Source organism: Hyaena hyaena, unplaced genomic scaffold, assembly GCF_003009895.1.
Source record: "Hyaena hyaena isolate Hyena2069 unplaced genomic scaffold, ASM300989v1 scaffold_958, whole genome shotgun sequence".
Classification (NCBI taxonomy): Eukaryota; Metazoa; Chordata; class Mammalia; order Carnivora; family Hyaenidae; genus Hyaena; species Hyaena hyaena.
In genome coordinates, this window is record NW_024081594.1 from 133,075 (window position 1) to 277,253 (window position 144,179).

Here is a 144,179-nt window from a genome sequence, read left to right on the forward strand (position 1 = left end):
ATTTTTTGAGAGAGAGAGCACGCGTGCACACGCATGAGTGGGGGAGGGGCAGAGAGAGAGGGAGAGAAAGAATCCCAAGTAGCCTCCTCACTGACAGAGCCAATGCAAGGCTGATCTAAGAACTGTGAAATCATGAGTGAGCCAAAATCAAAAGTCAGATGCTTAACCGACTAAGTCACCCAGGCACCCCATGATTGTGCATAACATTTTAAACTAACTTCAGAGTATCCTTTTCGTTTGGAGGTTAAGTGCTCATGGGAATTCATGGCTATACACACTTATGATCTCACTAATATTTGGATTCCTATTAATAACAGAATATAGCAATTTAGATTCAGAGCTCTAATATTGGCCCATATTAATGGGCTACCCCACCAAGCTATCCCAGAATATAAATTGATCACTGAGAAGGAAAGGTGAAGAAAGTAATATTGCATCAATGTAGAAAGCGACTCAGCCATGTCAAGTCTTCCTAACCTGATGAGGTTGTTGATCTATGCCCCAAATTAGATAGGACTTGTTTCTTCTCAAAGTTTTTTTCATATTCCTATTTAAGAGGTCTGAATAGTTTGTACCTATTACCATAAATCTCTGGTGTAATAGCTTCTATATTGGAGAACATCCTTTACCACTTGCTCTGCTGTATGCCATAAACTATGTGTGCCTCTGTATGTATTTGTCCTCTGTAACATAAAATGTATTTCTCACTAAGAGATCATGGTCCCAAAGTATTTGAAAGGCACATTGAAAGAACATTTATCCACTCTCACCTCTCACTGATTCTTCCCCAAGAAGTGACTTACCTGACTAGCAAATTTAGGAAAAGAAATTGGGCAGAGTCCTTTCTCATTCTCTTGTCCCTACAACTCCCTCTTTTGCTTTCTCTAAATAATGGCCCCCAAAGATAGCAGGTCCTAAAGCCAAGAACCTCTTATATGGCAAAGTCTCTGCCACTATGAATAAGGATTTTGAGATGGGGATCCTATCCTGGATTATAGAATTGGGCCCTAAATGCAGTTATGGTATCCTTTAAAAGAGAGGAAGAGGAGATTTTACACACAAAAAAAGTCAATGTGAAGACAGAGTAGAGAGAGATTTCAAGATACTGACCTTCCCTGAAGATTGAAGTGATGCAGTCACAAGTCAAGGAATGCTGGCAGTCATTAGAAGCTATAAGAAGCAAGGAATGATTATTCATTCTTCAGTTGCTGGAAATTTCAAAAGATTATTTTTAAAAATTCTTTCCATGCCCTTAGTGTGAAAAGATTACCAGACTTACATCCATGAGTGAGGTGAAAAATACTGAGAGTTGGGAAGGGCTCTGCACATAAATTTGTACTTCAACATGCCCCACAATAACAATAGCCAATACACTGAGTGATAATTACGTGCAGAGCATACCATGTACATAATTCATGGTATGAGGTAGTGAGGTGTGCACCATTACCTTTGTTTTACAAATGAGAAAACTCAGAGTCACAAATAATTTATCAAAAGTCATATAACTAGTGACAGAACTAGGTTGTACATCTATTTAAATCTGCCTCCAAAACCAGGGCCCTGTCCACTTCAACTTCAAGTGTCTGTGTTACTTATCCTTGGTTTCCTGAGGCTGGGCTTCTGTATGTTAACCTATTCCTCAAGCAAGCTGTATGCTGCAGTTTGTACATACAGAAACACATAATAAGAAATTTTGTTCACAATAAATTACATTACAAAAATCTCCCTTACTCTAAATTAAGGGCTAGAAGAGTTCTTAAAGATCTAAATACAGAATCTTTTTTAGATAGGGAAAACAAGGCCAAAAAATTGGCATGCTTGTCTAATATACAACCAACTAATCAAAGCAGAATTTCATTGCAATGTAATCAAATTTTTAATACTTTGTAAATTCTAAGTGGAAAGTAACTCCAAACTTACTTGATCATCCAAACATTGTAAAATTTCAGTAAATGTCTCTGGTACTTTTCTCTAGCGTATATGTAGGGATATATGAAACTGATGCCCTGTAATGGCAAAACCAACCCTACTTTTTGAGGGGCTGGGGGGATTTGGGGACATCATGATCAAAATATTAACTGTACTTAAAGTGGTAATTCTACTCTACAAAACAAAACCCCAAATATTTATACAAGGTCCTATCAAGTCACAAATTAAAATAAAATTCTTTTAAATAAGAGAATGCTACCGAGCACCCCTAAAACACAATGTGGTTTGTAGTTTCGGTTTTCTGGGACATACTCTCGTTTGCTATACGGGCTTGCTACGTATTTACTTGGCTTCACAGTGGAACTGTTACGGTATATTTAAGAATATTCATTACCCTTGACAATCATAAACGAAATAAACGGTGAATGCATGTGCCGAGTAGGGAGGAAAAACGTTCTGGGTAAGGCTACACAGTATTTGTTCACGCCCTGCGGCACCAATACCTTTCCCCACAAGAATTTTCAAATACCTTCGGCCAGGTAGCAAAGGGCAAAACACAAAAAAGCCCCAGCTTTGAGCCCAGTAAGAGGCCATCCGCCCACCCATCAGCCAATCTGAAGTCGCGTTCCGCACCTGCCCACTGCTTGAGCGACCTTTCCCCTACGGCCCACTACTCTCCCCTTTTACGACAGTTTTCCGGCCTAGTTTGCGGCCGCTCCTGCCGTATTTCCTGGGCTCCAGTGTCTGAGCGGTTTCTGCCTGCTGGTGGCCGCGTCGCTGTCTGGTAGGGGCGTGAAGATCTGTGGCTACGGCCTTTGGGCTGGGATGAACCGCGCTCTCGGTGAAGGCAGGGGAGCCGAGCCAGAGCCATGGTGAGTGCGGCCTTCTGGTCCCTGTGCGATCTCGGGCCCAGGCGCGACCTGGGAGGCGGGGAGCCGAGGTTGTCTCCCCAATGAGACTTTGGACTGAAAACGTAGGGCCCCGAAGAGTCTCACCCTCCAGGACACAGAGCTATTGGCTCAGCCCTTAAGGACCTTTGTGTTCTACTATGGCCTTTGAACAGGGGGCTGCAGACCCTGGTCCATCGTCTCCGAGGCTGAGAGATTAATGGAATCGCGTTTGATTAGATCTGCCCTTCCCGGAAGACATCCTAACTTCTTTCTCTGATTTGCTCTTTTTCCATGGCTCTTACCGATACATCTTTCTCGTTTCCTGAACGCATTTGGGCTTTGGCTCTGTGGTCGAGAGACGCCACAGTGCCAAGGCGCTCTAAAAGCTAGTCTAGTGAAGTCCACGTTTAACGTTGAAATGCGTTATCAGAATTCTACAGTGACCTTAAAACCGTTCTTTATCTAACAGAAATTTTATTTCCATTCCTCTTGATTGACCTTTAATGTGGCCTCATTTCCCTGGAGATGCAAAAGACGTTTTCAAAAGGAGGGAAATCATCCTTTTCATCACTGCTGTAAAAGTAAATAAGCAAATTGACTGCCCTTTCACAGTGAAAATCCTGTACCTTTACAATGAATTGGACATAAAAGTTGCAGTCCTTTTAAAGGATTATTGGGTAGGATATTTTCACCCTAAAAGTTGTTTGTCCCTTTGAAATAAAACTTGTGATGAGGTGGGATGGGAGAATGGGTATGGTAGGGAAGGGTTATAATTTAAAGAAGTAAATATTTACTCTGCTTCCCCTTACCAGGCCAGTACAGTGGTAGCAGTTGGACTGACCATTGCTGCTGCAGGATTTGCAGGTTTGTTTATGGTTTGGGAGTGGAACTAAAGCAGGGGAAGTTGGAGACTTTTTAATTATTTTGTTGCTTTTGTTTTTAGGCCGTTATGTTTTGCAAGCCATGAAACATGTGGAGCCTCAAGTAAAACAAGTTATTCATAGTCTACCAAAATCTGTAAGACCAAACATTTTTGCTACTTCTTTGCTGTGTATGAAACCCAGAATCACACTTGAAGAGGGTAGATTTCTGGACATCTATGAGATTACATTGGGCCCCTCCTCTTGCTTCCCAAAAGGAGGGTTCTGAGCTTTGTAATGTTGTTACCCTAAAAAAAAAAAAAAAAAATCAAATGTTTTGTATGAAAGAACTGGGGCTGAGGGATTATCATGATTCTGGTATCATGAAAGTCAATTCCACTTTGCTGTGTAGACTGTTAACTTCAGTATCATTTGTCCACCAATTCTTGCCCTCCCTCATCTTGCTCTGCATCACACACACACAGAGGGATCTAGGTATCTGAATTGATCCATTCTTAACTGTGTGGCCCTGGCATTCCCTAAGATAGTTGGATATCACTGGAGTTAAGTAGGCTATACAGTATGACTGGATATGAATACCACACCTTCCATGGTCCTAGTTCACAATGAAATTGGTTGTGGCAACCTGTTGAGTATTTATTTTATTGTTATTGAATGTGACAGAACAGAGTGACATAACAAGGTCAGAGGACCTCGTAGCCTGATTTTCTCTGTACGTATCTTAAAGTTTTGTTTTGGTAGTTTTAGTAGTTGCCTTAACCCTCAAAATATCCTTGAACCACTCATCTGAAAAGATCTCCAAATCCTTTTCTTGAGGCACTTGTTTTTCTAAAACATGTAATCATATTCTTACATCAAATTTTTATCTATTAACACAGCTAAATTGGAATAATACTCCTATTATTCCCAGAAGAACTGGCTTTGAGGCACTGCTATTTTGTCCTATATATATATTATTTTTATTTATTTCTAGGAGAGAGAGAGAGACAGCGTGAACAGGGGAGGGTCAGAGAGAGAGGGAGTCACAGACTGAAACAGGCTCCAGGCTCTGAGCTGGCAGTCAGCACAGAGCCCGACGCGGGGCTCAAACCCACAAACCGCGAGATCATGACCTAAGCGAAAGTCGGAGGCTTAACCGACTAAGCCACCCAGGCGCCCCGTCTTATATTTTTAAGACAGTTTTTCTGGGGGGAAAAAAAATCAATGTTTAACAATCTTTAAAGTATTTACTGCTACCTATAAAGCTAAAATGCCATAGGAATTGCAGTTAAAGCTCTCTGAAATGCCTGAATTTTTTCTGCTGTTTCTAGTTATCAACATTAAAAAACATTGTTTTTCAGTACTCAACATTAATAAACTTTGTTTATTCTAATAATCTATTTTTACAAATACATTTCCTTTCAGGCCTTCAGTGGTGGCTATTACAGAGGTGGGTTTGAACCCAAAATGACAAAACGAGAAGCAGCATTAATACTAGGCGTAAGGTAATTTCTAATATTTGTAATATATATCTACAATTCTAGAGCTATGCGCAAACATAAAAGATCTTTTAAGAATTATAATGGTGTTATATACATTTTTAAGATCTAAACAATCGCTACAAAAGTCCAATGAGAAGGCAGCTGGCACGTAAGCACTTAATTCATTGAAAGATAGGCTTTTAAATAATCAGTGCTCAATGCTGTTTTCTAGAACACATTTTTTTTTTGTGGTGAAATTCTGCCTTTATTTCCAGATACTTAAAATGTGCTTTACCTTTTAGTAAAAGGACTTTTATAATTATCAAGTTCAACTAAATTTTTTTAAGAATGTCTTATTTTTGTAAGGAGCTGTTTATTTTCCTGATTCAGAATATTCATCTTCCTTGTGTGATAGTAAAGTTCCGAAACTACTTTTCATACTGTTTTGACTTGCCTCCAGTATCACAGCGTCTTTAACTGGCTTTTATATACAATTTTTTTATGTAATCCACACAGTCTGAAGTAAACTGTACCTTCTCCTTTTTAAATTAGCCCTACTGCCAATAAAGGAAAAATAAGAGATGCTCATCGACGAATCATGCTTTTAAATCACCCAGACAAGGGTAAGTAGCTGTTAAATTCTTATTATACATGTTTTAAAGTGACTAATTATTACTAGGGGAATAATTTCATATTTAATTCTTGGCTGTTACAAGGGAAATACCTAAATCTGTATGTAAGTACTGTTGCCCAGGCTGGATCAGTTTTCCAGTGTCTTAAAAGAGTAAGTCCTGTGTGAAAATTTTATAGAATAATGACCATGTCATTTGAAAGTAGCTGAGGGGGGTGCCTATATTCTTAAAGAAAATTGTTAAGTTTCGGTTAAACTAAAAACTTAATTTTTTCTATCCATTTACATCTTTGAATTTTAGGTTACCTAGTTAAAACGTATAGGATCAAATAATTATTTAGGAATACCAAAACACAGACCTCAAAATCCATGTTCCAGTACACAAATCCTTTTACTTTCATAGACCAGGCCTTTCATGAAGAGTGTTTTTTGAGTTTAAACTTGGTTGTGATTGTTTGTATCTGACTGCAATAGCCTCCTTTAACAAAATGTAGCTTGCCTTAACTGTGGGACTTCTGATTCATTAAGTACAGTATAGATAGAGCCTGTGATGTTGCATTTCATCCAGGCTTCTTACTGGGATGCTGATGTTTGCTGGTCTCAGAACCACACTTTGAGAATCATTGCTCCAGCAGAGTAGTAGAAAGGCACCTGTAGGTAACACTATGAAGGCACAATAGTAACATGAAAGAAAAACTGGATAAAGAGTTCAAATCATAGTGTGGTGTTTCCAACAAAGCTCAGAAACCTCTGAGAACATCGTGTTTTCAGAATAATATGGTACAATAAATTCATGTTCATTTGCACCTTACAGTCATCATAAGTTGGTAACGTACACTAACGCAAGGTCACATGTGGAGGTTTTCTTTAATCCTGTTTCTATCAGCTTGTTTTTGAAGGTGCCATTTTTGTGGAAATGTTCCTCATATGAATTACTTCATTTACTGTTAGCCATATAGATTACTATACATTTGGTGATCTGGTTGCAGTGTCCTAATAACGTTAAAGTCAAAATACCATTTCTGCTCATTCCACCTATCAGAGAACCATAGGGATCCTTGAAGAAAACAGGTTTTCACCAGAAATTAAGAAACCATATAATAACTATTCCTTTTTCTTTTTCCCTATAGGAGGATCTCCTTATATAGCAGCCAAAATCAATGAAGCTAAAGATTTACTAGAAGGTCAAGCTAAAAAATGAAGTAAATGTGTGAATTTTAAGTTCTTGTTAGTTTATGTATATCAGTGCTAGCTTTTTATAATAAAAGGCCTCAATGCTACAAATTTTAAAAATGATTTAGCACAAGCTAAACCAAAACTTTGGTACAAGTTTCTTTGAATTTGAGGATTTTAAATCAGATAAATTATTTGGAGATTTAACACTCAGTAGTTATGGATACATATCTACCATCTAAACAGCAATATTGTTCATTATTCATTTAGGAAGTAATTTCTTACCTACTTCAAGGCAAAATGAATGTTACAGTCTCTGACTTTGAAGGGGCCCCCAATCTACTAGGATACTGATAAACTGGCAATTAAAATACAATGTGAGGGGCATCTGGGTGGTTCAGTTGGTTAAGTGTCTGACTTCGGCTCAGGTCATGATCTCACGGTTCATGGGTTCAAGCCCTGCGTGGGGCTCTGAGCTGACAGCTAGCTCAGAGACTGGAGCCTGCTTCAGATTCTGTGTCTCCCTCTCTGACCCTCACCTGCTCATGAGGTCTCTCTCTCAAAAAAAAAATTTTTAATGTTTAAAAAAAATAAAATACAGGGGCGCCTGGGTGGCTTAGTCGGTTAAGCGTCCGGCTTTCGCTTAGGTCGTGATCTCGCGGTTCGTGGGTTCGAGCCCCGCGTCGGGCTCTGTGCTGACTGCCAGCTCAGAGCCTGGAGCCTGTTTCAGTCTGTGACTCCCTCTCTCTATGACCCTCCCCTGCTCACGCTCTCTCTCTCCTAGAAATAAATAAAAAAACATTAAAAAAATAAATAAATAAATAAAATAAAATACAATGTGATAGGGGCACCTGGGTGGCTCAGTCTCAGGTCATGATCTCAGTCATGAAATCAAGCCCCATGTAAGGCTCTCCACTGGGCATGAAGCCTGCTTAAGATTCTCTCTTGCTCCCCCTTTCCCAGGCTCACACATGTGCATGCACAGTCTCAAAAAAATACAATGTGGTATTAGGATGGTATGAATTCACACAGGTTGTTATAGGAGGGATTTATCTTATTGTAAGAAAAGGCTGTTCAAAGTTCAGAAAACTGATCCACTGCTTGGAACCTTAAAATTTAAAAATGAGTTTAGCTTTATCTTTGACCTAAGAAATATATCTAACTATATATATTATTGACATAATTTCTATTTCATACACTAAAAACTATACCAGAAGATTTGAGAGTATAGCTCTTGTTTCTAATCAAGAAAATTTTTACATTGTATTCAACTAGCCACTTAAAAGAAATGGACAGTTTATAATTTTTTTTTTTGGCATAATAAACTTTTGCACGTTATGACCAAGGCTAAACAAACAGCAAACTGAAAACTGAAACGCTGTTACCAAAATACTCAGCTTGGACTCTGGAGTATTTATACTATTTAAATGATATTTGAGGGTAAATGACTTACTGTTGGCCTAACACAAAACAGGGATCTTAACCAGACCTGTTTGTGGCCACCAGCAAAAATACTATCTTTAGCTCTAAAATAATTTATACTACCTACCATCTAAACCTTAAGTCATCTTAAAAGTTCTTAATTATCAGTGAAGACCTTCAAAGTCAAAATGTTGGAGGCAATCCTATTTAACTTTGGATTGTTTATCCATGCTTCAGAGTTGGATTGCTCCTTGGATTTTCTATCCAGTTTCCTTATGATTTAGAGTATGAGAAAGTACCATACCAGAAAGTATGGCTGCTGTAGCAGCCATAGCTATTATGTGGAATAAGTCTTTTTTTAGTAAAAGGATATAAAGGTACAGTTGTGATTCAAAGTAGTTATGTTCTATGAAATTATTGAGAACACTTAATGTAGCAAACACCAAACCATTTGTTCATACCTCTGTACCTCTGGGTTACATATTTATCAACCATTCAATATATAACTTTTGCTTTATGTGTGCTTCTATTTAAGGACACCTTATTTGTTGATTCCTTAGCATCAGATTTGTCAACAATAGCTCCTGTCAGCATATCTCAGCCTTGTGTTTAGGAAGGCTAGGCAGCACTTCACTAGGCTTGAGGGCAATTAAACAAGAAAGTCACCAATAAGGACAAAATGTGAAGAACTTGGCATTAAATGGACCACAAGGGATACTTGTTTACAGTATTATAAATGAAACAAGGCACTTGGTGCATTGGGTGATTTAAATTTTTCACTATTCTTCGTGGCTGTGAATGACTAGGAAAGTACCTACCTCATGTTTTTGGGGTTACAAGTAAATTTTACCAAGCAGGTGAATTTGCAAATAAGGAATCTGCTAATAATGAAGACCAACTGTATTTTGGCTTACTAACGGTTTATTTCAGTCTTTTGGACTAATCAAGTTTCTATGAACAAGAGTTTTGAGATATGATCAATTAAAAGTAAAAACAAATTTTTGAAAGACAAAAAGGAAGTGCGTGAATATGCCCACAGGCAATCAAGCATGAACCCTAAAAGGGAAAACTTCATCTAGTAGGTATACTTTTAGGTGTTTAAAGCAAATAGCACACCTGTTTAAAGACAAGTATTAAGACAATGAAAAACGCTTTAAAATAACACTGAGCACAACAGAACACGTTTCTCTTTCATAGTAATGTTTTATTTCCTCTAGGCTTACCTTAAGTAGAAGAATCCACATTTCATTGTAGGCTATTAAACACTCCTACCATTTTTCTTGGGAAAAGATCACTTGCAAGAGGTCTCCAGATCATAGCTGGTAACTGATGCAAGTAGACTTTGTGTAAAAGAGCCTTCATCTTTTAGTGTTTAGGTTTTCTTTTAATAAGATAGTTGATGTGTAATGTTAATGTTGACTACTTACATCGTGCCAAGTAAGAATTTGTTTCACAAGGAAACAACAGTGAGATTAAGTAACTTAACCAAAACTGCATTCCAGATGAGACTGATCTTTCTCAAACCTCAAGTTCCATACTTGTTAACCTCTGTACTGTGGTACCTTTCACATATTTGAAAACCAGGGATGTTTTCCTTAGTGGTAATGAAATCTGAGTCTAGGACTTGAATATGTTCAGCTTGGGGCCTTTTTATCAGTAAGTACTCAAATGTTTTTTAAAGCAGGCAGTGGCGGGTGGGAGGAAGGTATGAACACAACACTAGGAGATTAGGAGTATCTGGCATACCAGAGATTTAATTCCCCTACTTTTGCCTTCACTGCCTGAGTTTGACATTATTAGAGGAGTCCTATGCTGCTTTATAAAAAATGCTTTGTTGGTGATGAAAGTAGGGTATAACAGTAAGTGGTCCTCAAAATTTAACCTTTTCCCCTCTCTTGCCTTCAAGCATTTTCCTAATGGTGGAAATACCTATGGAAGCATAAAAAAAAATTCCAGTTCTACAAATCAGTATCCAGAACACCCAAATCATTCAAGAAACAGTTGAGAACTTATATGAAAATAAGTGGAATATTTATACATATATATTCTAATTCTAAAAGCTGGCTTATATGGTTTTGTCTGCTATCCTTAATTTACTCTAGAGTGGAGGCAAAAGACAGAAGTAAAAATTAGATAACTAACATCTTAACACGGGTAAAACCCTAAGGATATTGAGCTATATGTTCAGCATACTCAAAGTGTATGCCTTACCTTTAAAACCCTGCATCAGATATAGTTATTTAAAAAATTCACTCAAGCAGAATGCTTCTTTTAAAGAGTTGACAAGTCACGTTTACCTTTCAACACATCAGGCTAAAATGGAAACAACTGTTTCAATGGGAGAAGAGTATGATAGAAAAAAAAATCTAAATTTGAGATAAAGTACAAAAAAACACTACGTAAAATGCTAGAGTGGGTTTTTGGTTATGAAAAAAAATCTTGGACTGTGAGTAACCTTGAGTACCAGGAAACTTAAATGACCTAAGCTCTGCTTTTTACTCTTGGCACGGGCAGAGAACTGTTTATCTCTGCTTATAGCCAAGTGTTGCCTTAGCAACAGAATATAGAAAGAGCTTCTATCCAGTGTTCCTAGTTTTTCCTGACCCAAGGACAAGGTCTACAATCCAGTGTTGAGGTATAATCTGGAATATGTTAAGAATATGTTAATACTTGCTGTTACCTTGGTATGGCTACAATTAACGGCATTTGAAAAATAATGTTTACATACTTTATAACCTGAAAACGGGCAGGTTGAAAAATGAAGCTCAAACAAGTTGGTGTAATAAGCTCAAAGGCAACAATATAAATTGGTTTATCCACAAAAACTATGGGAAATGTTTTGGTAATACTCTCGAAATTAAAAAATGAATAGCTACTTTTGACAATCCAAGTAAAAAAGGTACAAAATATTCAGAAAATATCCCTGTAATTTCACCTCAAGAAAAACCTACCAATCACTGAAACACAAAGAAACATGATAAATTATTCACTAGTATATTAGTTGAGTATTGGGGCTTTTAAGACCGAGATCAGTGAAAAATAATCTTGCCCTTGTTTTTTTTGCTATCCTTAGATTGCATACAGCATAGTTGGAAATGTCTGGTTTAAATACACAGAAACTCCCAATTCTATACACTTATACCTACAATTTTTGAATTATCGAAGTAAATAATATGAAAAACAAACGTACTGGAGATCCTTTTACAGAGAAAGCTACATTACAGTCTATACCTTACTTCATTACTTAAGTAGTAATATAGAAGGTACAGATGATTCATTATGAGGTGATCCACTGATGATTAACCCTTTTAAAACAAAATTAACGTATTTCCTTACAGAGTATATGTACATCCCTCATCAATTAATAAGGGGTTTTCTGGATGATTCAACTCTTGGCTGGATTTCTAGAGTAAATGATCATACTTTTAAAAATGGTATTATTTAGGTGGAGCCATAAGAAATTGCCATGTTTGTGGGTCAAAAATGGTCAACTACTTACTGGCAGTTTCCTGTATTTCAACATATCTGATTTACGTTCAGCGAGTTGAGTGCAACTTCAAATTACTACCACTTGCCAAAGTTTAACTAGCAGACTGATAGCTGATTTATTGGAGTTCCTGAAATAAAACCCAAATGCTATCAAAGGTTGTGACTACTATCCATTCAAGAAAGCTAATAAAAACCTTAAAGTTTAAAAAAGGAGTCCCCAAATTCACTATACCAGATGTCCTTATAAAAGATATAGGGGATTCAGGGAGGGATACCTTAGTGGCTCAGTCATTTCAGAGTCCAACTCTTGATTTCAGCTCAGGTTATGAGCCCAGGGTCATGCGATCAAGTGCAGAGCCTGCTTGGGGATTCTACCTGTCAGCCCCTCCCCTGCTTGCATGTGCTCTCAAAAAAAGAAAAGAAAAAGAAAAAAAGGCATAGGGGATCCAAACCATAATAGCAAAGATTGTAAACTAAGTGAAGGTTCACACCAAACATCCTTTTACCTTCTGGAATACTGCCACATAGATCCAGTTGAATCCAAGTTCCTTAAAAGCCTTCTAGAAAACCCAAGTGTAAGTAATTTCCCTTTACTTTCCATTCTAATAAACACCATCTAACACAGGACTTAATGCATCATCATCAGTTTTCATCTGTCCTTAGATTACGCTTTATTACAGGCACAGCCTATGAGAAAACTAGGCTGACTTCAAACTCAAACTGCAAATCTTATAGCAGATGATGTATCTGCTATTTCCCAATCTAACTTCAACATTATTAGTATGCCAATTCTGCAGAGACCTCTCTCAAGTTACATACCAGACTTTTGCAAATGGCTACAAAAATACCTGTGGCTTAGCATAAAGGTGATGGATTCCAGCTATAAAAGAATGACTAACATGGAGACCCAGAATACAGTAACATCTGGCTACTTTTGTCTCTTCCCCACTTAGTGTCTCTGTTCTTAGGTTTTTACTTCCCCATGTGAACCTGTATTTGTTTTGCAAAACCATTTAAACAACTTCTTCAGCCTTGTTCTAAGGAATGCCTGAGGTTTTCATGAACAATGTGATGTGCTGCTTAACTCCACATTAAAATACACAAAACCACTTAAAAACTAATGTAACCTTACTACAATTTTACCAAAGGTGACTGACCTAGCAACAGAGACCCATACACACCATTTAGCAAGTTTAGGCCCACCGAAGGCTTTAAACAGGTGATTCCATGGGCACCTGCCTGGCTCACTCAGCTGGTAGACTATGCAACTCTTGATCTCAGGATTTTGAGTCATACGTTTGATGCAAACATTACTTAAAAATAAAATCTTTTTAAAAATATTGAAAGAATAAGGCCAAACGCAAGACTCCTAGGCTTCCTAAAGTTTCGGGAAATGGTCATTTTTTATCCCCATAAAGCTTCTATATGTGGTTTCACAGAGGTATACTGAAACAATATAGGCGTTGCACAAAATCTTTGGGGGTTTTCTGGTGCATGTCTTTTAGCATGGCCTAACATACCAGTAAGTTTTCCCAGAGCAATATCTCACTTAACTGGTGTAGCAGCCAAAATACATACATCCCATTTTCAAAATTATTTGGTGGGCTACCTGAATCATATAGCTACCGCCTTTGGGGAATGGGTTTTTCACTTCTGAAACAGAATATACAGTATTTACCCAAGAAAAGCCTACTGTAGTTCTGCAGTACAAAAGATGCTGGATCTAGTCGCTTGTGAATAATGAAATCTTGGTATTAATTTCCTAGCATATGGTTATTCTGAACAACTGCTTGCACTATACCCACTTTCTAAGATGGTTTTAGGTTACTTTCTCTGTGAAACATTCTTTATGGCAGAAGAATCTTAGTGAATCTATTCTACGTGAAAGAAAATGAAAAATCATTTTTCTTCTTTATACCATATTTACCACTTTCGGGATTAATGAAAATCCTCAAACTAGTAATTAATATATAACCCTGTTACTGAAGAGAACTAAGAATAAAAAGGCCAACAGTTTTACATCCTCTGATGGTTAAAAAAGACATCTGTGGGTTAGTTTTTTAAAAAATCAGGATATGAAATGATTTGATATTGGTATTCAAAATCCAAGGACTGCACTATTCATATCACACCTTACTTATAAATTCTATTATTAGGGTTTTAGGAAAAAGCATTTAATACCATCACATCTTAAGTGAAAATAAATGTGAGGTCTAGGGTTATATGTATGACCTGACAATTAATACTTTTTTAGCAATACCATGAAATGTCTTTCAGTCATTATAAATTAACAAAAACCACTTAACAGTTTTATGCACATAACAAATTAACACAGATTATGCACATAAAAAACACTTTTCAAACATCAAATGACAGAAAAGGCCGTCTTTCTTGGTTCAGTGGTCTGTATATATCACTATGGAAAAAAATTCTCCAGTAAATCCACAATTATCTGATATGACCTCACAATTACCTGCATAATTATATCATTGTTACTCTTTGAAACACTGTGTGTGAAGTTTTCATCTTCCTAAAATTAAGTTGACTTATATACAAAAAATACAATCATTAGTTTGACAATCTTCAAAATTACTTCCTTAAGAACCAAAAACCAAGTTAATGGACTATTTCTTATTTAAAAACTGCCCACCATACTTATTTATAAAAATAATTATCAAAGGCCAAATTCTGGATTTTATCCCACTGCCTTCCAAAAGTTGCCTTTGAGTAGTTATGAAGACTTTCCTAATATTGAATGTATGATCAATTCCCTAAACCAATCTATTCTAACAGACTAAATTTTAAGGTTTTAGAGGTTTCATTATAAAATGATTAACTGACCAATTAATATTTTAATCCTGTTTATGAAGCAAGTAATGCTTTTTTAAAAGCAATTAGGGTAACTATTTTAGGCCTATTACTAGCTCCAACTACTTTGCTATAAAAAGTATACTGGTATAAAAAGTAGAAAGTTAAAAATCAGCAAATGGAAGATCAAAGTTTATTTACTACCTGCATACAAAAACATATTGCACATCAAACAACCAAAATCAAAAAAAAAAAAGAAAAAAAAAAAAAGAAAAAGGAAAAGATACTCTTACTGAAGACTAACATGTACTTTTATACAGAATAAACCTCCTGGAAATTGATCTTGTCAGTAGTTCAGGTTATGTCTGAAATGGACATGACTAATTCAGCTTAGTGTTTTAACTAAAGCTATGTTTGATTTTTAAATACTGTACACTTTAATAAATAAACCAAACAAAGCCTCAATGTAGAACAGTCACTGCCAATATCACCCAGTGTCCCTGCAGATGAGAGTTTAACAAATGTATTCCAGTGGTCTGCAGATTTTCCTCTACATACAGCATTTAAAAAAACACATTAAAACAGACCAGTTTCCAGACTAAACTAATGAAGAATTACAATTCAGTGCAAAATATTTTAGACTGCATTTCATTCTAGTTTTCCTCAGGTGAAGAAGTGGTTGCATATTATTAAAAATGTAACAAAAGCAGCTAATGCTTTCATAAAGAATATTACGTTAGGGATCCCACCCCACCCACCTCCCCCCCCCCATCTCTGCCATATTTTGAAAACAAAATAACATTTCCTATAGCCAGCAACTTTTTTTAATGTTACATATACTATTCTCAAGGCACATCTGATGATATATTTTATAACACAGTAGGTGTCAAAGTATGTTTAACATATGATTTCTTCAGGATCCCTCCCCTTTCTGAATTCCAAATGGAGGAACTGAAAGTGCGATGTAAAGACTGGCGATCCATATTCTATCTTTGGCAAGCTTGTACAAGCACTATTGTAAAATGTAATGTAAAAGAACTGTAAACTAGGAACTTCTTCAGTTTATGAAACACCATTCAGGACTGCTGCTTCTTGAGTGTTTTCTTCTTTTAAGGTATTAATCTTTTCTTCTCCTTGAGTACGCTGTAGCTTAGAAATTTCATCGCCAGAAGCACTAGTTGGGCCATTTATTGCCTTTTCTGAAGGACCATGCTCTTCAATCACATCTTTTGCCTGCCAAAGGGAGACAACTTTTTCAACTTCTTTATAAATGAAATCTACAGCTGAGGAGGAAAACAGCTATATAAACATAAATTAGCTAATAAATCATTTCAGTTTCATATACCACATTGGATCAAAGAATTAAAATGTTCTTAAAATTTCAAAGCATACACCAATGTATTCCACCTCTACTGGTCTTTGAACTCTATCTCTAGTACCTAACAGTGCTTAACCACAGGAAGAATCTCTACCTGTTTTTAAAACTTGAACCTAATTTACTTTTAACCACTGGAAAACTCACCATGTAAAAAGATATAAAGTTAATACTCTAAGCAAATAAATGTCTATTTACTCACCTTTTTTTTGGAAACTCACATTTACATTTCAAATCCATTAAAGCATTTAAAAGACTTGACACTTAAAAGCAGTCTATATCTATCACTGAGAAGAGGTGTATATAAATATATATATATATATAGCCTATTGCTCCCCAAATTAAGCCAATATTCTCTATGCCCAATAACTTTGGATAGACTGAATTTTACAAATGCTATTTGGAATTCTAAATGAAAAGTATTCCAGGCTCAAGCATGCATTCTTCAGTTACCTCGGGCCAAGAACAAAATCAAGAGTAGTCTTTAAAATAGTATTTGTCTAGTTGGGGAAACAAGTGATCATACAGTAAGATAAGTAAACATAAAGCTAAACCATACCAAAAAATAATAATAAAAAATAAAAACAAAAACAAAAACCAAACCAAAACCAACAAAACCTACAGGTTAAATTCTCCTTACCATTTCTTTCTTGTTTTTAGCCAAAGTTTCCCTTGGGATGTTTCTTTGTCTGCTCTGAGACTCAGCTCTAGAAATATAATCTGCAACTGTGACTGTTGAAGATGAGAAAAAAATTACAGGTGTTGAAAAATATTTCTAAAGTTTATTTATGGATAAAGAGTAATTTTACTTTTAAATAAACTGATGGTGGGTAACCCAATTTCAAAATTTTAAGCTGGGTACCACCTCCAACCAAAAACAAAGCTTGAAAAATGTGCCTGTGAGTGCTGACAATAGAAAATTCCAAGCTGGAGATCAAGGAAGCCTAGATTTAAGTCAGCTTTCCTAAGAATCCAGCCATTGCTTCTGGCTGACTCTACGGTTGGGATTAAGTTTGATACAGAAATCCACAACCAAATATAGGAAATGCAGCATTCTAAGCCCAGTGTTTGCAATTCTCAGTGGGGAAAAAAAGGGCATATTTGGCGCAAATTATGGTGTGTTGTACTTCACCAGAGATAAAAAAGATGTATTCAAATATTAGTTTTTGTTTTTTTAAGTACAAGATATCCAAGTGTGGTACTTTACAGTTCTTTTTTGTAACATTTCACACTAGAAACCATTGTGAGTGATCTAAAATAAAAAACTACAAGCAAACTAAAGATGGCAGAATACCACCCTAAAAATGTGGACAATGATCCTGGTGGGAAAAGGGCCACCATTAATTCTGTAACCATGCCCTCAAGCTCTGATAATCTTTCAAAGGACTAACTGAAGTGTATGCATGTTTACAAGAAGTGGATGGCAACAGTGACTTGACTATAAGAAAAAGACTTAACACAAGCTAACACCCTTCTGCCAACCCAAGTACAAAAAATGATCTCTATTCTACAGGTACTCTGGCCTGACTTTACACCTCAATCCTTTCTCTATTTAGGACTTACAGCTTAGAATTTACTGATGTGAAGAAATATCAAAATAATCGCTCTCTTTCAAAGAATTCTTTTCTCCCAGAAACTGGTGAAGAAAATCTCTGATTATGTGAAATAAAAAGTATTTTGAATTACGAGATGAGAGCAGGTTAATGTAAAGAATGGAAACTTCAAGTAAATTTTAAATTATTTATTTAAAGTCACTAGGGGAGAAATAGTCCATCAGGTTCAAATTATATAAAAATAAACCATTTTGATAAAATAAGAAGCTGGATGGTATTTACAATGCAATTTTTTGTGATCACGAATTAACCGAACTTTTATAAGATCCAACAACTTTCTGAAACTATTCATCTTTTTAAATCTCAAAAAAAAACACTTAATTCAGAATGCAATTCATTTATTAAAAACAGCACTAAAGATGTTTACTGTCTAAAACTGCCTCGTCTTCCAAATTGCAAAAAACTCAGTGCTCATTTTGAAATTTTTAAAATCATTTAAATCCACTGTTACTTTATAAGAAGTTTGTAATAGCTTCCACAATTAAGAAGAGGAATACTATCAAATCCATTTCATTATTATGTATACATACATGGTGGCAAAAACATTCTAGGAACGATTCTAGTTTGTATAACACCTTCATGAATTCATTCTGTTTCCATAGTTCAAACCTCAGTGACACCTGAAAGCACTCAGCTACTGGGAAACCCTGCCGCACAGACAGACATATTGCTAAATTTGAGTATGTGACAATTCTTAGAACCCTTCATCCACTATGTACACACAAAAAATAATATACTTTGACATGACTATCAACTAAAGAGGCACTGAGCTGGAAAGGTAAAAACTTACCAGTGCCCTTCCCCCATAATGGGAGGTACAACTAAAAACAACCTTAATGGACTCAAAACCTATTTATAGCCAGTCCTTACAATACTAGCCCCTTAAAAGGTCAATGAAGATTAATAAATATAGGAAAAACTACAGGTACTTTGTGCAGCATAATTTGGACTGTAGAATTTCCTAAGTGGGTCTAAGTAAACAAACTTGACACAAGGGTTAAAATCACATTCTTAGCAAGAATATTTACTGCTTAATTGATACTAAAGACAAGAAATCTTTAACAAATGAGAATTAAATTATTGTATACATAAGGGAATGTTGATATTTTAGGAGGCTACTTTCCTAGAAGTACTGACAGGGGCAGGAGAAAATGATGTGCCTGTTCCAAAGATCCTATCTTGGGGGAACACGTGGGGGGGGGGGGGGGGGGATGTTAAAAGTTTTTTGTAGAAGGAGCAGGTAAGGCAGGCTAAGTAAACAAGGATTTCTAGGAAAAGTGGCAATCCAAAGAACAGAGTAAAATAGTAATAAATGCACTATGGAACACAAATCATCAAATTCTGGACACCCCTAATTACTCAATTTTTAATTAAAACCATGCAGAAAAATCTGCCTCTTCTTTAAAGCCTAGTCACTATGTTTTTTTATGCCCAATGACTTAGTAATAAACCACCATCCATCTAGTTAAAAAATTGTGTTACATGTTAAACCCACAATGTGGCTTAAATTTTCTTATTTATAAACTGTGGCCAGAAAGCACTGTATTCACCACTGTGCCAACTTTAAAAAAACAAAATAAATAATGATCTCTTAATCTAAAGAATATTTCTAACACTACAGAGAGAAGGAAGAAAAGCAAAAACAATAAAAAACATTTTGTGGAAACTTTCTATTTTTAACTATTTAATTCCTTTTAAATTTACAACTACCTTTAAAACATGGACTTTTCTTTAAGAATAGAAACTAACACCTTTAACCAGTTTTCCCAAATGTCTCTGCAACCACTAAACCTAAAATATTAAAGATACTTGAATTTATAATCTTTATTTGGGGAAAACACATCCAAAATTTTGCTTTGTAAAGAATGCAGAAAATGATTAGTTCAAAAGGGGTTTATTTTTGGTGCACACAATTTCTTCATTGTGAATATACACGTGATTCTCTGTACACAGGAAATGGAATTATGTTCAAAATAATAGACACAGCAAAAAAATTTCTTTGAAGTTACTCAACATTATGTCTACATAAAATAAATTAACATTCTAAAACTAAGTACTATTAATTTGAATAGTTAGTAGGTGTAAGGGAAAAGGCATCACACTACAATAAACAAACAAAACATAACATGCATTCCTCTTATTAGAAAAAAGACACTTTTCAAGTATTTTTCTCATTTATACTTTTTTTTTTTTACTGTGGGTATTTACAATTCCCACAAAAATGAGGTGCTAAATCCAGATATAGTGAGCAGCAATATGCAAAAGTTGCCCAGTTTTGCCAATCAACCTCAACCACAATCTACAACATAGTCCCTGGGATGGCAGGCCCCAACTCAAGTATGAAGAATCTGCCAAGTGGACAAAATAATGGTCTTCTCAACAGTATTTCCATGTAAAAAAAATTAAGACACAACATTAGTTCAATTAGACACGTTACTAAACATTTACGGAGTGAAGGAAGAATGCATTTTCGTAGGAGCAGTAGTCTTGTTAGTTGAGTAAACAACTTATGCAATGCACATCTTGAATGTATATGCACACATGTGTACATGTAAGTATAATATATTTAGAAAGCAGACAAATGACATTTTTTTCATGCTTGTGACCTGGTGTTGTCAACAGGTCCACTCAAAAGTTACCTGGCTGTCTATCTTCTGCCTGACCCCTGAAACGACGCCTGCGGCTACGATTGCGTCGCTGGGGTTTTTTTTCACTATCATCTGTAATTGCAAAGTTTACCATGAACTATTCTGACAAAAAAACAAAAAAACAAAAAAATAAAATAAAAAAAACTTCTTTCCTTCAAAGATTTAAGAAAGGTGAAAGAGAAAGAACCTTTTAATTAAACAGGGAAGATAAAACAACATACATTATTGATAGGAAAATAATCTTGTAGTGTTAAGCATTTCAAATAGATTAAATATAGAATCACCATCTGGAAACCAAGAGGGTTTTAACTCTTAATTGAACAAACTGAAAGACTTAATTTAAATAACCATCATTTAAGAATAAAGTCTTCCTTTCTAATACAATTTAGTTTTTAGCAAAGTTAATAACATTTTAGCCCTTTGAAAGTAAATGCCTACTCAATATACATACTTTCACTAATGTCATTATAATAATTTTTAAAGAAGCTGAAAGCCTCATTTTGGTTTATGAACAATAAGAGTATTAAATGCCTTGCAGTTTGATATAGATTTAATGGCATCAAAGGGCACTTTAATAAACCCTTCCAGTTTCAAATAATTTGGCTATCCAAATCTTAAAACCAGAAATTTCAGACACAAAGCTATCTACCTTGTTTGAACTTGTTGAAGTAAACACTAAGAAAACTTCAATATGCAAACTGCATTAAGTTTGGGTTTTGTTTTGTTTTCAAAAAAGCATCATACATTAACAATACTATACAATAATAATCTTTTCCCTAAGTGCTTACATACCTAGCCCATTTTCGTTAACTGAAGCTGTATCAGATTCAGTCATCCCATCCATCAGAACAGCATCTTCATCAGTCCTTCGTCTACGAGACCGCCTACGACGGTTAGTACTGTGATGAGATTCGCTGGCATCAGTGTCTGCAGTCTGATCAGATTCTGTATTATCAAGTAAGCTGTATGGATTGCTGTCTGGATCTTTGAGCACTATATGCATGTCAGAGGCAAGAAATATTTGTTTAAGAGAGCTGCAGTCATTAGGAATGCTTTGATCTATATTGATCTACAATTCTCCCCCTATATTCCATATTCAAATAAAATGTTTCCTGTATGACTATTTTTCTTGGAAAATAATATGAAGAACTTTAAATGGCCATGAAAAATTAAAGAAGAAGAAGAGCAAACACCCTCATCTTCCTACCATTTCTCTTTGACCTGTTTTGAAAATCTATTAGAAAATAGTATATTATTACTTGCTATTTTTGACATTCACATCCTTAGCTAGTCCTGCCTAGGCTAGAGAAATGAAAAGTGAAGAGAAATAAATATGCAGTTTTGTCCCCTTTAGCTGCTTCTTTGTACTAATGTTAATGCACTATACTCAATTCACAACACCTGCACTCCATGGCATACTAGAAATGTTACTAAACCGAAGCAATCAAAACAAATCTATACAAAAAAGCAAACTAAAAAAAGGTTCAAATTTTGACTTGTTAGGAAAATATAGAAATGAATGTTGACTAGTATTCCCATCTCCAGAAACAAAGAGTGAAGGTGAGGTAAGGTGGGGTAAGGGTGAGAAAGGGAAAGTTTTAAGATACAATTCATAAGGAAAAAAATACCCATCTTACCTATGTGCATTTATTGCCTCCACCAAATTATAGAAGAAATTCACCTAATCACGATTTTTCCTAAGTTTCTGTAACAGCTAGCAAGCTAGCATCTTTGTAAAAGACACTAAGTTTATCCATTAATCAAAAGCACTAGGTAAAGTACATTTGTTGTGCAATGCCACATACTACAATTTTATAAACCTTGGTAATAGTGAGCAAAGTAGTAAAATATAAAAGTATTTCCCTAAAAGCCTATAAAATAAACTTGGGGCTCAAAGAGTATCACTGGAACTGGAGTACCTTTTAAAAAGCTCCTAAAATTGTGTGATTTGTTCCAGTTTTAGTACTTTGTAAGCAAGTCTGGTATATATTTAGTTATATATATGTATGGGTTCTATAACATTTAAAATAACATATAAACTTTCACAAGCCATATGTTATAACATTAAGAAAACAGTGGTTTTCTTACAGTGGGATACAATAAAGATATGTTAAGGCTGTATCTATGACATAATCTATTCCACATATCACTGATAATTCTGTCCCCCATCCCATTATGCTAAAAGCATAAACATTCCCGCAACTCCTACCCAAAAAAAAGATATTGGAGTAAAACGCTGCTCAGGCACCTCAGTTCTCAGTCTTCTAAACAGCCTTCTTTACAGCTCAATTCCTCAAACACAAAAAATTTTTAATTTCTCAATTCTTCCCTGTTCCCAAAATAGTACACAGTGCAACAAAATGTCTTCCCATTTAAATTTCAATAGTAAGTATATTCAGTATTGTTACTTAGATCTCTCTCTGCATTAGAATTTTCTGTCTGTCTGACAAACAGAAATTTAGAACCCAAAAATTCTAGGGGAAAAAACATTCGAATTACGTGAGGCCCAAAAAACTAGAGAAATCTTTGACCGCTGAAACAGAATCAGCCAACCAAAATTTCTGACTGAAAAATTCTAGCTAAACCTTCATTAAGAAACACTGTCCAGGGTTTCTCCTTATCATATGCTCTACTACGTTCCTCAGTGAGAAGACACTGGGAGAATGAATTAACTTGTATAAGGTTATATACTGTTCACGAAATAAGGATGCTGACATAGTACATAAAAGACTACCAGAACTGATGGAGGATTTGCCACCACGTGGTCCACCACGACCTCGACCCCCTGAAACACTTCTCCCTCTTCCTCCTGGACGCCTCCTGCTGTCACGCTGATGTCGGCTCTCTCGATCATCTTCTCCTGCCAATGACCAATCACTCAGCTCATCCTTACGCTCAGATTCTGTTTCAGAGGGGTTAGACAGCTCAGAGTTTGTACCTTGGGAAAGAGAACATAAGCCAATTAGATTCCTGTTTTCTTTAAAAAGGGAAAATAAGGAGTGAAACTTTCCAAAATTATTTCCTATAATTATTTTAATCACCCTATTAATTGGTTGATTCAAAGGAAGCTAAACAAAAATTAAAATAAATGTGAAATCTACTAAGTAATAATCAAATGTTAGTATTATACCAGTAATATAGGATCTACTAAGAGGGAGATTAAAAACTGGTTTAGATGTGCAAAAATGCAGCCAATAATAGCATTAGAGCAAACACACAAAACACTACATAGATAATGCAAATGCAGTTAATATCAGGGACTAGTAAAAAAAAAAAAAATTTGCCCATTTGTAGGTTTTAAAACCAAATTAGTATAATGAAAATAACCGCTATTATATTTTAAAGCAAACAATCATATTCAGAAAAATGAGTAGTTTGATTGTATGATGTATTCTACCATTATTTTACTGATTCTAGGAAGCACACTATTTCACACTTTAACATCTCTGAAATAACAATGTTTCTCATAATTGATAGTCTCTTATAAACTGTGAGTGTATCTTTAGTGGTTGTACATAAAACAATTACATTTTACAAACAGTGGCTTAAATTAGAATATACTATTTGAAATTACAGAACAAATTTTAAAAATGTTACTGAAAAGACAACTTTAACCTGACAGAAAAATTTACTATGATTAAAAGTTTACAGATCATTTCTAAGGTTCCAACGACCTATTTTAATAGTGACCTTTTAAAAATTTAAACATTGCAAAGATTCTATAAAAGCCTGCAATATTATTATTACATCACAATTAAAGTGTCAGATTTAGATGACTCAATCACTACAATACTCATTTCTACTTCTATTCTTTGTTAATTCTGGGAATGCCTCTTCCATCCCTCCCTTTTATATCATATATCCAAATAAGATCTCCTTGAGAGCCCAGTTCAATTTGGAGTTTCAGACCAATTTAACTGAAAACAGACTCCTCCCTTCCTACTTCCTTAAAAGTAACATGTATCTATCATGCAATGCTGTCATGTGTTGTCTTCTATTTAATTCCCTTTGGATTTACATCTCACTTGGTCTATGGTAGAGCTCTTCCTTCTACCTCTAAATGCCCCCAGACACCTAACAATTCTCTTAATAAAGCAATCTGCTGCATGACTTTGAAGTTCTTTTGCTGATCTCCCAAATAAGAATAATTCCATGATAAACTACAAGTTCCCTACAGTTAAACCCCAGTCATTTGATGGTGAAGGTGAAACATAAGAATCCTTCATATGCACAATAGTAGGGTGTCCGTAATAAAATTTAAGAAATCCAACTTCCTTTCTCCCTTAAAAGAAAATTCTTCAAAATTCATTTTTTCTCCACATGATCTTAAATATGGATGTAACCAGTCAACTATGTAAGAGTGTATTAATCAGTTGAAACTTTTAGAAAAATACAGCAAGTTTCTAGTATTTATACTCAACTGTTTACTAGGAATGAGAATCTCACAAAAAAGAATGACTCTCCCAAACACTTGTATCTCCAAATGACAAAAAAGAATTTATTAACTGATGTCATGGTTTGCTGGAATAAGGGAAACTAATCATTTCATGAGTTGTGAAAACATCTTTTCAAATGCACTTGAACTTACTGACAAAGCTATGCACTGCCTAAAAACATTATCAAAATATGAAGATAAATAATCTCAATTTTAAAATTTTTACAAAAGTCCCTATTAAATTTTCTCTACAAATAAATTATTAGTTAAACAAGTGTATTTAACTCAGTGTCACAAGCATGGAAATTCCTATTAAAGTTTAACCTAAATCTAGTATTCAAAAGGGGTGGTCAGTAGGTAAGACCAATAGTAAAGTCAAAAACAAAATGACTAATGAATTGGCTAGCTTTTGCTTTATTCTTAGTAAATAAAGCTTAAATGTTTCTGGGATGGCAAAAGGAACTTTCCAGATGTGATAACGTTAAGGATATTGAGGTGGGTAGATCACTGTGGATTGCCCTGGTGAGCCCAAACTAACCGTGTCGATCTCAGCTGCAGAGAACCAGAGAGAAAGCAGCAGAACTCTGCAGTCACTGGCTCCATGAGACAGACAATGAAGGGGCCAAAAGCTGGAAATATCAAGGGAACAGACTGCATCCTAGAGTCTCAAGAAAGGACATAGAGTTCTGCTGACAATTTTAGTCCACTGAGACTCATGTTTAACTTCTGACCTAAAAATCTCTTAAGATAATAATACTCATCAGTGTTAACCCTTTTAATTTGAAATGTGTTAAAGCATCAAGAGAAAACACTGTGTTGAAATCACTGCAACCTTTAGTTTTGTAAAATGTTAAGTTCATGAATCCAAAAAAAATTTTTCATTGAGCTTTAAAAATGATTCATCAAACTAATTCAATTTTTAATGACTCCAAATAAGACCTTATCTTCAAAAACTTTAAATCAGATTTTCCCCTCTCCAAAACTTCTAAAAAGCACTTATGAAGATGCTTCACATCTTTTCAACAATCATGAATGCTTTACTTAATAGCAAAAGTACCATATTTTATCAATTCCAATATGCCATCCATATATTTTTTTTTTTTTTATGTTTTATTTATTTCTAGGAGAGAGAGAGAGAGACAGCGTGAGCAGGGGAGGGTCAGAGAGAGAGGGAGTCACAGACCGAAACAGGCTCCAGGCTCTGAGCTGGCAGTCAGCACAGAGCCCGACGCGGGGCTCGAACCCACAACCGCGAGATCATGACCTAAGCGAAAGTCGGACGCGCAACCGACTAAGCCACCCAGGCGCCCCCATCCATACATTTTAAGACATATTTTGTATACCGTTAAAAAAGAAAATGTTGCCGATTGCAGTTTTAAAACATCCATTCTAAGGTGCATACCAACTTCAGAGGTACGAGAAAATGCTAAGTTATGTGACTTAAAAATCCTGATGTTAAGTAAACAAGAAAACATCTATAACCAAATCCAAATGGTTTTCTCTCAAGCCCACTAAAATCCAATAGCTATGTCAACAAAAGCAATGATACTACTGGCCTGCAAAGTTTCAGAGATAAGAGTGCCATCTACTGAACAACTTGCATAACTTTCTTGAATCCAGAGGATATTCCTCTACCATTCATAAAAACTGATTATCTAATCATAAAAAATTATCTACTCCCAACAAAGGTATTTTGCAAAAGGCTAGCCTCAGTAAACAGATTTCCCAAAGGCTTATAAAAGTATTCAATGAATTCATCCTCATCATCCAAAAAAACACAAATCTGATCATCTGTACTAGTAATTTGTGCCTCTAGAATTATTCAATACACTTTTCTCTTTAATTATTATTTGTTTTCTGTATTAAATGTGTTTTTAGGAATACAGCAGTACTTCACAATTCTCATCTCTTCACATGCTAAACAAGTTCCTGGAATTCTGCTTTTCAACTTTCAATACAGAATGTACTTTAAATAATTAAAAATTATCAAGAAATGAGAACATGGAAATATATGAAAGGGAAGGGATAATTAACCTTTCAACTCTACAACAAATCAAAGTACAAATTTTAATATAATGCTGGCATTATTTAATGAGACAGTCTTCAAACAGGAAATCGTACATGGAATCTGCATACTGTAAGCTTTTCTGGATTTCAACTTTCCCTAAATGCCTTCTATTTTGGAAAAAGCTTATGAAATGTTTTCCTAAAGCAGTCAGTTAGGATGAGCAGAGGAATGGAGAGAAAAGGAAAAGAGAAAGGGAAGAAAACAAGGGAAGACAAATCAGGTCACTGCTAAGATCCAAGTCCAAATGCAGAAAAATGGAACAACTCCAAAGCTGAAGAAAAATAAGTGAAAATTTAGGATTAGAAAACTGTTGACCACCACCATCCACTGGCCCCTTCACACATAGGTTAGGGCCCCATCCTCACACTGAAATACATTTTAGAAAAATGTTCGTCTATAAAGTGTTAATTTGGTTCTGGCTTCTTAAAAAGCCCTCATTTTAGTGAAATGTTCTTTCACAAAATAATTGCAGATGTGAGATTATATTCAAAACTGCCAACTGAGTCTATAAGTATATTTTTTAAAACTGGTACAGAAGTGCTATATGCAACCTTGGCACACTGAGTAGCATATTATTTAAGTTTTATTTTTCCTAGAGGGTAGGCAAAAGATGATTCCTAGCAGCATCATCATCATTAGGTTTTGATATGTACACATACTATATACAAATATGTGTATAGAAATTCCACATATATTTAAATATTTAAACATGATCATGAACTGCCAACTTAACAAAAATGTTTGATCTCATTAGCTCCTTGAACGCCATATACCTTTTATAAAGTATACCTTCACTACTATAAAGACATATAGCTTGAAATTATCTCCTGCCCTCAAAGCCAAAACAGAGTGAAGAACTAACTAAATCAAAACATTAAGCAAGAAGTTTCGGAGCACCTAATCAAGAACTACTAACAACAGCAACAAAAAAAAATTGTTTTTTTACCATAACCGGAGGTGTAATTAGGGCCCCGACGACCTCTGCCTCTTCCACTATAAGACCTAGAACCTTGTACAGAAGAGACGGTACTTTCATCAGTGGCATATCCTTTTTCTTTTTCAGGCCCTCTGGTGGAAGAAGGTCTGAAACCCATACCAATCTGTCGTAGCTGTTCATCAATCTGTAGGCGTTCCATTCTTAGTTGTTCTACTTCCTAGAAGTAAAACAAAAAAGGTAAATATTCTTCTATGTTGTACTATTTTTACCTTCTTAAAACCTACAGCTGAAGCTATACTACTCCCTACCAATCAAAGAAGTAATGATCTCAGTCAACTATTCGATAAAATACAAATGTGTACTTAGTAAATACAATTCACAAGGTCAATTGCTGACTCAATTCATTAAACACTTATTAAATACCTTACTGAGCACCAACTCTGCTAAGTGTTACAGGCATACAATATTAAAAAAGACTAGGACTCTCCATCTTCAAGGGTATGTTTGATAGGCAGGCATTAAACTATTTATTGGTACTTACAGGTAGAGTAAATGTTTCTTATGCTAGGGAAGTATTCTCACTGTGGGTTTTAGTTCCTGTATGTAATGTATGTATGTTTAAATGAATGAAATAATAAATTGTTAAATAGCTAATAATTACACAATATTACCAGATTTACTCTCAAGAAATTAAAACTCTAATTAGATACAGATGCCATGTAGAAAAGAAACTATTAACCTACTTTTCCATCAAAACCGTGAGACTGAGTTGTAACCTAGAGGTACTAGGAGACTTGATCATTCAGAAACTAAGATCATTACAAGATGTGAAAGTAAGGTAACTTGACAAAGCTCATGGCTAAAAGGTAGTAGAGTACTAGAAGATAAAGCATGAGCTTAAAATGCCAGACTGAACTGAGATTTCTAAAGAGTTTTAATTAAAAGAATGACATCAGGTGTGCTTTCAAAAAAATATTAACATAGCAGCAATGATAGGAGTGACTAAAAGAAAAACCTACTAGAGACAGAGCTGTTGAAGTTTTAACAAGAGATAAACTTAGTAACAAAAGATAAAGTAAAAACTAACAATTGAAACTTTTAATAACTTATGGGGAATCTTTCTAAAACTCTTGCTCATTATTTATTAACTCAAATAGATTATTTCAGAAACAATAGTTAAGATTCTTATCAAATGAGGTCTACGGATTAGTGCATCTGATTCAGAGAATACTAAAGTTACCATGAAAACACACCTTCACTCCTGGTTCTCTGCCCTATTTGCATCTAAAACATCAAGGTAAAATAAAATGGTTCCAGTATAGCACATGTCGATACATGAAGTGATGACAGTCACATTATAGGAAAACAAGCATGATCATTTCTTAAAGAGTAAGGAAAAAAAAGTAGCAGTTCAGAGAAAAAGAGAAACAACGTGCATAAAGCCAATCAATGATTTTATTATGGCAAAGGACCTTTTAAATTCTCATGTAGAAAAATATTTAAAGAACTGAAATTTAATATGTATATAAAACTGATGCAATTTGAAGTTTACTATGTGAAGCAAAAATGACATGAATATGAAAGGCATACAAACCTTTAGATAAGCAATATGATACTCCAAAAGAACTTGCACATTACCGATGCTTTCTTTAGTGCCAACAAATACAAATGGAACCATACCCTGTAAGAAAACACAACATCTTCAGTATCAAATATTTTAACAAAGTTCTAACATAAATGTGACATACCAATACAGAATTTGGAAAATTTTTTCTAAAACAGCAATTTTAATCTACGACAATTCTAGATTTAAAAATAAAATGCTACATCTTGCATTCCAGCGTGTATGCACCTCCTCTCAGCTCTCCACTGGAGACCCCAAGTGCCAACCCTAGTCCCCAGAAGAGTCCCATTTCCGTTCCAACAAGATGAAAGAAACTATCATGAATCAAGAGAAACTCGTCAAACTGCAAGCACAAGTGAACATTGGTGGGAAAGGAACTGCTCAGTGAAAGAAGAGGTGGTTCACAGAACAGCTACAGAAAATGATACAAAACTTCAGTTTTCCTTAAAGAAGTTAAGGGTAAACGAGATCTCTCGTATTGGAGAAGTGAACATGTTCACAAACCAAGGTACAGTGATCCACTTTAACAACCCTGAACTTCAGGCATCCCTGGCAGTGAAGACTTTCACCATTATAGGTCATGCTGATACAAAGCAGCTGACAGAAATGCTACCCAGTATCTTCAACCAACTTGGTACAGACAGTCTGACTAGCTTAAGAAGATTAGGCAAAGCTCTGCCCAAACAATCTGTGGATGAAAAGACACCACTTGCTACCGGAGAGAAGGATGATAATCAAGTTCCAAATCTTGTGGAGAACTTTGAGGAAGCTTCCAAGAATGAAGCAAATTGAAATAACTTCTGAAGAAGATAAAATTTGGAAGAAGTTACTGGGAGCTACTATTTATATTATGACTGCTTTTTAAAAATTCTGTTCCTGGATCTGATAAAATCTAGATCTCTATTTTTAAGCCCAAGCCCCTTGGACACTGCAGCTCTTTTCAGTTTTTGCTTATACACAATTTATTCTTTGCACCTAATTAAGCTGAAGAAGCCTGGGAATAAAGTTTGAAAAAAGATTTATAAACAAACTAACCAAAAATTTAATATAATTTGAAATACTAAGGTTTTCAATAACTCATTGTATTTGCCCTATAATTTAAGTATGTTAAAAATTTAAATTATTTTTAAATACCAGCTTATATCAGATTTTCTAATTTCTAATTCAATCTTCCTCCATATACACCTTTTAAAGAAATTTCCCTTCAACTGGCATGAATTTATAAACTAGATATATCAATCACCTTGGTGGTGATAGCTTTAAAATGGTAGAGCACATCATCAGCTAGGTTATCCCTAACAAGTGCACCTAACAAAACCATTAATGTCTGTGTACTGGAGGGAGTGCTTCCTGACCAACACTACCAAGAGTCACCTATGGAATACAAACATTTACACAATATAAAATAAAGCAATTACTGATAAAGGCAAATATTTAGTCACCAATATTAAAGGAAATCATAGGACTAACTCTGAATTTATGAAGTAGTAGATTTCCAGTTTCCTAATGGCTAAGGAAAATGAATAAAGCCTAAATAAACAAACTCACCCAACCAGTTTTAGTGTCTTTCCTTATTTTGATTCTACAAATTAGTTCCTAACAGTTACTTAAACAGATTGGCTTAAGATGGCATGAAAAAAGGGAATATAACTTAAGCATAGGATGTACAGAAATCTTGATCCTGTCCTCTGGAATTCACAAGCAGATATGAGAGGATGCAAAGTGAATAAAAGATATAGGAGGGGGGATAAAGATCTAAACATTTTAAGCAAATACTCTACTTCTGGGAGTATATTATTTATTCTACATCTGTATCTTATTTAATATTCACTAAAAAGTAACCTTAAATAATCCAATTTTTTAAAAAAGTCCACTTTAACAGCTGAGCAAGCAATTTGCCCAAAGTCATACAATTAGCAAATCAGCCAGCCAATTTCATTTCTAGTTACCTAACTCCAAATAGCAACTACAGGTTACTTGCCAGAATCTACACTAAGCAAAATGGATAAAACAAAGTCCCTATTCTAAAAGCAATCAAAATCTCAGAAAAGACACTAAACATGTCTGCAATAATCTTATTATAGCATTAGTAATATCAATCTAAAAAACACAAGAATATTACGTAGAATGTGGACTATGCCACCCCAGATATGGAAACTTTGGCGAATTCCTAAGATTTTTAAAGTAAATGTTAAAAACAAATAGAATTTTACCAAGTAGGTAAAGAAGAGAAAGTCATTCCAGAAAGATGATGTGGAAGAAACTAGGAGAAATACAATGCCTTGACCCTGAAGATGAGATGCTCTCACCTGTAGCTACTTCCGAAGGACAGGCAGAAACACAACCTTAAAGGCACATATAGTACAGAATATTTTAATGACTACTATAAAGCCACAATAAAAAATCTGAAGAGTAAACGATTATTAGTGAATATACAGATTTCTAAGTTATTTCAATGAAATTTCTAGATTTTTTAAAAATACTAATAACTAATCACTTATATTTAATAGATAGCACTGAGACTACCAACTAGCACTTGTGAAAAATAAACCAGGATCCCTCTTACACACACACACTGGAGTGAAAAGTTTATGTACTTTTAAAAAACCTAGAGAATGAAATACAAGTGAATTTCTGAATTACCTACATGTAGGAAAGACCTTGCCAAGTATGGCAGAGTCAAAAGTCTTAAGTCCTAAAACAAAAGTCTTAAAAAAAAAAAAAAAAAAAAAAAGAAGCCAACAGCATAAAAAAATTTGTGCGAGGGGATGTATCAAGGAGAAATTAAGAATATTTACTACACATACGAAAAGACAAAAGACTAGCTTCCTTAAAACACAAAAGCTCTAGGGGCACCTGGGTATCTCAGTCAGTTGAGGGGACTCTCAGGCTCTGCACTGAGCTTGGAGACCACATTAAAAAAAATAAAAAACAAAGATCTGTTCGCAGGTATGTGGAAAACAGACACAATTCCTACACTGGTGAAAGGAATGTGTGGAGTGTGGGAAACTATGAAGATCTAAAAATTTTAATGTCTTTTATACCCTATGATCTTAAAAGTCTAGAAATTTACTCCCCAGCTGTAAGGGATGTTCACTGTGGCACTTTTAGTAGCAAAACAAAGACAAAAAGGCAACCAAAAACCGACTAAAATCTATTATCTAATAGAGATAATGGAGAGAAGAGAGATACAGACAAAACATAGATACACATTTTTCATACTATATACACTCTTCTATACTATTGAAACTTGTACATAAATGTATTTCTTTTTCAGTGAAGAACTCAAATCCAATCCTTTTTTTAGTAGGCTCTATGCCCAACATGGGGTTTCAACTCAGGACCCTGCGATCAAGAGTCACATGCTCTACTGACCTAGCCAGCCAGGTGCTCCTCGAATTCAATCTTAAAAAATTGACTTAAAATATTGATTTAAAATACTTATCAAGCACCTAACTCTATACAATTCATTGGGCTAGAGAAGAACAAAGAATATGAGAATTCAGATTTCACTTCTTGATTCAGAGTCCATAAAGTGGCTTTGGTGAGGTTAAGATCTCATTTAAGTAATAAATGTAGGTTTGAGAGAAAACCAGTAAATACCCAATTATACAGATAATAAGTGCTATGATAAAGGTGGGCAAAGGTCCTCTCAGGCTAATGGTGGGTCACTGAAGACTTGAGAGTAAACAAGTTATAAACAGTCTGCCACGGGACTTAGCTTAAATTTTGAAATGGTGGCCCTAAATAAGTGAATGCCAACCTTCCAATTTGTCTTTTTTTTTTTTTTTCAATTTGTCTTAACATGGAATGTTTTGAAAATTTTTAAATTTTGCATATTATAGGTTTCCAGCTTCTCTTAGTATCAAAAGATATAGCAACACATAACACATTCACCTATGGCAACCAGATTAAGGCAGCATCTGTTCCTTTTATACAAATGGACCATGTACTGTCCTATCCCTGGTCTTGTATCCCAACCTGCTTAATCATTAATAATCTGCTTGGTTTCTGTAAGTATTTAAGTTTCTTAACCCTGGCAAAGAAATAAGGGTAACAATGACCAATGCTGCAAACACTAAAGTTCAGTAAAATTCTTATTATGAATAAAGACCTAAAAGAATTAGCCTGCAACAAGATTTTTATTATTTTTTTTAAGTAGGCGACACACACAACATGGGGCTTGGACTCATGAACCTGAGATCAAGAGTTGCTTATTTATCGACTGAGCCACCCAGGTGCCCCACGAGACATTAAATACTGTAAAGCAACTAGCAGTTAAGTCAAGCTAAGACAAGAGTAGAAAAGTAAGTAGATAAAGCTAAAAAATTTACAGTGGACTAATATAATGGCCCTGACCAGTGAACATCTTGATATTCAGACCAATTTTTAGGCAGTGGTTGTATGCCAAATGGATTATTTTATACATTAAATATAAAGGAGGAAAGCACAAATTTAATAGTATGACACCTTGATTTTAATCCCCCTCTCAAAGGCAATGGGAGGTAGAGTAGCTTAAAAAGTAAGTCACTTGAGATTTAAAGCAATTTTGGGAGCAGTGTAGGCATGAAACCAATCTGAGCCACCAACTACTCATTTCTGTAATACTAAATCACCTGTTTTTCTTTTTTCTTTATTCCTTTTTCCGGATTTTGTTTTTTTATTTTATTTATTTATTTATTTATTTTTGCCTCTACATTCTAACTAAAAGAAATAAAGGAAGTAGGCATCTTTACAACATCCAATACCTGATGTGAGGTCATTTATCTGGACTCATTTGACTACAGTTTTTCCTTTTTCTTTAAGAAGAGGCTGTTTTTCCCCACAGGCTAATGAACTCTGCAAACAATAATAATCTATTCTGCAAAACTAACATTGCTTTCTAGGAGATAATTTGGGAGAAAATCTTTGCCTTATATGCACAGGCATATGAAGTTTAAGACACTTGGAGCCACCAGGTAAGAGATCTTTAAAGCGATTTACGAAGAGTAAAGAACTGCACTGTAGACAAAACACTAACATGTGAGATGAGATTGAAAAAGGAATTTCAGAAAGTTGGTGTCAGAACACCAAAATAAAAGCTTAAAGATTTCAATTAAGAAATAATCAGGGCTTTCAGATCCAAAAAAGGTCAAGTACAGTTATTTATTAAGAATACCTTTATAAAAAACTTTTCTCAGAGTATCAAATTTTATAGTTCTATACTCTTGTTAAGTACAAAAAGGTACTGTTGAAATTACCAAATTGAAGGCTTTTTATCAAAAATTGGCTTTTTTACTGAAGTACTAAGAAACCCAGTAAGACCCAAAGCCCACAATTTAAAGAGGACTTGTTCTCTAAATATGTAAAGCAACATTGTAAGGAACAAAAAAAATTTTTAAACAAAGCCACCGTATGAGTATGAATAGTTCCCTACATACAACTCCCCAAAATGATTTCCAAAATATAAAATAACATTGTAAGTCAGCCAAGAACAGAAGATGGTGGAAGGCAGGACAGACAGACGGACAGAAGGAAGAAACAGGCAAACCAAATTACATTTTGAATACTTACATCTTCTCTAGGTAGTTTATTTTCATTGTCTCCTTCAATTCTCACCCGAACCACACCAGATTTGTCCACTATTTCCTGGATAACTTTGCCATTTTTTCCAATTACTTTTCCTTTAATAAGAGAAAATATATAGCAGTAAGTTAAATACCAATACTGCTATCCTTCCAAAATGAGACCAAATAATTTGAGTTGTATCAAATTTAAAAAAAAAAAAAAAACATAGCCCCATCTTCTTAATCTCAATAAATTCACTCTGATGACTACTGAGAAATTTTATCCTTGGTCTGAAACTTCCTTCTCTTCAGAATGCCTAAGGCTATATATAAATAGGATTGACAATACTGCTCAAATGTAAGACATTTTCAAAGACTAAACATGTTTTACATCATTTTTATATTTTTAAAATATCAATGCAACCCATTCCAAAAGCTTAGATACACAAATAAAGGCAAAAGAAACACTTTTATTTTGGCATTAATCATACCAATTTGTTTATTAAGTATTATTTTTAAGTTAACAAATTAAATCTTGCTTTCATATTCAAGGTGCTACTTTTCCAAAATACATCTATAATTTGAAGATACCTTTAAAATGAATATAATCTTCAATGAAACAAAGTCTGTATTTGACATTTTCTACCAAGTTTTTAAGTATTTCACAGCTATACAAATACACATAGCATGTACATGGTATGCTATCTTCCTAGGTATGAAATACTGTATACAGACACAAAATCCAAATTATTTATCTTCTCTACACTTAACATGTAGTGTGTCAAACAGCACTTATGGAGTATCCATTAATGAAAAGAGAAACTAAAAGAGGGGCAAGGAAGATCCTCTTCCCCTTGGAAACTTACTAGTTACAAAGACTACAAAGTCAAAATACCAAAGCAATATTGGACCGTGTTACCTGGTAACAAAAGTAAATATTCAGGTAACCTTCCCTGTATGAAATAGATGTGTACACTCCTTATAAAAGTTATTAAGTCCAAATTCTGCCCCCCCTCCTTTTTTTCCCCTAAATCAAGCAATCTATTTCCACAATAAATTCATTCTGGTTGAAAGGGGATAAAATAGTTCTTCCTATTGCATGCTTGAGAGAACAGTTTCTATTAAAGAATAAATAGGAACAACAGCAACAGTAACTGGGTCAATACAGCAAAGACACCATTACAGGGTTTTTCTATACCTATTCTCAAACCTCTTGCCCCATTAATAACCCTAAATTTAAAAGCAGCGACAATTCAACAGGTAAAAAGAAAAAAATAGAGTAGGACAGGGAATTCACATGACGTAGATCTTCTCTGAGCAGCCCTAGCAGCAGTATATAAAAGCAACCTTCATTGTTAACCCAGTGAAGCTCAAGCAGCAACTCCATCCTTGACCCTGCTAAAAATAAGCAAATGTCTTTTCGAAAAAACAAAAATCAGACTGATATATCATAATCCCTCCCCCAAAATCATTGCCCCTTCCTTCTATGAACTATACCACTGGTGAGTGTACATCCATCACTCTTCTGGGGTCTGTGGCAGGGACCTACCTGCAAGTTTTATTTAGTCCCACCAGAGACCGTCAGTATTTTAACTGATCATTTCCATAGTTTAAATTCCAAAGCATATTGACAAAGTGAGGCAGACCTGTAGTATAAATTGAGCACTGAGCATAAATGCTGAAGGGACAGAGTAAAGAAGTGATTAAGGAAGGCTTCCAAGAGGTGAAAGGTTTCAGTTCATTTTAAAGCAATGACCACATAATATTTTCTTTTTAACTTAGGAGGGGTGGGAATGATCAGGGACTAGAATTCTTGGACCGGAGTATAACGGAATTCTCTTGAACTTACCCACCAAGAAGTCCTCATTCCCTTTTACTCCTGAGTCCACTTTTTCTTTTTCACTTGGACTAAGAATGTACTATTTTTCAAATGACTGCTTTACCCATAAAACATTTTGGAGGGAAATGTAGCATTATTATATACAACAATCAAGAAATCTTTACACTATCTCTCAGTATTTCACTAATGTAGAACAGTTGCTCCTAATACATATTTTCTGAAGAGTCCCAAATAATCCAAATCACAGAAGCCAACCAAGACAGAGTAAAAAGGAGACAGAACACATACTCGTATCATTGCACAGATAAATGAATAGGGAAGAATCAGAGAACTACAAATATATCCAATTTCCTTATTTCAAATTATCAGGAATTTTTACTCAAAATTACCACTACCACAAATTTTAGAAGACCAAGGCTATCTTCTACATAATTCGGTTAGGAAAAACCCTGAGGGGCGCCTGGGTGGCTCAGTTGGTTAAGCGTCCAACTTCGGTTCAGGTCATGATCTCACAGTTCGTGGGCTCGAGCCCCACGCTGGGCTGTGTTGCTGACAGTTAGCTCAGAGCCTGGAGCCTGCCTCAGATTCTCTATCTCCCACTCTCTCTCTCTCTCTCTCTGACCCTCCTCTGCTCATGCTGTCACGCTCGCTCTCTTTCAGAAATTTAAAAAAAAATTTTTTTTTAAATAATAAAAGAAATAATAAAAGAAAAAACCCTGATTCCCATGCACACTCCTCTCCAAATCATTTCTACAAGTGAAGAAACTGAAGTCAAATTATGTTCTGCAAAGCAGCAATCACGGTGTTGGTACTGATGTCAATAATTGTGACCTAAACCAGGGGGTCATATTCAAAAGCAGCTTTTTGAAGGTGATTTTATTTGGCAAAGATAAACATTTTATAATATTTTGTGTCTTAATGTTTATTAAAGTCATACAAAACTATTTGAGCTTATACTGAATTTTAACATCTCAACTCAGCTCTCCAGCAGTTCAATCTTCAGTGAATAAAATGGAGTTTATTTAATCAGCAGTATGTCATACCTATCCAAATGCTTAAGCGGAGCTATAAGCAAACAAATCATTGAAAACCAAGAAAACTGCCCGTTCTTGTGCTGTAGACTACTGTCCCAGAGTATATGAAATTGTTACCAGTCTAAAACAACTTTTAAATATTTTCTACAGCTATTTTTTTAACAAGATTTGACAAATAGAACACCTATAGCAAGAAATGATTTCCTAAAGGCAACACAGGCCTAATTAAATATAAATGGAGCCCAAGGGGCTCTATTTCAGTAAGGTCAAGATACTGATGAGACACAACAGTAGACAAAAACTCAAGCCCCTCCTAAAAAACATCTCTGCTTTATATGCATGCTTATTTTTATAGTAAACACTTAGGATAATCCCAATTTACTACAAGAGCAAAATTTCCCCATTTGACATAACAGCATTTAAAAAGGATAGCACTGGGGCGCCTGGGTGGCTCAGTCGGTTAAGTGTCGGACTTCGGCTCAGGTCATGATCTCAGGGTTCCTGGGTTTAAGCCAGCGTCGGGCTCTGTGCAGACAGCTAGCTCAGAGCCTGGAGCCTGCTTCTGACTCTGTGTCTCCCTCTCTCTCTGACCCTCCCCTGCTTACGCTATCTGTCTGTGTGTCTCTCTCTCAAAAAATAAATAAATAAACATTAAAAAGGATAGCACAGATGTAGAGGATATAATACCAAAGATTAAACAAATCATCCCAAGCTACATCTAAAGCTCCTTTACATCTTCAAACTCAAAATTCTGGAGGCAAGGGGAAATCTCAAAGTTTTGTCACTAACATAATAAGCTATGGGTACGATAATTTTCATTAATGGTGTCAGAAACTTAATAACAAAAACTTCCTTATCATGATCACCATCCTTCTCTCCTGCCCATGACTTCTTATCTCATTCTAAGCCTTTGTAACAACCACTTATTCTTTACTCAGGACCTATTCTGTAGAAGTTTATTACCCTATTGTTAGTCCACTCTTACTTTTTCTTCTGCCCCAAACCAAAAAGAAAATATCACAAACACCTTCTCAAAAAATACTACAACTCTGATGGACGTATGAATGATGAAAAGACATTAAGTGAATGAGAATAGGAAAATCAGCAAGGGGTTAAACGGCTTTTTAAAAACTTAATGACAAACTGTTATAAAAATCATGGGTCTTATTAGTGAGTCACTGTGTACAGAAGAAAACACCTTTACTTTTTAAACAGGATAATGATACAAGTCACATACAATGTTACTAAAAACTGAAAAGTACTGCTATCAAATGCTCTCATTAACTATAAAATACGGTATCCGACAAGACTAAATCTCCATTAAATCACTAACATTTAACTTATTTAACATGTAATAGAAGTACCTACCAACAAGATTCCTAGGAACCTGAATAAAATCCTCCACAAATTCCAAGAAACCTCTAGCCTTTTTTACAGCATCGGCACTCTGCAGAATGAAGAGAAAATAAACATAAAATGTAATCCTGAAGAAAACTCCGATCCAAAACAAAAACAAAGAAATGAGAAGTTCTAAATTACTATGCTCTAGTACAAGATCCTGCTCAGCCCATGAATGTGACATTTTAGGTCAAGAAATTCATGAAGTACTTAAAAAAAAATCATTAAAAGGCTAGGAAAAAACATACTATTAGAACATCTCTTTAAAAAGTCTCTAAGCCCTTTTAAGCTCCTGAAAAAAAAACAGCAAGAGTTTAGCTTATGTTAGCCAAATTTTAACCCAATCCTAAATATATTTGCTCTATACTCCCCTGTTAAATTTCTTCAGAAACATGTTATAAACAAACTGTTCATGGGACACCTGGGTGGCTCAATGAGTTAAGCATCCAACTCCTGATTTTGGCTCAGATCATCATCTCACAGTTCATGAGAAGGAACCCATTATCGGGCTCTGCACTGACAGCATGGAGCCCACTAGGGATTCTCTCTCCTCTCTCACCCCCATCTCACACTCATGTGCTCTCTCAAGTTTAAAATAAAAACCCGTATTTTTCATATTGTCTATTCTGTCTGTGCTGTTTTTTCATTCTCAACATAAGAAATTATTTAAAAAGCTGTTTTTGTGGAAATGCATTTTTTAAAAAAGTACCTACTGATTAACATGAAAACTCCTAGGGTGCCCGGGTGGTTCAATCAGTTAAGCGTCTGACTTCAGCTCAGGTCATGATCTCATGGTTAGTGGGTTCGAGCCCCACATCAGGCTCAGTGCTGACAGCTCAGAGCCTAGAGCCTGCTTCAGATTGTGTATCTCCCTCTCTCTCTGCCCCTCCCCCACTCACACTCTCTCTCTCAAAAATAAGTAAACATTAAAAAAGAATTAAAAAAAAAAAGAGATCATTAACATTCCTCACTTCCAATGGGTATAATTTTAAGACTGAACACTGGGGAAGGAACCTCCCTAAAGAAAATTTGTAGTTCTCAGTAAGTTACCATCCACTCTTAATGTTTGTTCTTTAATAACCACAGATGAAATGTACTGTGTCTTCATACCATAGGACACAAAAAATTTTTAAGCATTTTTAATCCTCACAAACGGCAATATAAGCTCTACTATTATTTTCCTTTTACAATAAGGAAAATTATGCACGGAAGTTAAGTAACCTTCTCCAAGTTCATTCCAAGTAGTAGGAACAGAATTCTAATACAGGCAGTGTGACTCCAAAGCCTTTTGTCTTACTTACTGTTTTAATGCCCACTTCACAAGGTTTCAGAACTAAAAAAAAAAAAAATCAGTCCTCTAGAGTCAGAGTCACTAAATGACCCACGCTTTTCATGAGGAGCTATGTATGAAAAGTGAAGACTTGAAATTATCACCCCAAAAACCTCATCTATTTATTCTGATGTGAAAAATGGTCTTGATGAAAAGTATGAAGTATTTATTTTTCAGATTTATTATTTTCCAGGCCACCCAAATATCACAATTAACTGATGACAAAATCATTTTGTCCAATTATTCAACTTATTATTCAAATTCTTCAAAAGCTCCTCTAAGAGTGTCCGGGTGGCTCAGTCAGTTAGCGTCTGACTTTGGCTCAGGTCATGTTCTCATAGTTTGTAGGTTCGAGCCCCATGTCTGGCTCTATGCTGATGGCTCAGAGCCCAGAGCCTGATTCAGAATTTGTGTCTCCCTCTCTCTCTACCCCTCCTTCGCTCACACTCTGTCCCTCTCTCTCTCTCTCTCTCTCAAAAATAAATATTAAAAAAAAAAATTTTAAAGGCTCCTCTATTAAATGCTATTTATAATTACTAGTACCTGACACATAGGAAGCCCTCAAAAAAAGTGAATTATTTATAATGCACATAAATCTGAGTTAAAATCAGAAGCAGTTGTGTTAATCGCGTCAGGCTCTGTGCTGACTGCCAGCTCAGAGCCTGGAGCCTGTTTGAGATACTGTATCTCCCTCTCTCTCTGACCCTCCCCTGCTCACACTGTCTCTCTCTCTTAGAAATAAAAAAAAAAAAAAAGCAGTTGGGTTAAGAAACTTCCAAAAACAGCACATATTAAATACTCATTAAATCTCTCATTGCCCCATATAATACAATATCCTCTTCAACCCACCTCCATGCATGTAATGATTAACTGCACTGACTGATTTTAAGGTATTTTATCACTGGGAAATTGAAATTCCAAGGAAAATACAATCAAACAATAGTTATGTTATAAAGTTGCCCAAAGTGGGGTCAGTCAATAGCTTACCTCTCCATAGATTCTAAATGTTCCAGTATCTTCATCTAGCTCAATAGCTGTAACGCCAGGAACCTTCCTAGCTTGCTGTATGTTACTACCATGTGTTCCTATTGCCAGGCCCATTAAATCTTCTCTCACAACAAATTCCTCATGAAAAGCTGCCGCAAGTTGTTTTGTGCACTAATAAAAGAGGTATATTAGAACTTATTACAAAAGATTAAAAACAAGAAGTTTTTTATATGCCCATGTTTGTAGCATTATTCCTAACAGTCAAGAAGTAGAAGTAAATGAAATTTCAACTGAACAGATAAAATAATATATACATATAAAAAGATTCAGACTTCAAGAGGAAATTCTAGGGGCACCTGAGTGGCTCAGTCAGTTAAGCATCCACTCTTGGTTTCAGCTCAGGTCATGATCTCACGGTTTGTGAGTTTGAGCCCCGCATCGGGCTCTGTGCTGTCGGTGCGGAGCCTGCTTGGGATTCTGTGTCTCCCTCTCTCTCTGCCTCTCCCCTACTCATGCTGTCTCTGACTCTCTCTCAAAAATAAATAAACTTAAAAAAAAAAAAAAAAGAATTAAGAAAAAATATTTAAAGGATACTCATTTGGTATCATATAATAGAGGAAAAAAAGAGTTTGATCAATTTATTTAGTCATGGTCACAGAAAACAGCAATTCTAAAACAATGTTCTGGAATTACTGATACAAGGAGTTCTCCAATTCAGAGGATTCATTTTTCACAACTCATTCACATTTCCCTTATTTGGAACTTTTAAATGAGTAAGGGTATGCACAAATTTGTCCCAAAAAATAAACAAACCTCAATTTCTCAAAGATTTGAATGTGTGTTGGGAAGGGGGATCTCGTAACAGCGTGCCAGTGAAGAGTAGGAGAAAACAGAAGAGTGCCTTAAAATGGGACAGAAAAGCAACGATACGCTCTTTTTAAAAAGTGCATGCTATGTGTCCTCCTCTCTTCTTACAGAAGTTATTACAGTGAACTAGTTACTAATAGAAGTGTGTTATAAGTGACAGTTTACAGGGTAGTAAAAACCGCCAAGGACAGAATAAAGACAAACTAGCAATACAGTTCTACTGGACATCCCTAATGAGTTTCTAAGTTCTTTTGGCACCTATTATCTCAGTCCTAACAAAAAAACTCAGCAGGCATTTAACAAACAGAAGGTTATGTTTGGGGAAAGTAACAGAAATAATTGTTCTAGGACTCCTGATATTAGCCAAAGAACAGGTCCCAAGTTACCTTACCTAACAGTCAAGTAGTTTGAGCCAGGGAATGTGAATAATATACTTATCAAACTAAGTGGGACACATAAAAAAATCTTTTAAGTAAACCCACTTACTTCTAAATGCTTAGTGGCCTCTTCATTTCTGGACATAAGCATCAACTTCGTACGAATACTTCGCAAATGCATGTCACTTAAAATGTTTACTCTCTTCACAGTTGCTTCACTGGCAGACTATAAACAAACAAGTTAATCACTCAAAAAATCTTATTTTTCAAGATCATACAAAGACCTTCCACATAAAGCTTTCCTTGATTCTCATCTGTTATACTTCTCTCCTCACGCGCCACAGCCTCTCCCCACAAGTATTCTTACGCTCTTTTCTGAATTCCCCTACTATTTATTTCTGATATTCAAATTATAACTGGTGGAGACAGGAGGATCCAAGATCCCACACATTAATAATTTCATGTTGTTAAGAATGTCCTATTTTTATCTCCTTATTCCACAAAAGGTAAGAATTTAACATTTTATAGCTGTAAAAATTTTTTCTCCCATACAGATTAATAAATGCACTATATACAAAATTAGCTTTTATCTTTTGAAATATTTAATTATAAAATATGTAAAATATACACCGGCTACCTTAAGATATGGAGTTATCTTACCAGTATCATTAGCTGTGTGGTTTCTGGATGGTAAAAAATTCTGCATGCTCCTACTGCTTTCTTAAAATCTTTATGTGCATTTTCATTAGCACACCTAGGGAGGAATTAATTCATATTTAAGACTTAAATAATAGATTAAATTCAGAAAGCAATCAGAACAAACTAATTTTGACACTACCCATTAAAACTTTTCTTTACTAAAAAGATTTTCTATCAGAAGTTTTTGACTGGGTACTTGGGGGGGAAAAAAGATTTTGGTTACACTAAAAAAATTAAAAAAATCCTGTTAATTCACAAAGAAATTCAACAGTAATCAAAACTACTCACGCCTCTCTCAAATCCTCAGGAACATCCACTGTGCACTTAAAGAAGGTATTTTTTTTGACAGTTTTATTTTGATTGACAGGCCGAAGTCGTTCAAATGTGACTATTTCATTGTAAGTGGCATCACAAGCAGCATATTCAATGACATAAAACTAAAAGACATCAAAAATACTTTAAAAATCCCATCTGAACAAAAATAATGAGCTTTAAATGAAGTTCTAATTGCCTTGCTCAGCTTAACCAGCAGACCCTCCCCCTTGTGGCACAAATACTAAGCACAGCTTAGTTACATCAATCTGTTTTGCTTTAAAACTAGATTATATGTTCTTACAACCAGGAACCTTGGTGGTCCTCACATGTTTGAAGTAAACCCCTGGAGAGCAGCTTTAATGTTTGCAAATTCAGAAAACAAATGAAAATTAATGGTCTGATAAACCTTTTAAATGTATGATGAACTATTTATAAAGTAGGTGGTTAGAAACAATACTAAGAGTTAAAGTGGCATTTACAGAAACCGAGAGTTGAGGCATTACTTACCTCTCCTTTCATCATTCGAACTTTAGCCAACCACCATCCACATGGTTCTTGGTCATTTGCTCTTGAATACACCTGAGAAGAGGGGGGAGGAAAAGTCCTTATCTATTCATCCTGAAAGATTTCAACATAAACAATGACTTATTTTAAAACCAGAAACAAAAATGTCACTGTATGTGTGTTACAGATAGTTTAATAAAAGAGTCATGTACATTAAATTATACTACTGAAAAACCGAACCCTTTTTGGAAATCCCAAATGGGGATATTTCCAATTTGGCTCCTTAGAAATCTAATTCCAGGGGCGCCTGGGTGGCTTAGTCGGTTAAGCGTCCGACTTTCACTTAGGTCATGATCTCGCGGTTCGTGGGTTCGAGCCCCGCATCGGGCTCTGTGCTGACTGCAAGCTCAGAGCCTGGAGCCTGTTTCAGTCTGTGACTCCCTCTCTCTCTGACCCTACCCTGCTCACGCTGTCTCTCTCTCTCTCTCCTAGAAATAAATGAAACATTTAAAAAAAAATAAAATCTCTTTAAAAAAAAAAATCTAATTCCAAATTCTTTAGTTTCCTATACATAAGTATTTTTCTTTCAATTTTGTTTAAAATGTTTTGTTTATTTCTGAGAGAGAGAGAGCGCGAGCATGAGCAAGGGAAGGTCAGAGAAGAGAGGGAGATACAGAATCTGAACCAGGCTCCAGGCTTTAAGCTAGTTGTCAACACAGCCCGACGAGGGGCTCAAACACACGAACCATGAGATCATGACCTGAGCTGAAGTCGGACGCTTAACCGAATGAGCCACCCAGGTGCCTCTATTCGTTAGTATTTTCAAAAATTTATTCTTAGAAAACAGTTTAACACAGTGTGAAACAGTTCTTCCAGTTTCCATCAATACTGTCATCTTTAAGCACTGCATTCTGATGATTCAAGTAACAGACACAAAGATAAGCTAGAACTCATTTAAGATGTATTTGATATCTGATAACTATTTTTAAGATGTTGAATTCAAGAGTTGTTTTCAAAAAGAAACCCAATCTTAAAATTCCTTCAAGGATGTATTCAGATTCCTTGCTGAAGAACCCAAATCAAATGCACAAATGGTTCTACTGAACAATAAAAATAAATTTAGTACATAAGTATCTTAAAAACCTACATAAAAAATTTTTTCTTATACGCTCTGTATTTGTAATTACCAAGTAGCTTGTTAACACATTAGGAAAGATTCCATTAGGGATTAGAGTTATTTCTTATAATACAGCATCTTGTTTATCATTTTCAACACATGGAAATCTGGGGAGTGAAGAGGGGAGGCTGGAAGAACAGATGACCAAGAAGTACCCCACAAAAATCTTGATTATATGAACTAAGGATGTCTCTGCAAAGAAGGCCAAAAAATTCAAAGTTAACACCCATCTATCTATGGGTTAAGTGAAAACTATTAATATGCAAATAGTTTCGAATAGCCTAAAGCTTCACTAAAGTCATCTAAAAGTAACCTTAAAGTGGGGGAAATGCTGGAAATGTAAATGAGTAAGTCAAAGTCTCATGATCAACTTCACAGTGCACCATGATCAGACAAAAAGGAAGACCTATATATACCACTCAGGCTCCAGCGGACTTAACTTTAGCTTTGCCATTTCTTTATGAGCAAATCTACTTCGTAACTTTTATCCTTTCTTACAGGTCTCCAAAATACAATAAATTTTACTTTCTTTAAAATAAAACAGGGGCGCCTGGGTGGCTCAGTTGGTTAAGAGTCTGACTTCGGCTCAGGTCATGATCTCATAGTTCGTGGGTTCGAGCCCCGTGTCGGGCTCTGTGCTGACAGCTAGCTCAGAGCCTAGAGCCTGTTTCAGATTCTGTCTCCCTCTTTCTCTGACCCTCCCCTGCTCATGCGGTCTCTAACAAATAAATAAAAACATTTAAAAGTTTTTAGAATAAAACAAAATTCATTCTATCTTGCAATTATTGTATGTATCCAATGGAACCTCTCTGCGGAAATTTAGTGATCCTGTTTTTTCTCTATCTTGAAACATTTTACTACTGCATCATCATCCACCAATTATTCCTAGCTGTACTTTTAAAAAGTCTAAAGAAAAAAGAGTGATGGTATCACCTGAAAGAACACAACAGTGAAATATAGTGTTACTACTGCATCATCCTGTAGTTTCTTTACTGCATAGTCTTTCAAGAAGAAAGTATAAAAAACTGGAGACACCATTCTTGCAGTCTTTTTGATTTTCACTGAACAATTAAGAATTCAGAATTCTTAGAGGTCCTGGGTGGCTCAGTTGATTAAGCCTCCGACTCTGGCTCAGGTCATGATCTCATGGTTCACAGGTTTGAGCCTTGTGTTGAGCTCTGTGCTGACAACTCAGAGCCTGGAGCCTGCTTCAGATTCTGTGTCTCATTCTCTCTCTGCTCCTCCCCCACTTGTGCTGTCTCTCTCAAAAATAAATGTAAAAAAAATTTTTTATTAAAGAACTCAGAATTTTTCATTTTCCACCCATAACTGCAAAGACATAGTTTACAAAGGAAGGGATTTTACAATTATTAGAGGAATCAGGACTGATGCAGAGACAGCACTCTAGATTCTAAAGATGATTGTGACTCTCCCACTATGAAGCTCTTAGATGACGACAACCTACATGAATATTCCCAAACAATACACTTCTAAGGAGAAAAAGGAAATTTAGTATTCTCATCCAGTTAATAATTCAAATTGGGACTTCATCATACAAAATCCTGAGACCAGACTGTGGACCATTCTGTTTTTTCTAAAAGGACATGTGACCATATTCTTTCATCTTTTGTTTGCACAACAAAATGTACCCCATACAATTCAAAAATGGACAAATGCCAAAACATCTGTGCATGCAAAGATGACTAGAAAGAAACAGATGATAAAGACATGCAAAAAATTCAATGGATTAGTCAATGCAATCGGTTAAATATGAAAATGGTATAATTGTAGCACAAAGATGACAATGCTCTGTTCAATAAAATTAGAAGCCACTAAAAGTTCCAAAATATTCTTAAAGTACTGTAAAATGAACCAGAATGAAATGATAAACCAGAACTTACTAGATGTGTTTTAAATATGACATTAGTATTTGTAAGATGAGTTTATTCTGGATTTATATGCTTGACAGCAGATGAGCAATAAGTAATAGAGATCTGTTCTCACTTTAGGTAGATGTATTATCAAAACGAGGAAAATATGGAATAAAAAGTTGAATTTGCTGGGGCACTTGGATGGCTCAGTTGGTGGTGAGTCTGACTTCAGCTCAGGTCATGCCCTCATGGCTCAGGAGTTCAAGCCCTCCATCAGGCTCTGTGCTGACAGCTCAGAGCCTGGAAACGCCTTAGGATTCTGAGTCTCTGGCTCCCTCTGCCCCTAGCCTGTTCATGCGCTCTCTCGCTCTCACTCAAAAGTAAATAAACATTTTTTTTTAAAAAAGCTAATTTTGCTACGTTTAAATGCTCATTAAAATACTTAATGTTGACCTTCAGCATCCCTTATTATTAACTTCTGTGAAATTGTATGTAAAATGTAAAATGACTTTTTAAAGAATTGTTTTAATGGCCCACAGACCCAAATGGAAGTGATGACCATCTTCCCAAGAATACTGCAAGTTACAAGAAAACCCTGTTTTCAGGTAAACAGACTGGAGTATCTCTTGGTGATCTAGTGAATGGGTATCTCAAAAATCTGCGGACAAAAATAGGTCTTTAATCTACCTAAATCTTCTTGTTCTATTTCTATTTTCACCAGAACACAATCTTCTAGAAATCTGGCTTCCTATTTCAGTTAACTCCAAAAGAGAGAATAAACCATTCAGGACTGTCTTGAGGCTTTCTCTCTCATGGAACATTAAAATGCTGGCTTCCATTCTATACTTACATCTACCTCTATAAGCTACATTAATAAGTCTACCTCTGAAAAACAAAGCCACTCACATAAAGCCTACTAAATCCAAGTTCCTGAACTTGAATCAAACGGTATGAATTTGGCTCCACCTGAGTGCAATGGGTCAAATCATATTCTTTACAAAATGAACAGAACACTCATACAATAAAAAATCACTTCACTGACCCAGCATAATTGTGACCTAGTAGATCATGTCTCAGATGTTGATCACTGTATTTACTTATGATCATTGGAGTAGGAGCTCCTCACAGAAATTCCCTTTATTCAGACTTTAAATTTCCAAACTATTCCAAGAAAATCACACTCTAAAGCAGTGGCCCTCATTGTCTTAACATCTCTTTCTTCAAATCCAAGGAAGGTCTTTAAAAAACAGCTGACTAAAAAGTACAGAGAGAAACCTAAAAACACAACAGTACTCAGGATGAAAAAGTGGAGGATGGAATATGAAGAATCAAATTCCAAAAATGTATTTCAGGGTTCTTTCTACCAAATAACTCCAAGTCAAACCTTATTACAAAATGGTTTCCAAATTCTAGTACATAACCGAACTATTACTTAAATGGAATTCCAGTCTGGATCCTAACATAACCAACTTTTCATTCAAGATATTAATGTTCAACTATCCCTTTCAAAGTCACAACCAAATAAAGATAATATGAACACCAGAAATTTTTTTTACCAATTTCACCAAATTAACTATAAAGAAAACTTCTAAATAATGTTAACCACTAAACTGAATACTTAATCCTAATGGGTAGTTTTAAAACTATATGAGATACATTTATTGAGTAGTATTCTTCTGTGTCCAGTACTTCATCTCATTACAATCATAATCTATTATGAAGAAAACAGAAAATGTACATTAGGAAAGCAAGCTTAACATCTATATAACACTAATGTAACTTATCTACCTATACAATAGTATTTTCTCATTTGTGTATGTTGCTGATAACTTTCAACAAATGGGTTTCATAAGTCTTGAAAAATGGCCGTTTCCCATATAACAAAGAAGAATATGTTCACCTCTTCTTTAAGAAACACATTTAAGAACATTTCCCAAGCATTAAGACTAACAAGACTTGGAATACTACAAACAGGTAAAATTTTCAGACTGTTTCCAGGAATCAAACTGAGACATTTTTTAAAGGCACAATGGAGGTGCTTAGGTGGCTCAGTCAGTTAAGCGTCTGTGTCAGCACAGAGCCCGAAGCCTGCTTTAGATTCTGTGTCTCCCTCTCTCTCTGACCCTTCCCTGCTTGCACGGTCTCCCAAAAGTAAATAAAGATTTTTTTTTTTTTTTATATTTTTATTTATTTCTAGGAGAGAGAGAGAGACAGTGTGAGCAGGGGAGGGTCAGAGAGAGGGAGTCACAGATTGAAACAGGCTCCAGGCTCCGAGCTGGCAGTCAGCACAGAGCCCGACGCGGGGCTCGAACCCACGAACCGCGAGATCATGACCTAAGCGAAAGTCGGACGCTTAACCGACTAAGCCACCCAGGCGCCCCTAAAGATTTTTTTTTTTAAAAAGGTACAATGAAGGGCCGCCTGGGGTCAGTTAAGCGTATGACTTCGGCTCATGATCTGTTTGTGGGTTTAAGCCCCATGTTGGGGTCTGTGCTGACAACTCAGAACTTGGAGCCTACATCAGATTGTGTCTCCCTCTCTCTCTCTCTGCCCTTCCCCAGTTCCTGCTCTGTATCTCTCTCAAAAATAAACATTAAAAAAAAAAATTTAAATAAAGGTACAATGGAAACTACACGTATCTTGCATCTTTTGTATAAATAAAATAGTTTATCTTTTATACATTTTTTATTCATTTTTGAAAGAGGAAAAGAGAAAGCACATGCATGCAAAAAAGGGGGAGGGGCCAAAGGGGGGAGAAGAATCCAGAGCAGGCTCCACACTGTCAGAACAGAGCCAGATGTGAGGCTTAAACTCACAGGTGAGATCATGGCCTGAGCCGAAATCAAGAGTCAGATGTTTAACCAACTGAGCCACCTAAGCACCCCTAGAATACTGAATTTTAAAATTTTAACATAAAGGTATGTCTTAATTCAAAGTATTCTTATTACCTTTACCAACTTTCTCTCAAGGCTTCTATTCCAACATTTAATTAAAATAAAGACATATAAACTTAAAGTCTGACAATCTACCCTAAAATGAGAGAAAAGGCATATGCCAGAAGAAAACAAAGTGCCAATTCTTATCTCAAAAAGCATTACAACTCAAACAAATAAAAAACTTTTTATCAAATATGTTAAACCCAAGAGTAAGGCTTAAAAAAAACTTTTAAAAGTATACACTAGCTTGAGATGTCATGCTTTCTATGTAATGTGTTTGTGCAAGCTCAGGTATTAACTTGCTGAACAAAGCAGGTATCTATAATGAAAAGACAAATCTTCACATGTAAAATTACCAGGAGAAAAAACATTTTCTACTCCACTTCTAGTTATCTCAGAACATTATTTATCCAGCGTAGGAAAATCTAAAAAAATCTTTTTCCCATTACCTCCAACTTCACAAACTGAGCACTTTCTTAGGAATCTTAAGTTAGCAAAATCAAACAAGCAAACACTTAATGAAAAATTTAATTGTATTGAAAGTTATAAAGATTTTAAAACCTATGCCACCACTTCTTGAAAGTCAAAAAAGAGGGGCGCCTGGGTGACTCAGTTGATTAAGCTTCCGACTTCAGCTCAGGTCATGATCTCACAGTTTGAGGGGCGCCTGGGTGGCTTAGTCGGTTAAGCGTCTGACTTTCGCTTAGGTCATGATCTCGCAGTTCGTGGATTCGAGCCCCGCATCGGGCTCTGTGCTGACTGCCAGCTCGGAGCCTGGAGCCTATTTCAGTCTGTGACTCCCTCTCTCTCTGACCCTCCCCTGCTCGTGCTGTCTCTCTCTCTCTCTCCTAGAAATAAATAAAAACATTAAAAAAAAAAAAAAAATCTCACAGTTTGTGGGTCTGAGCCCTGCATCGGATTCTGTGCTGACAGCTCAGAGCCCGGAGCCTGCTTTGGATTCTGTGTCTCCCTTTCTCTCTGCCCCTCACAAGCTCCTGCTCTGTCTCCCTCTCGCTCTCTCATAAATTAAACATTTTTTTTAATTTTTTTTTAATTAAAAAATAAAAAAGAAACTGACAAAGAGGGCTTAAAAATAAACCTTGGAATTTCAGACCTTTCAAAATCATCTTTCTATTATAAATCATATTGTAAGCCTCATAGGTTGACTAAAAGGTGAATACTCAAGTAGCCTAACATTTTTATGAGAGCAAAATTTTAGGGTGAACCATATAAAATTATCAATATTCAACTATTCCTGACCTACAAGAATGAAAATTTCAGGTGACTCAACTTTAAACAAATGCCTGAAAAACTCAACAAAAATCTCTCTCCCGGATCACTTTTGTTCTAAATCCATTACCGGTGACCACATCAAAGCCATCTTTCCCTTCTTCAAAAAGGAAGAGTTCCTAAACGTGCAAAAGAACAGGAGGTCCAAGTCTGGCACAAAACTGACAACACGCTGTGAATACAGCATAATATATTAGAAAAATACATTCAAGGGGCGCCTGGGTGGCTTAGTCGGTTAAGCATCCGACTTTCACTTAGGTCATGATCTCGCGGTTCGTGGGTTCAGGCCCCGCGTCGGGCTCTGTGCTGACTGCCAGCTCGGAGCCTGGAGCATATTTCAGAGTCTATATCTCCCTCTCTCTCTGACCCTCCCCTGCTCACGCTGTCTCTCTCTCTCTCTCTCTCTCCTAGAAATAAATAAAACATTAAAAAAAGAAAGAAAGAAAGAAAAATACATTCAAGACAAAAACTGAAACTGGTTCTCAGCTTCCCAACCTTCAGGCTATACGACCCAGAAAAGAGTAATAAAGTATTCACAGTGTTTAGTAGAAGAGATCCTCAAAAGACTGCTATGTCAAACCGAGATAACCTGTTTAAAAAGCCACTTACATTATTATACATACTAGTGTTATAGAAGCATTACCTATTATTACTGCTTTATGATATGTGCTGGCAGAAAGAAACAAAGGCTGATGATTTAAATAAATATACTAAAACATACTGTGTAATAAGTTAGAGAAAAGTATCAAGTTAGGTTAAAAACCTAAACACTCCTTTAAAAAAAGACTATACCTGTAGAAATACTAAAAGGAGTATCCTGAAGGCCACATCAAAAAGAAATCGGCAGATTGGAATGAATTATAAATTCTTTGTGGCAAAATACACTTTTTAACTGACTGGGAGAAAGTACACTATATAACTCAAAAACTTAGATAAAATATAAAATTGTCCTATTATCAAAATCTACATGGACAAAAAACCTTACACAATTCATAGAACAAAGGGATAACAGCCAATAAACTAATTTAAAAGAAGGTCCATATCACTAGTGATCAAAGAAATGAACACTCAAGGGGTGCCTGGATGGCTCAGTCAGTTGGGTGGCCAACTTCGGCTCAGGTCATGATCTCACGGTTCGTGGGTTCGAGCCCCGCGTCGAACTCTGTGCTGACTGCCAGTTTGGAGCCTGGAGCCTGTTTTGGATTCTGTGTCTCCCTCCTCTCTGACCCTCCCCTTCTCACACTCTCTCTCTCTCTCTCTCAGAAATAAATAAAATCGTTAAAAATTAAAAATAAAAAGAACACTCAGAAGACATCCCTTTCCTGTTATCAGGTTTATAAAACTTTACAATTAATAACAACACAGCCAGCCAATCTATGAGGAAACAAACACCATTCTGTGTCAGCAAATGTGCAATGGGTAAATCAAAATGCACTTTTGGGGGGACAAAACTGGTACATTTTGGTAAAAAATTTGAAATATACACGCCTTCAATTTAGCAACTGAACTACTCAGATTCCATACTACCAGAAACTACCAGATCAACTACCAATTTACTGATCAACTACCAGAAACTGATTTACTGATCAACTCTGGGTTTTATGTTTTGGCAATAGCAAAAAACCTGCCAATAACTTCAATGTCTTCTAATTATGATACATCTATCTTAATAAATATTATGCAGGTGCTTAGAAAGAATGAGGTAAATCTGTATATGCATACATGAAAAGGTCTAATTATATCCTAACTGAATACAGAAATCACAAATATATAATGTATTCCCAATTTCTGTAACTTAAAAAAAAAAACTTATCTATAAATGCAAATAAAAAATCTGAAGAGACACACAACTCTGGTAAATAACATTTAAGCTTTGGTAGACAAGCACACCCACAAAGAGAAAAGGTTTGCTTTTCACTTTATATAATTCTGTATCATTTCATTTTTTATATTAAACTTTATCATTATTTACAACTATGGAAGCATCAAAATGTGCATCAAACCAAATGTGCATCGACTGAAGAAAGACAACGTAGTCCGTGTACACACACACACACTACATATTTGAATACTATTCAGCCATCAAAAAGAATGAAACCTTGCCATCTGCAATGACATGGACAAAGGTAGAGAGTGTAACATTAAGCAAAATAAACCAGTCAGAGAAAGGCAAATGCCATATGATTTCACTCATATGCAAAATTAAAGAAATAAAAGGGGGGAAAAAAAAGAGGGACAAACCAAAATACAAATTCTTACTGAAAACAGATGGTTACCAGAGGGGAAGTAGGTGGGTGAAACAGGTGAAGGGAATTAAGAGTACACTTATCTTGATGAACACTGAGTAATATACAGACTATTCAATCACTATACTGTATGCCTGAACTATTTTAACACTGTATTGTATATTAACTACACTAGAATTAAAAAAAATTTTTAGGGGTGCCTGGGTGGCTTAGTCGGTTGAGCGTCCGACTTTCGCTTAGGTCATAAACTCGCGGTTCGTGGGTTCGAGCCCCGCGTCGGGCTCTGTGCTGACTGCCAGCTCAGAGCCTGGAGCCTGTTTCAGTTTGTGACTCCCTCTCTCTCTGACCCTCCCCTGCTCACGCTGTCTCCTAGAAAAAAAAAATTTAAAAAAAAAAAAAAAAATTTTTTTAAAGGGTGCTGAGTTTTCAAAAACAAATTTGGTTGAAAATATAAGGCACCAATAACCATAATTCCTAAACATCCCAGGTCATATAGACAGATTCCTAACTAATGATGTCAAAAAGCGGAGGTGGGGGGGGGGGGAGAACGCCAACAAATCCATGGGTGGAAAATCGATTTTAAACTTCTTATATAAATTTTCAAAAGTGGAAAAAATGACAAGAACATCTTAATTTCAGATAACGAATCTCACAATTTAAGGAACAAATTTCACCATATGAACCATAAAACACAATGTGAAATAAAATACCCTGCAATCATCCATTTCCCAATCATTCAATCTCTTACACCAGTATTTTGTATACAGTTGGGGAGGCAAGCCAAAAAGATCCTCCAGGAAATGGATAGGAACTTTCATAGTCTGAGACAGGGAAAGCACAATGTAACAACACTGTGAGCACACCACCAAGTTTTTCCTTTATTCTAAGCCTTTACACTATCAAAGACTATCTGAACAACAATTTATAAAGTATGAAAATCACTAGTCTCAGAATCGACCACCACACATTTCTCATTCTGGAACATTTCCAAAAACTAAGTAATTCCTTGTTTTTCCTGACTCATCACCAGAATTCCCAAAGAAAAAACTTCTAAAACAAAAATAAAATTTAAAAACTGAAAACAAATCAAGCTCTTTTATCCATCCCTAGAGCAAGATGTTGATTAGGAAAGGATACAGTATTGAGAAAAACATTTTCACTGAAGTCTAACTTCCAAGTGAACATGTACAGTAGTAATTAGCATGACTGCTACAGTTCATAGTACCCACCAATATCCTATTTCACATTCCTTAATTTTCAGCACTTTGCCACTTTGTTCCCCTGTGTCTTCCATACCATCTAGGACACTTCCCTAAAGGACACAAATATACACCACACCAAGACTACAGTTACAGATCTCCTTATAAAAAGAGTTCTTAGTACCCACTTTTGGTGGAAGTGAACTATAAAAGAAAAAGGTGAGCGAAACCTCTACTTAGGGGAGCAGGCTCATGGTCCCCTGACACAATTAAGTTACAACATAGCTTGACTTACTAAAACCAAGAGTGGCCCCGTGAACTTAGATCAAGTAATTAAAATCTAGGCTGAATTTTAGAATCGAAATGCTTTCAGGCTGTCAGGAGTTAAAAAGTGCCACAATTCTTTGGTTTCCTACTATGTAACACCTATAGTTAATGGGAACTCAAAATTTGCCATTAAAAATTACAGGAGAAAAAAGCAAGTAAGTAAATGAGTTCATGTGCAAAGTGCTCAGACCACTGCCTGGCACAGAGTATGTGCTGGTAAGTACTTATAAAAACACTGAGACAGCTGTTTCATCTGTATAGGTTCTCCTATACCTCTAGCTCCCCTACCCCCACCCAACATAAACTAGGTACACAGGAGACCTGAAAATTCTCTTTCAGGATTATCAAAACAATTCCCAATGAGAAATATATCTAGCATATTAGAGCACTTAAAGGAATTACATCAATTTCTTGAAAATAACAGATTTCTATCTCCAACAAACTCCCACCCCTATTTGACAATTATTTCCAACTTTCACTTTACGTAACATCAGGCATATTAAGTAACATTAACATATTTAAGATAAGATATACAAAATCTATTATGCGTAAAAAAGCTATATACAAAGAAGCAGTACTTATATGATCCCACTTTTATTTTTAATAGGTGAGAACAAGCCTGAGAATGACAAAAATGGTTAACAGAAGTTTTGTTCTCTTGCACCAATTCCTCTTTAGTCCTTTGTGTTTTCCCGTACTTTTAAAATTTTCTGGACATTTCTGAAATGTGCTATATGCTAAATACTTCACAGTTACATATCAACGATATTAACCATCACCATATTAAAGGATACCTATTATTACAAAGATACTGGAAAAAAAAGCACAAGAAAATTTTTAATTAGCAAAAAGAAAACAGCAACCAACACCACACAACAGTGTCAGATTTTATACAAACCAATTCAAATGTATGATCACTCTTAATTCCCAAATTATTTTCATTTTCGTGGTAAAAAATTTAATCTAGGCCACAAAGCTAAAACTGGCAAAGCTGAGACATGAATCCCTCTTCTGGCTCCAAAACTTAAGCCCTACTACATTACACAGCCAATTAACAATACAAAGAATAGAGAAAAGGAATTAGATTTATTCTCTATCAGCTAAACAGACTTTTCTACAAGAATATTAAAAAAAAATGCACACAAGAAAATAAAATACGTACCTCCACTTCATCTCCTTCACTAATTTCTTTTTTTATATCAGGTGGTGGTGGTAATCTAACTTCATTAAATGGAACCTGGCGTTCGGGCTGCCAGCTGAAGGATCAGAAAAGTAATTAACAATTTTAAAATAGATTATCCTAAAAGCCCCTATATGGAAGCTATACAGTCTATATGCTTCATGGTATATATTTTTCAAATTAACCATTTAGCTTTCTCTAATGAAAAACAAGCTTCATTCATATATTTTTCCAAGTAGTTAGTTTGTTGAGGTAAAACAGATTTTACAAGACTGTTGAAGTTTATAAATTAACATTAATAATACTTATATATCACCATCCAAATTACTCATCTTAAGGGAATACACACGTTATCCTGAAAATGAAGTAGGTTAAGTTCATAGTAATAACTTAGACTAAAACAACATGACATCCACACTGCTGCCAATAAACGGCAGCGCAATCAACTTCTCTCAATTTTACAAGTATATGACCTATCAAAGGAACAGAATTTCAGAAATTATAAAATATTAAGTGTGTCATTTTTTAGTGTACATATTCACAGAAACACAGACAACTCAATTATTTTGCACAGCTGATTTATAAAAAAATTTTAATTTTCTTATACAGAATTTATGCTTTCTGCAATGAATTCATACACCTGTATTAAAACCTGGAAAAAGTTTACTTTCAATCTTTGTAGCAAATAGGATTGTATTAGAACAAATTTAGGGGCACCTGGGTGGCTCAATCCGTTGAGTATCCGACTCTTGATTTCTGCTCAGGTCATGATCTCACAGTTCATTGAGATGGAGCCCCGTGCTGAGGGAGTGGAGCCTACTTGGGATTCTGGACACACACACACACACACACACACACACACACACACACACGCACATGTGCTCTTTCTCAAAATAAACATTTAAAAAAATTTAGCTGTTGCGTAACAGACTTTTTTTTTGTGCTGAAAAAGTAAAAAATTCTTTCCAACTCTAAGTTCTAATAGGTCATTCATATGCCTGGGAGGTACATCAGCACATGAATTCCTATAGCTTCCAACTGCAGATGCTGTGCAAAACATCAGGAGATGAGGAAGATTTTTGAGTGCTTTCTTTTCACCATTACTGTCTAAATGGCAGCTGCAGGAATCATCCCAATATTTGTTTCTGTATGAAACAGCTGCTGAGCAGATACCTTTTAAGGCTTTTCCAGAAGGAGCTTAAAAGTGAAAGTTAAAGATTTCTTTTCTGACCTTCAATTACACAATACTCCTTTATAACTCTTCCTAAATCTTAGAAGTTATAAAACTGGTATTACCCCCTTATTAATATCCAGCTTAAATTAAAGGCAGCCCAGAGTAAGTAAGCCCACTTACTCTGACTACCAGTAGCCATTTGAAAGACCTTCTACAACATCATTTCAACATACTGGGATTTTAAGAATTAAGCATAGCATAATCCCATTTGTGCCACCTATTTTTACAAAAAATATTTACTGATACGTGCTCACCTATGTTTTGGCAAAGGAAAAAGTGACAAGTGCATTGTGGGCAGAAAAACGGTGAAGAGTCATCAAAAACTAGAATTACTTCAACTGGTAAGAATGATCAAACAACCAAAGATTCTCCAACCAAAAGCAAAATCACTTTCACTGGCAACAGGAATACTACCCAAAAGCAAATACCAATTTGGCACAACCAATCATTAAAATTAAGATCTGTATCGGTTAAAAACAAAATAACTTACTTGTTCTCAAAAACAACTGTGAGGGAGTCTTCATGAACATCTTTGATAAATCCCTGCAAAAAACAAAAACATTACCAAAAGCGTATCAATTTTCAATTAAACGTTATACTGAGGTGCCTCAGTGGCTTTGTCAGTAGAGCATGGAACTCCTGATTTCAGGGTCATGAGTTCAATCTCCATTTCGGGTATCAAATGCTCTTTAAAAAATTAGACTGAGGTACCTGGGTAGCTCAGTCAGTTAAATGTCTGGACTTCAGCTCAGGTCTCACAGTTCATGAGTTTGAGCCTCACACTTCAGACTCTCTCCTGTCAGCCCAGCTTTGGATCCTCTGTCTCCCTCCCTCTGCCCCTCACCCATTCAAGCTTCCTCTCTCTCTCAAAAGTAATAAAGATAAAACATTTTTTAAAGTACAGTAACTTTAAAAGCCTATATCAGACATAAATATGTGGAGTACCAAAAAGAACACAGAGCTTGGAATTAGACAGATGTGTCTGATTTCCATCTCCATCATTTATGAATTACATAATGTCAGAAGTTACTTAACCTATCAGAATCTGTTTTTATATAGTGCCACTTACCCTGGAATTAGGAAACAAATGTACATCCCTGAAACATCATAGGTATTGGTCAATACTCAAATTGAGGCAGTATTTAGTATTTGACATCTTTATTCAGTATTTATTCAGTATTTAGCATCTTTAGCAAGAGTTCAGGCTCTAGAATCAGGCTGCCAGGGTTCATATCCCAGGATCTAGCACTTACCCATTTTTTTCCCTTTTTTTTCTTTTAGAGTTTATTGTCAAGTTGGTTTCCATATAATATCCAGTGCTCATCCCAACAAGTGCCCTCCTTCATGCCCATCACCCCCTTTTCCCCTCTCCCCCACCCCCATCAACCCTCAGTTTGTTCTCAGTATTTAAGAGTCTCTTACGGTTTGCCTGCCTCCCTCTCCTGAACTAATTTTTCCCCTTCCCCTCCACCATGGTCCTCTGTTAAGTTTCTCCTGTTCCACGAGTGAAAACATATGGGATCTGTCCTTCTCTGCCTGACTTTACTAAGCATAACACCCTCGAGCTCCATCCGTGTTGCCACAAATGGCCAGATTTCACTCTTTCTCATTGTCATGTAGTATTCCATTGTGTATATAAACCACATCTTCTTGATCCATTCGTCGGTTGATGGACATTTAGGCTCTTTCCATGATTTCGCTATTGTTGAAAGTGCTGCTATGAACACTGGGGTACATGTGTCCCTATGCATCAGCACTATTGTATCCCTTAGGTAAATTCCTAGCAGTAGCACCTACCCATTCTTAAGCATAAATTTAACCTAATGGTTCATTATGCATCATTCTTCATGGAATTATAAGAATTTAAAACATTTACTATTCACCACAGTACTTGGTGAAATTATGAACATTATAAATATTAAATTATAATCCACTGTTAGGAAAAAGCATGACTTCATTCTGAAGAGCAACCTCCCATTAATTTAATCTCATTTTTCCTACCAACTTCCCATCTCCCTTAAAAAAAAAATTGGGCTACAGTAAATACACTGCCGCAAAACCATTTTGGAATGAGTATAAAGATTCTCAATAAAAATCACTAGTCATTTTCTAGTTTAATATCTTTAATCTATCTCCATCTGATTGATGCAACTGAAAGAAACTATCAGAGAACATTCAAGAGAGCAAAGGACTTAGGTGCAGGATAATGGTTCAAATACTTCCTCCCTTGGGAAAGCAGTCCTTGGCACTTGTAGGATTACAACTGACATTAAATGATACTTTATATTACTGTCACACAAAACTGCAAAGTTCTCAACCTTAGTAACATGCTTACACACATACTTTGAACCACAAGATATTAAGTAAATAATTTTCTAAAACATTTTTATCACACTAGATTCCATAACGTCCACTAAAACCTAGCTAAATAAAGAAAACACTTGCAGTACCTGGTTAAAACAAGGCAGAAATTACCACATCCAGTTGACCTCATCTTTCTCCCAAAGTCCAGTAAATAATACTAAAGGAATTTTAAAGCATAAACGGACAAGAATAAAGACAATAAAGAGAAAACTTTCCAAAAATTTTTTAGAAATTTACAAAACAGACGGAAGAGGAAACGTCAGTAATTTAAAAAACCAACAATTACTAATACCGAATGCTTACTCTATTATCACACATAATTCCAAGCAAGCTAGCAAACCAAAACAAACTGACAGTCGAAAAACTGAAAAGCAAGCAGATCAGTACTACAGAAAATTTTTGAAACTGAAGATACAAATTCTTGAAAAGGAGAGAGTAACAGTAGTGCTTCAATACAAAAACATTTTAATAATGCAGACTCACCAATCACAGAATGTAGGTAACCAATAAATCTAAGATCAGTGCACTCCTCTCACGTTTGCTACTCAATTAACTGTATGATTTTGCATTTGGTCCTGATCTCACTCCAGCTTCAAATGTCTAATACCTGCTTTACTTGTGTACTCTGAGACATTTCAATGCAAATATCGTCATCTGAGGCCTAAAACTTGGAATACATTCCTTTTAAGAGCATTACAGCAGCTCCAGCCACGCAATTTTGGAGATATTTTTTATTCTTTTCTTCCCCAAGGCTAAAAATTAAGTTTCATTCCATTTCTGATTATCTGACCATTCTATGACAGTCTAGCCAGTCTATTTCTCATAGGTTCAGCCACACATCCACTTTGAGCAATCATTTTGGTCACTATTTCACAGTTTCGTCACCAACAAATCACCTCTTTATTAATACCTGTAATATCTGTAACGACTTCGGAAACTGAAAATTTCCAAGTTCACGAATAGGACAGTAAAACATCTTGCCATCAGAAATGAGTCATATTTTCAACTTTCACTAGTTTTCTAGCCCTTCACAAACCATTTTCAAAGCCTAGAATGTTTCATTAAGTAATCTTTATGATTTCTGTATAATTTACACATTGAATTCGTTCAAATAAGAGATTCAAGCCACTGGGGAAATTCTACCCTTCATTACAATAAAACTCTTTTCTCATCCTATCTAAAAGTCAATACTGCGGCACCTAGGTGGCTCAGTCGGTTGAGCATCGACTTCGACTCAGATCATGATCTCACAGTACATGGGTTCAAGCCCCACATCAGGCTCTGTGCTGACAGCTAGCTCAGAGCCTGGAGCCTGCTTCAGATTCTGTGTCTCCCTCTCTCTCTGACCCTCCCCTGCTCACACTGCCCCTCTCTCAGAAATAAATAAAACATTTAACAAAATATTTTTAAATAAAAATAAAAGTCAATATTTATTCATCTTTTTCCAATCCCATCACCACTTTACTTCCACACCAACATCAACTTTGTTTGGATGCACATTTTCCATAAGCTTTAAGAAAAAAATACAACTCTAGACACCTATTCTAATTACTAACACGCTTCAGGCATGAGATTAAATAGATTAAGAATTGGACCACCAGGAGGCACCTGGGTGGCACAGTCAGTTACATTCTACTCCAGATTATCAGTACAGGTCACTGATAGGATCAGGTTATTTATCTCCAAGTCTGAAACTGAGCCCGGAGTCTGGAGGGGAGCCTGCTTGGGATTCTCTCTCTCCCTTTCTGCCCCTCCCCTGCTCGCTCTCTTTCTCTCAAAATAAATAAATAAACATAAAAAAAATTTTCTGAAACTCAGTTCTTAAAACGTACTTGGGCTCTGATGAACAGTTAGGAAACATGTTCTAATCCCCAAATTAGATTCTATGGATAAGGTACCCCTAATGGCCAGTTCTATATGAAACTTTGTCCATTTAATGCAGGACTCAGTCAACACTCCTCAAAATATTTCTGAACATTCAAAGTCACAAGGTGACGTTAGATCACTATACACTCAAGACCCAAAATGGCAGGGTTGTGTCTTTGCCAAAATCTTGGGAGTCAGGGGACACTATATTAAAAAGGTCACATTTGTCTGCACAAGGCAAGAGAGGGCTTTATGACTTTAAGTTTCACAACTTCTGTCCACCTTGTAATTCTAATCCAACTGCTAGGGATTTTTTCTCTCTTCCTATTCACCATTCATGTGGCCCAGAACCCATATTTCTCAGAACAAAATCTCTCAGAAGTAGATTTCTCTTCTTCCCACAGATATGCAAACACGGAAGACTCACCTTTATATGATTATATGCGAAACTATTAACTATAATTTAAAATATCAATAAGCGACAAGGCAGTATACCACATCTAAAACGTGCTGAAATATCTCTAGGGGTGCCTGGGTAGCACAGTTGGTTAAGCATCTAACTCTTGATTTCAGCTCGGGTCATGATCTCATGGCTTCGTGAGTTTGAATCCTGCGTTATAAGCATCAGGCTCTGCACTGAAAGCACAAAGCCTGTTTGTGATTCTTCTCTCTCTGCCCTTCCCTCCTCCCAAAATAAATAAACTTAAAACAATTTGGGGCCCCTTGGTGGCTCAGACAGTTAAGCATCCAACTCTTGATTTCGCTCAGGTCATGATCTCACAGTTCGTGACTTCTAGGCCTACTTCAAAGCACTGTCAGCGCGGAGAGATTCTCTCTGCCCTTCCCCTGCTCTTGCTCTCTCAAAATAAAGAAACTTAAAAAAATTTTAAATATGTATCTTTAAAATGCTATCCCCAACAAAATAACAAATAGAACATTACATAGTAAAAACCCCAGAATGCTAGGAACTATGTATAAAATTGAGATAAAGGACACGATGAACATCAAGAATCTCTGACCTATATAACTTTTTGAGGACGTGACTTTTCAAAAGCAATATAACCTAAACTAAATTTTTCTTTCAATGTCAACGATACAAGCATTAAAGAAAGCAAAAAGCAGCTGGAAAAGAGACAAAAAATGAAAAGCAGCAGCAATGAAAAATAAAATCTTAAGCATGCTCTCCACAATTAAAACAAAAATATAGAAGACTTATATATAGAAATTTGAAATTCAACTAATGACTATAACTAGAATACTCAGGAAAATGTAAATCATATCACATTCTTTGATATATTTTGATGTTGTAAAAATTTCAATGTGCCTCCGTTGTAAGACCCCACTAAAATATTAAGAGTGATAATTCCATTGGGGGAAAAGGGGTTAATCTTAATAAAATCACACCAAAGTCTGTTCAAATAAATAAATAAACAAACAAGAAAACACTCAAAAAGAAAACTTGAGGAATAGGAAGATAACACACTATCCCTATGAAATATTTTAAGTAATCACTACACCCAATATGGGGCTCGAACTCATAACACCAAGATCAAGAGTCAAATGCTCTTTGGACTGAGCCAGCCAGGCAGCCCAACATCTACCAAATATTAAAACTTATTTTAAAGCCACAATAATCAAGACAAAAAAAAAACTCATTTTAAAGGAAGATTCCAAAATCAGGTCTAAGCCACTGAGGAAACTTCAAACAAGGGGAGGAATGGATTGTTTTTAAATGGTACTGGACACCTGGATAATTATTGGAAAAAAAATGAAAATGGATGTTTATTTATTTTTGAGACAGAGAGAGAGAGAGAGAGCATGAGTGAGGGAGGGGCAGAGAAAGAGGGAGACACAGAATCTGAACAGGCTCCAGGCTCAAAGCCTGATGCAGGGCTCGAACCCACGAACTGTGAGATCTGACCTGAGCTGAAGTCGGACGCTTAACCGACTGAGCCACCCAGGCACCCTGAAAATAGATGTTTCCACCAAAAATGTAATTAATGGATGAAAGACTCAAAGTTTCTTAAATAAAGATCCAAGAGAAATTACAAGTTACTTCACAATAAGGAAGGCCTTTCTAACCAAATAAATAAAACCCAAAAGCCACTAACAGAAAGTCTGACAAGTTCACAATACCTAAAAGCTGAAACAAGTAAACAATCATCACATAAAAAGAGTGGAAGAGGATGAAACACAGCAGAGTTAAATTCCCAATTTGTGTCAAGTGAGCTAAAGGCTGAACAAGCTAATAAAGCAAGGGTTCGTGGGTATCAACTACATGAAGGAATAATCAAAGAAAAAGCTGTACTTCCAGTAATATACAAACCCTCTCTAAAATCCTATGTTTACTGAGGCACCTGGGTGGCTCAGTCGGTTGTGCGGCCAACTTCAGCTCAGATCATGATCTCACAGCTCGAAGGCTAGTGGGTTCGAATCCCGCACCCGGCTCTATGCTGACAGCTTAAGAGCCTGGAGCCTGCCTGGGATTCTGTGTATCCCTCTCTCTGCCCCTCCCCTGCTTGTGCGCGCAATCTCCCCCCGCCCTCAAAAATAAACATTAAAAAAAAAAAAACTTTTTTAAATTTTTAAATCTTATGTTTACTCTAATTCCTATAAACCTTCCTTTTCTCCTACTTTTTATCTTGCAGATACTCCCTTATAATATGAACAGCAACCTCATTTTTTTAACACCTGAATAATGTATTTATCAATTTTGAGGAGAGAGCTTTAACTGCCTATGGAAAGAACAAGGTGCAGAATTATCGACCTAAAAAGGTAGAAAACACTACAGCTGAAAAAGTTTTCAATTTGATGAAGGCAGTCATGGGGAGGGGGGGATCTTACTGATTAAACAAACAAGAAAACATGGTATGAATTACTTCAGGAAATGGAAGAACGAGATTATAGTCAAACATCAGGACAAATGAATCAGGAACCCTGTCTGTGGAAAAGTTACCTAGTAATTCTGAAGATAAAATTTCTACTGGGGCACCTAACTGGCTCAGTCATTAGAGCATGCCTGGATCTTGAGTTCAAGCCCCACATTGGGCATAAAGCTTGCTTACTTACTTTAAAAAAAAAAAAAAAAAAAAGTATTTTTCTTTTATAGTCCCAGATCCTTCATTTTTGTGAAAGGGAAGCTGAAACCACACACACACCGACACAACTGCAAAATTCACTCCATAGGCGGCTATAAATGCTGAATTTAAAAATTCATCTTCTAGGGGCTCCGGGGTGGTTCAGTTGGTTGAGCGTCGGTCATAATCTCAATTCATGGGTTCAAGCCCCCCGTCAGACTCTGTGCTGAAGGCTGAGAGCCTAGAGCCTGCTTCAGATTCTGTCCCCCTTTCTGCCCCTCCCCCACTGATGCTCAGTCTCAGTCTCTCTCTCAAAAATAAACATTAAAAAAAATCTTTTTAACTTATCTTCTATCTGGAACCCACCTCATTAATTCATTATCAATCACATGATAAAGTGCTTTTCCTAATCTGTAAACTCCAAAAGGTTGATAGCAATACCAGTTTGAAAAGGCACCTTTCCTAAAAAACTCATTTAAGGCCAAGTCCCAGGAAAAAAAACCTCAATAAGCAAGCTAAGATTTTACTCAGAACAGGCTTGCATTAAAACAAAATTCCAGGGGCGCCTGGGTGGCTCACTCGGTTGAGTGTCCGACTTTGGCTCAGGTCATGATCTCACAGTTCATGGGTTCGAGCCCCACGTCGGGCTCTGTGCTGCCAGCTCAGAGCCTGGAGCCTGCTTCCAATTCCGTGTGTCCCTCTCTCTCTGCTCCTCCTCTGCTCATGATCTGTCTCTGTCTCTCAAAAATAAATAAATGTTTAAAAAAATTTTTTTCAGGGTCTAAAACACTGATCAATTTAACAAAGGCCTCCCTTGAGCTGTGGCTTACAAATCTATAGAAATGCATATACCCCTTTGCAAACAAGCATTCTTTGACTGCAAAGTATCATTTCAAATTTACCCATTTCTTGAGATTTCTTAAAAACCCACTAATAACCACCTATAGTTGTAACTCATTATACCACAATTTATATTCCTTATCAAGGGGAAAACAAATTTAAAAACCTTAATATTTAGCAAACTACCCAGAAGCCAGACAGCTTGAATCCTCCATAAAAAGGTTTGAGGGTGGAAGCCTAGACCCAAAAACCTAAGATTTATACCCAAAAGCTGCAACTCTTTAACTTCAAAATTGTTGTTACAAGAGTTTACGGAATGCCAGTAGGCTGAGCCAAGAAAGGTCTAGAAGAAACAATACAATTCCTAAATGCAGGGCAGGTTTCTTGAGACTCGACAAGCAGATCTTGAGGATCGACAAGAGATCCATCAAATCTCTAGTGTACAATTACTCTCCTAAGCAAAATGTAAAAAGTTCTCAAGCTCCTATCAGTGCCTCCTTCAAACATAACCAAACATTTTCTTTTATTTGTATTTACTTTGACAGAAAGCACAGGCGTCTGGGAGAGGCTAAGAGGTCTTTCTCAGGATCACTTGCATGAGATTTTAAAATTTTATTTTTCTATTGGCCACAACAGTCGGAAGCCCAAAAACTGTATTTCTGGGAGCACCTGGGTGTCTCAGTTGGTTGAGTGTCTAACCTCAGCTCAGGTTATGATCTTGCAGTTCATGAGTTCTAGCTCCACATCAGGCTTGTTGCTGTCAGCGCAGAGCCCACTTCGGATCCTCTGTCGTCCCTGTCTCTGCCCCTACCCTGCTTGCACTCTCCCCAAATTACAAAATTTTAAAAACCCTACATTTCTGGATGCCTTTTCCAATGTGTTAAAACATCACAGCTGATGGCTTCATTTCAAGCAAATTTGTAACAAAATACTGTATTTCTAAAACTTAAGTGTATAAAAAAGTTATATATTAAAGGCACTGGGCTCAGTTTCTTAGACCCTGTGTTTCATCTAACTGTGCTAACTTTCCATTGTCCCCAGCTACATCAGTAAAAGTCACTGCTATAAATAAATAGGATTAGGAAAACATAACCCATGAGAATGGAAAAGCTGACAGAATAATTTATGTAAAATTCACATCAGGTCTTCCCCTGCCACCTCCCCCCCCAACTACCACCTGGATTTGATTTTCACCTGTTATCCTTTGATCAATCACTTATTTACTGATTCATTGTCTGGCCCCAGTCTACCGTCCCAGCTCATCACTTCTAACAATTTAATCTCTCTGAAATCAGAATACATTTGAGGGTGACTGGATAGGTCAGTCGATTGAGCGTCTAACTTCAACTCAGGTCATGATCTCACCATTCTCAAGTTTGAGACCCATGTCGGGCTCTGTGCTGACAGCTCAAGAGGCTGGAGTGTTCAGATTCTGTGTCTCCCTCTCTGTCTCTGCCCCTCCCCAACTAGTGCTCTCTCTCTCAAAAATAAACATATAAAAAAATGAAATCAGGATACATTTTTAAATTGATGGCATCGTAAGAGAATAGCAGACAGCCACATGGCAGGATATAAATGTCACTGAAACACTCCAACTCGGTTTGCTTGCAATTTTCTGTGGCACCTGACTGCAACCTTTTGGCATTTCATTCAGCAAACCAATGAAGGCAAGGATTAAGGTTTCTTACCAGAAGGTACTTAGTTCTGTTGACACCTTCTGATACAATCAAGAAAACACCAGCACCAAAACTTGCAGAGTGGATGAAAACTCTTGCAAGAAAATCCTTGAGAAAAGAGAGGAGAGCTCTTTTAAAGTATGCCTGCAACACCAAAGCTCTCCTTGGCACTGAGGAATGTACTGTAAGTAGAGACACAATCACCTGAATGTGAAGATACTTGCTTGTACCTTCCATTTTACGCATCCAAGTGTTTAAAGATACCTTTCAGAGGCCACTGGCCAGCTCAGTCTTGAGTATGCAACTCTTTTGGGGTTGTAAGTTCGAGCTCCACATAGAGTGTAGAAATTACTTAAACAATAAAATTTTTTAAACTTATTAAAGGGGCGCCTGGGTGGCTCAGTCAGTTAAGTGTCCAACTCTTGATTTCGGGTCAGGTCATGATCTCACACTTCATGAGTTCAAGCCATGCACAGAGCCTGCTTGGAATTCTCTCTCTGCTTCTCCCCTCTCTCTCAAAATAAACTTTAATAAATAAATAACCTTTCAATAAGCATCAACATCCACTCAGATTAACTGGCAATACTTCATAGTGTCACTTAGAACTGATGCCACTTTAGATACAATGAAATTGTACAGGTCTTCCACTAACTTCACAAATCTGTGTATAGAAAAGTAAGCTATTTTCTGGATTTCAACTGTACAGTTATCTTTGCCACTGGCTCACTCTCACACCTCAACATGTCAACAATCAAAATCATCTCTTGTCTTGCTCTGCACTTGACATGTTATGATCCATTTTGCAAGGGTAAAAATAAGGCTAAGGAATATAGCACACAGTATTTCTCAACAAGGATATTAAGAGAATACAATCCATTCAATAAGTCTTATCATGTGTGATCTTCTCTTCCATGCATCTAGAAGGGTACAATCTATGCACTACCTTGGAAGAATTAGAGAAAATAACGCTTCTGTGTTATAGAATTCAGGTAAGAAACTCTCTGAGAGTCACAAACTGACTTAGATACAGGCTCCCAGATACAGGTCATCATCACTGCCTACGTAAATTGTTTAGGAGTCAATTTGTAAGCTGAAGGAATCAAAGCTTCTTAAATCAAGGTATTTCTAGGCCCTCAAAGGTGTGCCTGGAGTACTTAAAGCTACTCCTCTCCCTTAAAAAAAAAAAAAAAAAAACTAAAAACCTTCCTCCTGGTGCTTTTATGTTAAGTAATATAGATAATTCACAATTAAACATTTTGTTTCCAGACTGTATATTCAGGTAACAGATATAAAAAGACCTCATTAAAGAAGGGGGGGTGGGAGGGCATCTGGCTAAAGAGACTAAAGTGTAGTAGTTTTACTGTTTGGGACTTGTTTTTTAAGTTTTTTTATTTCTAAGTAATCACTACACCCAACAGGGGGCTTGAACTCATGACCTTGAGACCAAGAGTCCTATGCTCTTCCAACTGAGCCAGCCAGGTACCCTCAATGCTTTCACTGTTAAGGTTGGGTCTCAGATCCACTACTTACTACATGATTGGTAAAACTTAAGATAAGGATAATAAGACTCCTAGCTGGTTGCATTTTTGCCACAAAACATGTCACAGCATCCTCCTTCAAGGACTCTTTATGGTCTTCCTAGAGCACTCCAGAGACTTTCTGTAGCAATTCTCAGGATGTTCTATCAACCCTGAACGAGACCCAGCTCTCCTGGATGCTAGACATCCTCCTCCTAATTCCCACACATGCAGAAACAAAAACAAAAAAAACCTTTGAAACAACAGATGATTCTCTAACACATGGTACTAGCACATTTGCCTATAAATAAACATGTCTTGTAATTAAGATAAAAGAATAAAAACACCACAAAAAGTGTAAGAAATTATATGTATAAACATGACACAGACTGTATTTAGCCAGGACTAGAAACTCTGGAGCCCTGTTAAGGAAAAAATAGTTCGGTATGTAAAAACTAAAACTTCTCTATAACCAGAGACACCAAAGAATCAATAAAAATTAAAGGAGAAGGGGGCACTCATTTTTAAAATAAATGAATCCTGAGAGATCTCAAAAAGTGACAAAAGACACCCAATAGGAAAATGGGTAAAGAGCAAACAATTTACAGAAAAGCAAATCCAAATGGCCAATGAAACATTAAAATTTTCACGTAGGTATCTGCAAATCAAAGTTCCAATATGATAATCCTTTAGGTCCAACAGACTGGCCAAAATTAAAGATTACAGAACCAATTTTCTGGCAAGGATGTAAAGAAAAGCATTTACATTTATTGATAAAGGAAATACAAAGGGTCAAGCCCTGTGGAAAGTAATGTTAACATTTATTAAACTTAAAAAAGAAAGCTCCCTTCCACCAAGCTACCCCATTCTTTGAAACTTTTCCAATGGAAACATATGTGGAGTAGCAAAAATGTGAGAGCAAAGTGAGTGTCTATTAACTGGGGAATGGCTAGATTTCTTAATTCTTGCCATGGAACATTATATGACCATTTAAAAATAAATTACATTCCAAGTGAAAACAGCCAAAATACAGATTATCATTCTTACATAGAGCAATGCTTAAAACAAACAAAAAAACCTGTATGTGTATGAATATTTAATGAATATTTATCTATGCACCATTATAGGAGTATAGACAAAAATCTAGTATGATATATATAGAGAGAGAGAGAATGAGAGAATAAGCAGCAAAGGAGAGCAAGGAAAAAACTTACAACAAAGCAAGTTCATTAGTACTTAATGCACAGGTGTAAAATTATACATATGCATATGTATACATAAACATTCTTTAAAGAATTGCAATATATCCTAAAACACTTTGTCAACCAGCACTTTTTTCCATACAACACATTTATATATCTTGTTAATTTTTCCAGTTCTAGGGATCTCAATTCTGCATTCTAAATTAACTAGTTTGATGCTTACAACACTTAAAGGATTTAAAATGTAATTTGATTTCAGTATCAAGCACAACCATTCAAGACTGATAATGCAATCAAATTTCTTCACTTCAAACATTATTTTGTTTTTGAAGGGGCTCCTGGGTGGCTCAGTTGGTTAAGCATCGACTTCAGCTCAGGTCATGATCTCCGAGTTTGTGGGTTCAAGACCCACATGGGGCTCCCTGCTGACAGCTCAGAGCCTGGTGCCTGATTCAGATTGTCTCCCTCTCTCTCTCTGCCCCTCCCCAACTTGCACTCTGTCTCTCTCTCAAAAATAAACATTAAAAAAAAATTAAACAGGGGGCGCCTGGGTGGCTTAGTCGGTTAAGCGTCCGACTTTCGCTTAGGTCATGATCTCGCGGTTCGTGGGTTCGAGCCCCGCGTCGGGCTCTGTGCTGACTGCCGGCTCAGAGCCTGGAGCCTGTTTCAGAGTCTGTCACTCCCTCTCTCTCTGACCCTCCCCTGCTCACGCTGTCTCTCTCTCTCCTAGAAATAAATAAAAATAAAAAAAAAAATTAAATAGAAGAATTTTTTTTGAAGATCTACATAAAACTACAAATAGAAATCATTTCAAATCAAAGGACACATGTTCTACAGATAAAGTCCAGAAACTTACTAATTACATTACACATTAGAAAAATTATTGCATTATGGAGTAAATTTCATCTAGGAAAAAAATTATTCCAGATAAACCTCCAACATTCATTAGTATTGAACACCTAAGTGTTCTGAATAAAAAAAAAAAAAAAGACAAAGATGATATGAGGATTTCCCTCAGGATGCATAAACACCTACTAATGCTTGCACACCACAATGTTCTCGGATTGTTAATTTCAGAAATTTATAATACCCAACAGTTCTCCTTGAAATGGAATTACTTAGTGGTTCCATATGGCCACCCAAAAGTATCGTGACTTTCCTCGTTACAAAGAGCTGAAGTTCCCTATAGTTCTGAGTATCCATAAAATTCTGTGACAACATCAGAACTCAACAAGGATCAATATATAATCCTTAAAAATATTTAACATTTAAATAATCTCTACAGCCAACATGGGGCTTTAACTCAAGACCCTGAGATCTAGAGTCACATGCTCTTCTATGATAACCAGGCGCCCCCACCCAAATTTTAAGTTGAATGAATTAAAATCAAAAAGGATAAAGTCAATTTTTTGTATATGTTATTATATTGCCTAAGTTTAAAAACGAATTAAAGAATGTCTCGAAGCCAAGAATGGTTCATTCACTTGTTCATTCAACAAACAGATACGGAAGGCCTCCTATGTACTAAATAACACATTATCAAATCACTGGAAAATTTAAGACTTGAAAATATCCTAACACCTGAAAAACTATAAAAGCAAAAACGTTACAAAACAAGAATGAAAGAGAAGTTTTAATATGATTAATTAGGTAGTGTTAAGAAAGATGGAAATATAGAAGCCTGTGAGAGATTCTTGACCTGAAGAGATCACAAGGAATGCATGTTCCTCTGCCAACAAGAACTACAAACTTCGTAAGTTATTTCTGAGGGGAGACCGCTACTCATTCTCCCAAAAATGCTGGGGCTTAGAGTAAAGGAGACAAGTTAAAACAACTGATAATTAACTGAGATGTAATGTTGGCCAAATTTTGCCACGACTTTCAGCATCTTTTAATATAAAGACAAGCTAAAAGAACTGTACATTTAAATATATGCATTCAGATCAACAAAGCAACCCTTTGTATTGCTTCATTTTGTTTTGCTCAAGGCATTTATTAAGACTCGGTACTAGAAAACAGGGCTTTCTATCAAAAGTCCCTTACTATTAGCTAAACATCTGCCAAATAATATTCTAAACCCTTTTAATATTCAACACTATGTGGAGAAATTAACCAGAGGTGCCACGTCATAAGAAAATTTTAAGCCACATCATATGAAAATCTGCATAATAAGTTTCATGCACAGTTGACCCCTGAACAACACAAAAGACAGGGGTACCCACCCAAACACAAATGAAAATCCATGTGTAACACCTGACCCCCAAAATTTAATACTAATAGCCTACTACTGACCAGAAGCCTTACCAATTAATCTATTAACACATTTTATATGAGCTATATTAGATACAGTAACGTTAGAGGAAAAATGTGAAGAAACTTCTAAGAAAAATTCATTTACACATGTAAGTGGATACACATAGTACAAAACCATACTCTTATATGCATATAGGAAGCATTTCAACTATTTCCCAAAAATACTTCATACAAGGAGTTCTGTAAAACCAACAGAGGACAGTATATTTAAATCATAACTGTCTAGCATAAATTATATTGAGGCAAATATCTAGTTTTAAAGTTTCTCGTAACCATACCAAAATAAGTTTTAAAAAAAACAGCTAAGATTAACTTCAATTTAACCCAACATATCCAAGCTACTATTTTAACATGTAACCAAGATTTTAAAATTATGATGTCTTACATTTTTTTTTACACTCTGAAATCCAATATAGTTTTTACAATTAAAACACATCTCAATTCACAATAACATACTTCAGCTCTGTGGCTAATGGCTATCATGTTGAGATTTTTGTAATGTGAAAGCACTGATCAAATCACTTCTCCAGGGGCGCCTAGGTGGCTCAGTCGGTTAAGCGTCCAACTTCGGCTCAGGTCACAATCTCAAGGTTCGTGGGTTCAAGCCAAGTCCTGCACTGGGCTCTGTGCTGACAGCTAGCTCAGAGCCTGAAGCCTGTCTTCAGATTCTGTATCTCACTCTCTCTCTCTGACCCTCTCCTGCTCACGCTGTCTCTCTGACTCTCAAAAATAAATTATAAACATTAAAAATTTTTTTTAATTTTTTAATAAAGTTTTTATTTTTATTTCTAGGAGAGAGAGAGAGAGAGAGAGAGAGACAGCGTGAGCAGGTGAGAGTCAGAGAGAGAGAGGGAGTCACAGACTGAAACAGGCTCCAGGCTCTGAGCTGGCTGTCAGCACAGAGCCCGACACAGGGCTCGAACCCACGAACCGCGAGATCATGACCTAAACGAAAGTCGGACGCTTAACCAACTAAGCCACCCAGGCGCCCCAATTTTTTTTTTAATTTTTTAAAAAACCATTTATCCAGGAATCCTCCCAATTAGTTTTCAACTCCCACTGTATTAACACCTTGTTAGTAACAGTATGTAACAATAGTTTCTTAAACTATGTATTTGTACTCGAAAAAAAATCACATTTTGAGGCAGAAAAGCCTGGCTCTGGCAGGCCAACAGGCTCAAAGAAAGATGGGAGGAAGGAAGACAATAAAGATGATGAGGGAAAAAAAGGAAGATGAAGAACGGCTAGCCTGTAATGATGTGTGTAGAGTGGGTATGTACTCAGCTAACAGTTCTACTAAGAATGCAAATTCAAGTGAAGCTCAATATCAGCTTCAGTATAAACACTATAGATTGTTCTTCGTAGAGAAAATAGTTTTTTAAATGCAGATTGTAGCTTTTTGAGGGGCTGTTACAGTTAAGATTTTTAAAGCTCCTGATGCTGAATGTTTATAAATATTTAATGGTTTTCCTAATTTCTTGAGTTCTGTACTGTAGCACAACAAACTCGCAGAAGTTAGCATCCACAGTATATTCTGAGGGTTTTTTTAATGTTAAAATTTTAGGGTTTTTTTCAAAGTAATAAAATTATATTTTTTTAAAAGTCACTTTTTAATGAAGTCTGAAAGACCAGTAGGAACCATGACTCAGCCTATTAGTTTTATGGACTTAGATTAACTTGGTCTAAGTTTCCTCAGTTGTTAACATTATCTCCCCTTCACTGTGACTGAGAAGACTAAATGAAGTTCATAAAAAGTTGCTTTGCAGTCTGATGGACAGCCTGAATGCTCAATAAACCGTAGCTTTGTTAGGAGCTAGATGAGACCTAAATGAACAAAACCTGAAGACACCATCTGATAAATTGTCTGTTAAAAGTAATCTAACTGCCTAATACTGCAGATAAAAGAAAAAAAATTAATTTTTTTTAGTTTTATTTATTTCTTAGAGAAGAAAGAGACAGCATGAGCAGAGCAGAGTCAGAGAGAGAGAGGGAGACACAGAATCTGAAGCAAGCCCCAGGCTCTGAGCTAGCTGTCAGCACAGAGCCAGATGAGGGGCTCAAACCCACGAACCGTGAGATCATGACCTGAGCCATCGGACGTTTAACCGACTGAGCCACCCAGGCGCCCCAAGAAAAGAAAAATATCTTACAACCACCTAGTACAAGAACTGGGGTCACTCATGGAACAAATAATGCTCTTCCCATTATTTAATTTAAAAAAAAAAAAAGGCAGCTCCTAGGTGGCACAGTCGGTTAAGCATCCAACTCTTGATTTAGGCTCAGGTCATGATCTCAAGGTTCGTGAGAGATCAAGCCCCACATTGGGCTGTGCACTAGGAGCGTGGAGCCTGCTTGGGATTCTCTCCCCCTCCCCTACTGGACCTCTTTCCCTCAAAATAAACATACATTTTTTAAAAACAGGGGGAGGGGGCACCTGGCTGGTTTCTGACTTCTGCTTAGGTCATGATCTCACAGTTTAGGAGTTCAAGCTCTGCATCAGGTTCCATCCACACTGTCAGTGTGGAACCTACTTGGGATTCTCTCTCACCCTCCCACTCCTCCCCCACCCATGTGCTTTCTCTCTCAAAATAAACTTTAAAAAAAAAAAGTTCGTTTGGGACACCTGGCTGGCTCAGTCAGAAAAGCATGGTGATCCTCGATCTCAGGGTCAGGAGTTTGAGCCTAACCACAAGTATAAAGATTACTTTAAAAAAAAATTAATAAAATTTTTTAAAAATGGGCCACCTGGGTGGCTCAGTTAGTTGAATATCTAACTCTTGGTTTGGGCTCAGATCATGATCCTGGAGTCATGGGATCAAACTCCATGTCAGGCTCCAAGTTGAGCATGGAGCCTGCTTGGGATACTCTCCCCTTCTGCCCCTCTCCCCCACCTCATTCGTGCAGCTCTCTCTAAAACAAAAAATTTTTAAAGTAAAAGAAAAAAGCTTGTTTGCTACATCCCTAACACTGTGGTTTAAAAAACTCACTTCTTGAATTATCAAGTTTTTGCCCTAATTAAAATACATTATAAGCTCACTACCTTGAGTTTCCTTTGAAGATCCTAGAATCCTATACTAAACTAGGCACTGAAAGTGAGAAGGCCTAAACTTAAATCTCTTTTCAGCTACAGTGTATTCTTGGACAAAGTTATATGTTATTGTCGGTTTCCTAATATGTAAAATGGGAATAAAAATACACACCTCATAGAGCCTTTGAGAAAAAAAATTATCAGAAAATACATGTAGCATAAGCTTCATAGACTATCCAGCAAATAACAGGCATTCATAGTATATTATCACTTAACAGAACCCAAACATCTGATGTTACAGAAAACATACAGGTGCATGAAAACATGGAAAACAGTGTTTCCTCTTAATACATAAAGCCAAGGCCATGATGATTTATCTCTAGGTAGATAAAAAAAAATTTTTTTTTTGCTTTGTTTTCATATTTTTCACATTGACAGGCTTTTTTTTTTTTTTCATGTTTATTTCTGAAACAGAGAGAACGGAACAGAGAGAGGGAAAGAATCCCAAACCGAACTCTACGCTGTCCTCAAGACAGGGAAATCATGACCTGAGTGGAAATCAAGAGTCAGCCACTCAACCAAATGAGCCCCTGGACACCCTACATACTGCTTTTATTAAAACTTTACAGAAATAGTATTTAAGCTTAATTTTTAAAAACTAAGTGGCCTTTTCAGTTAGTTCTTTTACATTTAAAAAAAATTTTTTTAACATTTATTTATTTTTGAAAAACAGAGGGACAGAGAAAGAGCAGGGGAGGGGCAGAGAGAGAGGGAGACACAGAATCTGAAGCAGGCTCCAGGCTCTGAGCTGTAAGCACAGAGCCTGACGTGGGGCTCGAACTCAGGAGCTGTGAGATTATGACCTGAGCTGAAGTCGGCCACTTAACCGACTGAGCCACCCAGGCACCCCTTTTCTTTTACATTTTAATAAAAATACATTTTAAAACATTTAAAACAACTAGGACAGTCTTTGGAATTCCCTGTCTATGTAGATACCCCATATGTACACATATTAAATTTAATTTAAAAAATGTACAACTAAAAAGTTATCTTTAAAATATCTGGAAATGTAGGTTTTTAATTTAACACAGTTTCCCTAATATTAATCAGCCACCAGGGAGCCTGAGTGGCTCAGTGGGTTAGCATGTGACTCTTGATTTCAGCTCAGGTCATGATCTCAGTTTGTGAGGTTGAGCCCCAAGTTGGGCTCTGTGCTGACAGTGCAGAGCTTGCTTAGGATGCGCTCTCCCCCTCTCACGCAAAAATAAATGAACTAAAAAAAAAAAAGGCAGCCACCACCTTTTCCCCAATTACTAATCTGCACAAAGAAATCAATATTCTAAACTAACTCTGAAAGATCGGTACACTCTCAGAAAACTCCTTTACTGAAATTCTATAAGGTTTATAGCATTTATTAATACTAATAAACCCACTGCATAGTTTACTCTCAAATTTCATTTCAATATTAAGGTAAAGTAATGGGAAATTTTGGAAACACTGTAGTGCTTTGAAATTCATAGTCAAGGAGCCCCTGGGTGGCTCAGTCCATTAAGTGACCAACTCTTGGTTTCTACTAAGGTCATACACATCTCGAGGTTCTGGAGTTTGGGCCCTGCATCAAGCTCAGTGCTGACAGTGGGGGAGCCGGCTTGGGATTCTCTCTCTCCCTCTCTTTCTGCCCCTTCCCACCTCTCTCAAAATAAACTGAAAAACTTAAAAAAACAAAATGAAATTTGGAGTCAATTAGTAAAAGCAGAAATCACAGAGCTCTGAAAGTAATTCTATCTTTTACAAAGAAGGCCTGAAATTTCATTCAGCCATCTTAGAGATTACATATTTGCTTGGAACACCATGGAAACTTTCCTTTACATCAGCCAGGAATCGAGGGGTTACTTTCAACTTCTATTTAAATGATATTCTGCCCATGGCTATGCAAGTTGCAATGCAATTACAAAGCTCATTTATATAATAAATCAGTTAAAAAGGATTTTAATGACTCCAAATGGGCACAAAGGTTTTTTTGTTTGGGGGTGGGGGGAGGTAATGCAAGTGTTCTAAAGTAAGGTTGTGGTAAGGGTTACACAACTCTATATACACTAAGAATCATAAAACATAAATTCTATCTTAAATTTTTTTTTTAGAAAAGCTTCTTAAATTGCCAGTAGTATAACCCCAAAGACATCTCACTCTAGGCAGAAAACGCTATAAACCCAAGTTTTAATATAAAATTATATCCCCTATCATGTACTTAGCATATCTCCTATTCTTCCCAATCCCCATAAATGTATAGAGCTGCAAAGAGAAACAGATCAAGATTGTATTTCTTTGAACAACCACAGATCCACTTGTTTAAAAATAAAAAAACCAAGATGCAAAATATATTTAGTGTGTTTTGTTTTCGGGGTTTTTTTTCCCAGAGAAGAAAAAAAGAGAAGGTTTTTTTCCCGATCCTAATTTTAGGTCACATCTTCAGCTTTTCACTGATTTCAATTACCTTGTAAGATGAAATTTCAGTTCCCCCAGAAAAAATTTTTTTTTTTTAATATTTTTTTTTTTATTTATTTCTAGGAGACAGAGAGAGAGACAGCGTGAGCAGGGGAGGGTCAGGGAGAGAGGGAATCACAGACTGAAACAGGCTCCAGGCTCTGAGCTGGCAGTCAGCACAGAGCCCGACGCGGGGCTCGAACCCACGAACCGCGAGATCATGACCTAAGCGAAAGTCGGACGCTTAACCGACTAAGCCACCCAGGCGCCCCTGGAAAAATCTTTAATAAAGGTCCACAGAACACTGCCTCAAGGAATGGTGGGTGACACCGGCTACTAAACCCAAGACTGCAATTCTGAGATTAGGATTTACAGCTGTGTGTGTATATGGGGAAAAGAAAAGGAAAATCAGAATCACCTGTACACTAGGGAAAAAAAACACTGAAAAAATAAACTAAAAAAATAAACTAAAAAGTTGACAGCTGTTATCCCAAGGCAACTTTTGTTTTCAAAATGGCCTCACTGACCACTATTATTGTTTAAATTAGAAAATTTACTTTAAAAAAAAAACTGCTGCTATGCTAAATGAAAGAAACCAGACTCAAAACACTAATCAGCATAGTGTATGAATCTACTTATAGGACACTCTGGAAAAGGCAAAACTATGAGAACTGGAAAACCCCCTAGGATCTGTGGGTGAGAAGAGAGGATGATTACAAAGAGGCATAAGGAAAATTTGGGGGACAGTGGAACTCTCCTATATCTCTTCAACATTTTACCAAAGCTCATGTAACGGTGTACCAGAAAAGGTGAATTTTACCAGATGCAAGTTAACCTAAAAATTCACACAGTTAAAAATATTAAATTGTGCCGTAAATCACTTTTTCCCCAAGTGGGCAGTTCTGTGGGATTAGAAAATTGGAAATCTGAACTACTTCAGACCCTTCAGTTTACACAAAAGAAAACAGACTCAAGATTTATTCTGGAGTCCACTGACAGATCACGGTAAACTGAAGCACAGACCTAGAATTCCCATTAATTTAACTTCAAATCCAGGGCTCCTTCCTTTCGCGTCACCATTCCCTCTCTCAGAGTTCTACAGATCCCAGTTTCCACCAAGTACAAGTGGATTACGGCAGGACGTAAAATTCCAAATATTCCAGTGCAAAATATTTTCGTACAATGTGGCCAGTATCCTTCCCAATCTTTGCAAAAGAACCACCTTTATTTGTTAAATAAAAATGAATGAAGGATTCAAAGTCCAAGTAGAATCAAGTAGATTTGTAGAGTATGGATAAGGATCCACAACACTTTACAGTTCCAAAATGGGAACATTGTGAATTTGACTTTTAAGTAACTATAAAAAACTGTAAAAAAAACAATCTTCACTAAAGCTTTCAAACTGACGACCTTACATAATGAATCTTACAAAAATGAGTATCTTATATAGCAATCAACACAATACTTTGGCTAAACAAGAAATGTTCTACCATCTACATGCTGCAAAACAATTTAAGGCGAAAAACCGTTTTCTATTTTTCAATTTCCCAAGAGGAAAGAAAAGCATACCTTCAGTACACAACAACTGTATCACCGAATAGTGGACATCTGAAACTTTTCCATGGGGGAGAAGAGGTGCAAAAATGATGAACCCTATCTACTGTTAACAGGAAAAGTATGGCAAGCCTATAATTTGTGCATTGTGCCACAACTATTGTATCTAGGGTCAGAGAAGGCAACCACTAGGTTTCAGTAACAGAAGTCAATGAAATATCCACTCAATTTTTCACTTAGGTCTTTTGTCTGACACCAAGTTTTAAATCTTAACTGCTAATGCATCTAGTCAAGCAAAAAGACTCCATTCCACCGGGCAGTTTTTACGTTATGTTGACCACCTAAGGCGACTTAAACTTGTAAAAAGCTTAGGGAGATCCTTTAGACGCCAACTGTGATTCCCACCATGCTATTACCACGTGACAGTTAAACCAAATCCACACAGCTTATCAGTAAACTACAAAAGGGACACAACGCTGAAACAGGAAATTACGACCATCAAATAAAACAGAATCCTGTGGGATAAAAGGTACGCTGAAATGAAACCCAGGGAGAATACATTCTGCGTACGCACAATACTCCTGTTTTAGGAGAAGGCCCTTCATAAAAATAGCCAGGACTCTCAAACATTTGAGATGCTGGCTTAGTGAGATTGACTGACAGACAACAGCTGGGGAGATTTTGTATTGATCTCGTAACATTGTGGTATACTTTTGGAAAAAGAAGAGAATCGGGACGAGGGACCGTTATAATGGCAAAACTAAATCGTAAAGATTTCATTTTCAGTTATGTGACCCCTGCCCTGGAAGCCCCACTAAATTCCTCTACTCTCGAATTCCTCTTCTGTGTTCCAGCCCGATCCCATAATAATGCACCTCCCGGTGCAAACAAACAAAAAACCTCGTGGAGAAGAAACAAAAAATCAACACCTCTTTCCAAAAACACTGGGTAAACTACTATAAAAAAAAACCAGCCACCTCGCCACCCGTCTCCCTTATCGATTTCATTTTTTAAATCTTGCTTTCAAGCCTGTAACTCTAACCTTTTCTTCCGTAATAAAGGGGCTAAGGCGCCGCCCAATTTCCCAGGCCGCAAAAATATTTCAGCCCGCCACATTAAAAGGTTTTCCAGGTTTCCCTTCGATCCTAACCCTTAATTCGGTACCCGGTTCCCAGTCAGACACTAAAGTTTATTAGCCCCAAACCCTAAAACAAAGGTGAATTCTTAGGATTCCGCGACGCACCCCCCACCAAAGGGGTGGGGAGGGGTCGGAGCCGCGGGCCGACGCGCTCCCGCTCGGCTCAGTCCGAGGGGCGGGGGAGCTGCCGTGACCACACAATCCCACCAGCTCCTTTCACGACTCCCCAACCTCCCGGCGCTCAGGCCTGCTCCCGAGGAGCTCCCCGCCGCCCAGCAGCGACTGGGCTACTCTTCACCGGCCCGCCAAGGACTGCGCTACCATCCCAGGAGAAGGTTCCCAAGTAGAAAAACGCAAGAGGTGTCCGACGTGTTGTTTCAAACCATAACGGAGCCCGGGCCCCCGAGACCGTTAAACCGCGGGTGGAGGGGGGAGAAGCGAGGAAAGCAGCAGCCTCGGGCTGCGGCCTGGACGCCCTTTTCGACCCCAAACCTCATTCTCCAGGACCACCAGCCTTCTCCCAAACCTGCCCCCACTCCCAGAACACCCGACAAAGCGGCAGAAGGGTCGGTACCTTGTAGAAAGCCCCGTTGGAGCCACGAACCTCCACCGTCAGCTCCGCCATGTTGGAACCGCAAAGGCCGCTGGGAAGAGATTCTAGAAACTTTCCAACCAGAGGGGAGGAGGGGGGAGGGGCGTTCAGGAGGCGGGGGGAGGGGCGGGGAAAACAGGGCGGGGACTGGGATCCCCCGCCCCACACCCCTGGGGTCTCACGGCGCTTCCCAGACTCGCGCCCTGGGATTCCTCGGTTCCTTACATCACTGGTCCTGGGCTCCGCCCGCCGTCGCCCACGCCCCCGTTCGCCTCCCGACACAATCGCCCGACCTTTGCTGACCCGCCCCTACGTCCCCGCCCCCTAGTGCCCGCTGCTGGCCCGCTCCGGCCAGTGGGGGCCTCCGGCCGCCGAGGCGTGAAGAAGTGCCCTGACGCCGCCTGCCCCGCGCATCTCCTTTCCTTGAGACTAGGGCTTTCTGCCCTAAACTTCTTGTAAGTGCTGGTAGCCCTGGAGTAGCTTCCTCACCTACGGAAGGGCAACTTTGGGGGCTCCGATTGTGCACTGGCACAACCTTTTAGGCGGATGAGGGAGCCTAAAAAGGTGTCTGCTATGTTCTCCAAGTTCTTTAACCTCGCTCTTTTTTATTTAAATCAGTGGCCCTCCTTCGATTCAAATTCCAGTTCCACACCTCACACACTTCGCCTGAACCCTCCCTCCACCTGTTAACATTTCAAATGCTTCAATGTCAGGCTAAAGTTGTTACTTTCGAGTCAGATGTGTGTACAACTTGCAGCAGAGTGTAGATTAATACCCATTGTTAGAAGTAGGCGGGAAACTTAGTTTTGAGCTCTGAGCTGAAGACCACGTTTTCCTCTTCCGCAATTCCTGCAAACTTCCACAAGAAGGACCAAAGCAGAATCATCTTGTATGACTTTCTACCAAGCATTACAACGGAGATACTTTGAATATCTATTTTAGCCATACTAAAACTTTTTCCCCTACCAAGGCCATTGGAAAAAATATTGGGACTCTTTTATATGTGTGTTTTATTAGCATTCTGACAGAAAAACTCTTTAAAAAGGATGCTTTACCGGCACTCTGTACTCTCCAAGAAATGCCCATGGGCCCAGGCTTTCTGAGGACAAGGGGTCTTAAATGTACATAACATTTCATTAGCACATCTACGTCCCCAAAGGTTCAGAAGGAAAACAATCTGCAACAGTGTTCAGTATTGTTTTGCACTGTACAAAATGATCTTTTTACAATGTTAATTATGGTGAGGAAAATGTAAATAGACTGAATTCTCTCAATGGGTAATGGCCACCATTTATTAGGGGCTCATCTGCCCAACACTTTTTTTGTATCATCTTAATGATCCTTCAGAATTTGCCTTTTATTCTAACAGCTTTTTGAGATATAATTCATATACATTTCAACCTTTTAAAGTATCCCACTCAATGGATTTTAGTGCATTCACAGAGTTGTGCAATTATCACCATAATCGATTTAAGAACATTTTCATCACTCCAAAAAGAATCTCTGTACCTGTGGGCAGTCACCCCCTATTTCACCCAAGCCCCAGACCTATGCAGTCACTAATCTACTTTCTGTCTATAGATTTCCTTAGTCTAGATATTTCATATAAATGGAATCATACAGTACGTGGTCTTTTATGACTGAGTTTTCAGTTACCGTATATATAGTTTTTTCATATAAATGGAATCCATGTTGTAGCATCCATGTTGTAGCATCCATATATCGCTATTTATTCCTTTTTATTGTCAAATATACCATAGTATGGATATACAACATCATTTTATTAATTCATCCATCCTTGATAGCCATCTGAGTTGTTTACACTGTTTTGGCTATTAGAAAAAATGTTGCAATCAAGACTCCTGTACAAGTTATTGTATAGACAGATGTATGTATTCATTTATATACATAGAATTGAAATTACTGATCATACTGATGCCAGCAAGCTGGGTCGAAGGACCCCAAGGGGATCCCACAGGATCAGCGGAAAGGGTCCTTGGATTGACAGAGAATGGAAAACAAATGTAAGCCAGCAGGAGGTGAGAGCGGAGTTTTATATTGAAGATATAGAAGGAACAATTAACAGACAGAGAGGGTCAGAAAGGAAAGGAGGGAGTCTCATCTTTGTTTGGGGAGGGGGGTGTGCTGGAGGGGTTATTGAGAATGGAGTTCTGATCTCCATTGTCCTCTCAGGTATCCAGGAAGTAGGTGTCATTCCTTGGAGTCAGGGAGTCTTGGTGCTGAAATGTCTATGTCTCGTGGTCTGGGATGTGCATTATGATAGCTTCCACAATTCTCACCTGGTAATGGTTTACTTATTTTTGAGAAAGAGAGAGGGTGAGCTGGGGAGGGCCATAGAGGAGGACAGAGGATCCAGGGTGGGCTCTGCACTGACAGGCTAACAAGCAGCAAGCCTGTTGCAGGGCTCAAACTCACAAACCATGAGATCACGACCTGAGCTGAAGTCGTATGCTCAAATGACTGAGCCACCCAGGCACCCCTAAATAAAGAAACATTGAAAAAAATAGAATTAAACATGCACACAATGAGACTTTGTATACACAGCTAATGAAACACTAAGAATTTAAGTTTTGATCAACTTTTGGCACTGTATTTAGCTTGAGTTGTATTAATGAAATGTGATATGGAAACATGCTATGTTCATTTTAAATCTTCTCAAAGTACTGCACTGGAAAATAATCTTAACCCAACTAACTTGAGATTATGAGTTTTCCTTTCTCAAGAAAAGAGGAATGAAACAAAGACTTAGAAACTATGAAATAGGGGTACCTGGCTGGCTCAGTCAGAAAAACATGCAACTCTTAATCTTAGGATTGTGAGTGCAAGCCCCATGTTGGATATAGAAATTACTAAATAATAATAATAAGCTTTATTATTTTTTTAATGTTTATTTACTTATTTTTGATGAAGAGACAGAGTTGTGGAGGGGCAAAGAGAGATGAAGAGTGATAATCCCAAGCAGGCTCCATGGTATCTGCTCAGAGCCTGACTAGGGCTTGACCTCACAAACCATGAGATCACAACCTGAGCCAAAATCAAGAGTTGGACGCTCAACCAACTGCGCTACCCAAGCATCCCCCAAAATAAATAAACTTCAAAATAAAAAGACTGTGTGAAATAACTTTTAATATTTCAACCAACAGTTTCCAAGGCAAATTGTGCCATACTTCATAAATAGGTAATGAAAAACTCAGGGGTCATAGTTTAAAATATTTCAGCTTTTATTCCACAGGCATTTTTTATTTTTCATCACAATAAAGTTTATAAGTCATTGAGTTTAAGAGTTAATATTAAAGAAAATTACATTAAACCCAACTATTTAGTTCAGTTGTCTTCATATTGTAAGATGTGCCTCAATTTATTTCTTACGACATTGGCAACTAGGATGAAAGAAGGAAGAAACCGTATAAGTTTTATTTTGCAAGTCAAGAATTGAACCTCATTCCTCCCCAAAGCCCTAAACTAATGTGAAGTTTAACTTACACCAAAAAGTACTAGATTACAAATAATTAATAAAATTAAGAGCACAGGCTCTGGATGTGGATTGCCCTTCTGAAGTTCAGCTCTTTTTTTTTTTTTTTTTTTTAGAAACTGGCTTTTTTTAAATGTTTATTTTTGAGAGAGAGAGAGAGCATGAGTGGAGAAAGGGTAGAGAGAAAGAGAGACAAAATCTAAAGCAGGCTCCAGGCTCTGAACTGTCAGCACAGAGCCCTCCTCAGGGCCCACACTCACAAACAGCAAGCATGAGCTGAGCTGAAGTCAGATGCTTAACCAACTAAGCCACCCAGGTGCCCCTGCTGTGTCATTTTCTAGTTTGAATTATATGTGAATGAGAAAGAAAATTTTACTAATGTTAAAACACAATGTTTTAGGCCACTAAAATTTCTACTCTACTACTTACTTCAAAATAAATTCCAGTTGAAACAAAAACTTAAGTGTAAAAATAACCAAGAAATTATGGTAATAACAGGTAAGTATGGTAAATAGCTTAAAAGCTATTGTTTAATTGATTATTCTGTCAAAACAAAATATCCAGAAGCCAATGGGGAAAGCCTTGTAAATTTGAATACATGAACATTTAAAACTTTTCAATGGAAAAAAATTATCGTAAGCAAAGTCAAAAGATAGCCTGAGGGGAAAAATAACTGAATTCCTTACTAAACAAAGATCTCTTGCAAATCATAAGGAAACAAATAATCCTAAAGGAAAACAGATAAAGGACATGAGCAATTGACATAAAACTAAATATAAATGGTCAATAAACATATTAAAACACAACTAAAGCTCAACAAAAGAAATACATCTAGATACCACTTTTCCCCTCTCTGAAAAATAATGACTTATAAGTAATATAACTATATAGAAATAATAAATATACAAAAATATATAACAATAAAGTTTGGTGAAATGTTAGAAAAATTTTGGAAAGAGTCATATTGGTACACAAATTCGTAAATTGGCTCAACTTCTTTGGAGGCATTTTTTTTTCTTTAAGATTATTTATTTATTTTTGACAGAAAGAGAGCACAAGTAAGGAAGGGGAAGAGAAAGAGGAAGACAGAATCCAAAGCAGGCTCTGAGCTGTCGGCACAGAGCCCCACACGGAGCTCAAACTCATGAACCACAAGACCATGGCCTGAGCCAAAGTTGGACACTTAATTGACTGAGCCATCCAGATGCTCCTGGAGACAGTTTTCAATGGTATCAGTGTTTACATTAATCATACTGCTTAAGCCAACAATTCAATTTGTAGGAATTTATTCTACAGATCTACTCTGTAAGGTTGCAAGATTGTTCATAAGGATTCTCCACTGGTGGAAGGAATTCATAGTCACAATTAAAGAAAAATAAATAGAAGATGGAAGAAAATAGAAACAAATGGCTAAATTAACGGTTCAAAAAGTAATAATTAGAGCAAACATCCATAAAATTGAATAATATACACCCATTGAAAGGAATGGGATAAGACCTTTAGACTCAAGATTGCAATGACTATTGCCAGAACTTCTAATCTGCTGGCCTATGCTGTAGATTTCAGACTCCCTGGCCCTTACAGTTGTGTGAGGCAATTCTTTAATTTGTCTCTGTCTCCATCTCTCTCTCATTCTTGGAATTTCCTAAGTGGTGGGAGTGTCTTTTGCTATACATATGGAGGCTATTTGGACCCTCTTTAGTTTATGCTAATGCGGTGTTTTAGGATGGGACCCCTTATCTGGCTCAGGACTGAGCTGGTCACCAGAAAGACCAAGAGATTAGAAGGGTTGGAACTTTCAGCCCGACCTCTGACCTCTGGGAAGAACAAGGGGGAGTGGCTGAAAACTAAAGCTCTGCAAAAACTCTTTTTTTCTTAATGTTTATTTTTTGAGAGGGAGAGAAAGCAGTGCACAAGCAGGGGAGGGGCAGAGAAAGAGGGAGACACAGAATCCAAAGCAGGTTCCAGGCTCTGAGCTGTCAGCACAGAGCCCCACGTGGAGTTCCAACTTACGAACTGTGAAATCATGATCTGAGCCAAAGTCAGATGCTTTACGGACTAAGCTACTCAGGCGCTCCAGTAAAAACTCTTGAATAAGGAGATTTGTTGACACATCCACATGCTGGGAGGGTGGCGTATCCTCCTTCCTCAGGGACAGAAGCTCCCATGCTCATGATCGTTCCTGATGTACCTCTTCATCTGTATCCTCTATCCTTTCCTTTATTATAAACTGGTAACCATAAGTAAAGATTTCTGTGAGCTGCCCTAGCAAATTAATTGAATCCAAGGAAGAGGTCATGTAAAACTTCAATTTGTAGGTTGGTCAGAAGTACAGGACAGCCTGGATTTATTTGTATTTGGACTCTGCAGTGGGTGAAGTCTTAGGAAACTGGTGCCTTAATCTGTGGAATCTGATGCTATCTCTAGGTAGATAAGTGTCAAAACTGAGTTAAATTTATAGAGCACCCAGTCAGTGTCTGATGAGAATTAGAGAATTGTTTGATGATAAAGGAGAGCAATCTACTCTACTCAAAATAAATACTGCTGATATAAATGTGACTCACATCTTTAAAATACCTTCATAGCAACATCTACACTAGTGTCTGACCAAACAACTGGGCACCATAGCCTAGCTATTTTTGCTAGACGTTGACAAATAAATTTGACCATCATAGTCTCTGACCTCTAGACCCTCTTCTAAAGGGTTCACCTGATTAGGTCAGCTCCACCCAGGATCATCTCCTTTTCAAGTAACTTGAAATCAATTTATTAGGAACTTTACATCTGCAAAACTCCTTCACTGTCCTCTATTCTATTGGTTGGAAACAAGTTAAGGAAAAAACATGGGTAACCAAAGAGTGAGCATCAGGAGGGCCAACTCAGAATTCTGGCTACCACAATATAAAGAGAGCCAAACCTACCTGTGACCTAAAAATCTGTGAAGCCCAGCTGTAACCAGCCAACATCTCTCTAGGCTATTTCTTTTAATTGTTCATTAATCTATCAATTTATTCATCTGATTTATCTAAAGTACCTAAAAGAAAGCTAGATACATAATAAACAGTAAAGTGACTGCCTTTATTTTTATTTTTTATGTTTAAAGCAATTATTGATAGTATATGTGCAGTGCTAGGTGTGGCAGAAAGGAATACACAGAAAAATCAGACTGATCTCTGTTTATAGTCTGGGGGTTGAGGTAGAGAATAGCTCCATAAATAAGCAATGATAATTTAACAGAACATACTATGTTATAACTCTGCCCCCTGTAAAATGGATATTCCAAGGGAGAATGCCAATTCTCTGCTGAGAAGTCATTGTGCATCCACAGAGCAAAAGACAATTTAGTGGCACCTTGAAGACACTAGTTGTCGTGTAGTCGAGGAAAGAGACACCCCAAACCCAAGAGCAATGTGAAAAATGACTAAATGCATGAAATAAGAAAATTCAGTCCAGCTGAAGATCTTTAGTGTGTTCACATAGAATTTGGGAATATTTCTATTTCACTGTATTATGCCACTTAATTGAAACATATTGCACTCATTAATTTCTACCAACTTGTAAGCTCTTTGAAGAAAGTTTTTGGTTTATACTCAACTGCACTCGGTCTATTATAAATACTTAGTAAACAAATGGATGGAATTTGGATCCAATTGGGATGAATACTGAAGCCATGTTAAGAGGTTTGGAATTATTGTATTTCTGCAAGGCAGTTGTAATGTATACAATGTAACATAAAAGTAATCACACTAGAGTCAAACTGCTAGCTCTACCATTTACTAGCTATAACCTTGGGCAAATTATTTAACCTCTCTGTGCCCTGGTTTTATCACTTGTAAAACTGGAATGAAAATGGTGGCTATTCCAAAAGAATTGATATAAAGATTCAATGAAATAGTATGTATAAAGAACTTAGAAAAATCCTTGGTATGTTTTAGATGTTCAATAAATGATGGTGATGGAGTCAGATAATAAACAAGCCACAACAAGTTCAGAAATAGGGTGATCACTTAACCACATTTGGATTTTAAGAAAGAAAATTGTTATCAATAGAGAGGAAAATAGATTTAAAAATCACAGTGAAGACAGAAACCAGATAAAAGGCTATTGCAAGCTATATAAGAGATAAATTTGGGTTTCCAAATAAAAGCAATAAGATTGAAGAAAAAGAGATAAAATTGAGATATTTAAAATGTTGAAGTAATGGGATCTAATAGCCAGATATATGATGAGAAATTAGAGACTCAAGGATAAATGTTAGCTTTTATTTGGGCAATTGGGCACATAATGATGCTATTAATATAGAACATAAGGGAAGATTTGTGAAGGAGATAAGAAGTTCTGTTCAGGAAATATTGCATTTGAGATGTTTTTAAAACGCTCTGTGAAGGTTTAGTAGAGGTGTAGGGTAGAGATTAAGTTTTGGGAGTCTATGGTGAATATTTAGTATTTAAGATCAGGAAAGCAGATAAAATTTCTAGGGAAAGCTTATGAGGAGAAAGTAAAATAGGAGTAAATCTAATTTATAGACGAGACTATTTGGAAAAAGAGGTTACATAGTACAATTTACAGAACACAAGATATTATCTCATTAATATAGATGCTAGTATTTAATAATAATAATATTAATAAATGATAGAAAGCAAGTATGTGACTAATGTAAACTAGATAAAAACTCCCTTAGAACCAAGGTTTGTTTCTGCTTCTGTACATTATCTGGCCTAGACCTCAAAATATTGTAGGTTCTAAATATGACTGAATGTATGACATAGTAACAATAAAAATAACTACCTAATCTATGTAATAATATGGAAAGTGCTTAATAATATATGAATAAAAAGTAAAGCAGAATAGAAATCTTGATCTGCATAATGATTATAACAATGTAAATTCTTATCAAATAGATAAGAATAAGGTCTTAACTGAAAAAAATTTAATTTGTTAGGGCAACTGGACTGCTACTTTTTTCTCTGCATTTATGTGGAGTTTCATTCATAATGTAACTTAGTGAGAGAGAAAGCTGTTCAAGCATAGTTGACCAGGAGAGAGAACTGCTCTCTTTGGCAGACCCAATTCTATTGCAGTTACTTTAGGGCAGTCAATTCACCTCTCTGAAGGAGTGCCGTTATGCACAAACCTGAAAAAGATGATTACCGATTTAACCATGTAGAATGGGGAAAGCATTAAACGGCACAATATTCTAGTCAGAGGAAAAAGACTGTGTGAAGACTCCCGAAGCGTAGAATTCCTGGAGTGTCGCGTACAGGGGAGAAGTGACAAGAAATGAATTTGGCTGGAGATCCTTGGCAAACAACTAAAGGATTTAAATTTTATACCAAGAACGAGGGGAACCCAATAAGGGTAAAATAAAGCAAAGATGTGGCTCTCACAAGACTAGAAGCTTGTGCAAGAAAGCACATGGTTTCATCAAAACATAGATCTTAGAAAAGAGACCATTACAAAACAGCTATTTATATGACTTCCCTGGCCAGGTGATCTTATGAAAATTCTCAAACTCCCTAAATATGAGAGACTGAAAATAGATGACCTCAAATTTTAATCATCTGGGGCTGTGATCAATCTTTTAAAAACTTGCTCACTTCCACATTTCTCTGAATATTTTCCAGAACTTGCATAGAAGATTATGGGCCTTCTTATACTAGAGTTATTTGCTTTCAGCTCTTTATTAATGTTTTGTTATTAAATTATATTTGCTTCATTTTTACAATGTATTTATTTTGGAATGACTTTTTTTTTTTTTTTTGAATTAGGTTTTATGTCCAGTGTGGATCTCGAACTTACAAGGCAAAGATAAAGAGTTTCATGCTCTACCGACTAAGCCAGCCAGGCACTCCTGGAGTGATTTTAAATTTCAACAGTTTTTCCACTAATATTCTTTCATTGTTCCAGGATCTAATTGAGGATAGTGAACTGCATATAATTGTCATGTATCCTAGTTTTCTCTCACCGGTGACAGTTTCTCCGTCTTTCTTTGTTTTCCATGACCTTGACAGTTTCGAGAACTACTGGTCAGATATTTCTTACAGTATCTGTCGATTTATGTTTGTCTCATGGTTTTCTCATGATTAGACTGGAGTTATAGACTCAAAAGAAAAATACCATAGAGGTGAAGCGCTCTGGTCACATCATATCACAGAGGTAAAATGCCATCAACATGACTTATTACTGATGATATTAACCTTGATCACTTAGTTAAGCTAGTATCTTCCAGATTTCTCCAGTGCAATTATTCCTTAGTTATCCTGCATTCTTTGGAGGTCAATAAACCCAAACAACCCTCGAGGCAAGGAGTGGAGGGGAATGGAGAGGGAGAAGTGGAATTAAGCTTCATTTCTAGGAGGGAAGAGTATCTACATGTTATTTGAAATCCTTCATTAAGGGAAATTTGTCCCTTCATTCCCATTTATTTATTTATTCAATTATTTAGTTATATAGCATGGATTCAGGGTTATTTATTTTATACTTGGATATAATCCAATATTACTTTATTTATTTTGTTCAAGTTGTTCCAGCTTTAGCCATTGGAAGCTCTTTCAGGTTGGCTCCTATGTCTTTTGATAAATTCCTTTTGTTTTATTTTTTGTGTGTATTTACTTGCTTTCTGTTGTTATAAAATGATCCAGGTTCATTTTGTATTTTCCCTACCTCAGAGCAATAATAAAGTATTTTTCTAAATATTTCTTTCAATTCACAATTTGTCCCAAGTTTAGCCATTGGAAATCTCTTTAACCAGCAAATTCTTTTAACATGGCCCATCAAGATTTGAGCAATATGTACTTTCTTGTGCAACATGTTCCAGGTTCATTTTATACTTTCCATCCTCTGTTATGGAAATAGCTATTTCTCTAGAGAGTCCTGATTCTTTTTATTATGGAATTGTACTTAGAAATCAAGGTCTAGGTGATAAATATATACCTGCTTCTTTTAAAACATGAAATTTTAGGGGTGCCTGGGTGGCTCAGTCTGTTAAGTGTCTAACTGTTTTGGCTTAGGTCATGATCTCGTGGTCATGAGATCAAGTCATGCTTTGGGCTTCATGCCAGGCATGAAGCCTGCTTAAGATTCTCTCTTCTTCTCTCTCTACTCCTCCCCCTCAAATTAAAAGTAAAATATAAAATTTTATCAAAGATATCTTTATAAACTAAATTCATTCATAAGACTTCAGAATTTTATTTTAGGCATACAAGATGAGCTAGGATGCAGTGGACTCCAAAAAGCACCTTTTTGGACTTTGGTAGGCCTGAAAACTAGATGTTATTTTAATGGATTTGACTTTACATTTTATTATAATTTATTACTGTAGCAAAAACTTTGAAAAACACAATTATTTGGGGCATCTGCATGGCTCAGTCATTTAGGCATCTGACTTCAGCTCAGTCGTGATCTCACAGTTCATGGTTTGAGCCCCAAATTGGGTTCTGTACTTATGACTCAGAGCCTGGAGCTTTAGCTTCTATGCCTCCCTCTTTCTCTTTGCCCCTCCTCTGCTCACATTTTGCCTCTCTCTCTCAAAAAAATAAATAAACATTAAAATAAATAAATAAACAAACAAACAAACAACACAAAGAACCCATATTCTTTTCAAATAAATGAGACTTACACTTAAAATACTGATTCTCCAGGCACCTAGCTGGCTCAGTTGGTTAAGTGTCTGACTCCTGATTTCAGTTCAGATCATAACCTCACAATTCGTAGGATAGAGCCCTGAGTCAGGCTCTGCACTAACAGCTCAGAGCCTGCTTACCCAAGCAGGTAATCAAGAGCTTAAATCAAGAGTAGCTGTACACTTAACAGACTGAGCCACCGAGGTGCCCCAAAATAAATATTTTAAAAAAATAAAATAAAATTCTGATTCTAACAGCAATAGTAATTTTAATACTCTAATCAGTTATACTGACTCTAACAGTGCTTCTGGAGTTTAATAATAATAACTGAGCACTAATTACATGCCAGACACTGTACTCAGCACTTTTACACATAGTACTTTAGTTAATTTTCTCATTAGCCCCTAGGGGTTACCATTATCATTCTTCATTTCACAGAAGAGAAAACCAAAGCTCAGAGATGTTAACTAATCAACTCAGAATCGAAATTCAATCTTTCTAACTCCAAAGTTCATGTTTTGAACTGTCAAATTACAATATCTTAGTACCATTAGCAAGGTAATTAAGTTGGCATGGGCACAAAGGTTAAATGATAAGAATTCCCTCAAAGAATAGTGGAGGAATTCAGCTTAAGAGTGGATAAATGGGGCACCCTGCTGGCTCAGTTGGTAGAGCTTAAGACTCTTGATCTCAGGGTTGTGGATTCGAGCCTCATGTTGGATGTAGACTTAAAAATAAAATCTTAAAAAAAAAAAAAAGGAGTAGACAAAGGATTTGATAATATAGCCAGGAACAGGAATCTGAATTTGAGAACCAAATCTTGTCTATTGATCTTCTGAACATGCTTCCACTTTTCTTAGTCATCACTGGTATTATCAGACCTCAGACTTTTCAGTCCTGGATTCTTTTTTTTTTTTTTTTAAATGTTTTATTTATNAGAGAGAGAGACAGCGTGAGCAGGGGAGGGTCAGAGAGAGAGGGAGATACAGACTCTGAAATAGGCTCCAGGCTCTGAGCCGGCAGTCAGCACAGAACCCGATGCGGGGCTCGAACCCACGAACCGTGAGATCATGACCTAAGCGAAAGTCTGACGCTTAACCGACTAAGCCACCCAGGCGCCCCTTTTCAGTCCTGGATTCTATGCAGAGCACATAGGATACTCCTTCTTTTGAAAAATTATATATCTTTTACATTTCTTTTTTTGTCAAAAATTATACCTAATTTAAAGAATCAGTTGGTTCTCAACGACTTTTAGAAACTTCAGTGCCCTATTCTCATCTATAATCATTTCCCCTTTCCCAGAGACAACCACTTTTAACATTTTAGCTTATTATTTTGCTATCTTTTATATCTCTAAAAAATACTTGGGCATTATCTATTGACTTTCCATTGTGAAAAAGGAGGCCTTAGGTCTTTTCCTTTTACTGCCACCACAGCATACGCACACTTTTTATTGTTATCCTCTTACATTAGTCTTAATGGAATTGAGGTTAGATCAATATATTATATATTAGATTATATGATGTAATAATAGTATATATTACACTTATATAATATATATTTATATATTCAGGGGTGAGCCATAAGATAAATAAGAGTTGCTTCTCTGGGATGACTTTAATTTTTTTTAATGTTTATTTATTTTTTATTTTTGAGAGAGAGAGAGCAAGAGCAGGGGAGGGGCAGAGAGAAAAGAGGACACAGAATCCAAAACAGGCTCCAGGCTCTGGGCTATCGGCACAGAGAGGCTCCCCATGTCACACATGGGGCTCTAACTCACGATAGTGACTGAGTCACCCAGGTGTCCCAGGGATGACTTTAAATTTTTCCTAGAGTTTTAAAGTGCCTTTTTAACTTGCTTAATGTTTTAATTACTCATCAATAAAACTGTTCACTATTTGTCTAAATGTCATTTCAAAAAGTTTATTCACAATAAGCCATTCTAACAGTTTTATCTTAAAAAAGTATCTCCCAGAGATTTTTTTTAGCCTTTTTAAAACTGAACTGGTTATACTCTTCACCAGACACACAGCTATCAACCTGAGATCTTCTTTCACCAACATCCTAGGGATTCACTTCATCTCTCTCCTATATTAGAGTCTCTTGTTTATCGCCTCAATTTTTTTTAAAGATCATAATCTTCAGTTGCTTCCACAGAAAGAATGTGGGGAACTAAATTTTTCTACATTTTTCTATGTCTTAAGTATTTTTATTCTACTTCATAGATGATGATAGTTTGGCTGGCTATAAAATTTTAAATTGAAATAATATTCCTTCAGACATTTGAAATGCATTGCTCAAATATCTTCTTGTTTCCAATGTTGCTATTAAAAAGTCTAAAGCAGGGGCACCTCTATGGCTCAATCAATGAAGCATCTGACTCTGGATTTCAGCTTAGGCCATGATCTCACAGTTTGTGGATTCAAGCCCTGGATGACCTAGGACTCCGTGCAGATGGCATAGACCCTGCCTGAGATTCTCTCTCCCTCTTTCTCTGCCCTTTCCCCACCTCTCTCAAAATACATAAATAAACATTTTTTAAAAAAAGAAAATTAAGGGACTAATTAAAAGAGAAATCAGGATAGCAGTTACCTCTTGAGAAGGAAGAAGGAAAGATTTTCAATTTGAGAGGGGTTTAAAAAGGGTTTCTAAAGATACTAGTAATGCTTTATTTATTAGGCTAATGGGTTTATAGAATTCATCCTATTATTGATTTTATTCTCTAGGAGGTCTGTTTTTTGTATGCCTTTATGAATACATGATATATCTAAAAAATTTTTTTAATGTTTTTTGTTTTGAGAGAAAGAGGAGGGGGAGAGACAGAGATAGAGGAGAGAGAGGATCCCAAGAAGATTCCTCAATGTCAGCAAAGAGCCTGATGCAGGGCTGGAACCCATGAAGCATGAGATCATGACCCAAGTCAAAATCAAGAATTGGATGCTTAACTGACTGAGGCACCCAGATGCCCTTATCTAAAACATTTTTAAAGATGATTTTCAAACTAAAAAAAATGATTGGCATTTCCAATTTTATTATAAAATTCTTTGTATTTTGGATTTAACTTCTTTGGCTAATTTTGACTCTACCATTTCCATAACTGCAGATAATGTATACTTTATACTACTTTCAAAATATATTTTGTGGGGGGTGCCTGGCTTGCTCGGGTGGTAGAGAATGTGACTCTTGATCTCAGGGTCATGAGTTCAAGCCCCATATTGGGCCTAGAACTTACTTTATTTATGTATACACATACATACATACATACATACATACATACACATATATACATATTTAAATATATATATATTTGAGATTAATAAAACTACTTTGAAACATAGCTGAAAATTATAAGTTTATTTATTTATTTTGAGAGAGAGAGAGACCAAAGGACAGGCAGAGAGAGAATCCCAAGAAGGCTCTGTGCTATCAGTGTGAAGTCCAATGCACGGTCTGATCTCACAAACTGTGAGATCATGACCTGAGCCGAAATCAAGAGTTGCACACTTAACTGACTGAGCCACCACAGCACTCCTGAAACACAACAGAAACTTAATAGTATTTTCTCCAATTTCCAATATAAAGGAAATTTCAGAGCCAAAAAGATGGAATTAAATAACTTCCAAAATTTTTAATGTTCAATACTCTCAAGAGTTAATAAGACAGGAGAAGGAAATAATTTCATAAGACATATTTTTTTAAGCAGGCCATATCACCTCATATGAAATGTGCATCAAAAATTATTCTAAAACTCTATAAAGCACAGCAGTACCACAGTTCTGGTCAATTATGATAAGAGGAGTTAGCTGGAGCCCCTATAATCTACATGTGAATTTGATTAAAATGTTTTGCTTTAAATCTTTACTTGGTGATGTTGAGAGAAAGACACTTCTATATAAAGAACATTTAATCAAGTAGATTCAGTTAGGCAAAAATGGGAAAGAAAATATCTGTTTTAATTAGGGGTAAACAGAAGCTTTTTGCTTGTCTTAGACTTGATGAAACTTTTGACCTGGCTTACTTGTTTTGTTTGTTTGTTTTTCTTTTGTGAGTTTTCATTCTGTTTCCAGTGAATAAGCCAATGATTTAAGAAAAAGGAGTTGCAGCAATTCTTCTAATGACACATTGCCATTAAGAAGCCATAAAAGCAGGGGATGTTGAAGTTGTATTGGATTTAGTCCACTAAGTAAAGCTAGGTTCTTATCCATAAATAAGTTTTTTCCCTCTGCCAAGTATTATTAGATGTATTAGTAAACATAAGCAATATAAGCAAATACATTTGTATGGAGACTATGATAGAATTTTTGAAAATTCTAATGTGATCTTAAAGAATAACTAATTCTGATAAAAACTGTTCTTCATTCATCAATTAACATTTCTGGGATATATACAATATAGGGTTTAAAAAAAATGTTTATTTATTTTGAGAGGGGGGGGAGAGAGAGAGTACGTGTGCATGTGTACGTGCACAAGAGGTAGAGAGAAAGGGAGAGAGAGAATCCTAAGCAGGCTCCGCACTGTCCGTCCAGAGCCCAACACAGGGCTCAATCCCATGAACCATGAAATCATGACCTAAACTGAAAACAAGAGTCAGACACCCAACTAACTGAGCTACCTCGGCATCCCTTCAATATATTAAGCATTTGCTAAGTACCAAGTACATAAAGAGCAAAAATACATATATACAGTCAATTTCTCTGACTCTCATATTCTTTTGATGGGTATATGTTGAGTAAAATTTTTTATACTATATGTGAATTGCCTCTCCCCTCCCCAGGGAGTAAACAGTGGGAGAAAAGAGGGGAAAAAAAAAAGAGATAATACTTGGATCTCCAATTTCCTATGAATGCTCCAAATTACTAATTACATTGTGCATAAGCTTTAATATCAAAATAGAAACCATAATACTATTATTCATAGGTCACATTGTATTTTTAAACAGAGATAGCCTTGGTATTCATCATGAGAAAGACCAAAAGATATACAACATTTAGTACATGTTTTGAGAACTTAAAAAAATTGTTAATGCATCCATGAATCTTGATATTTTATTAAAATTTTATTTTCTGAAAGTTGCCTATAGATTTATCTTATTCCTTTTTCTGATCTTGCTTTGTAAATTCTTTTTCTACCATAGCTAGAAAATAGAAACAGTTTTTCTTCTCTACTAAGAATTATCTTCTTAAGGAAAGGATGTCCTTGGTAAAATGACATTTTTGGAGAATAATATGTAATTAATTCATAGCAACTCAACAAGTGTGATAACTCAGAATTTCAATTTAATGACTCCTCATTCAAAAACACCAGTTTTCTTGGAAAATATGTTGTGAGGCATTTTACAATTGTTTTGTTATTACGATTGCATTTTCCATGCAAAAATATTCATATTAATGGGTTAGAGGAAGAGTAAAGTGACCAGAATCTTAGGGGATTGCATTACTAATAAAAATATTTTTTAAAATAATAATTTTCAGGGATGCCTGCGTAGCTCTATCAGTTAAGCATCTGACTTTGGCTCAGGTCATGATCTTGTGGATCATGCGTTTGAGCCCTGTGACAGGTTCTATGTTGACAGCTCAGAGCCTGGAGCCTGCTTTGGGTTCTGTGTCTCCCTTTCTCTCTGCCCCTCTCTCACTAGTACTCAAAAATAAAAACATTAAAAAATTTTTAAATAATAATTTTCAATAATGAAAGTAAAGTTTTATGAAAGGGAAAAAGAGCTCCAACTTTACTTTTGCATTCACCTTGCAAGTATCTGTTAGACTTTTACTGTGTTATATGTTGTCTTAGGTACACATGATATGATAGTGTGAGAAAGATGGATAGAGTCCTTGTTCTCTAAGAGATTTCAGTTTATTAGTCAAGAAGGTGACTGAACAAGGAACTACAATAGAATAAGACAGGTTCCAGATGGCAAAAGGACTGGGTTCTATTATAGCACAGAGAAAGGCATCATAACATAATCATGGGGAGAGGCAATGTATTATTTCCTGGAGGAAGTGAGGTTTAAGCTGAGATCTTACAGTAGGAAATTGCATAATACATCTATAATTGGACTATATGGGAATTATAGTTGACCCTTCAACAAAGAGGGGAGCAAGTGGTGCCGATCTCTTTGTACATTGAAAAATCTGCATATAACTTTTGACTTCCCAAAACTTAACTACAAACAGTCTGCTGTTGGCTGGAAGCCTTACTGATAATATAAGCAGTCAATTAACACATATTTTGTGTATTTATTATATGTTGTATTCTTACAATAAAGTAAGCTCTCTTAGAGAAAATAAAATTTTATTTAGAAAATCATAAGAAAGAGAAAATACATTTATACTACTATGCTATATTTATTGAAAAAAATCCATGTATAAGTGGATCTGTGCCATTCAAGGATCCCATGTCATTCAAGGATCAGCTGTATAATGAAAATACTTAAAGACACATCTATAAACCTTCACTAACTTGACATTTGACAGGTAATCAATTTTTACAAATAGATGATAGCTAGGTGAGCAACTTTAACCCCACTCTAAAGAATGGGAAACATGTTAAGGATGCTACCGTGTAATTGGGATTCTAATTCCTTGAATCAATATATATAGAACTTAGGTATATTTTTAAAAAAAGGTATAAGTACATAAATTTGACATAAAATGTTTAAGCCTTTCTTACATGGCAATTTGAAATCAAGAGAACCAAGAATGTAAATTGTTCAGTTATTCAGGAAGTCTCAATGACAAAGTTTAGACTCATTCTACCATGAATAATCATCAATACATTATTATTCTGTGATAAAAGACGGAGGATTTTTGGTATTACCAAGGAATCCAGTGTTTCAAAGCAGTTTATTATTTTAAGAACATATTTATAAAGCCACTTGTATGAATACCTGTAAAAGAAAAAATCAATTAAAAAAAATCAGGTTGGAGCTTCACAGTCTTGCCAAATTGTCTAAGATCTATGCCAGATACTATCACACAAGATTATTCTGAGAAAATGAGATATGTTTTATAATCTCCTAAAGGCTGTTTAAATCTACTCTTCTCCTACTTTCTCTTGTACCTTTAGGGCTGCTACCAATGCCTACTAAGTAATAAAGTAAACAAGGAATCTCTGCCCAGTTGAATTATTGCTAATCCTATAACAATGAAATACTGTTTGACAGAGAAGGGTGTTACTCTCTGTGACCACCTGTCTCTTCATGATCAGCCCCGCTTTGATCTTTTTTGCATTTTAGACTTCATTTTAAGCTTGCCACAGAGGAAACTGTTAGTTTTGTAAAATTATAGAAAATTAACTACTGCAGTAAATATAATTACCTGATGCTGTTATCTCATACATTTTGGTCAAGATTCACACATTTTAGAATGAATGGATTTGGTGGAGGCATACAAGCAGTGTTTCATAGGGCTATTCCAATTTTGTGAAATGGGAGCTATGACTTCTTTGAAATGCTTTGCAATGCTGTATGTAACCCCACCTAACTTGAATTATTTGACTTCTACAGCAGTTTTCTGTAATACTTGGCTTTTATAGCAGTTCTCATAAAGTCCATCCCTCAGGGGACTGACTTTGCCCATCTTGTGGGATTCCTTAAATTTGGTAGTTAATTTCTATACTAAGTTTCCACATGTTTATCTTCTTTCTAGAACATAAGCATATAGTAGGCACTCAAAAAATGTTTTGATTGGTTAATAAATGTGAATGTTACAGTTGTACACCTCTCCATATCCTGGGATTTGGCAAAGCAAGTCAAATAAAAATCTTAGTAGAAAGTCATGAGTTTTGAATAAAGAGGGATTAAAATTGCGATAATATTTTAACATTTCTAAACAGGTTTTCACTTCTTTAAAGTGAGAATATGATACCCACTTCAGTAGAATGTTGTGGGAGAGAAACACCTCATAATACTTATAATTCAATTGTCTTTCATCAAAACACATATCATTTATAGATCATAAACTCTTTGGGAGCAGGGACCATATGTTAATCATATCTCTACCTTAAACACTTCACAAAATGTCTCCTCTGGCATAAGTATTTACCAGATTTTTTCATGTAATTTAATGGTATTGAACAAATGGTAGTGGGTCTCTGATAAATAAGTTGGAGACTTATAATTGGATACTTTTCATAGATTTATTTTTAGCTAGCATGCTTTCACTTTTCTTTAGTTGTATAGATGTAAAGATGGTCAATACTTATTGGATACTTAGTATATTGTATGTGTTAAGGCTTTCAGTAATGTTGGTTCAATTGATTTGTGGGGCTGTTAATACAAGAGGTAAATGAAATGAGTTCTTTCCCTCAACCAGCTTATAATCTAATTGAAAACATAAAAATGTTCATATAGAAAGGATTAAGAGCATTTTAATTTCTTTTCATTTTTTAAAGATTTTATTTTTAAGCAATCTCTACACCCAACACGGGGTTTGAATTTGCAACCCCCAGATCAAGAGTTGCATGCTCTACTGACTGAGCTAGCCAGGTGCCCCAGGCTGAGAACATTTTTTAAAGCAATAAATAAGTAAATGAGATATATTAGAATGGCTTTCAAAGTTTTTATATCTTGAAACAGAGTAAGAAATGCATTTTGCATGGTGATCAAGCATATATTCACATAAATAACTAAAACAAAGTCATGAAACAATGCATAGTCTTATTTTATGGTTGTATTCTATTTTTTTATCCCATCCTATTTCATTGTTATTTTGTTTAATTAAAAACATTCTAGACTCTGCCAACTAAACTTAGCTTATGACCTATAATGAGTCATGGCCTACAATTTGGAAAACGTTGAGCTTGTTAGATGACTAATAACACTTCATTTACTTATGGTAACATGTTTCCTGTGTTTTAAATTTTTGGTTCTATGAAAGTTAAGGACAAATACATAAAAAGACTACTCAAAAGCAACCACTTTATATGAGGAAGAAGTTGTCTGACAGAAATAAACTTGATAAAACTATGGGTTTCTAGAGAGAATAATCCAGGGCCCTAAGTGTGAAATAGGCTAAGTTAAGTGGAGAACTTCAGGAACAGGAATGGTGAAAAAGGCATCGTCCCCAGGAGCAGGGAAAACGAAGTGGCATTAAATGAAATCAGAGCAGAGCCAGAGACATAGAGAAGGAAGTGGCTCATCCAAGACATTTGAGATATGAGATCAGCTAAGGGGAGCGAGGGGAAAAACAATTTGACCTGTGGTCACTTGGGACAACCCAAAAATACTTGATAAAGTATTGTGGCGTAAGGGGACTATGATGGTCAACTAAACATAGAGCAGATTTGATGCGAAGCCCCCATACTGCAAAATTGTTTACAGGGATTATGTTTTTGCTTGCAAATTGGTCATTTAACATAGTTTCTGCCCCGATGTTTCTATGTTGTCTCAAAGTCACTTTGAATTGCTTTCAGAATTGATTAGTAATTTATACTAATCTATCTTTACTCTAACACATAATCTCCTTTTAATCAGCCAATTTGCGTCAGACCAGAAACATTCATCCTTGAGATAATAGAGCTACCATTTGTTCAGTACTTACAATGTGTCAGGCATTGCTGCAATCACATGTTAATTCATCTAAACTTTGGAATGACCTTTTGAGGTAGGTGGTATCATTACTCCCTATTTTATAAATAGGTAGCATAGGCAGAAAGAATTTGCCCAACATCACACAGCTAGCAGGTAAGCAGAGTCTGGCTTCAGAGTCCTTAGTCTTAATCATTGTGAGGTACAGGCTGCCTGAGGCTAGTACCTGAGGACCATAGCAGTTCTCAATATTGTCCAGGGCCTAGCCTGCTGACGTAGGAGGCCCAGGCATACTCTTTCCCATGATTCAGCAGTAGCAGGCGTAAAATATACACATTGCAAAAGCTTAGGAACAATGAGATGCGTGAAAGAAATGACAATCAGGCCTAGATAAAATATTTAATGTCATTGCAATTTGTACAAATTTTGTACATGAATTTTGATGGGATTAATCAAGGAAAGCTATTTCGATATTAGCAAAAACGAAAGCGTTTGATAGACAAGGAATTGCTCCCAGCTACAGAAGCTGCACTACTTCTTTTCACCACAATTTAGACCTTGTGCTGCATGTTTTCTGTTTGTCTTGCTGGATCTTCTCTCTACTTTTTCTTTAGATTTCTCAGTGCCCAGTGAGGCTGACCTAATAGGCTGCCTCACAGGCTTTTTTTTGTCTTTGAGCTTTGAGTGTTTACTGCTAAGAGAGAGCCCCTGCAGGCGATAGTTAAGAGGGCCGCGAGCTATGCGTGAACTGGTTCCACCATCTGGCATCTATTTGCATCTCTTGACTGAAGTTGGAGTACCTTTCAGACCCTCTCCACAGAGCTTCCTGAGTCTCTAGGTTCTGGAAGCCACAAAGCTTCCTCACTCTGCAGGCCTAGCAGGGGCAAGGGAACCCAATTCTTATTGCAGTATCTCATATGGTAATTTCCCTATATCCTGGGGGCACTTTTACAACCTGTTCTCTCTCTCTCTCTCTCTCTCTCTCTCTCTCTCTGTGTGTGTGTGTGTGTCTCTCTCTCTCTCTCTCTTTAATTTGTTGAGAGAATAATCCAGGGTCTCTCTCTCTCTTTAATTTGTTGAGAGAGAGAGAGAGAAGGTGGGAGGGGCAGAGAGAGTGAGAGAGAGAATCCCAAACAGAGTGAGCACAGAGCCTGATTCAGGGCTCCAACTCAGGAACTATGAGACCATGACCTGAACCGAAATCAAGAGTCAGACCCTTAACTGACTGAGTCACCCAGGTGCCTCTAAAACAGTCTCTTAAAATTTTTTTTTCAAGTTTATTTATTCGTTTTGAGACAGAGAGAAAGTACAAGTGAGGGAGGCCAGGGAAAGAGAGAGAGAGAAGGAGAGAATCACAAGCAAGCTCCACACTGACAGCAGGAGCCCAGTGTGGGGCTCAAGCTCCTTAACTGTGAGATCATGACCTGAACCAAAACCAAGAGTAGGTGCTTAACTGACTGAGCCACCCAGGCGCCCCAATAGTCTCTTTTTATTTATTTATTTAAAAAATTTTTCTAAATGTTTTATTTATCTCTGAGAGAGACAGCGTGAGCAGGGGAGGGTCCGAGAGGGAGGGAAACACACAATCTGAAACAAGCTCCACGCTCTGAGCTAGCTGTCAGCACAGAGCTCGATGCAGGGCTCAAACCCACAAACCGAGAGATCATGACCTGGGCCGAAGTCGGACACTTAACTGACTGAGGCACCCAGGCACCACCAATAGTCTCTTTTTAAAACTGTACTCGAATGATACAATTTGAGTATGTCAGCAATTTCCTACCAGTCCCTTAGTGATAAAATCCTTTAGGACTCTGCTGCTTTTGACCTTACCCTAAAGAATTTGAAAATAAATAATGTAAAGTGCCTAGGATATTTGTAATGTATTTTTCCCAATACAATGAAGCAATACTTGTTCTCTTGTGTTTCTCCATTCATGATATGGTAAAAGAAAGAAAGAAAGAGGGGTGTAGGAAGAAAAAGAGGTAGGGTAAAAATTGGAAGTTAACAGTAAACCAGGAACAAACAAAAGGAAATTAAGGCCAATCAGATGGGCATCAGGGTGAAGTCATGAATGAAGTCATGAATGAGTGAGTTTCTGAAGCCACCAATCCTGGGCTCAACCACACATCCACTTAATAATTGTGTAACATTGAGAAAGTTACTTTCCTTCAAATTTGAACAATTGAAAATAATATTTCCTACCTTGTAATACTTTGGTAAGGATTGAGGAAAAAAACATTTGTATCAATTCCTGAGAAACTTAGGTCTTCAAGTTATTGATTTCTTTTTTTCTTTCCCTTAACCTTTATTGAAGACTACTAAAACATCATGTAACTATTTTGGGTGTATTTTCATTGACATGAAATTAATTCAGAATTTGAAAGAGGACCAAAACCTACTCTTTCTGATTCCTAACACAGCAGCAAAATTAATCATTCCAAACTGCTCCAATTTTCTTGTGTGTCATAAGTTCAGAGTTTTAAACATGAATCCAAATTTTCAGAATCAATTCAGTTCATAGTCCATGAAATAGAACTTCTGGTTTGAGAAGGTAAAAAAAACAGAACTTAAAATATCATAGAGAATACCGAAAAACATGTGTATCAGTTCTTGGACAATTATTTCATTTTACCAAGAAATTTTTAAAAGAATCATGTGTAAAACAACCAAGAGTTGTTTTGATTCACTTTATAATATATAATTCACCTCGCTCCCCAGAAAATGTGATTTTCAAAACGTGGAATGTGGGCGCCTAGGTAGCTCGGTTGGTTGAGCGTCTGATTTCAGCTTATGCCATGATCTCACAGTTAGTGAGTTTGAGTATCATGGTGGGCTCTGTGCTGACAGCTTGGAGCCTGGAACTTGCTTGGGATTCTGTGTCTCCCTCTCTTCCCTTCCCCTGCTTGCACTGTCTCTGTCTTTCAAAATTAAATAAACATTAAAAAAAATTAAAAAAATAAAAATGTGGGAAGCTTAATTGGTAGTATTAACATTTGAAAAATAATATTAGATACACCAAGAACATATTACTTTCTTTGAATTATTTAAAAAAAATTTTTAATGTTTTATTTATTTCTGATAGAGAGAGAGACAGTGTGAGGAGGGAAGGGTCAGAGAGAGAGGGAGACACAGAATCTGAAGCAGCCTCCAGGCTCTGAGCTAGCTGTCAGCACAGAGCCCAATGCGGGGCTCGAACCAACGAACCATGAGATCATGACCTGAGCTGAAGTCGGATGCTTAACTGACTGAGCCACTCAGGCGCCCCAAGCTTTCTTTGAATTATTAAGAAATAATTATCCACTGGGGCATTTGGGTGTCTCAGTTGAGCATCCAACTCTTGATTTTGGCTCAGGTCATGATCTCACAGTTCGTGCAACTGAGCCCTATGTTCAGCTCTGTGCTTACAACATGGAGCCTGCTTGGGAATTCTCTCTCTCTCTGCCCCTCCCCTGCTTGTGCGTGCTTTCTTGAGCTCTCTCAAAATAAATAAATAAACATTGAAAAAAGAATAATTGTCCACTGTTATTGTTTTGCCTCTTTTCTTATTTGCTAGTTCAATAGATTAAGAAAAATACACATGTACAATATGTAAGAACATATATGATATGTAAGTATATATTTTTTAACATATTATAAATATATATAAATATTAATAGATTCAGAAATATGTTATATATAATAATAATAATATATTTTTCATAATCCAAGATGAACAAAATGAGTTTAATAAATATATGATACAGAACTTACCATCACATGTGCAATAGCTTTCTATAGCATAATTGATTGTATTTAATAGAAATACAGCTATGATTATTATGGAACGGAACTTGGAAATTAGTGTTTTTTTTCAGTATGACTTACAAAATACAAGGTATATATAGCATTTTGAAAACTTTCTTGTAGCATTTAAAAATCAAATTCAGATAAAATGTATCATGTAACAGAGAAAATCTTCAAATATAAATTTAAGAGCATTTAAAAATCAAACCTAATTGCGTCGACACCATGAATGGCATGGTGTTTATGCATATATTTGAACACACGTGTGTATATCAAGTATACAACTGAAAGGCATTCGAAAACTATGTATGCGATCATAAATAAAAATTAGTGCTTTCTAAGTGTGGAATAGTATAAGTCACCTTTTTGATAACGGAAAATATTCAATAAGAGATATGAATCACTCTTGTAAGAAAGGAATCAATTTTTAATTAAAGGGAGATTTTGAAGCCATCATTTGGCCTCTCAGCTGCAAAGCAGTAAATGCCCCTGCTCTGAAATATTTACAATACCTTGTTCACCAAATAAGCTGAACCAGTTGGGCTAAGATTCAAAGTTGCACTTCAGATTGTATTTTGTTATACTCTCATTTCCTTCATAGATTTCCTCCTCCTTTGTCATCTGATACCCAAGTTACAAAAACATATAAGGTCTCTTATACGTGCTACAGAAACCGTATTCTATTACAAATACAAACTCTAACTCCTATTCTTGGTTTACTTTTAAGTTTTGTGAATCATGCTTTATGCTGAAATCGTAAAGCATAGCTAGTATTGGAGATGAAGACAGTTTACATATTATGATATTATTACATAAATCTTGTTTTTAATTTGTTTTGTCCCTTTTTCCCATATCCCTTCACCTGGGGCTTTTTTTCCCTAGTCATTTAAAACAAACAAACAAATCTACCTCAATGTAACTTATGTTGCTTGACAAAGCAGTTCCCTCTGTCATTTTTTTCTGCTGCAGTTTACTTACTTATTTTTTTTTTTAATTTAAAGTTTATTTTTGAGAGAGAGAAAGAGAGAGACAGAGTGTGAGCAGGGGAAGGACAGAGAGAGAAGGAGACACAGAATCTGAAGCAGGCTCCAGGCTCCAAGCTGTCAGCACAGAGCTCGACATGGGGCTTGAACCCACAAACTGCGAGATCATGACCTGAGCCAAAGTCTGATGTTTAACCGACTGAGCCACCCAGGTGCCCCTCTGCTGCAGTTTAAATCAAACTTACATTAAGGATGTCTCGGGGGTTTTTTCGAACTCCAGTATAATAGAAGCTGAATTTAAGCTTCATGGCAACAAGGTTTTTTGTTTGTTTGTTTGTTTGCTCACTAATGTAGTCCAAATACAGTGCTGGTACACTGTAGAAGTTCAATAAATATTTGTTGACTATGATCCTTTTTGACTGTAACAAATAGTAGCAATACGAAAATGTTTAAATTTAAAAATAAAAGATTTGTCTTCCATAATCCTGATTCCCAATAACTACTATTAAGTGGTATGTGTCTTTACAGACTTTGTTCTATGTATATCTACTATTATTTTTAGTTCTTAGTGAGAGTACATATTTTTATATGCTAATTGGCTATATATATTTCTTATTCTGTTGATATACTTTGCTCTATTTTTCCTTTAAGGAAAAATCTTAAATATAACAAGCTTCTGCTCTATGGCATCAGCTACAATTCATTCCTATATTCAGTCACTGCATTAGTATTTTAAGATCATTTGGTAGGTTAAATCATATCCTGAAATTTCCAGAAAGACTATTTTGATTTGTTACTAAAATGTTATATGAGCTTGGAAAAGTTATTCACCATTTCCATACCTTATAACCCTTGTCTATAAAATGTAAACAACCTAGGGGTTAGTGGTGAATATGTGACAAACTTTGGTCATAGAATATGAATAATGAGTAGAACTTTCACCTCTCATGATCTAACCCCATGCCACCACTGAGCAGGAATCAAATAAATCGCACATGCTGCAAAAGTAAGAGCTGATAATAGTCACTTTTTTCCCTATGTGATTAATAACATCGTTTCAAATACAAGCTTCAAAAATTTGAATAATATTGGAACACTATGGCATCATACAATCAAAACTTGAGAAAGTATGATTATAAATCACAAGTGATACGAAATACTTGTGACAGTTACTTAAGCCTATTTAGGGTGAATCAGAATCAGAATGAAAATGTCTTATGGGTTTTACCAGTGCCTTTAAAAATTCTCCTTAATTTTGTAAGCATCTTTGCAGATACAAAGGAAAACCTGCTTCTATCTCATTGCATTTTAAAACAATCTTTTTGGGGTACCTAGGTAGCTCATTCAACTGACCAACTCTTGATTTAGGCTCAGGTCATGATCTCCCTGTTTGGGAGTTCGAGCCCCCACATAGGGCTCTGCACTGACAGGGCAGAGCCTGCTTGGGATTTTCTTTCTCTCCCTCTCCCCCTTCTCTGCTTATGTGCATATATTCTCTCTCCAAAATAAATAAATAAACTTAAAAAATAAAATAAAACAATCTTTGGTTAAACACAAAAAGATTGTTCTGGATGTTAGTATAAAAATGCTGAGAGAGTATAATGCAGATTTTAAAAAAAATTCAACTGAGTAACTGAAGCCCGTTTTATAGCCTTCTAAGAAATCTATTTACAAACCCTCTGGAAGTTTTTATTTAGTATGTTTAAATTAAATTCAACCTGGCAGGAAGTTTTGTTGAACAAAACTTCCTTGCATATACAAGAAATGTTATCTGTTGCTGTACTTGACTGATATCTAACCTAGCACTTGTGCTAATTGGAAATAACTCAGTGTCCATTCCTTTATAGGCTCTTACTCTGCCAAATCACAGACGCCTTTTACAACTGGCTGCCTAGGAAGACCTAAGGCATGAGGGTAAACAAGTTGAATAACTACTGAAAGCAATAGTGGGAATAAAATTAGAACATATCCCTTGTTATTGTTTGGGGCCCCACAGAATTTTTCATTATGCATTTTGCCTAAAGGGCTTTATGAAGTTGAGAAAACTAGTCACTGAATTTTAATATATGAAATCCACACCTAAAACGGGCAGATCATGACTCTACTGAAGTCTAAAAATACCCTCTGATGCCTTCAGACCTTGATTCTGTTACAATATTCTTCTTAGGTTGCTAAACTAAGAATTACTGCTAATGGAGAATGTAATATATGAGGGAGATTGGGTGTAATTGTTCAGTTTGTTGAACCACGAACCATAAGAATATTTGCTACCTTATGGAAAACTTATCAAATTTCTGCTTCCTTTCTGCTGAATGAGAAAATTTATTTATAGATTTCATAATAACATGAAAAGCATAGCAGGGTTTTTTTTTTTCAGGCAATAAAAACATAATGCAAGTCTTCCCATGCAATGAAAAACAGTTTGACAAGTGTAATTCTGTAATTGCTTAAAAGAGGACCACTTTTCAAAAACTGATCTTTTAGTTTCATAACTGGTTGTGAAAATTAGAAATACCTCTTCCTCGTCATTCATGCATTGTAACTTTCTTTTCTTATTATTATAGTTTAAAATTTTTTTAAATTTTTTAAAATTTATTTTTGAGAGAAAGAGAAACAGTGTACTCGTGGGGGACAGGCAGAGAGAGAGAGAGAGGGAGACACAGAATCCGAAGCAGGCTCCAGGCTCTCAACTCTGAGCTGTCAGCACAGATCTCAACCCAGGGTACAGGGCTCCAAGGTACAAACCGAACTGTGAGATGATGACCTGAGCCGAAGTCCGGGACTTAAGTGACTGAGCCACCCAGGCGCCCCTTTATACATTGTAACTATTTCACAGATATGTCTCAGTGGTTAATGGAAATCCCATTCTAACATATGTAATGAATGGTTACTGAAATGCACAAGGGTGAGGAAGAAGAAAGGAAGGAAGGAGGAAAAAGGAAAGAAGTAAGCGGGGAAGGAAGGGAGAGAGGAAGAGAGAGAGGGAAGAAGGAAGGAAAGAAATGTGGTCTAATAAACCATGCCTAAAGTCAGCCTGCATTCCCAATTAGATTAGTCAGCTCAGGAACTTGTCTGTTGCAATTCCATTTTGAGACATGAGATGTTTATTAAGCATACTATTTTAGGTAACGTGCTGGGTAGGCAGTGATCTATTTGTCCAAATAATTTGTTATTATAACCTGTTAGATAATTCTCTGTATGTAATGAGTAAGAACTTTAAGCAAGCATATGAGAGTGACTCAAAGGGTATTTTGTTGTTTTAGGTATATGGTTTCTCAATTGATTTTTCGAAAATGCTTCAGAAAAATATGAATAAAGGAATGTTTATGGTTTGTTGTAGCATTGCTGTAATAACTAAAAATTGGAAGGAACCTAAATATCCATTAATAGATATGGTTGAATAAATTATACGCACTCCACTGTTGAATATCATGCAGTCGTTAAAATGAGCTCTGCACAATTGGAAAATTTTCAAAACAAATTATTAACTAAAAATGTAAGCCACAGAACAATACATTTACGATGATTCCATTTATGTAAAATATTTAAAGTTATATGTGTGTATGTATGCAAATACTTATCAAAAGGAAAGGAACTTTGAGATTGTTTGAATCTTTCATAATAGAACATATTCATGGGTTACTTAAGAAATTAAACAGACATCTGAAAATAGCAGTTATATTTGGGTTCAAATTGGTTCATTGTGTGTTTAGCATGCAGCTGGGTACAAAATTAGTGCTCTTTGTTCTAGTTCTTTTGGTTTCTTGTCAGTTTTTAAGGCAAATATATTACAGTTACTGCTTACAACATATGGGCATTCCATCTGATTTCCAAAATACAGTGAAAATAAAATCTGTCAATCTTAGAAAAAACTCACTTAAGGAGATTTAAGGAGAAAAGTCTGGGAACCCTGCCCTTTGTTTTGGGATAAGGCTCTCAGGGCTTTGAAACAGAATTCCTTATTTAATTTTTAATTATAATCAGTTCATTAGACTTCTCAATATTCTCTGAGGCTCTGAAGGCACTAAGCTTACTTGGAGCTTCTAAACCAGGGCCACTGACACTTTCTCAAGAGAAATCAAACTCACAAATAATTAGCAACTCTCCCTCTCTCCCCATCATAAAGGAAGTAGGATAGTAGGAAGAGAAAAATAAAATTTAATGTGTCACCATTATCTGTAAAAGTGCCTTGATTGCAGAAAACCTAAAACTATTTCTCAGTTGACTTAAACAATAAGAAAAATGTACAATTTCACCCAGCAAGAAGCTTTTCCAAGAAGATTGCCTGGGAAGGCAATGAGTCACCAACAGAGAATCTGAGAAGGGGGCAATTGTTTCCACCAGCCACCAAGGTGGATCAGTCGCTATAAGTACAGAAAGAATGACTCAGGTCAGGGGAGTTGCAGTTGGAAGGGTCTATCTAGCAGGATAGTCTCCAAAGAATCCTTAAAACCATATTTAAAAATGACTCATCTTAAAAAAAAAAAAAGAAAAGAATGACTCAGCTTTAAACATCTGCCAAACCAGAGAATACAAAGCCATTTTAAAATAGAACCAATCATGGAAGAACTTTTCTGCCTCCCTTTCCTCTCCTCCCTCCTAGGACTCCAACTTAGAGGGGTCAGCAACAGGAGCTGAAAATGTGGGAGTGGGTAAACAAACAAGAAAGAAGTATACCGTATCCCCTTTTGCAAAGGCCTGCCTACAATTAAGCCCTTGCTAAATAAGGGGGGGGGGGTGGAATAGTGAAATCCTATTATTAATGAAGATTAAAATGCTGGTTAACAAAATGGGCTGGGAATTGGAATTTTGGGTTTCAACGACTGTATTGATGGCATAATATGATTTAAAGTGGTAGTGAGGTGCCTGGGTGCCTCAGACAGTTCAGCATTTGATTCCTGATTTCAGCTCAAGTTATGATCTCACAGTTCGTGGGTTCAAGCTCCATGTTGGGGCTCTGCACTGACAGTGCAGAACCTGCTTGGGATTCTCTCCCCCTCCCTCTCTGGCTCCCCCTCCCCCATTTGTTCTTTTTTAAAATAAATAAATAAATAAATGTAAAGACAGTACTGAAGTATTTTAAAAAAACATAAAGTGGTGGTTCAACTTTGTATAACCTAAGCATGAAGAGGAAAGTTAAGGGAGAATCTGGGTTATTTCCCAAGTACCCAGAAATTCTTGTGTTGAATATATTTTCTAAGGGAGATTTGGAAGTCATTATCTCTTTAGATTCATTTACTATCTTCCATTTTTTTTGTGTGTCTGTAACAGGCACCTGTTACAGTGGTCCACCTCTTTGGAAACAGTGACTGGTGTTAAGCTACTCTTTTGCCCATTGAATGATTTTGGCAACTGAATCAAAATCAACCAACTGTAAATATAAGGGCTTATTTCTGTACTTTTAATTATATTCCATTAATCTACTTGCCTAACCTTAGTCCAGTACCACACTATTTTATTGCTGTGGCTTGCTTTTTTCCCAAGTTTTGGTTATTTTTGCTCACTTGAATTTCTACATTAATTTTAAGGTGAGTTTTTCAATTTCTTCAAAAATTCCAGTTGGATTTTGATGTGGATTGTGTTGAACCTATAGATCAATTTGGGGAATATTGACATCTTAATTATATTGTCTTCCAATTCATGGCCATGGAATGTGTGTACATTTATATAAATCTTCTTTAATCTCAATAATAATATTTTGTAACTTTCAGTGTACAAGTCTTGGACTTTTTTTGTTAAATTTATTCCTTAGTTTTTTATTCATTTTGATGCTATTATAAATGGGATTGTTTTATTCATCTTGCTTCAGACTGTTCATTTCTAGTGTGTATAATTGATTTTGTATATTGTTCTTATATCTTATAAACTTGCTAAGTTTGTTTATTAGTTCTTACAGTATTTTAGTGGAGTCCTTAGAATTTTCTACATACAAGACTATATCATCCTCAAGTTAAAGATAGTTTTGCTTCTTCCTTTCTAATCTAGATGTCTTTTATTCCTTTTTCTTACCTAATTACACTGGCTGGAACCTCTAGTACAATATTGAATAGAAGTGGTGAGAGCAGACCTACTGTTGATTTATGATCTTAGGGAAAATCACCCAGTTTTTCACCATTAAGTTGATATTAGCTATTGGTTTCTTTTTAATGTTTATTTAATTTGAGAGGGGGGGAGGGGCAGAGAGGGAGACACAGAATCCAGAGTATCCTCTAGGCTCTGAGCTGTCAGCACAGAGCCTAGGGCGGGGCTTGAACCCACCAACTGTGGGATCCTGACCTGAGCTGAAGTCAGACACTCAACTGAATGAGCCACCCAGATGTCCTGCTATAGGTTTTTTAATAGATGCCCTTTATCTGGTTGAGGAAGTTTTCTTCTGTTTCATATTTTTATCATGAAGAGTGTTTGATTCTCTCTAATGGTTTTTCTGCATCTAGGTCATAATGTGGGCTTTATCCATTTTTCATCTTATGGACTTTATTTATTTTTACACTTATATTTATTTTTAAGTAAGCTCTACACCTAACGTGGGGCTTGAACTCAGGACTCTGAGATCAAGAATTGCATGTTCTACCAAAAGATCCAGCCAAATGCTCCCATGTGTGCATTTTAAAACTTTGATGGGTAATGCTAAATTGCTCTTACTAAACTACTGCAATTTATATTCTTAAAAGAAATTATTAAACTCCCCATTTTCCTCATTGTCAGCATTGATTGTTATTAAGGTCAATCTAATAGGTGAAAAATGATACCTCATTATTTTACTTTGCATGTTTCTAATAACTAGTGACAATGAAGATATTTAATATTTTTCTATTTATGGACATTTATAATTTCTTCTTGTGAACTCTTGCAATATCAATGTCCTTTAGTCATTTTTCTACAGCCTCATTGATCTTTCTTTTTAATTTGTAGAAGTTCCTTATATATGTAGGTATCCATTTCATGTCATTTATGAATAGTTTAGCTATTTTATGCAAGTTACTAAAAAGATAATTGTGAAGAATATAAAAAAATCATTCACTTTGTCTTAATCACTGCATTAAAATTATTTTTTAGTTAATATCTTACATGAATAAGAGACTTCTTTTTTTTTTAGGCCTCCCCAATGTAAAATACTTCTCATAACATCTTTGACATATTTAAGATTATATTCTGATGATGTCTTTTTGCTAAAGAGCTGATTATAAGGGAACTAAAAATTTCTATGTGTTGAAAACTATTGTTATAACAATGCCCTGTAATTTTTCATGCTGTTTCCGTCCTCTTTCAACTATATACTAATCTGTTCTTGCCTACTGAACAGAATTGGCATTTCCAAAGAAAATACTTTGGTTGTTTGTGTCTTTCAAGGAATTTTAATATTTTACCTAAGTTGTTGAATTTTATGACATAAAGTTGTTAATAATGTTTCCTTATGATGCTTTTAATATCTGTAGAATCTAAAGGCAATTCACTTCTCTCATTTCTGGTCCTGGTCATTTGTGTCTTCTCTCACTTTTCTGGGTCAGTCTGACCATAGGTTTTTCAATGTTATTAATCTTTTCATATAACCAGGTTTTGTTTTTATTGATCTCTAATATTTTTTGGTTTCTTGTTTTATTGACTTCTGCTGTGGTTTTATTTCCTTTATTCTTTTATTTATTTATTTATTCCTTTATTTCACTTTGGTTTCATTGATCTTATTTTCCTAATTTCTTATGACTGGAGATAAAGTCATTGATATGAGGCCTTTTCTAAGATAGGTATTTAATGCTATAAATTTTCCTCTAAATACTGCTACAAGTGTATTCTATACATTTTGATGTGTTTATATTATTTCAGTCACAAAGACTTTCTAATTTCCCTATTAATTCCATTGACCCGTTGGTTATTTAGAAATGTGTTTTTAGTTTCCCAACTTTATTTTATTAAAAAATTTTTAATGTTTCTTTATATTTAATAGAGAGAGAAACCCAGTGAGGGAGGGGCAGAGAGAAGGGGAGACAGAGAATCCCAAGCAGGCTACACACTGTCAGCTCAGAGCCTGATGAGGGGTTTGTGTGCCATGCTGCCAGCTTCCAAACTTTAGAGATTTTTACAGATTATATTTCTTTTTTTTTTTTTAGTTTTTTTTAAAAAAACTTACTCTGAGAGAGAAAGTGCAAGCAGGGAAGGACAGAGAGAAAGGGAGAGGGAGAGCTGTCCGCACAGAGCTGATGTGGGGCTTGAACTCATGGAACGGTGAGATCATGAACTAAGCCAAAATCAAGAGTCAGAGGCTTAACTTACTGAGCCATTCAGGTGCCCCTTCAGATCATATTTCTATTATTAACTATACATTATTTAGAGAACATACTTTGTATGATTTCAATTCATTTAAATTTTTAAATTTTGGGGGCACCTGTGTGGCTCATTTGCTTAAGCCACCGACTTCGGCTCAGGTCATGATCTTACACTTGGTGAGTTCAAGCCCTGCATTGGGTTCTGCGTTGATAGTGCAGAACCTGCTTGGGATTCTCTCTTTCTCCCTCTCTCTGTCTCTCTCTCTCTGTCTCTCTGTGTTGATACCTCAGAGCCTGGATCCTGCTTCAAATGCTGCGTGTGTCTTTGTCTCTCTGCCCCTGCCCCACTTGTACTCTGTCTTCATCTTTCTCAAAAATAAATAAAAACATTAAAATTTTTTAATGTTTGGATTTAAATCTATCTCCTTGCTATTTATTTTCTATTTGTGCTAACTGTTCTTTGTTCACTTTTCACTCTTTTTTCTGCCTTATTTTGGACTGATTGAACATTTTTATTATTCCATTTTGTCTCTATTGTTGGCTTATTAGCCATAACTGTTGATGGTTATTTTACCGATTGCTTTAGAGTTTACAGAATATATCTTTAAGTCATCACAGTTTATCTTCAAGTGATATTAAATCACTTACCATATAGTATAACAACGTTATAAAAATATATTGCTATTTGTTTCCTTCCAGTCTTTGTAGTATTGTTGTCATATGTTTACTTCTGTATATTTTATAAACCCCAAAACATTGTAATTTTGCTTTAAGCAGTAAATTATATTTTTTTATGTTTACTCATTCTTGAGAGATAGAAACAGAGCATGAGCAGGGAAGGGGCAGAGAAAAAGGGAGACACAGAATCCGAAGCAGGCTCTGGGCTCTGAGCTGTCAGCACAGAGCCCAATGCGGGACTTCAACCCATGATCATGAGATCATGACCTGAGCCAAAGTCGGACACCTAACTGACTGAGCCACCCAGGTGCCCCAACAGTCAATTATCTTTTAAAAAGATTTAAATAATAATAAAATATTTTGAAAATTACCTATGTAGTTTACCATGTCTGGTACTCTTCATTCATTCCTTTGCATGATCGTAGATTTCTGTCTATTATTTCTTTCTGATTGAAGGACTTTCAACATTTGTTCACAGTGCAGTTTTGCATGCTGATGATGAATTCTTTGAGCTTTTTTATATCTGAGTAAGTTTCTTTTTTGCCTTCATTTTTGGCAGATATTTTTGCTGAATATAGAATTCTAGGTTGTTTATTCCTTTTAGTATTTTGAGATGTTACTCTACCCTCCATTGTTGCCAATGAAAAATCTGTACTGTTTGTTCCTCTAGTACACAATGTGTCTTTTTTCCTATGGCTGCTTTTAAGATTTTCTCAGGGTCACCCTGAGAATATGAGCAGCTCTGCTGTGGCAGTTGAGTTGTATCTGTTGTCTGGACCCTGTCTTTTAGGTAGGTAAAGTGATCACAGTTTACCAGTCATTAAGAAAAACTCTTCTGCCGATTACAGATGTTTTGTTACTTTTTTTAGTTTTCCATCTGCTTTTGTATTTTTCATTTGAATAGTTTTTATTTCCACATTCCTTTATTCACTAATCTTTTCTTCTGCAGTGTCTTCCTCTAGTTAATTTTATCCAATGTATTTTTTCGTCTCAGATATTGTAGTTTTCTTTTTTCTTTCTTTCTTTCTTTCTTTCTTTCTTTCTTTCTTTCTTTCTCTCTCTCTCTCTCTTTCTTTCTTTCTTTCTTTCTTTCTTTCTTTCTTTCTTTCTTTCTTTCTTTCTTTCAAGTAAGCTTCACGCCCACAGAGCTTTAACTCATGACCATGATATCAAGACCTGTGCTGAGATCCTGAGTTGGACATTCAACCAACTGAACTACCCAGGTGCCCCTCTGATATTGTACTTTTCATCTCTAGATGTTCAATTTATGTCTCTTTTAAAAATATCTTTTATTTCTCTACATTTTCAATCTTTAACTTACTGAAAATATGGGTATATAGTTATAATGTGTGGAATACATGTCTTAATGTGCTTATCTACTAATTCTATCATCTGTATCACTTCTAGATGAGTTTCTATTGATTATTTTTTCTTTCCATCTGCACACTGGGTAATTTTTGACTGTATTGTGACATCATAATTTTACCTTATGGGATAAAGGGACATTTTTCTATCCTAAGAAGATTTTTGAACTTTGTTCTGGGATATAGTTAACTTACATGAGCACTGTTTGATCCTTTTGGATCAAAATTTTTTTTAATATTTTTATTTATTTCTAGGAGAGAGAGAGACAGTGTGAGCAGGGGAGGGTCAGAGAGAGAAGGAGACACAGACTCTGAAGTAGGCTCCAGGCTCTGAGCTGGCAGTCAGCACAGAGCCCGACGCGGGGCTCGAACCCACGAACCCCGAGATCATGGCCTAAGCGAAAGTCGGACGCTTAACCGACTAAGCCACCCAGGGGCCCCAGGATCAAATTTTGATAGGCAATACCAGCATAGCATTTAATCCTGGGTAATTTTGCCCCATTTGTGAGGCAAAATTCTTCTGTGTAGTTGACTTTATATTGCATGAATTGTGAGGTTTTGCAATCTGAGTGTTGGCAACTGGAACCGTTTCTAGTCCTGTATGAGGTTTGGGGCTTATATCTCCAATCTTTTCAATACTTGTCCCCCTATAGTGGTTTCCTTACACATATGTACTGATCAGCACTCAGCAGAGTGCTCCAGGGAGGACCTGCGCAGACCTCCACTGTTCCCTCTCAGTGCAGATTTCGTCTCTCTGGGACTCTGCTTTGTGAACTCCACCTGATTTGGTCTCTCAAATGCCCAGCTCCAACTCCTCAAATCAGGAAGACCACTAGGGTAAATCTCCCTGTGTCACAGCTGGACATTCTCTCAGGGCAGTTAATAGGGAAATTTTTAAGCTTAATTTGTTTCCTGTCTCAGAAGTCATTACCCTTTCTTGTTTAATGCTTGATCTCTTTTAAAACCATCATGTGATGTATTTTATCAGGGTTTTGGTTGTTTCAAGAGGGGGTGTATAACTGGTCCTAGTTACTCCACCTTAGCCAGGAGACATCCCTCATACTGTTTATTTAACTATCCACTTGCCCAACCAAGTAAAAGCCCTAGCTGTTCCCTCCTTTGTAATTCAGGCTACTCAAAATAACCTCAGCTCCAGGAATTTCTGGTATCTTCCCTCTGATCACATTATATCTGCTCAATCTTTCATTGTGTTGTATATTGGTTGATGGATTAAAGGACCAGTGCTAATGATATAATGCATCTTTCATTCTAGCAATTTAATTTCTCAAAATGTTTTTTATTTTTTAAATGTTTATTTATTTATTTTGAGAGAGAGAGAGGAAGAGAGTACTTGAGTGGGGAGGAGGAGGAGAAGAGAGAGAGAGAGAGAGAGAGAGAGAGAGAGAGAATCCCAAGCAGACTCTATGCTGTTAGCACAAAGCCCAACATGGGGCTCAATCTCGTGAATAGTGAGATCATGACCTGAGCCAAAACCAAGAGTTGAAGGCTCAACTGACTGAGCCACCCTGGCATCTCTCAAAAAAATTTTTTTAATAACACTTTTTTCTGTTTATAATAATAAAAATGGTCGTTCTAAGGAGAATGTGTGAAGAAGAATCTGAAAATCACCTGTAATTAATTGCTCTATTTAAAGACAAATGTTGTAAATATTTTTTCGTTTATCCCAGGATTTTTTCTGTGTACTTAATATATATGTATATATTTATAAATTTATGTATATTATATATAAATTTAATATATATAAATTTAAATTTTAGTTAACCTACAGTGCAATATTGGTTTCAGGAGTAGAGTTAAGTGATTCATCACATAAATACAACACCAGTGCTCATCCCAAGTGTCCTCCTTAGTACCTATTACCCATTTAGCCCATCTCTACCCACCTTTCTCCTTTAGCCTTCAGCTTGTTCTCTATCATTAATAGTCTCTTGGTGTGGTGCCTGGGTGGCTTAGTCAGCTGAGCATCTGACTCTTCATTTCAGCTTGGGTCATGATCTCAGTGTTGTGGGATCAAGCCTCGAGTCAGGCTCCATGCTGAGTGTGGAGTCTGCTTGGGATTCTCTCTCTCTACCTTTCTCCCCTGCTTGCACATGTGCGCTCTCTCTCTCTAAAAACAGTCTGTTTTCTTTCTTAAATATCACATATGAATGAAGTCATATGGTATTCTACTCTGATTGACTTATTTTGCTTAGCAGAATACATTCCAGCTGTATTCATGTTGTTGCAAATGGCAAGATTTCATTCTTTTTGTTGGCTGAGTAATATTCCATTGTATACATATATTCCAGATCTTCTTTATCTATTCATTGGTTGATGGACATTTAGACAGTCTCCATAGTTTGGATATTGTGGATAGTGCTGCTGTAAACATTGGGGCACAGGTACCCTTTCGAATCTGTATTTTTTTAATCCTTTGGATAAATACCTAGTAGTACAATTTCTAGATCATAAGGTAGTTCTATTTTTAACTTTTTGAGCAACTGCCATATTGTTCCCCAGAGTGGCTGCACCAGTTTGCATTCCCACCAATAGTGCAAGAAGGTTCCCCTTTCTCTGAATCCTTGCCTGTTGTTTCTTGTGTTGTGAATTTTAGCCATTCTGACAAGTGGTGTCTCACTGTGATTTTGATTTGAATTTCCCTGATAATGAGTGATGTTGAGCATCTTTTCATGTGTCTGTTAGCCATCTGGATGTCTTCTTTGGTAAGTGTCTATTCATGTCTTCTGCCCAATTCTTACCTGGGTTATTTGTTTTTTGGGTGTGAGTTTGAGAAGTTCTTTATGGATTTTGGTTACTAACTATCTGATATGTCACTTGCAAATATCTTCTCCCATTCCATAGGCTACGTTTTAGTTTTGTTGATTGTTTCCTTTGCTGTCCAGAATCTAAGCTTTTTGAAGTTTATTTTTTTTTTAAGTTTATTTATGTATTTTGAGAGACAGAAAGAAAGTGAGAACAACTGGGGAAGGGAGAGACAGAGAGGGAGAGAATCTCAAGCAGGCTCTATACCACCAGCAAGGAGCCTGATGTGGGGCTCAAACTCACGAACCTCAAGATCATTACCTGAGCTGAAGTTGGACACTTAACCAATTGAGCCACCTAGGCACCCTATTAAATGTTTATTTATTTTGAGAGAAAGAGAGGGAGAGAGAGAGAATCCCATGCAGGCTCTGCATTGTCAAAGCTCCAACGTGGAGCTCTGTTTCACAAACTGTGAGATCATGACTTGAGTCAAAATCAAGAGTTGGATGTTTAAGTGACTGAGCCACTCAGGCAACCCAGAAACTTTTTATTTTTCAATAGATCATGTTTGCTTTTGTTTCCCTTGTCTTCAATGACATGTCTAGTAAGAAATTGCTCCTGCTGATGTTAAAGAGTCTGCTGCCTGTGTTTTTTTCCCCTAGGATTTTGATGGATTTCTGTCTCACAATTTGGTCTTTCATCCATTTTGAATTTATTTTTGTGTATGGTGTAAGAAAGGGGTCCAGTTTCATTCTTCTATGTGTCACCTGTCCAGTTCTCCCAACACCATTTGTTGAAGAGACTGTCTTTTTTCTATTGGATATTCTTTCCTGCTTTGTCAAAGATGAGTTGACCATATAGTTGTGAGTCCATTTCTGGGTTTTCTATTCTGTTCCATTGTTCCATTGTTTTTGTACCAGTACATACTGTCTTAATTACTACAGCTTTGTAATATAGCTTAAAGTCCAAAACTGCGATTTTTTCAAGATTGGCTATGTGGGGTCTGCGGTTCCATACAATTTTTAGGATTGTTTGTTCTACCTCTGTGAAAAATGGTGGTGGTGTTTTGATAGGGATTACATTAATTGTGTAGATTGCTTTGGGTAGTATGGACATTTTAACAATGTTTATTCTTCCAATCCATGAACATGTAATGTTTTTCCATTTCTTTGTGTCCTCTTCAGTTTCTTTCATATATGTTCTATAGTTTTCAGAGTACAGCTCTTTTACCTCTTTGGTTAGGTTTATTCCTAGATATCTTTTAGTTTTTGGCACAATTGTAAATGCAATCAATTCCTTGTTTTCTTTTTTTTGCTGCTTCATTATTGATGTATAGAAACATAACAAATTTCTGTATGTTGATTTTATTGCTCTATTCACAAAGAAATACTCTAAATATTTTGGTAGTTTACCTTAGGGATTTTTCTGTGTATTTTTAATGGAATCATAAATATGCAATTCTCCATTCTGCTTTTTTCACTCAACATTTTAGTAAGCTTTTGCTCTGTTATTGAAACTTCTTTGCAAAGCAATTTAAGTGGCTGCAGAGTATTCTATTTAACTATATTCAGATGTTTGGGTAGTTTTCAATGTTCACTATTATATATAACACTTGACAAATATATTTCTGTGTCTCTGATTATGTCTAGAATAAAATCTCAAAATGGAATTACTAGGTTAAAAGATATAAGCCTGTTTAAGGTTCTTAATGAGTATTACCATTTTTCCCTCCAGAAATATTATGCCAGTTTGTACTCTTACCAGTAGTATGTGGGATTATCCATCTCACTATCTTGTTTTTTTAAATATCAAAATATCAGGGACTTTCTAGAGATTGGAAAAAACCTTATTCACAAGGAATTATTTAAGTGATGGAAATTTCATGTGCTACAGTTGACAGTAGAGCCTAAGATCTCTGAGTACAGTTGTAAAATTTGCACACTGAGCAGAAAGACCTAGCTGAGATGGCCAGGGGAGGTTAAAATTCAGTTCATGCTTTGCTTTCTAAATTGAATACTCATAGGGCTTTTTTTAATTCAAAAGAACTGGAAAGTTAGGTGGTGGCCCAGATAGCTACCACTTATCCATGTAATTACCATGTGTCTGACACTGTTAAGTGTTTTAAATATATTATCACATTTAACTGTAACAACCCTGTATTGAAAATATTATTATTTTCATTTTTGAAATGAAAAACCTTGTGATTAGAGAACGTATATAGCTTGACCTAAGTTGCAGACAGATATGTATTTCAGTCTGAATTCAACTTAGATTTGTCTGATTCTGAACCTACTATGTTATACTGTCAGTGATGGATTTTTAGTTAAGTAGGCCACCAAACATTCCTCAAATATTTCTGGTAGGTCTTTTAGGCAGATAAAATAATCACAGTTTATCATTCACTAAAGAAAAACAAAACCAAAAAAACATGATGGTTTGAAAACCTTTGTGCTCTCAAAAGGGATGAAAATTTTTTACTTTGATTACCCAATGTACATACAGGTTGATTGTGTAATAATTGGCAATGTACGTTGTAAAAGTAGACAATCTAGGAAAAGCATATTCCCATTACAACTTTCTACCTACGGTTGTATTTTGCGGTGATAAACACCTAAAGAATAGTACTTGCTCACACCGCTCACAAAATATTATGGCCAAATCAATTTTAGTAGAGAGCTGTGAGAGAAAGTAGTATGAGCAACGTAATGACTTGGTAGGAAAATGATTTGTTTAATGTCCTGCTAACTTTTTCTTCAATGATAGCCACAGTGGAATATTACTGTAATCATTGATTAACTCAGTGATGACTATAATTATTCATTATAGAGAAATTACCTATCTTGTAATCTCTATTAAATCTTGATTCTGGCTCTAACTTGATGCAAGACACCACTCAGTGGGGATCAAGGCCCTCAGTGGAATACCATGATCTTTCATTTGTTATTTGTCTTTCATTAGTTCCTTCTACCTAGTAGAATGTGATTCACATGGTCATATTGCATCTACTTAAACACTATATTCATTGATATTTCACCTTTGAGAAAGAGGTAGGTCATTTCCCACATCTAACAAGCTCTGGTTATAAATATAATATATTCTCTGTTCTCCTCGGCAATAATAATGCTCACATTTGGGGGCTCCAGTGATTCTGCAGAAATCATTTATGAAAGGTAGAAATCACTGAAATTTCACCTATTGATAGAAAGGTAAATATAGAAAAGTTACTGGTTATGGTTACAGAAGAAGAAAAGTATAATTATTCTGTTTGCTTTAATTGGTTTAAGATGTTTGTAAATGTGTTGATTTCTGGGTTTTGACTGCTCACGAATGTTGTGTTTTAGATAAATATGTTAATCAAAAATCCAGTCAACATTATGTGTTGATCCCTGGGGGAAAATAGAGCTTGGATGTAATAGAAACTCAGCATTTTTTTTTAACATGTGTTGTTGGCTTGATGAAAAGTTTGATGTATGTAAGAATTTGAGGCTTCCAGTTTTGAGTAAATGAAAGTTGGCCTTGAAGTGCAATACTTTTAAAACACATTCATCCTCTGGCCATCATCTAGGTAGGGCTTACATTTTTGTTCTAGATAATTTATTTATAAAATTGGGCAAAATTTGGGAAGCTGAAAAAGGGATTAGTCTTATCACTTGACTACATCTTTACAATGTTTCTGACATTTTAGGGTTATTATTCATTGCCATTATAATATCTGGGATTCTCTTTTAGTATTTAGTTTCAAGAGTAAGATAAAGAGGCTGTGATGAAGCTCGGGAATGGGTTCTGCCTAAAAGACAAATGCCATGATTGCTCTTCACACACAACCTGCAATCAGGGACAATATGAGCATCTCAGGATATAAAAATTTAAATCATAAGTGCTGCATAAGGAGTGCATCCTGATACACTTGAAACATATTCCATACTACTTTGGCTTTAAATCTCTCTAATTTTTCTATTCGATTAGAAGTTATTCATTTGGGGGGCAATAAAGAAATTCCAACTTGAACTGCCTCACATCTTTTAATCGGAATTTTCCCAAAGCACAAAAGTAAAAATGTAAAAGTTGCTGTATTTCATTAGTTTTATTCTTTTGAATGTTGCTACACTGAAAGCTCTGTGTGAAATTATTAGAAGACAAGTTTTCAAATGGTTGTAAAAGAAGATGCATATATGGGGACTCACTCAAAGGGCATTATTTAAAAAAGAAATTTTCCAGCCACCCAGATCTCAGGGTGGCTAGGCCCATTCAAGGATAGAGAATCAACCATCTGTATGATTATTTTTACATCTGAACTTTTTTTGTACACCAGAGAGACTCAAAACTTTCAGGGTCATTTGCCCAGCATGTAGTGGAATGTCCTGTGCAATAGATTCCAATTAATATAACCACTTTCAATGGCTGGGTACCACCAATGATGTATAACTGCTTTCCACTTGGCTTTATAAGGCACTTCTTTGTTGCAGCTGCAACCAGGTCTATTGCCCCTTTGATAAAAATTTCAGTTACCCCAGGGAGAAGCTTTTAACTTTATTAAGCATTGAAGTCTGCACTTGTGTTCTTCTTTCGAAGAGCAGATCAAAAGCACACTTTCTAAGGAAGTAATCTGAAAAATTAGGATAGCACTTGCAGACTTTGGCAGTAATGTTTTTCTGTAATTGAAACCTAAGAACCTGTGTCAACGGACTAGACTATTATGAACTTCTTAGCATTTAACAAACCTTTCTCTTTTTTTGAAAGTAAATAGGGTTCCTTGATTCTATTTAACCAATTCTTTAGCATGCTGTGTCCTTTTAGTTGTGGTTAAGAAAACCTCAGTCTAGGTTTAAAGATAGGGAACTGACAATCAAGGAAAAAAGCAATTAGATGATCAAGTTGTGGTATAGAGAAAAGCCTGCGGTTTTCAGTTCTATCTCTGGCATTAACTCACTATAAAAACTTGAGTAAGACACTTAATTTTTCTGGGCCACAGTTTTTTCATCTTTTTAAATGAGAAGAGGTTAGATGATATGTAAATTTCTGCTGAATCTGAAATTCTCTGAATCTAAATGGTGGTCCCAGACACTGGCAACACCTCCTATTATCTTTGCATCTCCTGTCTGCTTCCGTCTCAGGTTTAGTTTGGTAATAGAATAAATATCGTGCTGTTATATCTTTGAGTTGAAATGAGATATATCTGGAACACTGGTTAAAGTCAGAGTAGTAGTGGAGCATGTGGGTGGCTCGGTTGGTTAAGCATCTGACTCTTGATTTTAGTTCAGGTCATGAGCTCTGCACTGGTCATGGAGATTCTCTCTCTCTGTCTAGCCCTCTGCCATTTGCTCTCTCTCTCTCTCTCTCAAAAGAAAGAAAGAGAGAAAGAAAGAAAAAAGGTAAGAAAGAAAAAGAGAGAAAAGAAAGAAAAGACAGACAATAAAAGAAAAAAAAAAAGAAAGCAGAGTAGTATTACTTCACAAAGAAGATTGAACTGAGACCTATTTCTCCCACAATCCCAAGCTGTTAGAATTTTGGAAAAAGCAGTAGACAGACTCTTGTTGAGAAAATTGCCTCACACACACACACACACGCACACACACACACACGCACACACACCACTCTTCAGATTCTAATTTGTGGGATTTAAGTCCTTGGAAGAGGTCCCCTGAATCAAAATGTATACAGCATATCTCCTATAGACTGAATATGATCCCTTGTAGCATTTTGTCAATAGATGCTTCAAATGTAGGCACTACATGTAGAAGTATTCAAAATGTTTTATTTTTAGAAAAAAAATTTTTAATGTTTTTTATTTATTTTTGAGAGAGGGATAGAGACAGCATGAGCGGGGGGGGGGGTCAGAGAGAGAGGGAGATACAGAATCTGAAGCAGGCTCCAGGTTCTGAGCTAGCTGTCAGCACTTAGCCCTCGGTGGGGCTCGAACCCACTAACCGTGAGACTATGACTTGAGCTGAAGCCAAACACATAACCAACTGAACCACCCAGGTGCCCCTCAAAATGTTTTAGTATTAAAAAGTTGGAACAATTTTGTAGACCAACTCTTTCTAAATTTTAAGATCTAATGCTTAGGAATCAAGTTGGGACCAGGTCTTTCTTCCGGATCTTATTGAGAATAACTATTACTAAGATAGGATTAATGTTATTAAAAATCTGTTCTTGGGCGGTAGGGATTTAGGAGCCAAGTTTCTAATCTCAGACCTTCAGCAACTTGTATTTAATATTGTACAGTTCACTTGTTCTGCCTTTCCTTTGTTTTCTTATCTTTTATATTACACCAAACCCCTATAAGTGTTAGTTTTTTAAAGGTTAGTTACAGAGTGAAATCTGAAACCATTTAAATAAACTTTGTATACTCAGTTGTGTTGAAATCTGCTGATGTACATCTTGAACACTGAATGGATCTTTTACTAATGTGTGGTTTTGTAAAATTATTCATTGGTCTTTGGGAAAATATTGATTCACCAACTTATGCAGATATTCTGAATGTTGACCCGTTTTATTACACAATATAAAAAATTGTATTAATATCACTACCATTCTCATTACAAAAGTCTTTCAAGTGTTGAGAAATTGTAAATTTCACTACAGTAAACTCAAGTTTTCCAAAATTTAAATTTTCTCTTCAAGAAAATACCATCTGCTGTTTTCCTTGAAGTGATGGGTCTACTTGTTCATTTAAAGAAAAAGAAAAACAAAAACGTGAAAGTCTACCAAAAATCCAATAATTTGTCTGTGACTCTTTTTTTTTTTCAAGTAAAAATGAAGTTTGATGAATGCACAGGGTGTTTTTCCTTGTAGCTCCATTGCACAAATTTCTTTTCCTGGGAACAAGCATCATACTTCAGTATACAGGAGAGCTTTCAGTGTATTTCCCATTTCATCATACGGAATATTACTAAGATGTGTAGATTTAATAAAGTTAATCATTTTTAGTACATTATAAAGGATTTTCTTACATGGATGAACTTGGCATTTTATTTATATTGTGAGCAATATAAGAATGTAACTACCAGTGTGGTTTGGTGTCACTGTCTTGATTCTTCTTAAGGGAACAACAGTTTTGCCACCATTGGTTTTGCACTGCTAGTAAACATGAACATACTATAGAAGAAAAAGAACATCTCAGTTTTATTTAAAAAAAATAGCTTTGGCCTAGCGAACTCCTTGTAAATGTCTTGGAGACATGAGGAGTATGCAGATTGCATTTAGAAAACCACTGGGCTAGACTGACTTTTCCCCTTCTCCATTTGTTAGAAGTAACAGGGCAGCTTTTCATGGCTCTATTTCTGGATGAGTTGCTTCATCAGAAGTAAGGAATTGTTGACAGCGAGGCTCACTTATTAGAAGCAGAGACTCATTCTTTAATGACTAGATTGACCTGTCTTGCTGACTGAGACAGAGTTACTAAAAGTAGGAACCTGAATGAATGCAGTCAGTAACTGGTAAGTAGTATGCGAACACTTTCTTCTCACTCTACTTGCCTCTTTTTCTTTTTTTTTTTTAAATTTTTTTTAAATGTTTTTTATTTATTTCTAGGAGAGAGAGAGAGAGACAGCGTGAGCAGGGGAGGGTCAGAGAGAGAGGGAGTCACAGACTGAAACAGGCTCCAGGCTCTGAGCTGGCAGTCAGCACAGAGCCCGACGCGGGGCTCGAACCCACGAACCACGAGATCATGACCTAAGCGAAAGTCGGATGCTTAACTGACTAAGCCACCCAGGCGCCCCTACTTGCCTCTTTTTCTAAGGTGGGATAATAATATACAGGATTTAAAGAAATTCTTGGTATGGGAAAAGGCCAGGATTTGCATTTAGCTGGAGGCCAAACCCCATGTACTTGGGTACTACTTCATACTGACTCATGTGCAGCTCTGAAAGTCAGTGATTCCAGAAAACAAAATCTATGCCAGGAGTGGCAGGCGAGGCTGCTGGTAGTAGAGATAGGCCCCAGAGATAGCCAGTATTTAGTACTATCCATGCAAAAAATATTTGGGTAAACTGGAAGAATTTTAGCAAATGCAACAGATAGTTTTTAACCGCACAGAATGTAAGCAACGTGGTATGGTGACTTAAAAGAGCAAGTTTTGAATATAAACTGTTTAAAGCTCAGAACTACCATTAACCAGCTCTGTGATTTTGGGCAAATTACTTAACCTCTCTGTGCTTTAGTATACTCATTTGTAAGATGAAATGGTTAGGTAATGACGATAATAATGCTCCCAGTTGAGGTTTCAATTAGTAATGGTCTGGTAAGCAGTAGAGCATGTGGTAAGCAGTAATGAATCTTGGCCACTTAAATTATTTATAGGGCTGTGCACATGATAAGCATGCAGTATAAATTGGCTGTTATTATTTAACATGCTGCCTCCTGCTTCTCATTACTGGCACAAACACAAGATTCATTTGCTATTTATTTATTCATTTGTTTGTTCCACACTGATTCACTTATCACCTACTATGTAACTGTCCCTGTGCTAGGTAATGAACCTGTTTCAGTTTTGTAGTTGGCAGTTCCAATATTATCTATTATTTCTTTTCCTCTCACTATAGAGAAGTGGTACATTCACTTTTTATAGGCTTGCTCAGATGGTGCAGTTCATGTCAATTGCCAGATCATTTCCCTCTGTTTTTTGTTTTTTGTCTTTTTTTTATATGAGAGCCAGCTTGTTAATAATTGCATTTTGATCTTTAGGCCAATATCTGAAATCAAACAAATGTAGTTGGGTAAGCAAGCATCTCTCATTTTCTAGTACCGTTATTAAGGTTTTAAAAATTCAAGCCAAAAAACACTCTATTGGGTCTGGTTTCTTTTATTAAAATAAAAACATAAGCTTGTATGACACTGATCAGACACTGATGATTACATACAGATTATTTGAGAGAAAGATCTCTCACATTTTCCACTGCATGCCATGTACTCAGCTCCTGAAAATTCCTTAACTGAGCATATTCAGATGAAAGTAGAGTCCTTCACTATTATGCATATCACAAGTAAATTTCCTTAGAATGTGAAGATTCTCCTTAAGAACCCAAGAACATAAATGCTAACATTTTATTCACTGAAACTGAAAATAAGATTTGAAAATTTAAAGAAGATAATCTTTGAGCAGTAGGAAAAGCTAATCATTTTTATTTAACAGCTTTTAAAAACTTCATTCTTCCTTGAAATTTAAATTTTTCCTAATCTTAGCAAACACTAAAATGCATAAAAATCATAGTACAGGTGAACAGCAAATATAACTTTAAAATTTCATGTCTGCCAGATTTGAAACTGAATCATTTTAAACGTATTAGGGAAAATCCCCATATAAAAGAATCATTAAAATGAATCCTTTCAGTAAGAATTTCCTATTGTTAACCACAGAAAAATCCTCTCTATGATTATATTTGGAGTGTCTGGATTTGTGTATTCCATGTATTTTGAGGTAAAATATTATATAGTAGAGGTTATTATGCTTACATGTATAATAGTAGAAGCTATTATTTCCTTATTATCAAGTTAGAATCACACCATGTCTCAGTCATTCTATTGAAAAATATCCTGATGGAAATAAACTAACGTGAGTCATGAACTGAGCTTGCCACCAGTGATGGAATTAATTTTGGCATGCATTCTTCTTGACCTCTTGGCACTGTTCAGTACTATTGGCCACTCCTTTTCTTGAATGTGCTCTTCCTTCATCTCACATTGACACATCTTTCAAGTATTTTTCTCTCTTTCCTTTTTGGCTGCTTTTCCTCAGACTCCTTTTCTGGTTTCTCCTTCTCTACTTTCTAGAGCTCTTTAGGTCATAGTCCTGGGATATTCTGTTTTTCACAGAATCTAGACTTCAAGGATCCAAATTCTGCTTACAAAGCTTAAACTTGCTATAGACAAGAATTTTGTTCTTATGTTTATTAATACATAAGAAGGAAATAATAGTAATATCTACTTCATGAGGTCATTGTGAGGATTAAATATATATTTTAAATATTAATTAAAGGATTAAATCTATATCTATCTATCTATCTATCTATCTATCTATCTATCTAGGTTTCATGCCCAATGCAGAGCCCAGTGTGAAGCCCAAAGCCCAACACAGAGCTTGAACTCACAACCCTGAGATCAAGACTGGAGCTGAGATCAAGAGTCAGATGGCTAACCATCTGAGCCATCCAGGCGCCCTGGGATTAAGTATATTTTAAAAACATTTAATGAATTTAGAATAGTGCCTGGTATGTAATAGGCACTCAGTATGCTTTGTTTTTATTCTGTAATATATTTTCTTCCTAAGTAATTGTATCAATTTCTACCCATGTGCTGATAATGCTAAATTTAGCTCTCTAGTCCAGATGTCTCTTCTGAAGTTCAAATTTGATATTTATCTGGCTACTCAGTATCTTCCCTTACATGGCTCTCAGACACTTTAAACCATGTTCAGAACTGAAAATTAAATTATTAATTTCCCTTCTTTCAGATCTCTTCCCCACCCCGAATCTGGTCCTCTTTAAAACATTACAATATCAGCAAATGGCATCTTAACTACCTCCCAGTTCAAACAAAAACTGGAGAGAATACCTGACTTCAACATTTAGCATGGCCGCTCTTATTTTATTTGTACTCCTACCCAGTCTACCACTCAATGAATCCTGAACACTATATTATTTTGCACACAAGTATTTTCATATGTATCTCTAAAAAGATAAGGATCCCTAAAAAAACTTTATCAAAATATCATAAATTGTCCCATAGTTGTTATGCTTTAAATTTTATTCAAATGTTTTAAAAAGTTTATTTATATATTTTGAGAGAGACAGAGAATGTGAGCAGGAAAGGGGAGAGAGAAGAATCCCAAGCAGGCTCTGCACAGCACAGAGCCCAATGTGGGGTTCAAACTCATGAACTGCGAGACCACGACCTGAGCCCAAACCGAGTCAGATACTCAGCTGACTGAGCCACCCAGGCACCCCTGTAATTCTTTTTTTTAATGTTGATTTAAATCAGAAACCAAATAAAGTCCACCTATAGCAATTGTTGATGTGTCGCTTAAATTTCTTTTCGCCCTTATTATTCCTCCCTCTCCTGGACCTTGTCCCAGAAATATATTTGATGAAGAAACAGTCATTGCTTTGTAGTTTCCCTTTGTCCTCTGTACTTCTTGTAATGCTTATGAGGATAAGTGCACTCCTAATCCCCTTCACCTATTTCACCCATCCCCACCCCCCACTTCCCTTCTATTAACCATCTGTTTATTCTCTATAGTTGAGTCTGTTTTTTTGGTTTCTCTCTCTCTCTTTTTATTCCTTTTGATCACTGTTTTGTTTCTTAAATTCCAGAAGAGTGAAATCATATGCTATTTGTCTTTCTCTGACTGACTTATTTCACTTAGCATTATACTCTCTAGCTCCATCCGTGTTATTTGCAAGTGTCAAGATTTTATTCTTTTTTATGGCTGAATAATATTTCACCATATATACGTATAAATGTATACATGAATCTATGTGTGTGTGTGTGTGTGTGTGTGTGTGTGTGTGTGTACACATCTTCTTTATCCATTCATCTATAGATGGATACTTGGGTTGCTTCCATAGTGTGGCCATTGTAAATAATGCTGCAATAGACATAGGGGTGCATATACCCCTTTGAATTAGTGTTTTTGTATTCTTTGGGTAAATACCCAGTGGTGTAATTACTAAATTGTGATTACTAGGGTAGTTTTATTTTTAACTAAAATAAATAGTGAGTTGATTCTGTATCATGCATGGTGATTTTGATATAAATAAATAGTGAGTTGATTCTGTATCATATTGCATGGATGGCCAATTAACTTTTAGCAATATTTTTACGTGTTTAAATCCACTGCAGTAATTATATTTGTTGATGCTCAAATTATGCCGTCTTTGACTGGTAGGAGCTTCTTCCAATGTGGCTCCTGATTCCTTCTGACAAACTTCAATAATCTTTGGTAGCCTTGCTGTTTTCTGGGATGATGAGATGTTCCAAGATCACCTTAGACATCTCTTGCTTAGGCACTAAAATCATCTGTTTCTGCAAGGAACCCAGCACTGGAAAGTGGTATTAAGAGATCAAAATCTGGATTTTAAGAGTGCTCACTCCTGCTGCATTTGTCTTCATATCTAGGCTTCTTGAGAGCACAGAGCTAGGAAATACATAAACATTTTAAAAGAAAAAATATGATTTCACATTTGAAATTTGAGATTACAATATTTTTACTTAACTTCTTTGATTTTATACTTATGATGCTTTCTACTTCTGTAAGAACTATTGGTTCTTAATGGCATAAAAAACATTAGATTGCATATAATATTTTTCAGAATAACAAAACCAATGTTATCACTAGCAATATGATTGCTGAGGAAATTTTAAGATTTTTTTTTTTTTTTTTTTTACATTTTGGGGCACCTGCATGACTCAGTTGGTTAAGCATCTGACTATCGATTTTGGCTCAGGTCATGATCTCACAGTTCATGACTCCGAGCCCCATATCTGGCTCTGTGCTGACATTGCAGAGCCTGCTTGGGATTCCCTCTTTCCCTCTGTCTCTACCCCTTCCCCACTCATGTTCACTCTCCCTCTCAAAAATAAATAAATAAAAACTTAAAAGAAAGATTTTTTTTTTACATTTCATGTATTTATATTGGTCTTCAGGGTATATCTAACTAGCCAAATAAAATTGTTGTGTTTTCAGTTCATTTGAAATGACTCTTCTCTGTGTGATTATGCCATCAATTCATTGCATAGATTAATTTGTTTCATTTTGCTTCATGTTTAGGGATTTCTTTTTTTAACAAGATCTTAATTTTTTAATTATGTAAAATATTTGCATGGTTCCAAAGAAATCTACCAAACAAGGTATATTCAAAGAAATCAATCATTTATCTCCATCTTTATTATAGTTTCTTCTATCTACCTAGTATGTAGCCACTTAAAACCTTTTCTGCTTAGCCTTCTATTTAAAAAAAGAATTAGCAAAAACATACATGTCTTTGTATCCTCCCTGCTTTTAAAAGCATATCATACATACTTTTTTTCAATTTGCTTTTTTTCACATGTCTGTATACGCTGGAGATAACTTTTGTGGGAGAATATAAAAATAGCCTTATTTCCTTTTATCGTTACGTAGTACTTCATTGAATGGATATATCATGGTTTATTCAACCAGAATGCTTTTGATGGATGTTTGGATTATTTCCAGTTGTGTGTTGGTAAATGTTTAACAATTAGCTCTCCTTGGGGGAAAAATCTCTGATTTAGAGTGTTTGCAAATTTCTATGTGATGTAAACACTCCCACCATGGCTGATTTCAAGCTACTAACATCATGTCACTGGGTGTGAAGTTGGGAAGTGATGTACAGTAGCATGCCATTATGTAGTATTCCCACCATTCAGATATAGTACATGTAAAAGTCTCAAGAGACAGAGAGTAATAAAATATAGTAAAATAACTAGAAAGTGATGAGTTTTGAGTACTTACTACCTCTGTTCTTTTTTTTTTTTTAATTTTTTTTTAATGTTTTATTTATTTCTAGGAGAGAGAGAGAGACAGCGTGAGCAGGGGAGGGTCAGAGAGAGAGGGAGTCACAGACTGAAACAGGCTCCAGGCTCTGAGCTGGCAGTCAGCACAGAGCCCGACGCGGGGCTCGAACCCACGATCCGCGAGATCATGACCTAAGCGAAAGTCAGATGCTTAACCGACTAAGCCACCCAGGTGCCCCTTACTACCTCTGTTCTTAAATATAATGTATTTAATTGTAAGTTTAGGTAATTTAATTTTTCAAAAATGTTTATTTATTTTGAGAGAGTGGAAGAGACAGCACATGAGCGGAGGATGGGCAGAGAGAGAGGGAGAGAATCCAAGCAGGCTCTGCAATAGCACAGAGCCTGACATGGGACTTGATCTCACCAACAGTGAGATCATGACCTGAACCGAAATCAAACTGATTCTTGTAAGCTGTACAAGCCAGCTTTAGTCTACTCATTGGTTTCTATTACAAATGTTGCTGTGATGAATGGCTTTGCAAATATATCAGTTTTGTATATTTGCCAGTGTATCTTTGTTTTCAACTTTTACTGAGTCAAAGGATAAATGGTTATGTTGCTAACTTCTCTTCCAAAGAGAAGTCCATTTGGCATTCCCACCAGCATTAAATGAGACTGTTTCCCCAAGTCTCACCAACATGTATGTTCCCAAATTTTTGGAATTTTCCCTAAATAAGTGATCTCATTATAGATCTCATTTGCATTTATCTTATTATGGACGGGGTTGACTATCTTTTTTATATCTGTTAGTCATTACCGAAAGCTCTTTCCTTCCTCACTCCACATATCTAACCCACTATCAAATATTTTTTTCTTTCTCATTTTCATGGCACATCCTAGTAAAAGCTGAAATCTCATCTGGATTAATGTTTGGACTTCCTGTTGTCTTCCCATTCTATTTGTGTCTTTTCTTTTCTTTTTTTTTAAAATATTTTTTAATGTTTATTTTTTAGAGAACAGAATGTGAATGGAGGAGGGGCAGAGAGAGTGAGACATAGAGTCTGAAGCAGGCTCCAGGCTTTGAGCTGTCAGTACAGAGCCCAACATAGGGCTCAAACTCATGAACTGCGGCATCATGACCTGAGCTGAAGTTGGAGGCCCAACCGACTGAGCCACCTGGGTGCCCCTCCATTTGTGCCTTTTCTGATCCATTCTCTACAGATCAGCCAGAGTAATCTTCTGGTGAAAACAGAATCATATCACTTGCTTGCTTCTAATACTTCAGTGGCTTCCTGCTATTCTTTAGACTCCAAATTTCTTAGTTTGACCTTAGGCCATTGGAGAGAACTTTGTCACTAGAGCATACTTGCGTAGAAAGGAGGCTGGAAAATATGGTGTCGATAATGGAAGGGGAGAATTTTTCTTATAAGAGCATGAATTAAGTATGTCATTAATTAGGGACTCCTTGGTGGCTCAGTTGGTTAAGTGTTAGACTTCAGCTCAGATCACGATCTCCTGGTTCCTGATGTTGAGCCTGTGTTGGGCTCTGTGCTGACAGCTCAGTCTGGAGCCTGCTTCAGATTCTGTGTCTCCCTCTCTCTCCCTCTACCTCTCCCCCCGCTCACATGCTCACTCCCTCTCTCTCTCTTAAAAGTAAATGAACATTAACAAAAATTTAAAAAATTATGTCATTAATTAGAGACTGATTAAATAAGGCTGTAGTGTATTTGAGAAGACTTTTTTTTTTTAAAGGGATGTACTAACTTTTTATACATTGAAAAATATACACTCCAGAATCCTCAGATATGCCAAGGACTCACATCTAAAGGCAGAGAGCCCTTGATTCAGGAATTATTCCCAGAAAGGGAGCTTTTAATCTTCACTCAGCCAAGCATTCCACATTGATTCGTACTGCAGTAACTGCCAGAGCATTGTCACTGTCACTGAAAAGGGGAGAAAAGAGCAAGGGAAAAGGTTCACATAGGACTAAAGTACCTTCTCTTTAAGATTTTCCAATGTTTTTTCCACCTGTAACTTATTTCTAACACTTTCAAATTCAGCTTCTGTCTTTTTGTATTGCTCTTGGACTTGAAGTAGATGCTGCTGTATTCCTTGCAGGGCTTGCTGAAGTTTCAGCTGCTGTTCCGTGTTCGGGTCGTGTTCTCTGCAGGCTCAGCCTCACTCATGCTTCAGCTGTTCTACCTCATTCCTGTAGACACCGGGCTGCCAATGGAGGCTATCATTTTCTTCCTTCAGAACTTCTGCATGTGATACTAAGCTGATTTCTCAGTTTCTTTTGTTCCTGTTATTTCTTCTATTTCATCATCAGACATTGCCATTTCTTCTCGCCTGATTCCCATTAATTCATCGTTATGTACGTTACGAATTTCCTCAGCTTGTTTGCACCAAACGCTGATGTTTTTATGCTGGGCTTTTGTGAAATGGTTCCATGCCTTTTGTCTGGGGGCCGAATGGTACACAGCTACTAACTACCTGCTCAAATTGAATGAGAATTTATTTAGGAAGACTTCTTAAAGCAGGTGACGAATGTGACCTCATGGAAAGAAGAATGTGTGCAAAGGCCAGTAGGCAAGAAATAGCAAAGCTTGGGGCGCCTGGGTGGCTTAGTCGGTTAAGCGCCGACTTTCGCTTAGGTCATGATCTCACGGTTCGTGGGTTCGAGCCCCGCGTCGGGCTCTGTGCTGACTGCCAGCTCAGAGCCTGGAGCATGTTTCAGTCTGTGATTCCCTTTCTCTCTGACTCTCCCCTGCTCACTCTGTCTCTCTCTCTCTCTCTCCTAGAAATAAATAAAAATATTAAAAAAAAAAAAAAGAAAGAAATAGCAAAGCTTTCCTGGCAATAGGAAGCAAACGGGAGAGGTAATATGTGGAGAAGGAGCAGCCGGAGGTCGAGAAAAGCTTAAGCTCCAGTTTTTGAGGCTTCCAGGATGCTAAAGTAGAAGTAAATTCTGAAACAGGGCTGCAAATTTTATGGTAGGCTTCAAAGACATCTGTTTGATACTTTAAACACCAAAAATAAAATGAAATATAATTGTAACATTCACAAGATGTTTATAGAATTTATACAAAAATATTAATTCATAACGGGCCACAAGTAGTACAGTATAACAGTTCTATGATGCATGTCTTTTTTCAACTTGCTAAGGTACTCCTGAAAGGACTGTTATGGATTGAATTATGTCTTCTATTCCAGATTAGTCAGTGTTCTCCAGGGAAACAGTGTGTGTGTGTGTGTGTGTGTGTGTGTATTTGTATATAAAGAAATCTATTGGCTCATGCAATTATGGAGGCTGGCACATCCCAAATCTGCAAGTTGGAGACCCCACAGGGCCCATGGTGGTGTTTCAGTCTAAACTTTTGCAGATTAAAGACCCAGGAGAGCAAACAATGAAGACGAAGTTGAAAGGTAGTCTGCTGGAGAACTCCCTCTTGCTTAGAGAGGCTGATCTTTTTGTTCTATTCAGGCCTTCAGGCCTACCCACATTATGGAGGGCAATCTGTTTTATACTGAGTTCACCAATTTAAATGTTAATCTCATCCAAAAACATCCTCCAAGTTGACCTATAAAATTAACCATCATAACCCCAATAAAGATACATTGAATTCCTAACCCCTCTGCCTCAGAATGTGCCGTTACTTGCAAATAGGATCTCTACAGAGGTAATCAAGTTACAGTGAGTTCCTTATTAAAAGGGGAGATTTGGACACAGACATGCACAGAGGGAAGACACAGAGAGAATGCTACCTATAAACCAAGGAATGACTGCACTTCCGGAAACTAGCAGAGACATGAGACACTCTCCCTCACAGCCTTCTAAAGGAACCAACTCCACTGACACCTTGGATTTAAACTTCTAGCCTCCAAAACTGTGAAATAATAAACATCTATTGCTGAAGCCACCCGATTTATGGTACTTTGTTTTGGCAGCCCCAAAACTAAATGCAGAGTATATGTGTGACCTCCACTGGAGACAGAATTCTAAATTTGAGCCCTTGACCATAAAGTTGACATTTAGACCAAATGTTTCTAGGTCAATTCACTAAAAGTCAGTTGGCCAAAACCCGTCAAGAACAGTTTAATGACAACCATTTCACCATAGTAAGGGGGCAAGACTAAGACTTTGGAAATATCTTCAATAGTTCACCAAACTGGTGTATAGTCATCCGTTCCACCTCAACCATCAGTAGACTCTAGTGGCTGCCTATCTGAAAGTTCACATCTTACAAAATACATGTGGTCAGTTATGAAAATGGCTGATCTGTCGTAGCTGTAATCTACATTAGCGTGCAGACCCCCTTAAGCACTAAAGTGATTGTTGGATTCAAGGTACCCATTTAAAGATAGTTTGGGGAAGGACGAATCTACTTTAGTTAGCAAATTAAACATTCTCCTTAAAATGAAAACAAAGTAATTCTGCTGACAGTATGGTCCTATCATGTTCTTTGGATGTAGGTTCTGCAGATGTTTTAAGCTTTATTTTTTATTTAAAAATTTTTTAATGTTTTATTTATTTCTAGGGAAGAGAGAGAGAGACAGAGACAAAGACAGCGTGAGCAGGGGAGGGTCAGAGAGAGAGGGAGTCACAGACTGAAACAGGCTCCAGGCTCTGAGCTGGCAGTCAGCACAGAGTCCGACGCAGAGCTCGAACCCACGAACCGTGAGATCATGACCTAAGTGAAAGTCAGACGCTTAACCGACTAAGCCACCTAGGCGCCCCAGATGTTTAAGCTTTAAAGTTCTGTGTCTTCTGTTTCTTAACTGAGAGGCCCTGTGGTAGAGTAGATATGGTTATCAGAAAGCCTGACACTGTTGGCGTTCACTAAATATTGTTGAAAGACTAAAATTCACACATCTTGGAGTCAGACTAGATTTCAACTCCAGATTACTTTCTAGCTGTTAGACCTAGAGTCAGCCTCTGAACCTCTCCGACTCTGTTTCTGTTTCTGTAAAACAAGGCGGGAAACTCTCCAACTTTTTCTTTCCTCTGTTATCTTTCATATTATCTACAAGAGTGTCTTCCTTTGGTAACCAGATAAAAGTTGATGCAATTTTTTAAAAAAATGAATAATTCCTGCTTTGCTCATTTCACAAAAATGGTGTGAAGACCGATGTGACAGTAAATACAAAAGTACTTGACAAAATATAAAATAATATATGGATATAGTAATATATATAGATTATAATCCTGCTAAAAGCATCAACATTCTCAAAGCAAATCTCTCTCAGATTGAGTATTATAAATGTATATATATTTTCTTTTTAAGGTTTTAGATAAAAAAATGATTTTAATACTTATTTGTAGTTTACACATGTATATACGCACATGTATATTTTTAGGCCTAGGATTGTATTTTATTTAAGTTTAAAGTATAACTTCTAGGGGCACTTGTGTGGCTCAGTTGGTTAAGTGGCCTACTCTTGGTTTTGGATCAGGTTATGATCTTAATTCATAAGTTGGAGCCCTGCATCAGGCTTGCTTGGGACTCTGTCTCTCTCTCCCTCTCTGCCTCTCTCTGGTTATTTCTCTCCTTCTCCCTTTCTCTCTCTCTCTCTCAAAATAAATAAAAAACATTTTAAAAACTGAAATATAACTTCTATCTAGTTAAATAAAGCTCCTTTTTAGCATAGTATTACAGGTTTGTAAACTGATATCTGAAATCCAAAAATATTTTTAGAAAATAAAAGCTATTTTGTCGGGGGACGCCTGGGTGGTTCAGTCAGTTAAGCATCTGACTTCAGCTCAGATCATGATCTCGCAGTTTGTGGGTTCGAGCCCTGCGTCAGGCTCTGTGCTGACAGCTAGCTCAGAGCCTGGAGCCTGTTTCAGATTCTGTGTCTCCCTCTCTCTCTGACCCTTTCCTGCACATAGTGTCTCTCTCTTTCTCAGAAATAAATAAGAAAATAAAAGCTATTTTGTAACTGATTTACAGTAAAATTTTATTTGAAATATTTATAGCCTATTTATTGCACCTAATGTGAATATTCATACATTTCACTACAGAAGAAATATTTCATTCTTCCTCCTACAAAGAGCTTATGAAGGCTAGACCAATGAAGACTGGAAAATTAAAGAAGAATATAAATGAGGTATTTAAGCCGCATATATTCAAAAGCTAAAATATTTGGTGCAAATGATAAGTTTCATGTGTTATCAGACAATAAATAAAATAACCAGAGACTCTAGTTCTGTCACCTTCTAGAAAGGTGAAAACAGTTTTATTGAAAGATTCATGGTATGTTCAAATTCAGCACAGTCCTAAAAGAGAAGTACAATTTTTGAAATGAATTCTAATTTTTCCTGAACAAAGAAAAGTAACCCTGATTCTTCAGAACTTTTCTTTCGTCAAAGGTGAACCATCATATAATAAAAGCTCTGTGTCCTGGATTGTCCCATGTATTGGGCCTGAGGAGGTGTAGGATCATTGTCAGTCTTAAGAAATAGAGAATTTGATTTCCAGAAGTTGGCTTCAACTTAGAAAAAGACTCATAGAGAGTTCTTGACCTCAATATTTGCTCAGCTATCTTTCAAGGCTCTGGTTTATTCCATCCTATTTTCACAAGGCACAGCTTTCCAAACCTTGCTTACTGCCTCTGGTGTTTCAGGGCAAGGTCAGATAGAGCGCCCTGTGTTAATGTTGGAGGGGCAGGACTTAGGACCCCAGTGAATGCTGCCAATCTCCACAGAGATTTGCTATTTTCCTTTAGAAATAAAGTCCCATTTAAGCCTCATACGAAAGATGTAAGCTTTCAGGCATTTGTATAAAAATCTAAAACGCTTTGGGGCACCTATGTGGCTCAGTTGGTTAAACATCCGACTTCGGCTCAGGTCATGATCTCATGGTTTATGAGTTCAAGCCCCGCTTCAGGCTCTGTGCTGAGAGTTCTAGCTCAGAGCCTGGAGCCTGTTTCAGATTCTGTGTCTCCCTCTCTCTCTGACCCTCCCCTGCTCACGCTGTCTCTCGATCTCAAAAATAAATAAAACATTTTTTAAAAAATAGAAAGACAGTTATAAAAAAAATCTAAAATGCTTTGAATTTTCAATCCATCTGTCCTCCTTCATAGGTCTTTCCGCGACATGCAATTTAAAAACGAAAAGAATATTTTCCTTCAATAAATACTATATTGCTATTAGAAGACTCAATACAAAGCATTTCCACTGAGCAAATAGCCATTGTAGGACAGTGATCAGGAACAGGAAGTTTAGATTATGAGAGACTGGATTCAAATTCCAGTCCTGCTGGAACACCTGCGTGGCTCAGTTGGTTAAGCTTCTGACTTTGGCTCAGGTTGTGATCTTGAGGTTCATGAGTTCAAGCCCTACCTCAGGCTCTGTGCTGACAGCTCAGAACTTGGAGCCTGGAGCCTGCCTCAGATTCTGTGTCTCCCTCACTCTCTTACCCTCCCACTCATTCTATCTCTCCCTCTCTCTTTCTCTCAAAAATAAATAAAACATTAAAAATTTTTTAAAAAATTCCAGTTCTGACAGAACAAGTATGTTCTGTGACTTTTGGGCAAGTGACTCAGCATCCTAGCCTCAGTTTTCCCACCTATAAAATGGAGGCAATAATAATATCTATAGCAATAGAATATTGTGAGCAATAAATGTAAAACATTTATCACATTTCTGGACATTATATGCAAGAACTCAAGAACTGTGAACTTCTTACCATTATTAGCAGTGAATAAACCTATAATATGTCAAAAACTTTATCTTGCAAAATACTCCATTGTTTGACCCTATTTCACTTCTGTCCACTTCAGTGGCTGCCACATACCCCATGCTCTGTCCCTTTCATAGTCACATATCTATGGAAGCACATTTTTCACTGTACCTGAAAATTGTGAGAAAAATTTCATGCTTCATTTACCAAATGTTACTGGCCAATGTGACCAAAGTGCTACCACGACTATGCTCTCAGCCTTCAGTTTTTAAAGGCCCATTAAAGGGGCGACTGGGTGGCTCAGTCATTTCAGCGACTGACTTTGGTTCAGGTCACGGCTCAGGTCATGATCTCACTTTGTGAGTTCGAGCCCCGTGTCAGGCTCTGCACTGACAGCTCAGATTTCAGAGCCTGGAATCTGCTTCGGATTCTGTGTCTCCCTCTCTCTTTGCCCCTCCCCAGTTCATGATCTTTCTCTCTCTCTCAAAAATTAAATAAACAGTAAAACAAAATTTAAAAAATAAAGGCCTATTAAATACACTTTTGCTGAGTCATTTTACTTGAAAAATTCCTTTTTCTCCCTCCAAACTAGAGTGACCTGGCAGGGCTCACCCACCAGCTGCCACTTTATTAAAACCCTCATCCTCATCAATGTGGAATGATAGAAACAAGATTTTTTTTTTTTTTTTTTAGAGATAATGAGAGAATTTTATTTATTTATTTTTTTTATTTTTATTTTTTTTTTACAAATAGTTTATTGTCAAATTAGTTTCTACATAACACTCAGTGCTCATCCCCAAAGTGCCCTCCTCCATGCCCATCCCCCCCTCCCCCCCACATCCATCAGTCCTCAGTTTTTGTCAGCATTCAAGAGTCTCTCATGGTTTGCCTCTCTCCCTTTCCCCCACCATTTCCCCCCTTCTTCTCCCCCTTGGTCCTCCGTCAAGTTCCTCCTAATCCTCCTATACGTGCAAACATATGGTATTTGTCCTTCTCTGCCTGACTTATTTCGCTCAGCATAACACCCTCAAGGTCCATCCATGTTGCTACACATGGCCAGATTTCATTCTTTCTCATTGCCATGTAGTATTCCATGGTATAGATAAACCACATCTTCTTGATCCATTCGTCTGTTGATGGACACTTAGGCTCTTTCCATGTTTTAGCTATTGTGGAGAGTGCTGCTATGAACATTGGGGTCCATGTGCTCCCATGCCTCAGCATTTCTGTATCCCTTGGGTAAATTCCTAGCAGTGCTATTGCTGGGTCATAAGGGAGTTCTATTGTTAGTTTCCTGAGGAACCTCCACACTGTTTTCCAGAGGGGCTGTACCAGTTTACATTCCCACCAACAGTGCAGGAGGGTGCCCGTTTCTCCACATCCTCGCCAGCATCTAGAGTTCTCTGATTGGCTCATTTTAGCCACTCTGACTGGCGTGAGGTGGTATCTCAGTGTGGTTTTGATTTGTATTTCCCTGATGAGGAGGGATGCTGAGCATCGAGAAACAAGATTTATAGGCATTCCAACTTTTGTTAGACTGATCACATTGGCTTCTCAAGGTATGAATATGAAGTGTATGAGCTGGCCCTTACATTCTTTCCGTTATCTAGAACATAACACATTATCTAAAGCAAAAACTGATTTCTCTGTTTCTCCTGCTGACTACCTACTATCTACTAGGCACTTAAAATATTTTTTGTTAAGGTATATTTTAAGTGCAGCAATATTCTCCCTGCAAGTTTTGACAAATGCACACAAGTTCACCACAATTAAATTATGGAATCGTTCTCTCCCTCTATATATATTCCCTGTGCTTCTTAAGATCACTTCCTTCTGTGACCTCCAGCTCTTGGCAGACATTACTCTGCTTTCTGTTTCTAGAAGTTGAGTCACTTTCAGATACACTGTCTCAGTAAGTATTACCTAAACTCTGGGATAACAATAGTATTCTTGTGGAAGAGACATAATTGACTGAATATTTTTGTTTGATTATTTCAATATTTTTATTTATTTATTTTATTTGCCATAAGTGATATTTTGTATCTTTTAGCTTTCTCATCAACACAGAGCCTTATAACAAAGAGTCTGGGGGAAAAAACCCAACAGCTGCTATTAAGTTAAGTGATTAGTTTCATGGTTTTCCTCCCTCTAATTAAAATTTCTTTACTAAAGGGGAGAGAATTTTCTTCTGATATCATATTCTTCCTTCTCAAAATGTGAAGTTTTATTATTCAGTTTCTGTAACATCAAACCATTAACTGTTTACCTATCTCTGACCCATTGAACTTCAACCATGACTGAGAAAGAGGAAGCAGTCAAACATGAATTTTATGATAATATTTTCAAGCTCATGCCAGACTCCTCTCAAAGACATCTTCTGTCTGGAAGAATTGACTAGAGATTCATTCATGCAGATGAGTTCAGGACTGTATTTATCTTGATTTGTCCAAGTTGGTTTTTTGAAAGCTAAAGTCCTAACCTTTTATCTCTCATTGTGAACAGCTACAATAAGATGGGAACAAAGAGAACATGGAATTTCCCAAAGTTAGAAGGTTCCTTTGATTGCCTTGCTGTGACTGGAGCTCAGCCATGTGTGGCTCCAAGCTTTAAATACTCAGGTTTCTGTGTGGGAACGGGGGCGCCTGGCTGGATCAGTCAATAGAGCATGCAACTCTTGATCTTGGGGTCATGAGTTCAAGCCCCACGTTGGGTGTAGAGCCTACTTAAAAAAAAAAAAAAAAAAAGATTCTTTGTGAGAACAGTGGTGGTATGTGCTTGTGAGGTTAGCAGTCACATTAAACCAGCATCACAGATTTAGGAGAAGCTTCTTAACAACCTGTATAACTATTTTATTTGTTTATATATTTACTTTTTATTTATTAATTTTTAGAGAGAGAGAGAAAGCACACAGGCAGGGGACAATCCAGAGAAGATTAGCATGCCCTGCACAAGAATGACTTGCAAATTTATGAAACATTTCATATTTTTAGAAATGGAAAGATGTTCTATGCTCATGGTTTGGAAGAACAAACATTGTAAAAATGTCTATACTGCCCAAAGCAATCTACACATTATTTAATTCCATCCCTATCAAAATACAAGCATCATTTTTCACAGAACTAGAACAAATAATCCTAAAATTTGTATGGAACCACAAAAGTCC

General features: G+C 36.4%; 3 protein-coding genes, 1 long non-coding RNA gene and 1 pseudogene across 8 annotated transcripts; 4 read left to right on the forward strand and 1 right to left on the reverse strand.

The window, feature by feature from the left end:
- Nucleotides 1-2,633: 2,633 nt before the first annotated feature.
- Nucleotides 2,634-7,075, forward strand: DNAJC19 (DnaJ heat shock protein family (Hsp40) member C19). Of its 2 annotated transcripts, XM_039221201.1 has the most exons (7): nucleotides 2,634-2,801; nucleotides 3,289-3,400; nucleotides 3,632-3,683; nucleotides 3,763-3,836; nucleotides 5,105-5,184; nucleotides 5,713-5,783; nucleotides 6,922-7,075. In XM_039221201.1, the coding sequence occupies exons 2-7, from the start codon at nucleotides 3,323-3,325 to the stop codon at nucleotides 6,990-6,992; spliced, it is 426 nt and encodes a 141-aa protein (XP_039077132.1). In that variant the 5' UTR covers nucleotides 2,634-2,801; nucleotides 3,289-3,322; the 3' UTR covers nucleotides 6,993-7,075. The 2 variants fall into 2 exon arrangements, with proteins under 2 accessions (XP_039077132.1, XP_039077134.1); XM_039221203.1 differs by lacking the exon at nucleotides 3,289-3,400 and having other exon boundaries at nucleotides 2,638-2,801.
- Nucleotides 7,076-15,096: 8,021 nt separating this feature from the next.
- FXR1 (FMR1 autosomal homolog 1) lies at nucleotides 15,097-81,475 on the reverse strand. Of its 4 annotated transcripts, XM_039221195.1 has the most exons (18): nucleotides 81,374-81,473; nucleotides 58,231-58,283; nucleotides 56,489-56,582; nucleotides 44,284-44,355; nucleotides 43,750-43,898; nucleotides 43,423-43,516; nucleotides 42,872-42,988; nucleotides 41,519-41,689; nucleotides 39,172-39,250; nucleotides 34,937-35,046; nucleotides 29,354-29,440; nucleotides 27,919-27,976; nucleotides 27,769-27,831; nucleotides 23,054-23,257; nucleotides 21,112-21,312; nucleotides 20,311-20,391; nucleotides 16,699-16,790; nucleotides 15,097-15,916 (listed from the first exon to the last, which is right to left on the reverse strand). In XM_039221195.1, the coding sequence occupies exons 1-18, from the start codon at nucleotides 81,422-81,424 to the stop codon at nucleotides 15,746-15,748; spliced, it is 1,947 nt and encodes a 648-aa protein (XP_039077126.1). In that variant the 5' UTR covers nucleotides 81,425-81,473; the 3' UTR covers nucleotides 15,097-15,745. The 4 variants fall into 4 exon arrangements, with proteins under 4 accessions (XP_039077126.1, XP_039077124.1, XP_039077123.1 ...); XM_039221193.1 differs by lacking the exon at nucleotides 20,311-20,391 and having other exon boundaries at nucleotides 81,374-81,472; XM_039221192.1 differs by lacking the exon at nucleotides 20,311-20,391 and having other exon boundaries at nucleotides 27,769-27,976; nucleotides 81,374-81,472.
- LOC120223155 (transcription factor BTF3-like) lies at nucleotides 27,946-30,400 on the forward strand. Its single transcript, XM_039221196.1, has 2 exons — nucleotides 27,946-27,996; nucleotides 29,601-30,400. Exon 2 carries the CDS (start codon nucleotides 29,606-29,608, stop codon nucleotides 30,173-30,175), a length of 570 nt encoding a protein of 189 aa, XP_039077127.1. The 5' UTR covers nucleotides 27,946-27,996; nucleotides 29,601-29,605; the 3' UTR covers nucleotides 30,176-30,400.
- Nucleotides 81,476-83,312: 1,837 nt separating the features above from the next.
- On the forward strand, nucleotides 83,313-84,350 carry LOC120223156. The gene is made up of 3 exons (XR_005526214.1): nucleotides 83,313-83,430; nucleotides 83,585-83,694; nucleotides 84,323-84,350. It is a non-coding gene; the product is annotated as an uncharacterized LOC120223156 (long non-coding RNA).
- A 59,580-nt stretch (nucleotides 84,351-143,930) lies between these two features.
- Nucleotides 143,931-144,004, forward strand: LOC120223166 (annotated as a pseudogene).
- Nucleotides 144,005-144,179: the final 175 nt, after the last annotated feature.

What these genes read in the sequence shown, in the direction of transcription:
- DNAJC19 (XM_039221201.1), top strand. Translation starts at nt 3,323, where the DNA reads ATGTGGCCTCATTTCCCTGGAGATGCAAAAGACGTTTTCAAAAGGAGG. An exon ending in GCATTAATACTAGGCGTAAG is followed by an intron (nt 5,185 to 5,712) that starts GTAATTTCTAAT and finishes TTTTTAAATTAG; the next exon opens with CCCTACTGCCAATAAAGGAA. An exon ending in TTTAAATCACCCAGACAAGG is followed by an intron (nt 5,784 to 6,921) that starts GTAAGTAGCTGT and finishes TTTTCCCTATAG; the next exon opens with GAGGATCTCCTTATATAGCA.
- LOC120223155 (XM_039221196.1), top strand. Translation starts at nt 29,606, where the DNA reads ATGCACCTCCTCTCAGCTCTCCACTGGAGACCCCAAGTGCCAACCCTA.
- FXR1 (XM_039221192.1), bottom strand. Translation starts at nt 81,424, where the DNA reads ATGGCGGAGCTGACGGTGGAGGTTCGTGGCTCCAACGGGGCTTTCTAC. An exon ending in GTGAAGGAGATGAAGTGGAG is followed by an intron (nt 44,356 to 56,488) that starts GTACGTATTTTA and finishes CCCTCTTCTCAG; the next exon opens with GTGTATTCAAGAGCAAATGA. An exon ending in AGGCCACTAAGCATTTAGAA is followed by an intron (nt 41,690 to 42,871) that starts GTAAGTGGGTTT and finishes CTCTTTTATTAG; the next exon opens with TGCACAAAACAACTTGCGGC.